This window comes from Gymnogyps californianus, chromosome 2, assembly GCF_018139145.2.
Source record: "Gymnogyps californianus isolate 813 chromosome 2, ASM1813914v2, whole genome shotgun sequence".
NCBI classification, from domain to species: Eukaryota; Metazoa; Chordata; class Aves; order Accipitriformes; family Cathartidae; genus Gymnogyps; species Gymnogyps californianus.
The window spans coordinates 156,053,100-156,181,313 of record NC_059472.1 but is presented as its reverse complement, the minus strand read 5'-3'; the positions used below and the strand labels follow the sequence as shown (position 1 = coordinate 156,181,313).

The 128,214-nt window shown below is 41.0% G+C and overlaps 3 protein-coding genes across 7 annotated transcripts; 2 read left to right on the top strand and 1 right to left on the bottom strand.

Moving 5' to 3' along the window:
• Positions 1–52,844: 52,844 nt before the first annotated feature.
• On the top strand, positions 52,845–64,158 carry GTPBP4 (GTP binding protein 4). Of its 2 annotated transcripts, XM_050891268.1 has the most exons (17): positions 52,845–52,897; positions 53,716–53,886; positions 55,170–55,273; positions 55,351–55,487; positions 56,101–56,201; positions 56,581–56,673; positions 57,188–57,379; positions 57,464–57,529; positions 58,267–58,356; positions 58,813–58,923; positions 59,194–59,271; positions 59,380–59,431; positions 59,984–60,084; positions 61,001–61,198; positions 62,098–62,163; positions 63,311–63,445; positions 63,967–64,158. In XM_050891268.1, exons 1-17 carry the CDS (start codon positions 52,850–52,852, stop codon positions 64,117–64,119), a joined length of 1,896 nt encoding a protein of 631 aa, XP_050747225.1. In that variant the 5' UTR covers positions 52,845–52,849; the 3' UTR covers positions 64,120–64,158. The 2 variants fall into 2 exon arrangements, with proteins under 2 accessions (XP_050747225.1, XP_050747226.1); XM_050891269.1 differs by lacking the exon at positions 59,194–59,271.
• Positions 64,159–65,314: 1,156 nt separating this feature from the next.
• Positions 65,315–72,312, bottom strand: IDI1 (isopentenyl-diphosphate delta isomerase 1). 2 transcript variants are annotated; one of them, XM_050891097.1, is made up of 5 exons: positions 72,184–72,312; positions 71,297–71,460; positions 70,177–70,269; positions 68,663–68,793; positions 65,315–67,536 (listed from the first exon to the last, which is right to left on the bottom strand). In XM_050891097.1, the coding sequence occupies exons 2-5, from the start codon at positions 71,436–71,438 to the stop codon at positions 67,219–67,221; spliced, it is 684 nt and encodes a 227-aa protein (XP_050747054.1). In that variant the 5' UTR covers positions 71,439–71,460; positions 72,184–72,312; the 3' UTR covers positions 65,315–67,218. The 2 variants fall into 2 exon arrangements, with proteins under 2 accessions (XP_050747054.1, XP_050747052.1); XM_050891095.1 differs by having other exon boundaries at positions 71,297–71,457; positions 72,184–72,227.
• Positions 72,313–78,324: 6,012 nt separating this feature from the next.
• On the top strand, positions 78,325–126,150 carry WDR37 (WD repeat domain 37). Of its 3 annotated transcripts, XM_050891639.1 has the most exons (15): positions 78,362–78,390; positions 83,791–83,822; positions 87,690–87,867; positions 92,417–92,513; positions 95,073–95,168; positions 95,337–95,401; positions 101,311–101,446; positions 102,910–102,981; positions 105,116–105,160; positions 108,402–108,478; positions 109,835–110,072; positions 110,611–110,752; positions 123,518–123,652; positions 124,346–124,460; positions 125,859–126,150. In XM_050891639.1, exons 3-15 carry the CDS (start codon positions 87,730–87,732, stop codon positions 125,988–125,990), a joined length of 1,488 nt encoding a protein of 495 aa, XP_050747596.1. In that variant the 5' UTR covers positions 78,362–78,390; positions 83,791–83,822; positions 87,690–87,729; the 3' UTR covers positions 125,991–126,150. The 3 variants fall into 3 exon arrangements, with proteins under 3 accessions (XP_050747597.1, XP_050747596.1, XP_050747598.1); XM_050891640.1 differs by lacking the exon at positions 83,791–83,822 and having other exon boundaries at positions 78,325–78,390; XM_050891641.1 differs by lacking the exons at positions 78,362–78,390; positions 83,791–83,822 and adding an exon at positions 82,507–82,559.
• Positions 126,151–128,214: the final 2,064 nt, after the last annotated feature.

The window sequence follows — 128,214 nt, the reverse complement described above, 5'->3', positions numbered from 1 at the left end:
TTTGTTTTGGATTTTTTTCCCAAAGCAGCTTAACTGTGTTATTAAAGGAGAAAAGTACTCTGAGACTAAATTTTTTAAAAGCCCAATGTTATAGTAGTGTTATATATTGATAGACATGTCAATATATATGTGTTGGGTTTGTGATTTTTATTTCCTTATTCTTAAGTTTTCTTGTGGTTGAGTAATAGTCAAACTACTTTTTCCATAAAGTAATACAAGTTTTCTACTTGCCTGGGCCACTTCTAATTCTCTTCTCAGTGTGGGGGATGTAGAGCTTAATCACTGAATGCTTCCATTTTTTAATGGCACACTGCTGAGATCAAAGAGATTTGACATTTTTCCTTGGTACGCTGGTAGCTGAGGAATGCGTGCACAGATATGAGTAAAATATTACAAATCGACAATGGATGCTGTGTGGTAATGGCAACTACTCCTTTTTCTTCTACAGCTCAAACTCAGCAGTCTGGAGAGAGAATGCATCTCTGAAGGAACAATGTGCGTGAACAATAGGATTGTTAGTCCACAAAAATTGAGCGAGGTTGACTGACTAGTTGATTTTTTCGTGATCTGTGGTCAAACAGATGTAGAAGGGACTATGTAAGTTATTTCTCAATCTATTAGTGATACATTGTTAAAATTACATTTTACAAGTTTTTTTAATCAGGATTCCTAGTTCAGCAAAAAAGAATGACGTATTTGGTATACTTAAGAAGATAACTCCTTATGACGAGGAACTGCAAAAAATACAGTATTCCTGGAAGCTAAACCTAGAATTGAGCAGTCAGAAACTCAAACCCTTAAAAATCACTATATGTACTAGAATGCTTGGGCTTTACAGTCTTTATGATTTCCTCTAAGTATAATAAAAAGGATAATATTTCTTTCCTCAGAAGAGCATAGAGGATTAATTCATTAAAGTTTGTGAAGCACTCGGGTGACACGATAAAAACTTCCACTGAAACAGGACTAGATTTCTGCTTTGTAAGGAAGTTCCTATTTGGGGCTACCTTTTTTTTTTTTCACCTTTTCACTCCTTCAAAACACACTCTAGTAGTTGCATTCTCAAAGTATTTTATCCTGCAGATCTATGGCACAAGGCTTCATTAATCACCAGTATTTAAGAATTGCTGACCTGGAACACTTGCCAAAACCCGCAAACCACTCAATACTTTGCAGTTTGTGAGATCTTACGAGGTAAGTAATATTTTACAATTCCTGATGCTGTTACCCAGCTTTGCAGGAAGAGAGAGATCTTTTCAAACGTAAGATACTAAATGACTGCACGCTATGGGCTATTCCTGTCATAAAACTGCAACTTAAACAGAATCCAGTAATCATTCAGCATTGCATTGATTTGATGAGTGGCATTTTAAATATATATTATTTCTACGTCAGTATCTTTCGTAGGTCACGAGTAAATAGTTGACTGTCTGTGTAAAAACCAGTCCCTATTCCAAGTAGACTACCATCTCAACAGTCAAAGCAGACAAAGATGAGGAGAAACTAAATACTGCTTCCAAAGGGAGGGAAAAGTAAGAGAGATTAAGTGACCTGCCAAAAGATTATAGAAGACGTCTACATTTGAGTCTCAGCTCTATGTGGAATCCTATAGTTTAGTGAAATGTTCAGGCTTGCTTTGTAGCTAAATGAAAATTAATTATCAAGTAAACTGATAAAAGTCCATTATTGATCATATAGATTTATGATCCCTGTTACTCATGCATCTCTAACTGTAGGAATGATCCAGTTTCAGATGAGGTAGCCAGAGATAGGTTCCAATACAACTTTTCTTCTTATTTGGTTTTTAATGACGTAACCTTCATTTTCTCAACTAAGTGCGGATGTGTAATACAGAGTGTTCAGTCCTGATAAAAACGTGCTAATTTGGATCTGTTTCTTTTCTAGTTGAACACTTGTTTATAGCATAGCGGCGAGGCTATCATGAGACAATTTCTTATTTATATCCAGTGCCAAAATTCATTTTGACTGCAATGATATTCCAATGCACAGATAGCAGTGCTGAGTACCTACGCATGTGATTGACAACATGAACATGTGCATTTTCTGACTTTCTTGGATCAGCTGCTATGTTTGGTAACAAATCTTGTAAAGTGCTGCCATAGAACTAGTTCAAACAAAACCACACTTAGCAGATTTTTCCCTCTAGCCTTGTCCCTTTGGCAGGTTAGTCATATTTAAGACCTAGAGACCATTTTAAAATAAGGGTGTGGTGTAGGTGCCAGCCATCGTTAAACCTTGGTTTTCATTAATGCAGTGTAAAAACGTCTAAGCTGTAGATGGTACCATAAATATTATAACTGTTGTTAACAGCAGATTACAAACTTTCAGGAGATGGCTTAACAGTAATAATTACTGTTAATTGGGCATAATCACAAGTCTGAAAATTACCATTCTATTTCATGGACTTTATCATCAAACTGACTAGTATACAGGCCTTACTCTGTCTATATGTAGCAGGTCTGTAGCAGAGCCAAGACTTGAAACCAGATCTCTCACGTTCCAGGTTTGAGCAATATACTGTCTTCAGTTTAGTTATCTGTACTGTACTGTACTGACTGAGTGAAGAGCTACATTGTCCTTCACTCTTCAGAATCAGGATTTCTTGTGTAACCTGCATGGTCCGAGTGATGTTGCTTCAACTGGGCAGCTTCGGGGTTCTCCTTCCTCTCCTTCCCCATCAAATACCTACAACAGTGGGATGCTAAGGGTGTAAATTTGCCCCAACACCACAGAAGAAAACTGCTGCCGACTGCTATTTCATATGTGTATTGTATACAACACAGGGTATCTATAGTGAAGTGGCTAAGTATAGTGCAGATTTATAATAAAGAGCACTTGATGGAGTCTGTGGTAAATATACAAGAAATTCAGACACAGTTGTCGTGGTTTAACCCCAGCTGGCAACTAAGCACCACACAGCCGCTCACTCACTCCCCCCCAGTGGGATGGGGGAGAGAATCGGAAGAGTAGAAGTGAGAAAACTCGTGGGTTGAGATAAAGACAGTTTAATAGGTAGAGCAAAATCTGCGCATGCAAGCAAAGCAAAACAAGGAATTCATTCACTACTTCCCATCGGCAGGCAGGGATTTAGAGCCATCTCCAGGAAAGCAGGGCTCCATCACGCGTAACAGTGACTTGGAAAGACAAACGCCATCACTCTGAACGTCCCCCCCCTTCCTTCTTCTTCCCCCAGCTTTATATGCTGAGCATGACGTCATATGGTATGGGGTATCCCTTTGGTCAGTTGGGGTCAGCTGTCCCAGCTGTGTCCCCTCCCAACTACTTGTGCACCCCCAGCCTACTCACTGGCGGGGCGGTGTGAGGAGCAGAGAAGGCCTTGACTCTGTGTAAGCACTGCTCAGCAGTAACAAAAACATCCCTGAATTATCACAAATCCTAAACATAGCCCTATACCAGCTACTATGAAGAAAATTAACTCTATCCCAGCCAAAACTGGCACAACAGTTTAGTGTTTCAAATGCCATAAACCAGTGACTATTATTAGTTTAAAAAATACTTTGAAATACTGTGGGCTATTTGTAGGGCCTGAGAGATGCTTTAATCTCAGCATGCTGGCTGGTCCTTTTCATCAGGAGTTCCTAAGGGCATAGTGGGTTGCAGTAATCTCTTTGACACTACTGCTTTTTAGGGTCATGGTGGCTCAGGATAGAAAGGAGTGTATCCTGAACTCCCTTTCAGTGCTAGTGATTCCCAGCTGCTGTCACAGTCCTTTGAGACCACCGGCAGCTGGTGTAGTTGGGAAGGGACTGCCCAGACCATGCCATGAACAGTGGAATTGCAAAATTGGCTCCAAGCAACTGTGCTGCTCTTTTTCAGATGCACCAACACTGCTCAGTCCGAACAAGGAGACCATGCATCCTTTTTCATAGTACTGGATGTACAGTGCCTGACACTTCATTTCAGCATCCCCTAAGTTCATTGTTCCTGACCTTGATGGTTTTTTTCACAGCTTCAAGAACTGATCCACCCTACCGCTTATAATTAAACGTATCCAACAAAAGGGATTCTTTTGAGAGTTTTACACCTTATGGCTGGATTATGAGGGTACATCTTTCTTAGTAATGCAAAAAGTACTTTTGCTAGAAAAGGTGATCAGGGAGGATAGCAGCAAAGGTGGCAGGAAAACCCCAGTTGTATTCATCAGTCAGGACTGGAGGCCTTTTTGGTTTCTTTCTTTTCACATATCCTTTTGAATTACAGGCTTACTGCTCCTGAAGCTGCAGAGCTCAAGGTGATTATTAGATAAGTCAAAAAAAAGTGTCATTCTTGACATGCCGAAATGTCTAAAAGCTAATTCTGTTCTAGATCACCTGTACTCCGCCATATAAATAAAAATAGATACTGGCAGCTTCTGCATCACAAATATGAATCACATGAAAGCAGAGTCTGTAGTCAATGGGAATCAGTAACATCCAGTCCTGAAAATCTACAGATCATTCTTGAATACTTTAATTAATTAAATTAATTTTACCATGAATTTCACCTGCACTTGCACATATCTTTCAAGATAGCTTTTTTTTGGATCCAGAGATGCCCACTAGCCTCTGCCTGCTCTCTGATAAACCAACTCCAAGTTCCCTGTAATTCTAAGGAAAGGGGGAAGAAGAGGGACAGAGCAGAGCTGGTTGTCTCTGAGCTCCTTTTTAAGAGAATCCCTACCCTTGTCATCTGGGGTGAAGGGGCAGAGTGGCTTTATGTCTTGCACTTGGCTAGCTTTGCTTGTAAATACTTCTAAATTGCCATACATCATAGTTACTTAGGGTTTATCTATGTTAAAGAAACCTCTGCTGCCCTGTCTTCAGATATTTTATGCCCATAATTTAGAGATACAGTATAACATATACACACTCTAATCGGGTTCTTTGATGGATCTCTTGTGCTCTGCAAAAGCAGACAGGCCCTCAGAGAAAGAAACAATGATTCCACAAGAAAAGACCATTAGCTGTTGATATTCTGTAAAGCCATGTCTGATTGTTCTTTACACCTCTTCCACCTCAGTCGGAGAAGATGATTACTCTCCAGAGGCCTGTAAAAAAATCACTTCATGCTGCTGAATCCTAGAAATTGTCGAGATGATCTATTCAATACAGCCTTATAACTCCCTGTTGCAGGACCCTTTTCCATGACGTGGGGATTCATTTCTGGTTTTCAGCCAGCAGAAAGATTCCAGTAAGAGGGAGGGTTTCCACACCTGTTGTTCTCTAATGCTCAGAAAGATATCCAGTTAAATCTTATTTGAGAAGTCACAATGCTTTCTTCTCAGTTTAAGCTTCAGGTAGTGGTCTTGGCATCTCAAACATGTTCCTAACCAGAGGGCCTTGATTCTCAGGACGTTTTTCAGAGGAAGCGTTTTCCTATATAAATTGCTGTTGCTCTCACAAAAATTTCTGACTGATCTGTTTCCCCATCTACAACAGAGCCTTCTGCTCAGGCTGCTGGCTGCTTCAAGACTCTGGAAGAGAGCTCTTGCTAAAGCAACTATCTGTAAGGAGGCAGGGGGTTAGAGTTTATTCCTTCTATCTTCCTAGTGCTTCCTTGACTCAGCTGTGATGCCGGCATCAACACCAACTCTCTCTTCTTCCAAATTGTGATGGAAACACTTAATGGCAGCTGGTTTACTTGAAAACTTGCTATCTTTCTTCCAGTCTAGAAGTTTTCCCCTTTCCAGGATCCTGTGGGGTTTTTTCCATCATATTGATGGGTCCTTTCTTTTATCCATGCCTTACTTCTCCCTGCTAAGTCTCTGTCACGCTTTGTCAGAGTACATGGCTCCAAGCAGGCGGAAAGGAGTGTTCACTGTTTGATTAGTATTTGTAGCTCCTGCCCGGTTAATGGAATCACCCAGGCTGAGAAGTGCAGGTTTTTAAATCATCCACAGGTTGAGCAGGGCCAAGCACTTGGTGGCAATGGATTAACTCTGGAGCTGAAGCTACACTGATGCCCAGACTGCCCTAACAGTCGTTGCTGCCCATGAAACAAGGACATCGGATCTGCTTATAAGAGAATGAGTTTCTGTATCGCTAGAGTTTTCAGCCCAGTGCATCAAGATAATCCAAAATTGAACTACAATAAATCAGAAAAGGATCCCTGAGATGAAAGTACATCTATCTGGGTGTACCAGGCTGAGAGCTGTGGCCGCTCCCGAGTGGATCATGTGTGCCAGACTTTGGGAGTGGAATGACCTGTAAAAGGAGTGGAGGAAACCCCCAGGAATTGTGACTGCTAGAGATGTCTCATTGTAACCTACTGACATGTGTGTTAGACATCTAAACTGCATGTGCTTAGGTCAGTGTGGAAATCACTGCGCACCTCAAGGGACACATAAAGACAGTATCGTTTATGCAGAGTTTTTGTGCAATCTCAATTCTAACTTCCCCTTCAGTGTAAGAGAGGAAATAGAAATCTGTTTTAAAAGCAAAAGCAAAACCAGTTTATACTATAGGATGCATGAATAGCAAGCTCCAGCTGGCTATTTACTAAGCTAAATGCAACATGGAAAATTCAATGCATCAGGGAAATGACATAGCTTTTCTCTCCTGGTGGCAGGCAGCCATGATTGTTGTTACTGCCATAGTCACCTAACACTGACTTTGGACACAAACTTAATATCATTCATCCTTTTGGTATCACTATAGATGGATAAAATCACCATGAGAACTACCCAGTAGTGAAAAACACATGTTTATACTGTTTTTTCTCTCCTCAAGGCGGCTAGGTCGGTTCTGAGTTAGGTCTGTGGGGCTGGGAGCATATCTGGTAGCTTCTGTGAAATGTGCAGGTGGTTCAGTGTTTACTGGACAAATAATGTGCGTCAGAAAATATTCTGCCTTACTGCCAGGCTGCCTGGCAAAGGCCAATGCCTGGAAGTGAAAAGATGAGCCAGGTGAGATAAATGCTATATGACCTACACATCTAAGAGACGTTTTCTTCACAACCAGCTTTCTGGCACAGAAGCAAAGTATTTCCCTCCAACCTTCTGTGCCTCTTCTGTGTCTGGAGAGAGGAGAGCTCTGAGCTTTCACACGGCTGTGAAATTTGAATAGGACATGAACTATGCAAATGCATATAGTGTACATCTAAACCCTGATTTTCAATACACAGTGATTTTTAAAAAAGCTTAATGCTGCCTTTAATGCCTCTTGCACTTCTAGCACCCCTTCTCCTATATGTTGCACAGTAGTAGCACATTTTGGTGTCTGCTGTAATACGGATAATATTTGTAGTCATATGTTTCTGATTTTCATCAAATTGAGTAATAAGTGGGGGGCATCTTGCAGAGATAACGCAAATTATCTTTTTAAGTGAATGGTAGAAGTGATCTTGTGTCTGACACAAGTGTGTCCTCGGATCCTATGAAGTGAGTTGGGTGGCAGATAGAGGTGAGCTGGAACTCACTGGGGAGGAGTGTGTGGGATAATGGTTGGTGATGTCCCAAGGCGGCACAGCAGGACGGATGGTCCCAGGAAATCCAGAGGAGGTCTTGCTGAGAGGCCAGTAGGAAACCTACGTGTTGATACACAGTCCAGCCTGGAGGCTGGATCACAGTGAGGCAAATAAACCAAGAGGAACTGCGGTAAAACGGATGAATGTGACCTGCCTCGCTTCATAGACAACCTGGGAAAGAAAGGCCTTGTATGTCCCTGCTGATAATCCAGCCCCGAGCTTGTGAGAGACAGACCTGAACCAATGGTATATAAGTAGATGGAAGTTATAAACATGAAGAAGAATCTTAAATAGGATTAAATGGAAACGTAAAATTATTTGAAGTGCAGTCTTTCTACTGAGAAATACAAATTGCATTGAGAACCAGGAAGGGGAAAAAGAGAAATGAAGCATGCAGGGTTTTTTTTTTAAGTTGAAAAGCAAATATTTTTTAAAAATAAACAGAGTGGGATAAAAAATATTTTACTTCTCCTGACTTTGTGACTAGTACTGTTACCTCTTTTGCTCATCAACTTTCTCTCTTCTTTTAAACTCCCGGCATCTTGTTATATAATTAAATTGTAAGCTCTTCAGGGCAGAAGCTATATTCAGATATGGAGCAGTAAACACCTTGCAGCAATAAATACTTACCCTGATTGGCACCACTGAGCAATATAAACACTATGTAAATAATGAGAAAGCCTGAGAGGTGCCGAGTCCTGGATAAACACTGTTCCTTTCCAGCGGCTTACATTATAGTTAAATTAATTCTAACAGTTGTGTTGGGTTTGTGTGGTGGGGTTTTGGTAGCGGGGGAGGAGGGGCTACAGGGGTGGCTCCTGTGAGAAGCTGCTAGAAGCTTCCCTGGCTCCAAGTCAGACCCGCTGCTGGCCAAGGCCGAGCCCATCAGTGACGGTGGTAGCGCGTCTGTGACAGCATATTTAAGAAGGGGAAAAAGACTGCTAAAAGGGAAGAGGAGCTACAGCGAAGAGAGGAGTGGGATGTGAGAGGAGCAACCATGCAGACACCGAGGTCAGTGAAGAAGGAGAGGGAGGAGGTGTGCCGGAGCAGAGATTCCCCTGCAGCCCGTGGTGAGACGGCAGGCTGTCCCCCTGCAGCCCATGGCGGTTAATGGCGGAGCAGAGATTCCCCTGCAGCCCCTGGAGGACCCCACGCCGGAGCAGGTGGCTGGGCCTGGAGAAGGCCGTGACTCCGTGGGAAAGCCACGCTGGAGCAGTTCGTGGAGCACTGCAGTGCGTGGAAAGGACTCACGTTGGAGAAGCTTCTAGAGGGCTGACCCCTGTGGGAGGGACCCCACGCTGGAGCAGGGGAAGAGTGTGAGCAGTCCTCCCCCTGAGGAGGAAGGAGAGGCAGAAACAGCATGTGATGAACTGACCGCAACCCCCATTCCCGTCCCCCTGCGCCGCTGTGGGGGAGGAGGCAGAGGTACTGGGAGCAAAGCTGAGCCCAGGAAGAAGGGAGGGGCGGGGGGAAGGTGTGTTTTTAAGATATGGTTCTATTTCTCATCATCCTACTCTGATCTGGTTGGTAACAAATTAAATGGACTTCGTTTTTCCCCAAGTCGAGTCTGTTTTGCCTGTGACCATAATTGGTGAGTGATCCCTCCCTGTCCTTGTCTCGATTCACGAGCCTTTTGTTGTATTTTCTCCTCCCCATCCCGCCGGGGGGGAGGAGTGAGCGAGCTGCTGCGTGGTGCTTTGTTGCCGGCTGGGCCTAAACCACGATACAGTATACAAAACCATGTCAGCGCATTGGCTAAAGGCAGGCCGGATGCTGCTTGGAGGTATGGAAAGTCATGAAGAGCTCGGTAAGCCCCATGATGTCATCTGGGAGGAAAGATGCTCTGGGGAGAAGCTGATTTGGAACTTGGAGCCAAACTTCCCACCCTTTGGGAAGGGAAAAAATTGACAGACAGTCCTCTTATGTGACATTCAGGGTGGCATTTTATCTCATGGATTAAACGTCTATGTGTGAGATATATCCAAACTCCCATCATAGGCAGTGAAACCTGGAGAACTATCCAGCTGACTGCTTCAGTTGCCCGCATATATCCATCTAGTGCCATTTGAGATGCCCTGTAATAGGCCCCAACTTCTAACTGCCACTTTGGAAGGAGAAAGGTCATGTTTAATATTTGGCAATTCTGCGTAAATGTCTTGGATACCACAGGCGAAGCTGGCACTAGACATCTAAGCTTACCCAACTGGTCTGTGTGCTGAGAGGTCTACGTTAGGGTGAGGTGGGCAGATCTCTGGGCTCCACTGGCTGTAACAAAAGCTTGGACATCCAGTTCACTTGTGGATACCTACCAGGCGTCTTAATCTGCAAGGTGGATCTTGGTGTCCTTTGAGATGTGCCCCAAAACAAGACTTATCTTAGTGTCCTTTAAGATAATATATAAAAAACTGATTGATGCTAACATTGTGAAAGTGCTTTAACCTGCTTTTAAAAATCCGAGGTCTTAAAATGAGCCAAAGTTGCATGTAAGAATGGAGGCTTCAGACCTGCTCTGAGTGAGCGTGCCCCCTCCAAACAGATGAATAAAGCCAGCACACATTGTGTAGAGACACCTGAGCTGGCTCAGCACCAGAAGCAGTCTGGTGATGCTGGTGTGATACCAGGCAGGCTAACCATTCGTGCTGAGAGGCAGGGCAGAGTTAGCTCACGTGAAGAACCACTGGCCTTGGATTGTGCACTGACTTGTGCAGAAGGCTGTACAGAGAAGACATCTTCTCAGGTGTTACTGAAAATGCATTATACATCTCCAGATTTTTTGCCTTTCCTTCTCCTTAATTTTACTTTTTTTATTCTCAGAAAGTGTTTCCTTCTGAGTTTGTGAACGTATTGCAGCAAGAACTATCTTTAGTTTATATGTTTATACAACACAAATGCAAGGAGCATCTAGTCTCTGACAAGGACACTGTGGCAAAACAAATTAAAAATACAGATAGAAAGCCAAAGTGCAGAGAGAGGTTATGCGCCAAAGATGACACAGGCCCTCTGAGACAAGGCTGAGGTCTTCCGAGTTTTGATTCAATACTTCAGCTATAAAAATACCCATATTAATTTTCATGCATTATATTATATATCAAAAATTGGTATTTGGGTAGTGCCTAAAGGTTGCTGTTTGTTCTCGATGGAGGCAAATGTAGAAAAGAAACAGCCCGTGACCACAAGGGACTACAGCATGAGCTGTAAGCAGACAAAGGAAATGAGAAGCGTATTTAACATCACAGGTATGTTGCCTAAGTGTAGGAGCAGGACAGATGCACTGACTGTCTCTGTATTCCCAGATGTTCTCAAAGTGAGCAGGAACTGACTACCACTAAGAGTTTTTATCTGAAAGTCAGTACCAGTATGTTTTTTCACCTCATATAAACAAAGAAAAAGAAGGGTTTGTTCTGCTTCACTGGAGCAAAAAAAAATAACACAATAGACTTCCATTCAGGCACACAAATAGCAACTGTCCTGTGACTTCTCTATTTAAATGGGTATCCATGGTGAGATTTGCATAGCTTTCGTTAGATGGCTGCAGAACGGTGCTGCGGTTCACACTGCAGACAGGAAGGAAAAAACGCCTGAAAAATTCCCCTTACAGTGAATGAATGAATGAATGAATGAATAAATGCAGTAAGATATCAAGTTGCTGTTGCATCACACTGCAAAAAAAGATGCCTCTGTTCTCCACCGCTGCTTTACTATCCCTCCACTCTGCTTTTCCAGGCCCATTCAAATTAAATGCTAGTCTGTGCTTGTAGGCACAACGCTGACCAACAGATGGTCCATAAATGGCTGTAAAAACTGCAGCATTACAAGGGGCTTCCTTCCCAGGCTTTCTTCTTTGTTGGTAGTTGGGACCAGTAATCTGCTCTATGATATACGTGCCTGGGTCAGACCCCTCCAGGGTCTTGCCTGGCTCAGAGCACACAAGGATGACCTGATACTGTAGGTACCAAGCGCAGATGTTGGCTGTGCAGGTGGCCTCTAGCGGCAAAAGGAAAAGAGAGCTGGGGGCAAGATTGTCGGACTTCTTGAACTGCCTGGTTTTGGGGGAGAATGGCAGACCCGCCTAAGATTTAGCATACTACCAATATGTCATCAAGGCTGTTTGTGTCAGGGATCTGTGAAATAAAAATGAAAATCAACTAAAGAAGTCTGAGCTAATGAACGACAGCTTCCTAGTGTTGGAATAATGATTCCAGTTGTTCACAACAAAGATGAGCTGTTCTGCGAAATACAGGCTTTAAAAAATTGGGCATGGGACTGCAAAATAGGCCAAGACTGGGTTAAGGAGTGAAATATGAAAATATTACCTTTGGGTTGTTATTTATATTCTGCATTAAAATACGGAGGGTTCACACTTTCAAGATCTTATCTGAACATGTATCAGCTAGAAATATTTTAAAATGTCATATTCTGTGAGTAAGTTGAATGTAAAAATCCTTTTATAGATCAGAACATTCACCATAAAATTATTAGCAATGCCAATGCTGGATAGAAGTTGGAAGATACTGGTACACCAGTGATAATGCATTGAACTTTAATTTCATCAAAACTAGTAGAAAAGCTGCTCCTGACTTTAAGTGAGACCCAGATCTAACCTACATATTTTTTTAAATGTTGTGCTTAAAAGTGCTAAAAATTGAAAATATTAATAAAAATGGATTCTCTCATTGCTTTCATCAAGGCAAAGCCCCCAAAGCTTTTGTATATACCTTTTACCATTCATTTTTGTATTTTGCTTCCATGTAAAGATGGAGAGTGGATTGATCAGTAAGCATTCTGTTTATTCAAATCAAGTCAGGAGTTAGGTGCTAAACCCAGCTGCTACTGATACAGCAGCTATTGAAATGTGAAAGAGCAGTTAAAAAGATCTAATTTTAAAAGTGTTTTCCTGTGGAATCCAGCCAGCTTTTGAAATCAGACTTTCACTGTCTTCACTAAGCCATCCAAATGTTACAAATCTGGAAATACCGCTAAGGAATCCTGCCAGCCCCTCGGTGCAGAGTGATCATCTCACATAGTTTCTCCGCTTGGCTGTCAGGGCATGCCAGGGTAGATGCTTGTGGCATGCTGTGGTCCTCGCTTTTCTTAGGGAGCAGCAGAAGAGATGCCCCTGCTTGTGCCTTTAGGTCTGTGATCTGGAGATGGGCTCAGTGCAGTCTCCGTGGACAGGCTGCCCCTGTATTTGTGGAGCAAGTATGGGAAAAGGCAGAACTCGGCAGTGCTGGCAACAAGGACCAGACAGGAGGAACGAAATCAGATGTCTGGGATTCTGGGAGGAAAGGGAGAGGCGGGCAAGATTTATCAGGAGGTGGAGGCAAAACAAACCAGGCAGAGGTAGATGCTTGTGCAGTCCTGAGGGAGGGTGTGGGCGTCCGCGTGCATGAAGGCACAACCAAGCGTGAAGAAAGTGCAGGATGGGTTTGCACTGGGGAGGCACAATCAATGGCCCGGGTGGTTTTGATCTGTGCTTGGGAAGCAGATGCCTGTAGAGTTAGAAGCAAACTGTTGTGGTTTCCAAATGCTCATATTTAGCATTCTAGCAAGTTGGAGCAGATGGCAGGTCTGACTACCCTGGGCCCCATTTCTGGGCAGCGGCTGGAAACCCTTCAGGCCTCTTTGAAGAGTGATGTGGATATGCCTGCTTAAGGAATGGCATCCTGGGATTTCCTGCTCCCATCCACTGTCTCCGTCTAGGTTTTATACCATGCTCAGCACTCTGGAACGCATGCCCAGTGCTGGTGCCACAGGCTGGGGACACCCCGCTGGGTCGCAGTGGGTGAGCTCACATGCCCCAAGTTGTTCAACAGGGGTAGTGTGCGTCTGGCTCCATGCCAGCGGAGTTACTCTGCTTCTCAGGTGGAGATGTGTGAGAGCAGACATATCTGGACTGTTTGAATGCCTTCTAGAAGCTAACTCATCCATAAGCACTGCTGAAGTGAATTCAGCATGCTCAAAAAGTAGGGCACAGCTGATTTCCTATCACCATTCACTCCTAGGAGCAGAGTAGAAGTTTCAGAACAGCCTTGGTCGCCAGCTGGGAGGATCTCCCAGCCAAGGGTCACCACCAAAAGCACCCACCTTCCCAGCGTGGCTGAGGGGCTGAGGCAAGCAACACCAGTTTTAAGCCACCTGACTGTTCCCCCAGAAAAGCCAAAATAAGTGCTCTCTTCCCTTTGCAGTTTGAGAGGACCTGCACAAAAGAGGTGGAACTGGGGGCAGGCTTTGACCTTATGCATGTAGCTTACACAGCAACCTACTACAGTCTTTTAAAGGGATTTCTAAACTTTGCTCATTAGCTTGTAGCAAATCTCAGCGCGCAACAAAGCAGCTATCCTTACACAAGTATTGTCTCCCCAAATGAGGCTTCTTAGGTTCTCCAGCTATTGCTAGAGAATCCGTATGATGGACGTAGCATTTATGTCTTTCACAGTCTGTTATATATATCTATGCCTTTGGAGACAACTGAAGCAGAAATTGTCCATTATTCCAGTCATGTGGCAAGTAAGCCATGCGCTTGGCTTTTGTACAGGTGTTTATCACGAACAAAGAGAGGAAGGAGGGAAAAGGCAAGAAGAACCTGTCAGTAGAATTGAAGGAGAGGTTGGAACCAGTCCTGGTCAATCCCCCTCTTTACCAAGTTCTATGTTGAGCAACCTGAACTGGTAAGTGAGGGCACTCAGTCACTGTGAGGCCTGCACTCAGTATGGGGCTTTGGCAGTTTTCTAGATATTCACCAGTAGACTTGATTCTGAAAGAAGAAGGAGATGAGAAGCAACCCAGGAGGAGAAGGCTGTCATCAGTACTAGACGAGACACAGCAAATGAAGTAACAGGAAAATAAAATGATGAGAAGTGGAAAGGACCTATTGAAAGCTGATAAGTAGAAAATTAATTTCAGCCTGAAACTACCACTTTACCAGGATGAAATCAGAGCAGTTCTCTCAGGAAAGAAGCAAAATGCTCAGAAATCCAGGTTTCAACAGCGAAGTTCAGTGTGAGCTGCAAATGCCTCAGGGAAATGGCAGGCAGATCAGCAAATAACGAATTACAGAAGTGAAGTCAGGATGTAATAAAAGCCTCAGTACCCCTTTGAGATAACATTTGCTTTTACCTGGAGAGGTTCCTGAGAGGGTTGTGGGAGCTTGAAAGAAGGCACTAGCTCCAAAATTGCAAACCTCAGAAGCAGGAAGAAAATAATTGCCTCCCAAAGAAACACGTAGGTAAGAAGATGCCTCCGCTGGGAGAGGTCAAGTCAGTAACAACCATGTCTTTAGTCATCACTGAAGTCCTGAAATCAGAAAGGCAGTCATGCAAGGCAAAAAAGAATTGCTTTAAGGGCTGACATTTTTTTCTGTGTATATTAAAGATGGGACCAAGCCATGAAGTACAGCTCTTGATCTCCAGATCCAAAATTCACAAAAGATTGGATTTGGGATTTATGGTCTGGGCAAGTTCATCTGGACCTCTCAGAGTTTGGGAATGTTCAGTTCTGTGGTTTTTTGGCTCGGGTTTTGCTTCAGTTCACCTAGACAGATGTATAAAATCCTCTGCAGAACTGAACCAGGAGCGGACTTGGGGCACGTGTATTTTGTGCAGTCATGCACTAGCTCTGTTCATGCTCTGAAGAGCTGGGACGTTGTTGCATTGTCACTGTGCCTGTGCTTGTCCTGCTTTCGACTGAACTCGGTAGCACCGCACGGTTGCTGCTGCTGTTGCAGCTGTACGTTCATGCATCTTTAATTATAGGGATACTAATAGTGGTAAATGCTAGTAAGCCTTTGGGGCTGGGGGCATAGATGGAAAGCTCTCTTTCCTCACCAAACCCTCCACTCATCAGCTAATCTCATCTTGCTGGGACACACAGTCTTTTCCTTGGAGATTTCATCACAGGAAGCCATAGTATAGGATGTCATGGGGGACAGGAGGAATCACTCGCCTTCTGGCCCTCTCCACTTCCTTGTGTGGGGACTCAAATCCATCAGTCATCCTGACCCAGGACCATTTTGGGCTCCTCTCATTCCTCCTGTTTATTAAAGAAAGGGAGGAATGCTGCTGGTAAGGAAGCAGGAAGGGTTGGAGGGAAAGACAGTTTGCGTGTTCCCACAGAGGAGCGCAAGAGGGAGGAACCATGCCATCAAGGTGGCTCAGAGCGGGGCCATACTCAGCACTGCCGAGCAGGACTATGACTGGTATTACAGGTAGTACTACTAGCGCTGCAGGTAGTATTAGTGCCTAATAACTGTGGTGTTGTTTGGTACCGTGTCCTTTCAGAGTCACGACCCTGCGGGATGTCACCTGTCGCTTCTGCAAAGCTTCTGACATGCAGCCAGGTTGTGGTCCTGCCGCACAGTGCGTGGGCAAGCCCGATTGCGGCTGCCTGCTCTGAGCGCAGAGGCAGCTCCGTCGCTGGTGGCTCGCTGACGTCACGGCAGCACACCAAAACATCCTTTTATGAATCATACTGGGATATGACTCTACTGAAGAGCTGCGGCCCAGACCCGCCGTGGCGGGTGGAATGCTGGAAGCCCTTGAGTTGTGCTGGTTGCAAGAGGATCTTGAGGAGTCCTCACAGAGGTTTCAGCAAGTGGATGGGCAAAAGCTGCCATGGCCGATATACACCTGAAAGTATATAAGTGGTGCTGGAGGAGGGAAGGGTGTGCGTGTGTGGGGAAGTAGGAGAGGTGGTTGCTAGTAAGGTCAAGATATGTGGAGAGGAAACACCAAAATTGAAGAGGATTTGTCTAGAATATCCTCCTCATCAATTTCTTCATTTTGGAGAAGGGCAATAAGCTTCTCTTCTAGGTGAATTTTAACTTTATTGGGTAAAGATTTCCTGTCTTTTTGATAAATTCAGCCAAAAATGTCAATGAACAGCAGCAGCGCAAGTCCTGCGTGTTCATAGATCCTTTATGGTTTATTCTTACCGTGGGTGGTTTCAGATGCATAGGAGGGAGCTCTTTTCTACATTCTCTCTTACCAGAAGGCTTTGTCCAGGCGTGTGCAGGCTGTTTGTGTTCTTAGACAATAAGCTGCAGTGTCCAGAGATTTCAGTCAAAGGTCAAGGTCCTGTTGTGCAAGACAGGATATTTTTCCCCGAAGTTAGTTCCTGCCCCAAAGAACTTCCAGAGACAAAAGAAGATCATGGCCTAGCTGATGGCAGGGAAGTAGAAGACACTGGTGAGACACTTATAATTAGTGTAATGAGGATCAATCAGATGACACCAGCTGCCTAACCATTGTCAGGTAGTTTTATGGGCATTACAGCAACAGCATGATTGTAAAGAGAAATGATAGAGATATTAAGTAGTGACTACTTTTCAGGACAAGCTTTTTCCACTCATGAATGCAGTTTTATAGGAGATGGTATGAAATGAAATGTAGAGTAACACCAATTAACTGGGATATACCCAGACTGTGTGCTGCCTGTTTATTGAGTGCTGCGATCTCCCATCCAATGCCCACCTAATGCCTGACTAATAAGGCCCGCCTAATAAGGCGCTGACTCCTGTGCACAGATTCAGTATACTCATCCCCTTTATGCCTTTTTATATGCAATACAAGACTGAACCAAAATTAAACCTGGTCTTTCTAAGTCTAGAAAATACAGGCACTGGATCAATTATATTGCGAGAGGAGAGTTTTAGCCAATGGAATTACCTGCCATTCACAAGCAAACTTTTTTTTTTTTTTTTTTTAAATCCAAATCCTCATTGAGATGTTCTGGGAAGGTCCATCAATTTTCTCACAATGGTTTCTAGAACATCTCAACTACCCGGGTCTGCTTTACATTCACTGCCACTAAGTAGTGAGCTAGATTTTGGGGGTAATTTTTCACCTTGCAGTCTCTAAGTGTTCATTCATAATTTTTCATGGGTGAATTCCTTTTCCAACAAGGAATGAATGTTCATGCACAAATTGCAGTGGGTTGAAATGTGCATTGAGCCACCTTGGAACTTGTGGTTTAACAATCCCCTAAGACATTGACCTGGAAGGGACATTTGCCTTTTGTATGTTGTATAAAACCTGAAAGAGACCAGGGGAGGGTGATGAACTCATTATTCATGCATGATTCAGCATTCATTATTCTTTCCCCTTCGCTAAAGACCCCACAGGTGTCTTAACTCACTCAAGTCAATGGAAGTTTAATCAATACAGGCAGTAGACCACAAAGCATGAGTTGGCTGACCAACATTGGTGTCTAGTTTGGGGAGAGCTGAATCCCACCCTACCTAGTAAGCTGGTGGACATAAGTGTCCAGTGATACAGCTGCATATGAGTTGAACTAAAACTGTGCATTAGATGTTGTGTATTGTCAGCAGGTCAGAGAAACAATGTGCTTATGGAAGTTTTATCTCTGCTGCTCCTGAGCTCACTGTAGCAAGGCTATGAAGAAGCAAACTCACAGGCCATAAAGAACTGAAAATCATGTTGTATGTAACTGAAAGGTCATTTCCCTGTGTTTAGGATGAAAGGCACAGACCTGCTATAGCTAAGCCTCGGAAAGTAGGGTAACTTGCGAATTTTTCATATGCCTGTTTCCAGGATTAGTGCATCGTTTATTTTATTCTATATGTAATATGAAAAGGTTGAAGTGATGCAGCATAAAGGCATGCAAAAAGAGCCACACACTGTATCCATGTATATTAATAGCTAGCTATTAATAGATCATGTTACATGCTAATATGCTTTCTGTTAATATTATTTAGCTAAAATACAAGCAATAAATACTGTCCTCTAAGGCACAGAAAATGCATGCAAATTAAAGTCTACGTTTTAATAGATTTATTGTATCCTTAAAGTCAGATAATCAATATACCTGATGATACCTATATCATTTTTGTCTGTGAATGAGAAAAAAGGAAGGTGGGAAAAACTTCTTGGCATTCCTTCCTTGGAATCACAGAAATATTTTTCTGAAATCACAATGCTTTTTCTAATATTATAATATTCACTCTCAGTGCATTTGTATGCCTAATTCCTTTTTCCCCCCATACGTGCAATCTAATACCGGGTCTGATTGAAATGGGAAAAACCTATTCAGCCCAGTGGCTAAACAGTTAAAAATGTCATTCAACAATTTGCCAGGTCACTGTCATAGATATGTTGCTAGGTGACTGCAGATGTTATCAGCCACTAAAATTTATGCATTTTCCAGATGTAGTCATCAAATAATTTTCAATTGAGTGATTCTGTGTTACAATAAAGTTGAATGCCTATTTAAGGGTCTAAATACTTAAAAATATATAAGCTAATTTGAATTATATTGAAAACTGTTATCTGTTGTGAAAGCAGAGGAAAGGGATCCAAATTTGGAGTAATTTCACCAAGGGTTTCTAGAGATTCAGCTCCCTAGGAACTGCAATTTTACACTATCCTCTGGGGTTTTGTAACTTCTGTGCATACCTAATGCTCACATTCTGCATCTAATTATTCTACAGCTGATCCCTGTTGATTGGCATGTCTATCAGCTAGTGATATGACTCATTAACCCTTTTGGAAAGCAGTCTTTCAAAAGTTAATAACTGTAGAGTTTGAAACTTCAGGCTGACATGATACCGAGTCATAAAAAGACATGAACTTCTAGGCAGTTTCAGATGTCATTCTGGGAGCTGATTTTTTCAATCATAAGGAGTCTGGTTCACCTTGCAGGTCAAGACTCCCAAATGTAGGCTAGTTTTCCAAGCTCTCATTCCTGGCAGTGGCAATGTCATCCATGTCACCAGTGGGGCCAGGAGAGCTGCTCAGCTCAGCAGATGTAGGTCTCTACATCAGGGTGAACTGAAGAGCTCCCAGATTTCTGGAGTGTACTGGCTGCATTGGCAATGACTATAGCATGAATTTAGATACTCAGCTCAGGTGTAAAAACCTGCGTTAAAGGGTTCTAATCTGCAAGCTGACTCCACACTCCAAATAATGGGTGCAATAATTCGATACAGTTATTTTTTAGAGTGGAAATCAGATTAGATGACCCATGGATTCATTCTGGCCTCAATATCTGTGAATGTATGTTGAGTAGATATGAGGTAGGGTTCAAAGAATGTGCCACTGCTTGCATTTTTCCTAGAGCTTTGAACCATAACATCTGTGTATGCTCCCTGGTTCAATGTTTGTCTAGAACGATGAAGAGATTACTTGGAGTAGTTTGGCAGGGACTTGCAAGATCACACTTTTCAGGTCTGACCAACCTGGATCAGAGGTATCTCGATGTACATGGATTTAAGTGTAAGCTCTCCATAAAGAGTAATGTGCTAGTATTAGATCCACAAGTATCATCTCCTCTGGCTCAGGAAGTTCCCAGGCCACCAGCAATGGCAGACTGAGTGTTTATTCTAAGAAAATACCACTATTTATTTTTTTTCTGTATTCTGCAATTTTTTCCCTAGGCATCCACTTTTGGCCACATATCAGAGATGAAATACTGCACCAGATGGATCTTGGCCTGATCTGTGTGGCCATTTTTATGTTCTTAGGCCTCTGCAGCACCGACTGTTATCCTTTATGACAGTATAGGTGACATGGGGATTTCCAGCAGTGTATGGGGTTCATGTCATTGGTCTCCAGGCAGTAGTAACAGGTATGGGAAGAAAATATCACGGAATAAATTCTTAATCTTTCTGGCAAAGCTGAAGGGAGGACAGCAGTTTGTGAGGTTTATGGTTGCTGTAGGTGCAGTGTTTAAACATAGCTTAGATAGCTGTATTTGCTATGCCTAAGCTAAATCTGTTTTTACTACATCAGAAAAGGTTTAGACATAATGTCCATGTGCTCTGTTCTAAAAGAGTTACGCAGCATTTCACAGTCTGTCTGCTAGAGGCTGTGCTGTTATGCCATTGCTCCAGGGAAAACTGGCGTTGTAGGAGAATCGTTGCTCTTCCTCTCTTAGCTTCACTAGCATCAGATAATATAACAAGAGACAGTGGCCGTGAATTGTGGCTTGGGACGTTCAGGCTGGACCAGATGACCTCTCGAGGTCCCTTCCAATCAACATTTCTAGAGTCCATAGAAGACCTACACTCATCTGACTCAGTAACTCAAGGCAGCTATTCCAGAACATCTCAAATGGCTCCATATATTTATGTGATGGCAACTGAATCATGCCCCCTAGTCAACACAATTAATGGAGAGTGATGCAGCTGATCAGCTACTAGATGAACTAGTTGTTTGACAATTCACCAGCCAAGCAGGTGGATATAATCAGTGCCTTTTGGGATAACCTAGTGTATCTGACCTGCCCTTTGGATGTCACTTCAGAAGGGCATGTATCTGTCATAGGTTCTGTGTCATATCTATGTGAATATCTCAGGTGTCCGGTGGTGTCTCCAATGGCACGACACACTTGTGTTTAGGCAACTGAATCAAGCCCTGGATGTCTCCTGCGGTGAGCAGAAGGGATTTTGTTTTTTCATCTGCAGCAAAGCAGGTTTCAGGATATCCTTAGTGGCTTGTTCACCTCAAATAATTGTTCTCTATGAGGCTGTGGTTGGTACTTTCAGCTTGCAGGATCCCAGCACCAGGTCAAGAAAATACACAAGCGCTCCACTACACAAATGTTGATCTGGGCTAAAGCCCTGCTGTCAGATTACATTTGTTCAAAAAATGCAGTTGCCTAACCAGGGCCACAGGTCAGAGTCATGTTCACGGTAGCTCATTTACACGTTGTTTGGGTTTGCCTTGTTCTTTTTACTGTCATCCAAACTGCCACTGGGCAGAGGTACTAAGCCTACTGGTTTTACGGGGAAAAGCCACTCTGTAGCAGTTCCCACGGTGGGAGTAGAAATAGTAACACAGCCTGTATTCCATTTCCATATTGATGTTTTAGCACAGACACCAAAGGGACCTGAAATGCTGAAAAGTATCTGTAAGAAGGCCAAGCACAGCAGTATGTGTTGTAGGGACGGTAAGGTGGTCCGTCTGTCCTAGAATGGGTTGGTGGCATCATGAGCTGGGATGTCTGCCTTGTTCCAGAGTGTAGCAGATACTCCATGGCTGGACATTTGGATCCCTGGAGGCTATCACTATTGGTGAGAAAGAGGGAATACCCAACGCTGATGACTGAACCACTGTCCCAGATAAAGCCACTGTGGAGCAACAGGAGGTTCCCACTAGCCAGCACCTCTTCCAGTAGCTGGCATCTGAAGGGTTCAGACCACCACCAGGCCATGTGAGGAATACTGCCTTTCTGACCTTTTCCTAGTTTCATTTTTGTATTTATTTGTTTCTCCTCTGCAATCCTAAGCTTCCACTGGGCATGTGGCCAGGTCTTAGGCACTTTGCTACCAGGTTATATTAGTACGGCCACTCATACGATCACCAGCCCTAGCCGAGGAACCTTCTTCCAGGCCTCCTCCACCTTGCTGCCTTTGTTCGGTGTAACACCCCGTGAAATCCTATCCTTTAAAAAAAGGAAAGTGTTTCACAAAAAAGTGGTATTTGGAAACCCAGCCACGTCAGTTGAATGGGCATACTTAAGGGGAGCATGGGGTGGGGACAGGACTGAGTGCAAAACAGGACTGGGAAGGTGCTGTCAGGCTGGCAGCAGGGAAGCTCTGACCATGAGTCCACCGTGAGCCTCGTCTCCCCACGTGATGCTCCTTCCCTTTGTCCACCTGCGGTGCCTCTGTTCACGGAGTAAATGAAAACCATGGGTCATACATGAGGTATGCTACCATGCAAGGCAAGTGCTTTTACCTTAGCTCTGCCTAATTAGTCCTTTACATTACTTCCAGGTAAAGGCATAGCCCACCTGTAGATTTAAGTTAAAATTACTTAAATCAGTTGTTACTCAAGTGCAATTGCTGTAGCTTCCTCGTTGTGTGTAGTTCATGGTGCTTCCCGGAAGCCTGAGTAGCCTTCCTTTTCTCAGTACAGATGTTGGGATATCTTTAATAAAATATATTCCTACTAAGATTTCTTTTAATGCAATGTCAGAAGTTTCCAGAAAGACATTTAAACTGTAGAAATTTAAGTCAAAATTACTTAAATTGAAAATTAATTCTCTCTCTTGAATCTGAACAATAGATTGCCTGGATCTTGGAGCAAAACTTCCAAAAGGAGCCTTCCACAACATGAAATGGAAGGATAGAGATGTGCACCACGCGCTCTGGAAATGGAGGGAGTATCATAGGTACAGCAGCTGGTTCCATGGGCAGCCCGTTTCCCCTGGTAACGAACTACCTGAAACTTGGCTGCTGTTAGCAGAACCCAGCGGCCACTGTGCAGGTCTCCTCTGCTCGTTCCGTGCCACCTCAGTGGCCAACGGGATATTACCTGTCTGGTGGGAACAACGGTAGCCCTGGCAGGAATATTCTCCTTTCATTTTCTGGTTTTTGGAGTTTAAGTTTACACCGACTCCGTATTGTGACAAAGTGCCAAGCACTGATGGGAATCTTCCATCTCTATGAAGAATTTTGGACACATAATAACAACAAAGGATTAATATAGTTTTGTTTGAAAGCAGAAGTTAAATGAGGTTATTTAGGAAAAAGCAATCTTATTTCTTTAAAGTACAACTTCATTACATGAAAACATCATGAACTAACATTTATTTGGAAAATGCATATTTGTATTTTAAGACTACTTTTTAGCATTTCCAGACTGAATAATATTTTCTAGAATATGTTTATTCTGGAATGCAATGGCAGTTCTGGGTGATAGGATCAATCAAGAAACTACCAGTCTATATGCTTAACAACAACAACAACAATAATAATAGTAGTAGTAGTAATAATAATAATGATAAACAACTTTTCTTAATTCTGAATAAACCTGAAAATGTGGGAAAAGCTCAGTTTTATGTTTTGTCTTTTTTCTTTGTGAGACAAACATGAGTTTCTGGTGCATCATTTGTTCCTGCCTTACAAGCTATTTCAGTATACTGAGATTTACAGGGATCTGTTTAGTTTATCCCTACTTTGAGAGATGACTTGATTACAGTATATAAGCATTATCAGAGGAACAAAACACTGGAAACTAAGAGCTGTTTAATCTAGCAGAGACAAGAATAACACGGAAAAAAAGCTAAGAGTTAAAGCCTTATTAGCAGTGAATACTATTTTAACAACACGTGCAAATAAGATTAGAACAGATTACCCAATGAAAATAGTACCTTCTCCATTTCTTTTTGTCTTCAAAACAGGCACTTGAATGTCAAGGTGATGGTGACCTTTTCTGTAATAGTCTTGTATCTGGACCACTCCGTCAGGCCGAGAGAGATCTCGGGGCAGGGGGGGAACACCTGCCCTGGGGGCAAAGACCAGAACGCTAAATTTTCTTCTTCTCCTAACACAGTTCCCTAATCACCATCGGGCAATTATCTCTCTCCATTGGCTCTAAAAGGAAAACAAGTAATAATTTAGATGGCTAATGATTTTTCAGACATGTCGTGTCTACAAGAACTTCCCTAAATTAAGCAGACTGGATCCCACTGTAATATAAATACGCTTTTGGTGACCAAGGCTTCAGTATTTCTCCCTTCAATTCAATGGACGAGGGTGCAGCTCCCATATGCTTAGCTCAGTCTTCTAAAGGGGCTGCACACAACAGTCATGCTGTACTAACAACAGCCTGATACATTTAAAATAAACTTCTTTAATGGTGGTTGTAGTAACTGTCACAAAATTTTTAAAAGTGGAATTTTCCTACAGCCCACTAGAGGGGTGTTAAGTAATTAAAATAATGTGTGTGTGTGATTATTTATTTAAAGGACATATTAACTGTAGTTTAATGGGCCAGGAAACTTTGCTGTTTCAAAATACGAAGTGATTAACAGTTGACTGTGCTTTCTAAAGCTGTTGCATCGGCATCTGCTGTTCAGACTGTTGATCTTATACTTTAATATTTTGAAAAGCAAATTAAATTAACTTTCTAGTGTTAATATACATTGCACATATGCACAGGCACCCAGATTCTCTAGTTTTGGATGAGACCATTACTGTATTAATAGAAACATTTCAGAGAAATCTATTTACTCATTTATCTTCAGCACAAACCACCAAATAATATGGAGGCAATATTTTGTTTTTTCATGTGAAGCACTGCAATATGGTCCCACACATCCCAAGGTTGGTCCTGGGAGGAGTAAGTCAGCTCTTTCAGATGCAATTACAATTGCATCCCTCATTGTGTGTAGTTCATGGTGCTTCCTGGGAGCCTGTGTACTCTTGCTTTTCTCAGTCCGGATGTCGGGATATCTTTAATAAAGTGCATTCCTACTGAGATCCCTTTTAATGCAATGGCAGAAGTTTCCAAAAAGATGTTTAAACTGTAGAAATCTGTAGGAGTAGCAACACTTAAGGCCAAAGCCTGTCTACTGTACCACTGACAATGTCTGCTTCACTTTCTGTATAGCTGGTGCTGTTACCAAGGGCCATTTTGTACAACAGGAATCATGAAAAATAAACAGAGTAATTCTTATTTCTAAAGCCTGTATTATTGGCCTTATTCCTAATGACTTTTGACATAACTCTGTAAGCTTTCGTCACTCCCATTGTGCTGGAAGCATGCTCTTCAGCGTTCTCATTGCATCGGTCCATCAGGTGAATTTGATTTTCCCGTAGGCTTTACTTATCAGCATTTTGTTGCCTCTGAGCCTGATTCAGCCTGAGTGGCACAAGGCTGGTTTTGAGAGCATGCATGGTCCATGTGAACTGCTGAAAGCAAAAGAACTAGCCATGGTTTAAAGTTTGGGGCTTGCTGATAAGTTGGTATGAAGTAAGGATTGGTGGTGAGAATTAGGCTAAGTTAATGGGAAGGTCACCTCTTGGCTTTGGGGTGCTCGGGGGACTAAAAGTGTGGGACTGGAGGTGTTTTACTGGCATACCAATGTTCTGTCAGAGAGAACGTACACTTTGAACATGGGATGAAGTAACTGGGATTTGTTTTGCTTTTTTTTTTTTTTTACTTCATTTGACCTGTCTACACACGTCTAAGCCTCAAATTCCAAACCAAGCTTTAATCCCTTCTCCTCCAGAGCCCTTGGAGGTGGAAAACAAAGTTGTGGTAAATCATATCGTTAGACTTTAATAGCCAATAAACAGAATAAACAGTAAGTAACATTTTTTCCTCCCAAGGGAGTTATTTAATGTTTAATGAAAATACCGATTTGCATAATTCACTTGCAGTATAAAGGTCACCATCAGTCTGTCACCAGGATAACAGGGTAATTACTGAAGATAACTATCTTCCAGCCATAAAAGAATGTTAATTTGTTGAAAAGGACAATTTAAAATGATTGTATTTTAATTATTATATCATCTTTATTCTATTTTTAAGCATGTCAGAACTTCTGCAGCACAGCTCTCAAAGCTGTGTATCACTTTCTCAAAGGCAGCGGATATTGAGACCAAGCAGACCAGGCTTCCGTCCTAGCTCCTAAAAACCTTCGATTTGCTCCACTCTTTTCCATCTGTCTTGTTCACCTTTTTGACAGTTAACATCTGCAAACCTGGATAAATGGCAACAACAACCATAAATATGAGAAGTCTGAGTACGCTGGAGTGACAGACCAGCGTACAAGAAGGTGTCTCGCGCAAAGACATGGTGGTCCCGCACTGTGTCCCCTCCGAACATGGGGAATGTTCTCACTCTGTGCTGGGGTCAGGAAGACCCTGCTCCAGGCAGACCACTCTGTTATACTCCATCACCAAACCCTGTTCGGTCACAAATAAAATATTAGCCAAATAAGAGCCCATTTCTTTTTATGTTGTGGTCTAAGAGGAAATAGAGAGTGGCTCTTAGTAAAGCATGACTAGGCCAATAGCTGGAAACCTGCTGAGCCTTTGCACAACCAAGCCCAGCCAAGGACTTAGACATCAATCCATTCACATAGGAGGAAGCAGCTTATGGAAACATCTGCTGGAACAGCGTGTGAATCCCAGCTATGGACTCCCCTACAGCTGCACACAATAGGCTGCTTAGGGCCAAGGGCCACCACCACGCCCAGATGGTTTGCAAGGAGGATCCAGAACTGGCATCCAGCTGCCAGCTGTGCTGGAGCACTCTGCATTCCCAAAGGAATATGTGTCAGAACTGGCCTGCAACAGGGACTTCCTAAATTGCGAGTACGTGCATTGCAGCCACACTCATACAGGAGTATTCGTGGCATTGGAGCAAACAGCGTCACTTTATACTTCAGAGTACATCCTCCTGCTCCTCTGGGGAGACTCCTACCAGGGCGGTACGCAGTGCTTGTGAAGATGACACAGTGTAATAAACTCCTTTTCCCCCTCACTGTAAAGCCAGAATGATTTCTCTCTTACACTGTTGGATGCACCCTATGTGTATCTTTAATACTGGCAAGTGACTCTGTGAGTTACTGTTTGCAGAAGGACAGACCTACTTTTTTAACTCAGCACAACAGACTAAAACCACACTATGTTTCATTTAATGATTGCTCCTGCGCAAAGCTTTCAAATAATAAGCACTAACCTATTTTAAACCTGAGCAAGCTAAACATTTCATTTAGTATTCACTTAACTCCACTTTAGCTCATTAAAACCTCTGCTGCATTGGAGAAGGTGAAGAGGGCAACATGATTAAGACAACACAATTAGGACAGGGCAGACGGGGTTTCTTTCAGCTGTGAGTTGAGGAAATCCTGTTCTTTCCTTTAAAGAGATGCAGCGGGCAGCGCTGGTCTGCCCCCGGCCAGGCCAGGATGGAGGTCAGCTCCAGGCACCACGTTTCTCTGCCTCTCGGGTACTCTGCAAGGTGATGCTTTGGGGATAAACCTTGTGCTATGCAGAATGACCCAGCCATTTACCTACATATCCCCAGAGCAGTCTTTCTTGGGGATACGATATTGATAACTCCTCAGCTCCCCTCTGATGTGATTCAGAAAACATCTTACTGCATTTACACAAATAATCACATATATACACGTGTTAGTTGCCACTGTGAAATAGAAGAGACGCAGCAACTATATTAATAAAATCCTGGCAGCTATGAAAAGATGGGGGATGCCAGCTGAGTCTGTTGTGGTGTCCCTGCCACAGCAACAACGAGGTTCTGCAGGTGTTAGGGCTGAAGTCCTGGCCTGGCCTCAGTCTGGCCCCATCCCGCGGGAGGTGCCCGATGCCCAGGACTGGGGCTGCCCCCACTGCCCCCCGCCTGCCCTGCTTCCTCGCCGGGAGCTGAGGCACCACACCGGCTTTTCATGGCCAAGGATGTAAATGTGCAATTTCTGCAAAATCCATCTTCTGTTTGTGTTTAATCACAAAACTTCTTTTTCCCCCTCCTCCCAAATGGAGACCCAGGACAACAGTATAACAGTCAATGCTGGATTTCAGCAGATTTGTGGTCAGAGACTCCTCTGCTCTGCAAGCCCTCCACCATCCATGGTGAGCCAGGGTATGACCACTCCAGGTGTAATTTCCACCTCCTTCCCAGCGACCTTCCCAGGAGCCAGCTCGGTTGGGATCTGTGGCTGGTCACTTCAGTTTTGAATTTAGGTCCTGTGTGATTTCCAAATGCAGAACTCTCATTAAAGAGAATTGGAGCACAATAAAAATAGACTTTAGAGGACCGGCCTGTCTAGTCAGTCAAGAGGGCAATCCAAAAGCACAGGGAAAAGGAAGGTCCTTATAGGATGGTATTCTTGACACACAAAGGTATATAAATACACACCAGTGGCTTTTTTGGCATCCTTCCTGACAGTGGCCAATAGCAGATGTATGGAGGAGTTTCCCAACAGCAGCATTCCCATACAATAACCCAGCCTTAAGCTGTCTGAAGTTTAGGTCTCCTTAAACCACAAGTGGCATCTTTGTCTTTAAAACAATTAATGTAACTCAGCATCTAAAAATAATCCCATGGAGTCATACGTTCTCTTGTTCTTCAGCATTTCAATCATTCCAGCTACTCCACAGTGTCATAAAACACATTTTGACAAAGAAAAATATCCAAAAAGTTCCCTAGAGCAAAATATTTAAAAATAAACGCAACCTCGCACTCCTTAAAGCACATACCTAAATCATGTTGTTTCAGAAAGCACTGAAGGCTCTGGGTGAGGATGGGGAAGTTGTGGCCGCTCCTCGGTGCCCGGAGGCCATGCGTGGCCGGAGCCGCGGGCACCCCACCAGCCTGTGTACAATTCAGCCTGTGCCGAGCTCTCACTCGCGGTTGTTTTCCCGCACGAGCTCGAAACCTGAAAACAACTAAACTGGTAAAAATCTGATTCTTCTCCAAAAATGGGATCTTTGGTGGAAGTCCCAGGTATGCTAACAGAGGAGCAGTGCATCAGCACAGGGCTCAGAGCAAACACCAGAAGCGCTGCTGGGGGACCAGAGCCATCCCCGCTGTAACGCTGTGCCCGCAGCCAAGAAAACTTAACTCTCTAGTTGGCAATGAGTAACATGAAGCGGGGAAATTGTCTTCATTAGTGTTACACATTTTTTCCTCTTCAACCAAAAGTTTAAAGGAGGCGCCGAGGCACGGCTGTACCTCAAATACTGTGTTAACTGAATCTGCAAATATGTAAAACCCTGCTGTTCATATTCTGCTGCTCAGGTGGTTTCTGGTAGCCCCCAAAGCAACAACAATCATCTCCAGAATGCTTAAATTATTTAAAATAACAGTATCCTGTTCTCATACACTACAATTTTATATTCATTTTCTTTGGGAGCGTATGAAGGAAATGAGGTTAAGCGAAGACTTGGATTTAGGCACACATTTTTTCTTTGAGTACAAAAAGGAAAAGGTTGAGACACCTTCATTTAGGTGGCCTTGATTCATCATCCAACGCCAGCTCCTGAACTTGCTATGCATCGTCATCACTGTGTGACGAATACTTCTGAATACCCGGACCACAGTCAGTACCCAAGAACTGATGCACCCTTGTTTAGGAAGCTGGGAAGCGTTGCCCTCAAAGAGTGGCACGTCTCTAACATGAAACCCTCGGCGAGTGCTTAAAACAAAAGCAGTCTGCGAGGTGCTGCAAGGGAAAAGGAGGTAGAAGCCAGACAGCATCTCCCCCTGCTCCACCCCCTTCAAACTAATTATGTGACCTGAAAGCTCATGCCTTAATTAGCCTGGAAATAAATTACACTGGCTCCTCCTGGTGGCTGATCACACCAAGCTCGATACGCACGGATGTGGATATTAGTGATTAGCACTTAGCTTCATTTGGATGAGTAGCCATGCATTTTATGTGTACTGCAATGGAGCCTGGAGCCGTCAACCAAAACCACCCAGCCTCCTGTTGTATCTGTCACAAATACTAATGGCCACCACATTTGACCGTTGCATCATTAACGTTTTGCCAATTGTTGGCTGTTGATAACAGCAGCCTTCAGCATCACAGGAGGTTGGGGGGCTGCAGTGGTACAGCTTGCTGAGGAGCTATACCTGGTGCGTGCTGCTGCGATTCAGCTGTGCACATTCAGCTCCAGAAGGGAAACTGGAATAACACAGCTGAAAAGCTTACTGATGGAGGGGGTAACACATACAGTCAAATAATAAAGGAAAGCAGCTGGATTATGATTTGAGCCGGTTTGTGTCCCCTAAGCAAGGCCACCTAGGATTCATTTTTTTAATGGCACAACTCCCCTCTGCAGTATGGAGGAGCCAGCATCCCCCCATCTAGGGAGGCTCACCTCAGGAGGGGGAGTGTAGGCATGTCAGAGGACACTGTGAATTTTCATGGTAAAATTTGAATAAATATTCTGCACGAAAGCAGGCCCAGTGACTGAGAGTGCTGGCAGGCTAGCCCGGAGACCTGACTGCATTCGAAGGACTGTGGTTATAATTACTGTCACCATTGCTTGCATCAAGAATTACAACCACATGAATTTGGAGCCTCATCACTTTTAGTCAGTGCTTTAAAGCTGGCTCTCTCTTATGCACGCCCAGTGGTTTTCTTGACCTATTTTTGGACAGTAAGAAATTATTTATTTTCATATCTAGACTTCCCAATTAACCATGACAATACAACAAACAGGGGACTGGGAGGAATAGGAGAGACATACCTGGCTCTGCACTCTCGCCCAGACTATATAACGCAATAGGGAGCTGCCTTGGATGTAATGCTGACTGGTGTTATGGAAAGCCATCTTATTGACAGTGCCGACTGGTGCTACAAAATACAGAAAGGGGATGAGGATTACCTCAGGCTGTGTTTTGTCAGATGTTCTGTGAAGAAGAAAGTCACACACGCCAGAACCTGTTACAGGTGCAAGATATGAGACCTCTACCAGTTCCCTCTCCATCCCTCTCTTTCCTGACAGCTGAAGTGTTTAGTAATTGAACTGTATCAAAGGTATATCTGGCTGTTATAGTGAAATCATATAACAGCTCAGGGGAGCATTTGTATTTGTTCCAGCAGTAGGATAAGTTATTTGGTTTATGGTTGAACAAATGGATCTGTGCTCCCCATTACATCTGCACGTTCTGTTGTAGCTCCAACATAGGCGCCTTATATACAGCTCACATATAACATTTGTGCTTCAGACCCAACCCTCTTCTGTCAAGCCTCAATGAGCATCCATCCATAGGCACCCTTGACCCTCAGCGCTATGTCATCTCTATGGACAGACAGAGCTGAGGAGCACAGTGTCACCAGAAGGAAGAGAAGTAGGAAGCCAGAGGACACCAGAGTTTTCAACAAGCACACACACACACACAAAAAAAAAAAGACAAGACCCTCCCCTCTTCCATCAAGAATGAGAAAAATGCCCAGGAAAAGCAGAGAAAAGATAGAAAAATGTATAGATGTGATCACAGATCTGGGCCAGGGACACCTGAGAACGCATCTGCTAATCTTCTCCTGAGGAACAACGCATTTTTCTCAGTTTGGAGATCAGATGAGTGATGAAACATATACTCCAAAATGCATAAAAAGCAAGAAGGTTTGAAATAATTTAGATATATATTTTAATGGGGGAAATGCAATTTAAACACGCAAATATGAACAGTAGTAGAGGTAATATGTGTATAGCCAGTGGGAAGCCCTCAGAAGTTGGGTGCATCTGTAAAACATAGCTTCCCCCTGGCTGGTACAGGAGCGAACACCTCTTCAAGTGCAGTATCTCTTTGAGGAACGTGAGCGTGGGCAGCCTGGGTCGGACTAAAGCTCTGTCTAGCCTTGTACTCTGCCTCTTTTACTATCTTACAGCAGATCTCCAGAAAAGCTTGTGAGAACAAGACAATGTGTAGTTTTACCTCCCTGAATTGAATATACTCTGGGCCAGCCTCCAGCAATCTGGGGCTCAGGGACTTCCTGAGCCAGAGGTTGTATCTTTACGTTTAGCAGTTGCTCATGGACACCTGGCTGAGTCTGTTCTCATGGAGCATAAACCCATGCTATTCACTAGCGTGCAGCTGTGCCAGCTCACTAAGAGGTGCCCCACTGGTGTTGCTGTCCTAGTTAAGTGGCATGTGCTATATTTTCACTTTATCTAAGCTATAAAGTCAATATGAAATTTTTATAAAATGCAGCACTGAAAAATTGAGAGGAGTATTTCTATAGGTGTGAAGACTTTGAAGGTGACAGTACAATATTTCTTTGGGACTGACTTTGTGTTTGTTCCTGCAGTGCCCATTACGAGGAGATCATACGGTACGTTGGGAATAGCTTTGTGCTGCAAAAGATCTCTTTTCTTCTAAAACATATCTGTGCGTAGTTCCCTTCTTCTCCATATTTAAAGCAAATGGTCCATTTTCATAGAATTGTTATGTGGAGTCAGAGGCAAATATTGACAGATAGTGAAAGAATTTAATTTATTTCTTTGTTGAAGATTGATTTTTCTTGGGCTTCAACAGCACTGGCTGCCTTCCCAGAAGCATCTCTGAATTTATCATCACTGGGTGCCAAACTGAGACAGAAGGAACAAATCTTAAATATAAAACTCTTCAAACTGTGGGGACATTTCAACGTGATGAAGTTCCAGCCGTAACCCTGAGTGCCACAGAGTAAGGACAGCTGAGAGGAATCGGGGCAGTGAATTAACAGTGTCAATGGAGGGAGATCAGCTTTAGAGAGGGGTGTCCCTGTCTGCCAAGGGGTAATTACTCCTCACTCCTAACTTTTGGTTCATGCTGAAGATCATTTCCTTCTTTGTCACAGCTGTGTCTAGGCAATGAGTGAAAGAAATGAGAGCGTAAACTAAGACAGACTTGCCCATCTGCAATATTTTCCAGGCTCCAACACTCAGAGACACCGTGGGAATCCAACTGCTCAAATCATTGATGGGCAGAAGTCTCACTTCATATTGCGTGGCAGAGGAAAGCTCATCTCCTCGCTTTCTCAGTCTTCCCTGCTGACCAACCTCGTGAGCTTTAATAGCTCCCTCCTGATCATCGTTTCTGCAGAGGAGCAGGGTGAAGCCCACTACTGAGGCACACGCAAGGTGACGTTCCTCGGAGGAACACAGAGATGGAGTTGCTGATGTGACATGCACTGTAATTATCAGCATGAGTCACTGGAGCTGTACGCGCTTGTACCACAGCTGAGCTTAGCCATGGTGCTTGTCTAGTGAAGTATAGCTTCAGTATCTACTCTTAGTATCATCCCACAAGACAAATTAGGAGCCAAGGCTAAGTAAGTTGAATTTGGTACTAAATTGGAAACACTAAATACTCTATTGACTTCATTAGACTGGACTTAGAGTGAAGATATTTAGGCATAGTGCCAGGATCCATGGTGTATAACTCAGGTTGTCCACAGGGAGTGAGGAACAGGCTGCCAACAGTGATACTCGTAAGCACGCACTGCACCATTTAGCCTGTGAAGTTAGCATGGCATCTTTCTGAGTAAAATGGTAACAGCTACTCCTTGTTAGTTTGATCTGACTGGGCAAGCTCGCAGCGCATCCTTCATGCAGGGGTCACAGCGGGAGGATGTGGAGCAAACAGAAGCAGAGAGGAGAGGTTATAGAGCAGTGTCAGGGGAAATGCCCTCTTTCATCGAAAAAAGATCAACAAAGCAGTTAACAAAAAGTCTGGGTACCCGGTAACATCAAACCAACCTCCACTACTCAGTCTGTGCAGAGATCTTACCCTCCTTGCAGCAATGCCGGCCAAGCCTCTCACTCCCTCTAATGTTAATTTAACGTTAGATAATGTTTAATTTAAAAGAAAAGGACCTCCGATTGTGCTGATCTCTGGTTTCCACGACCTCAGGGAAACATGGAGTGCCCTTCTCACTTCCCAGGTGGGAAAGTGAAAGCCCACAACCCAAGCTCTTCCGTAGGGAAGTCCTTTCCCTTCATAGTGAGCTCTCGTCCTAGAGAACCCAGTTTCCTCTGAGAGACAGGAAAGGTCTTAGTGCTGGCAGGAGAACCTGGTTGTCTCTCTTCTGTGGTGAGAAGCACCTCCCAGCTGATTCATTCCGGGTTGAAGAGAAGAAACTCTCTCTTTACCAAGGATCTCACCTCTCTGAAGATCTTCTTTATATTCTGCTCCCCTCTGAGCTCAGCAGTAGTGGCTGGCGCTGTGAAGCATAGCAGCCTTCACTGATAAGCCCTGCACCCTGTGTGTCTTCCTTTCTTTGAATGTTTTCTATCAGGAGAGCAACCAATCTGTATTGCCTACAAAAATTGCTTCCGGCTGCCAGGCTGGATGGGCTTTTCACTGGTAGGAAAACAGCTGGAGAAATGACAGTGTAGCGTAGGGTTTCTACTAATTGCGGCATCGAATGAAGCAACATGTAATGTAGAAAAAGGACAAAGGTGTGTGTGGAGGCAGTTTGCTAGCAGTGCCGTTTTAAGGCACAGGCTACCCTGCTGTTGTGGTTTAACCCCAGTCAGCAACTCAGCACCACGCAGCCGCTTCCCCCTTCCCCCTCCCAGTGGGGTGAGGAGGAGGAAAGAGGGGAAAAAAAGTAAAAACTCGTGGGTTGAGATAAGAACAGTTTAATAACTAAAGTAAAATATAATACTAACAATAGTAATAATGAAATATAACAATAATAATAGTAATGAAAAGGAATATAACAAAAAAGGAAGGGGGGGAAGGGAAAAAAAACCCCAGTGATGCACAATGCAATTGCTCACCACCCGCTGACCGATGCCCAGTTAGTTCCCGAGCCGCGATCCGCGCCGCCCGGCCAACTCCCCCCTGTTTATATACTCGGCATGACGTTCCATGGTATGGAATATCCCTTTGGCTAGTTCGGGTCAGCTGCCCTGGCTCTGCTCCCTCCCAGCTTCTTGCACACCTGCTTGCTGGCAGAGCATGGGAAACTGAAAAGTCCTTGGCTTAAGATAAGCGCTACTTAGCAACAACTAAAACATCGGAGTGTTATCAACATTATTCTCACACTAAATCCAAAACACAGCACTGTACCAGCTACTAAAAAGAAAGTTAACTCTGTCCAAGCCGAAACCAGGACACCTGCCTGTCCCCGGGATCTGGTGGGGCAGCGGTGCCAGGGTGCAGTGCCCACCTCGCGCCGAGCCAGCTGCAGCCCACCCGTGGCAGAGCACCTCTGCGTGCACCCACCTGGCCCCCACCGCCTCTGGCTCCTGCCCTCCTTCCGAGCAAAAGTGCAATGAAAGGTAATTAGTTCTGGCTGAGCAAATTATTGTCGGTTAATTTGCACCCCTCTGGTTTCATGCACAGCCCAGGTCTGGGATGTCGGTGCGCTGCAGGGATTTGCTTTTACACTGATTGACAGGCCAGCGGTGCGGTGGTGTTGGGACATTAGTCAGTGCAAATGCTGGTCCCTGGGAGACCAGCAACCCACCTCGGGTAGGTTTAGCATCACAGATTGTACCTTTCCTGGGCACTGCCAGCTTTTCCAGACCTGAAGAAGCTGGATCCTCCATATTCCAGCCCTTCAGCTGCACTTCCAGACAAGCCTGCAAGCCCTGAAAATCCCAAATAAATACTGTCCCTTGCAACACTGTGCCTGAATATCAGCTGCTCTCACCTTTTAAAGGAGGAAGACTCAGGGCTTCTTGGCTTCAGAAAATTCAGAAGGAACAAAACTGAATTAAACATTTCTGCCCATCTCGGGCTAGTGTGTCTGGTCTATTCCTGGCACTCCTGATTATTCTTGCAAAATCAGACCGGGGGGCCTATCCCTCCAGCCTTGCCTCCCTTTCCCTTTGCCCTCCCCAGCAGAAGGTTCTTCCGAGTGAGCACGGGAGTGACACAATGACACTTTTCGTCTCCTAGCATTAGGGTCTTCTATTAAATTTTGAATTTTAACAGCACGCTATTTTAAAGGAAGTAAATTCCTCCATTAACCTCTGCCCTGCCAATGGGAGCTGCAGACCCTACCAGTCCCTCCAAGAGGGGAGGCTGGATGAAGTGGGGGAGGACCAGTACCTTCCTACCCTGGAGAGGTGAATTCCAGCCAGCCCAACGTACCGCTGGCTGAACGTCAGCACAGCCGAGCCACTGCCATCACATAAGCCACTGCCATCACGTTAAGTTGTAAAAGACAGGAAATGTTTATTGCTTTGTCTGGCAGTTTTCTTTAAAAAAAAAAAAAAAGAAAAATAACTATCAGGAGCCACTCTAGACGTGCTGCTTTAACACTGTACCTGGAGGTCCTGTATGAGTTATGGCCCAATCCTGCCCTTTGTTCTCCGAGTCCTTCATACCTGGCGGTATCGGTCTCTGCACTTGGTCTCTGAGCGTGCGAGGAAGCATGGTCAGGGGGATACAAAAGACATTCCTCATACTGAAAGGAATAGCACGTTTGTGGTTTGAACTAACAATGTGCTGGGTGGATTTCAGCACACATGGACAGGAGAGAAGTCCATACCCCCAGGTCTTAGATTGTACATGCGCTTAGGTCCTACCGTGATGCTCTTTGCAGCATGCTAATACCATATTGAAGAAGGTCTTCTGAGGAGCTCAGTCTGAGTATAGGGGGGCTTCTCTTTCCCATCTAGCTAACTTCTAAAGCATGGGGTAAGATTTCAGCTGTTTAGATAACAAATACATTTCCTGTATAAAAAACCCCAATGGCTTACCTATGCACTAGAGTACATCTTTAGGCAGGTTTAAAACTGTACAACACATCTTAATGCTTCAGAAATCATATAAAATACAGTACGTACAAGAAAATTGGAGTAAAGAAATGCTTTACTCCAGTAAAGTACGCTGTATACCATAGCACCTTTTAAAAATTGATCCTGGGCATAATCTCTAATATCTCAAAACTTAGCCCTCAAGAATTACCATTAAGAGGGATAATAATTCACTAGCTATATCAGAGCATAACAAGTTCACAAGCAAAAATTCATTAAGGAAAACTCTTTCTTGATAAACTACAGTGAAAATGACTGGAGGGATTCACACTTGTGCCCTTGAGATGTGTCAGTTCTCTGGAAATTTAATACAGAATTTAGTGTTCTCAGACACCTTCCTCAGAAATAGCAGAGATAAATCACAGCTATGCTAAGCCCAGCCAGCAAACTCCATTTCTTTCCTAAAGCAAGTCCTGGTCCCCACAAAGTGAAGAAAAGGGGAGCACCTGGATCTAGCTGGGCATCTGTTCTCTGAAGGGGACAGACCCATGGCCAGAGACCCCTGTGAGCTGTCTGTTAGCCCCTTGGCTGGTGCAGTGAGATCAGTAGGACTGTGGAGGAACATTGGGCATGCATGGGAGACCTTTTCTATGCACCACTTACAGCTGCACCCGACAAAGCTCTAATACACGTGCAATGAGAATTTCCCTTGTGTGCCCAAGGGCGATGGAGTAGCTGTTCCACATACCTCTTCCATCTCTAATGTCAGACTTTAAAATAGATCTTTAGTTCCTTTTTGCCACAGAAGTGGGGTCTACAGATAGGGACTAGCTCTGTTGCTGAAAATAATTTTGTTCAGGGAGACTCCTAGAAAAATTGTATTGATGTTTCAGTGTCAATATACAACACATGTCGATATATTCGTGAATGTGTGAATGAAATCAGTAGATTTGTTTATTTGTTATTACCAGAGCACTCAGGAGCCCCTAATCACGTATGTGGATATACAGAGTTTATTCTAGAAGAGGACTGAGCCCTTGAATTCAGTAGGACCAGGATGTCACCTTAACTTGTAGTGCTCTATGAATTTCTCTTGATTTATGTTTTACCTAAATCTTGAGAATATAGCTTTTAACCACGCTATTTTTGTCAGGGCCAAGGAGTAGGGCAGCTCAAGGCAATGTCCTCCTAAAATCTATTTCCTAGTGTGCAAAAAGCAAAGTGAATGGTGGTGGTTAACCTCCAGGATTTGCGAGACTGCTGTGAGGACACTAGTATGGTATTTCTGAAGATTCATCTAGTTATCAGCATAGGGTTTTTTGTCACTATTTCGTTTCTGTTGAAGATAATCTTCTGGCACAGGCTGTATGTTCAGAGAACTCCACTCAAGTTGTCATGGTCCATACAGCTGATCTCATCCTATCTGCACACATCTATAACCCAGAAACTTGTCTTTCAGTCTAACATGTAGTAAATACATCATGAGACCGTAAGTGTTAAGTAACCATTTTTACTTATGGCCCTTTGGCTGCGTTTCTTCCTCCATTCTTGCACCGAGTTGCATTTTCACCCTGTGGGTTCCCGACAGAAGAGCCAGGCTCATATTCAGTGCAGAGGCAGTCCTGCGGGTTGCTGGTTTTCAGTGCTGAGGCTGAAGTGCCCAGCCCAGCTTCCTAAACCTGGGCTCACAAAAAGGATACGGACTGAATACAGCTCTTTGTTTAAAGGAGAGGTAATCGTTCGATACTAGTCCTCTACCTCCAGATGGTAGATCCCAGCAGTTGAAAGTGAAGGGGGTGAGGGCAGGCTGGGTTACTCTTGCTCCATTCTCTGTTTTTCAGTAGAGACAGAGTCAACCTCTACCTTTCCGCTGTTGTAACATGTCAAAAGACACTGAGCACCGCTGATCTAAACCACTCAAACTGGATTTTACCTAGAAACAAACAGTAGGAAAATAAATATTTCTTTCTTTTCCAATATAGAAATGACCAGATATACTGCTGTCATCGGATGCACGGTTAACCCAGCCTTTCACTGCGTGGCGGACGGGACTGGCTTTAGGGGGTGGAGGACTGTGCCTTGTTCACGGTGTGCGCTCAGGCAGTTGCACCACGCTCTGAACCGCACCCGAGCTCTGCGGGACAAGCTGGCAGCAAAGATGGTGTAGGTCCTCCCTGCGCTGCAGGAGGTCCTCAGAGCAGAGAGCATCACGAGAGCATCATTTCCATTCACTCCCAGATTCCTTTAGACTAATCAACTGTCATAAAAAAGCACCTTATCTTAACTGATAGTCATACCCATCCAGTGTCCATCTCACTTAGAGGTAATTGAGCGGGGGATGTATTCAACCCGTACAGAATTTAAAATAAAAAGCCACTGGACTCTAGTGTTGTTGACTGGAAAATAGCGTACTCGTCACTCCAGCTGTTTCTGATTGCTAGTTACAAATACGTGTTATGAAATATCCATTTATTTAGGCATTGCAGGTCACTTGACAGGGAAGATGAATGATGTCATCAGATTTCCTTTTATTTTTTCTGGATGAGCGATGTGGTATTGCTGACATTAATATGCAAGCATTGTGCAAGATCCCTTCACATGGATCTGTTGATCTGCACTTGAAAATGGATAGCATCAGCACTGCCGTAATCATTCCTGGATGAATTCCTTTTAATTGGGCTTTTGTCACGTGGATAGTGAAAGGTGAGACTGAAATTAGAGAATTTGCTTTAACTTGTAGCTATATCCAGAATTTAAATTCAGATCTCCCATATGGAAAAAAAAAGAAAAACTCTAGTATATTGTATTGCCTACTCCATTATGTGGTAGTTAATAATTAAAAACATGCTGCAATTGCTTTTATGAATTCATAATGCGGAAATGAAGGATTACTCCAAGTCGTAATTTGACATATAATCTTTGCTGTATTTCAGTTATTTGCTAGTGAAGCTTAATTTCTTTTTTCAGTTTTGAGGATACAAAGAAAGAATTAACATCAGATGTTTCCTCTGCATTTGCTCAATTCTAAAGTGCCTTTATTTAAAAGAAAATTAAATTGCATACAGTTTACTAGAGCACCTCTTCAAAGCCCGTCTTACATGGTATTCTTATACAACAGACTCCATCATCCCTCGTAGACAGGACTGTGCGACTGGCTGCCTTGGGGACTGCTGCCGCCGATGTGACATATTGGATCCCTTCAGACCTTGGGAACACAGTCTGATCCATCACGAACTCGAGGGGGTTTTATGCCCTGTAATTTTATCCTTAGGTAGCTTTATTTTATTTATGTCTCCAGACATACGAAGACCACCAGTAGGCATCTAACCCTTGATACAGCCACCAGCATCAGGTAGCTCATTTCTAAGCTATGATTACTTGCACCGTGCAGCACCTGAGGGCCCAACCAAGCTGAGCTCAGTACTAGCAGACACGGAAACACCTCCTGCCCAGCAGCTTTACTGCAGGGTAGGGAAGAGTACAGACACATAAATGGACTTGTCCGGGGTTAATGAGAGAGCCTCCTTTTCCCGAGCGCATTTTCCATGCTGGCTCTCACAAAGAGGAGCCCCTGTCCTGCCCACTCCCTGGCTTGGGTGGGAAAAGGAAGAAACGCTGAAGCAGACAGAATTACATGTCTGGGCTCTGGTAACTCCAAGGAGGTGGGTAAAGGACAGTCAACCCTCGTGTCCAAGCGCCTTGGACAGCATGGCCCATCAGCAGTGCCTTCCTTGCACAGTACTCTTGCTCACACATCGAAGGACATTTCCCAGGTAACCAAATCCAAAGCCATTAGGGTTTTGGGGGTTAAAACCAGTGTCCTGGTTTCCACCTGTGCACTTACACAGAGCCTGGGCTGACAGGAGGAATCCCTTTGCTGTGCCCATATTGTTAGAGGGCCCATGACATGCATCCTGCCGTGCCAAGGCCATGTGCTGGACCATGTGTGGACCTGGCTGTGGTCGTAGCGTTGAGCTCCCGAGGCCTGCTGGTGACACGTTGGGTACGTCTGTACTAGTACATTGAACAGTGCCAGGGAACGTACTCAGGGACCGCACCTACATCGCTTATGATGGATGGCCCAAAGCATGGTTTTAGACATGCAAAGCAGTACTCTCCCAGCCAAATCCCAGGTGTAGTTCAGAAGCGGGTAAGGGACAGGACACTTTCCAAAGAGGTGACCTGCATGTGACTACCCATGTTCTGGGGATTAAGGAGCTTTTAATCACAAGGAGATGGGGCAGTCCATGCCTGAGAAGGGTGCTGGGCACGTTCAGTTTAATAGTACAGCTGTAGTCTCTGTGGCAGGAGTACTCTGTGGTGAAAAAGCTGCCAATGCACATTGCACTTTGAAAACACAAGGATGTTTGCTCTGTGCCCTTGACATCTGCCTTGTCATGATCATGATCATGGCCAACATGATCAACATAAAAATCAAGGCTTGAGGGAACTCCTCAGCTTCTCCTCTGCACCTGCTGCACATCATACCAGCTCTTACTGCTGCTGATCACTGCGCTGAAGATCGGCTTAGTTAGCATGATCCCTATCATACAGGATGGCACACAACAATCCATGGTGGGTGAGGAGGTGCTTTAGATAACAGACCTCTCCCTCGTCCTGAACATTAAGGAAAGTCAGCTCTGTCCCTTCCAGGATGCTGCCAAATATCTGCCAAGCCTGTGGCTGGAGCGAGAAGTACCACCTTCCAGCAACCATCTTCCTGAAGTTTAACACTTCCTATACAGGACCTCATGTCCTATATGCCAGAGGGCAGAAGTCATCTTATGGATTATGGCAAGTCTATCCTCATTTGGTAGTAGCTGTGAGGTGCAAGACCAGGGTGGAGGATACAACCATTCAATTCAGTTTACTACAAAGAAAAGTTGTTAAAAATGAGCAAGATCAACAAACAGCAGGCCATTAAATCATTACCACTGCTTTGCAAGCAAACAAGGCAGGAGACCACGCCTGTGAACAGACAGCAGTTCCCCTTCTGTGTGTGATGGCAAGTTCAGGATAAGGTGAAGTACTTTTGGAAGGTACCCTTGGAGCACCAGATGCAGCTCATTCTCATTCTCTGGCTGCCAGGAGCTGCAGACTACATGTCAGGATACTCTCATTAAGCACAGCTCACTCCCTCTTTATCCTACAGTAACAAGGATATCCTCATCAAGAGTGTGCTGAAGCTAGGTTTCTGCCCCATGAGCTGGACATGTGCTCTTAGCTGATCTCTCCAAGGATGGTGGGGAGGAGGGAGATAGGGCCTGCCTGGTCCTCTCTCTTCCTCTCCCTCTCCGTCTCTGTCTTTCTCTCTTCAGCTGCTATAGTGAGTGAAGAGTCTGAAATGGAAGATATCTGTCATTTGTCAAGCTCTGGCATGCAGCCCTAACTGCAAAAGGTTGCTGACCACGTGAGGTACCAACGCGGTCTCCCAAGTGTCACATGCAGTTTGGCGCAAAAGCTGGCATTCCTGGCTGCAGCCAAGGACTGGTTTCTGACCTTTCCATGTCTGTATACAGCTTCCAACATCTTTAATGCAAACCAGCACTGCTCAGTTGTAAAAAGCTGTCTGTACTTCATATGTCTGCTATTTCTTCATATTGCTGCTGGCAAATCTTCTTGCCAAAGAACCTGTGGGTGCAAGCGTGGTCCTTGCAGATGTTGACCACAGGCACAGCTGCTTCCCAGCCAGCCAGATGTGGCTTTTTGCAGTGTAACTCTGAATGTGAAGAACGTAGATAATGGCATAGTATGTATGAGATTAGGGAGAGGCATGGGACAGTATGAGGCTTGCTTTAGATGGCAGATAGTAGATAGGAAAGGTCAATGGGAACTATTTTGAGCTGGACATATACTCCAAGGATGGGATTTTTGTGCTCTCTGGTCTCTGTCTGAGTTTCCCTTGCCAGGAGACAACTTATTTCTCCTCAGAGTAAGACTGGATGTGAACTAGCATATGTGCAGTTTAGACAGTCTGGCAAGCTGACACTGCGTGAGATGGAAATGCCCCAGCAAGACATTGCAATGATCTGCTCTCATGTCCCGCATAGCGTGGACCATACAGTTTCATCAAGTACATACTTCCTCAGGCTTGCAGCTTCTCCCAGAGATAAACTATATCTCATGAAAAGTTACTCGTTACTCATTACATTTGGAGAGAATTCCCCAACTAGCAATCCTCAATGAGCTCTACCTTTAGTCTAAATTTGACACTTTCAGCTTCTAGCCTTTTCCCTATTAGCTTAGAGTTTTCTACTGCCAGGTGTCTCTTTGTACAGGTAGTATAGGATCTTCTCTTTGTTGAGATTGGGTTCCTTTGATTTCTCATTGAAAGAAATTATCCAGATCTCGAATAATTATTATAGACTTTTTCTGAACCCTTTTACACTTGCCAACATTCTTTTAAGAAATGGAAATGAGAAGTGAGGAGCCAATACTCCAATCAGTACTGTTGCTTTTAGTGGAAATGACATTGTTTGTACCTCACATTTTGCTTTTTGGCTGCTGCAACACACTGGGAGCTCATGTGCTCTTAGTAACTCATCAGGCCTTCACAATTATTTTCTAAATCATTCTTTTCCAAGTACCAATCTATAACTATGACCTACGTTTTTGTTTCACACATATATGACCTTGCCTTTAACTTTCTTACAGTGCCTGCTGTTCAGGTGAGCCTTAGTTTCCATGATCACCACATCACTCATGGGAGCTGACCTTATTAATTATGATCCCACTAGCTTTTGGGTCTTCTGCAAACTGTTATGGTTAATGGAGGTGTCAACTGACTTTTAGTTGTCTGGCACATCTTGTTGCTCACACTAGAGGTTAACTTACGTCGTTACAGCCTGGCTGACTTTGGGAGCTCTGAAAAAGCACTGAACTTCGGAGGAGCATCCCACACCTGGGCTTCCTGGGGAGGAAGCTGCTGAAGCATGCTCCATGTGCTCCCCTCTGAGGTTACAGCTTTCTGTTTGCGGTACCAGAAGCCATGTCTTCGAGGTACCAGAGCTCACCCTGGGATTGACAGAAGGACTCAGAGGCAGCCTGAGTCACCATCAGGCTGTGCTCGCAGGTGCTGTCAGAGCCCTTCTGGAAGTGACTGCAGGCCTTTCTGTTTGTCCAGAAAGCAGCTGGACCTAACACAGTGCTCCAAAGCCCGAACATATGCAGGTAATGTGGCTATACGTACACCCTAAAGCACACTGTTTACTTTTTGTGTATCTTGTCTGGTTTTGCCCTAATGGTAGCCCCAGTTCCTGAGAGTACATGGAGTGGGTCAGAGAACAAGGGCTTCACATGAGGGCTTGAGACTGCTCTCAAAGTACAGTGTAGATGAGGCCCCAAGTTCCTTCTTGTCACCTTGAGTGTTTGAAGATGCTGTTACTCTGACTGTGATAGTATCCATCTACTGCACCTTCCCTGGCATGGTGGGTGACATCTGGCTTGAGTGTGCAATGTTAGCAGCTAGTAGGATTGTCCTTTTACTGCTGAGAACAAAGTGGACGCTGAGGAAGAAAGAGGCAGTGAAGCTGAATCCCTAAAAACCACTTTTTAGCCTAGTTTCATAAAGATAGTAGGTCTTTGCAACCATACTGCTGCCTGTCTGTCTCTTCCAGACCCTCCAATGAATGAGGTCTGTTGGTGAGCTTGAAGTGAATTTGCCGGAGGGCTCTGCTCCTACAGAAGCTAATTTCCTACAAGCAACAAAAAGCAGTGGGTGAAAGGAGGAGAGAGCTCTGCTAACGCAGCACGAGCTCAACACCTACCTGTTGAGCTTGGCCTGCTGGCTGGCTGCTCAGCAAGGAGCCACAGCACCTTCTGCCTCTCGCACAGCCGAAGCTGGGGGGTGAGAGGGAGAGAAGGACCCTGTGCCCGGACTGTGGAGGACAAGGCACATGGAAAACCACTGGAAATGGTGCGGGGAGTGAGAGCTCACAGGAAATTAACTGGGAGCAGATGGCAACCCAGACTTTGTAACCTTGCTCGCAAAGCAGCAGGTCTGGGATCAGTGGCACGGCACTCATCTACAGACTAAAAGGAAGAGTTCCTCTGTATCAGTAACTTGCACACCAGTTGTCTCATTTCCAACAAAATGCCAGTGACTGAATGTTTCAGGATCATTTCTCTGTGTCACACGCACAGGATCCTTCCCGAATGTTAGTGTTAATACATTGAAAATAGGAGTAATTGAACACTAATTACTCTTCTGTTTGCACTTTGTAGTCCAGGGGAGCCCATGCTCTGGGTCAGATCACGGGCAAACCGCAGCACTGCTGTGCAACCCTTACAGCTCCATCTAAAATGCCCTTGTCTCTGGAGCCCTCTGTTGTATCTCCTTTTTGGCTGTTTGGATATGTGCTATTATTTGAGAATAGCACTTACTATGCAGGAATGTTGCAAAGATTAATTAGGTTTTTTTAAAGTTGGGAAAATGAAAAGTGCTATATAAGTGCTCCTAAGTATTATAGAGCAATGGTTCACAACCTTGGTTTTTTTCTGATATTCCTTTGCACCTTTGACTGATCTCGTAGCACACAAATTTCAATTACCATTAACAGCCCAGTATACCATGTGCCAAATGATAATTCCCCAAAAATGTGTGAAGTAAATTCTAAAGACAAGGACTGTTTTGTCTTTATATAAGTATACATTTTATATATTATATTTTTTATATTATATAAAATATAAAATATATATTTATGAAAGAGTGTGTATACATATATATATACCCACATATATATGTATTACAAACAGGTATGCGTGTATGTATGTATGTGTGTATATATGTATGTATGTATGTATGTGTAGGAACAGTATGAAAGGGAAGTTTTAGTAATTCTTCACAGATGAGGCTGTGGTAATACATTCCCCCAGGAATAATATGCAGGTCCCTTTAGGTCCACAACTCCTGTATTTCTGACACTACCTTAGTAGCAATGATTCATAGCAAATATGAGATTCTATAGTAAATTACACACATTAAATCAGTCACCATCATAGTTTGCTACCAAAGGCCCTCCTGGATTTAGCCCACTGTTATTTAAAGAAACTGTGAAGACCTTCAGGTACTTCTGAAAGGCTCTCCAACAGCACAGTGACAAGGTGACCTTATAAAAACCCAGACAGAAACTGGTAAGGAAGGGTTTTTTCTTTCCTCCATCCCACTGTGATACAAATGTCATCTTTTCACAGTACAGTGTGTTTGTGTGCCATATGCAAATACAGGAAAAGCGACAGCAAAGGAAAGCCTGAAATGCTCAGTACCAATTCACATTTATGTCTCAGGGAGTTTTGTTGATTTAATGGCTAAGAAAAAATACTGCAAGGACATTCTCATTGAGCAGGAATCAATGAACGGTTAAAAAAAATTGAAAAAGGAATTAATTCATAAAACAAGGAGTGATTCTACAGCCACATAATTAGCAGGTATTTTTAGTTTTTCTTCAGAAAGAATGGCAGTCAGCATTCATGTGACTGACAATGACAATGCTGGTGTGAATGATATATGGATCTGTATAGTCAGGAATGAAAGATGTGGAAAGAAAGGGTTTGTGATGGGTGGAGAGACTGGCAGCTGAAGGGCTGTGGGAGAGGGAAATCAGTGAACAGAAAGTAAAGAAAATACAAAATTCAAATTGTGGAACATAGATTCCCTTGGTGGCCTTGTGTTCAGAGGAGAGGAAGCTCCCACCATCTGAGGAAGTCTCTGTTTTGTCTCAGGAGAAATGTCCTGTCTTTTCTCTCGCCTCTGTGGTTGCAAGAATAGGGAACTGCAGAAATATTGCTGGCTAGCTAAAAACCAGGCCCCAACCATCCTTTTCATGTTCTTGACTACAGCAGCTAAGCTTGGTCTTCAGACCACTGATGGCCTGACATGGTAGAGTGACTTGCAGGGCCAAAAACCAGTGGTGCTGGCAGATGCTCTGATGATCCTTTGGTGGGATCTGCACCAGGGAACACAACTGACTGTTCCAGTACTTGGATAACCAGCAATTGCCACCCAGACACACAGAGCTTACAAGCACATGAGATCCTGGGGCCACCTACAGAAGTTAGGTCCACGCAGAGTGAGCGGTTAGGGCAACTTGTAACAATACCAATAGCTCAAAATACAGTACTTGGCAAAAATATTACTACTGTGCCTTACGCTACAACCAAAAGATCCTGCAGAATGCCATAAATCTTCTTTGAAACTAGTAGGAGAATTGCAGGGTGTTGCTTTTGGCAGTGTGACCATGCCGTGACTCAAAAGCACCACCTGCTGACTCCGCACAGTAGCAGAGCTTTCCCGACTGCCATCTTCGTCAAATACTGTTTTATCTACTTGCAGCTACTTGGCTGTTTCAATGGGTTTAGCAGTATCAGGGTGATATTTTTAAAATGTCATTGCTAATACCTTTTAACTAGATGCTGACAAAGATTTAGTATTATTATAAAAGCTGAAACCTACTATCTTCATTCTAGCAATGTGAGGATGAAGGCATTTCTTTTGGAAAGGACATCAACTTCATTTCCAATTTTATGTCAAAAATACATCTGTAGATAGAGTTTATGTCATAGCTGATTGCAGAGGCATTTAGATGTCAAACTGCTCACTTTCCAGACAAAACAAAATAGGCATCTAAGTACAATAAAATGTGCCTGCAATTATATGTGCCAGCAAAAATTACACCTGCAGATGTTGTCAAGTGCAAAAATCTAAAAACACTTGAAATAATTTCCAAACATGTGAAGTTTGAAAAAAGTAGAACATGAATATCTATTGTGAGTACAAAGCACATCCTACTTTTGCACTTTAAGGGATACCACTTGGTAATCTTGACTCCTTCTGATATCTACACTTCTGGATCTTAAAGGCTTTTAAGTCTTAAACAAGGACAAATAAAATCATAATTAAGTAAAACACTAATATGGCCCTCCTCTGTGTTACTTCCCAACACTGCTGTTACTGTTTGTTCTTTTTTATTCCCTTTCCTTTTCTCTCCTTTTCCTCTCTCTCTCTCACATGGAAAATTTTCCCAGGCTGATTCCTCCTGTCACTATTCAGGGAAGGCTTGCAGAAGTGATCAGCCTTTTGTGAGTGCAGTTTAATCGTTAGTGCCAATGAATTCCACACCTTGGGCCTCTCTGTCAAGAGCCTCTGATCACCAGCAGTCTCAGCGCGGTCTCTGCCAACGCTCCATTTTCCATGGAGCTACAGTGAGTCACGGATGGATCAGCAACCTACGATGTAAAGTAATTTAAAATTAGGGTGATAATTCAATATTAGAAAGTGGGCTAATGGAGCATAAAAAACCCTCTTTTGGACCTAAGAGATAGGCAATAGCCTACCATGTCCTTCAGGCGTCTTGGAGAGCTGCCCAGGGCACACTGTGTTGTGCTGCGCATGGTGAGCACCTTCTTCCCGTAAAGGAAGGTTGGATGCGGCTCCTTTCGAACACATAGCTCACCAGTGCCACTCTGTTGGGGCCAGAGCGTTGACAGGGCTGACATGAGGCACTATTTTTCCAGAGGAATTACCTGTTCCTTAAAGCATGATGAAACTCTGCTAGCCCTAATACTGAGCGTCCATATTCAGAAAGATTAGCAAAGCAACTCTTTCCTGACCATAATAATCACCAGACTTCAGATGGTTCCTGAGGATTTTTGTTTAATATCAGGAATGTATGGTGTAGTAAGTGTCAGTAAGTGATCTGCTGAGGCTCTCCACTCTCTCAGGTTGGCTGTTGACTCCTCAGGGAAGGTGGGTGAGACAAGATGTTTCAGAAGCTCCACTTGGGGCTCTTTAAGGCTTTTAGAGGACTCTCCCAGCCTGTATCCTTGGTTGAATGCCTGCAGAGGATGGGACACAGGAGAAGGCCGCTCTTCATAAGCCCTTCCCTGCCTGTGTGACTCTGACCTGACCCTAGCAGCACGGATGTGCCCCTGCTTATCCTGATGCTGCGGGTGAGGGGCTCCTTCCATAAGGCCACCCCCGCTAGACTCCAGCAGGGGCTGCTGCCAGACACAGAGCAAATCCTCCACTTGCCATCGCTGTTCTCTGTAATGCTACGATGGCAAATCACGTAACAAAAGGACATGCTCCCCCATCTCCATTTTGGTAAAGCTGTCTCCTTCCTCAACCAACCATCAGGAGCAGCTGGGAAAGACAAAACACAGTATGTCTTTATTGTACTTCCTTTAACAACTTGAAAGTTTTCCCAGGATTACACGGTAACTACAACTATTAATATGCGTATATTGCATTCCTGAGAGCGTTCCTAAGCGTGTCTCAGCCGTGTTACCAAGACAGATTAGAAGGCATTACTCATCTGTAGCAGTATTGTTACTCTCCAAAGCTCTTTGATCCATCACCGTGCATGCCCTTTGTAATGATAATTTAGTAAGAGAGTCTGATACTTAATAATTCAATTTTGGAACTTCCCCTTATCTGCCTTTTGTGTGCTGATATGAAATGGCACCATTTCAAAATAAAATCATGCTCTTGATATTTCAGATACTGCAGATATGTGTAAGCACTATTGCCTGTTTATAGCTTTATTTTCTGTATTTAATTAATGTGATACTGCTGGGTTGGCAGTTCAGAGATTGATGTTCTCTGATGAAGTCCGCAGGAGCTGCTGGAGAAGAAGCAGCAGTTTCCGTAACTGCCATCTACCAGTGTCCCTTGGCCCTGACCTTTTGCATCCAACCTATAGAGCAAGAGGTTAGGGAAGCTGCCAGGTCTGTTCAGGCCCGTGTCTCTTCACTGTGATGACCAGAATGGGACCAACTATATTTCTGCAACTTGGCTGCTGACATGAAGCAGCTTTTTAAACCCAAGAAATGAAACTGAAGCAAAATTGCCTTCAGAAATAATGTTTTCTGACCAGCCTGTTAGTTGGACTTAAGCTGCTGAAATCAGAAGGTGAGAGGGACCATATATTGCTGCCAGACCAACAGGTTATCAAATAAACCCCCCTCAAAAGCATTTTCTGTTAAGGAAACAGAAGGCTGAGCTTCTCGCTTAGGCAAGATTCATTGTGTGCAGTGTTTGCTTGATAAACCAGCTTGAAACTTTAGCACATATATACATAGGACTGATAGTGAAAACAGCTTTACAATAGCAGATTGTTGAAACGGCAATCTTGATTTAGACTTCAGCTGAATTTGTATGAGATGCTACAGAATGAATGTACTTACAGATGGAAGAATCCTACATGAGCAGGTCTTTTCATTTTGTGGGACTAGGCGGCAATGATTTTGTCTATCTAATTGAAATACACCAACTTGCTAAGTATGTCCAACTCCGTCAACCCTTGTGCAAATCAGATTCAGACTGGATACCCCAAATCTGAGGCTAGTTTTTCAATTTTCAGCTAACACTTTAGAGAAACTATGGCTATTACGCCAATGCCATATCTAGGCATAACACAAATGTCACATGTATCCTGCAGAAGCATTTGTTACAGAGGAATGCTTGGGTGGCTCCCCGGGTGATGTCCATTCTCATGCCTGTTTTTCCGAGTACCTCTCTGGACCATCAGCACAGTACATGGTCTGAGTCTTGCTGGGTGCCGTTAGTTGCTCTTGTACAAGGCACAAGAATAATTTTGTGTTGTTTTTAATTTCAAAGTGATATGAGTTATAGTCTACTGGAGTGGTGTTTTTAAAACATGAAATGGAGAGTGTTACATGTCTGCAGTTTGTCATAAACGCGAATGAGGATGTGTGAGTGCAGAAAGCCAGCTGGGATAAGGAACTATGTGGACCAAAAGAAACAGAACTTGACATGGTCTCACCTCTCCTGGCTCCTGGAGTAAATCTCCAGAGGACACAGTACCCAGAACAGTACTGAAATTTTGTCTTGGAAGAACCAGTTCTCTTGAAAACTGCTCAAGAAAGTAGTAATGTACATGCAGTGTGAGACCAGGAACCCCAGCTACTGGATAATCTGACTGTCGAGGGTCAGTTACATGGAGGGGTGCGGAGGGCATGTCTGCGTGTGAGAGAGTTTTGAGTACCAGCAACGGGCATGGGGCTGCGGGCCTCGGAGGCTCATACCTAAAAGTGCCAGAGACTGGGGGGGGCCTGGGGATGCTGGTTCCAGCTGCTGGGCAGTCCAAGTGTCCCAGACCAGCTACTGGAGCGATCTTTCCAGAAACTGGAGAGGTGTGGGGATATGCTTAGAGAAGACCTCCTTCTACTCTATAAAACAATGTTTTTTGCAGGCAAAACACAGCATAAATAAAGTGTGAAGTCAAATCTCGCTGCTCAAGAACACTTCAAGAAAGCAGGCTGAAGTGGTCGTATCAAAATGTTTATGAAGCAGCATGCCCCATCATAATAGGGCAGCTGCAGCACCATCGAGAGACTATAGAAACAGGGATAGCTCTAACAGCATGTTTATGATTGAACAGTGCTCATACAGTCATTACTGAAATTAATTTCTGGAAAGGATTAGCTAGTGGCTTGCTGATTAGATGAATTCTTACTTTTCAAATACCTTACAGATTTCCAGTGCATCGGACAGCTGTTTAGAGCATTTCAGCAAAATTGGGAGCTCAACAAAATAAAGGACATGTGGAAGGAGTTATGTATTTAAATTTCTAGTACTATAGAAAAATGTGCAATGACAGAGTAATACATGACTAAATTCTCTCAAGTGGAAAATGTCATGCTTTGTGTGGAGAGAGGGGGAAAAAAAGTGTGGAAGCCAAGGGAATTCTTAATTTTTAATCTAACTTGCCTTCCAAAGTGTATCAAGTAATTTGTAATTTATTTAAAACTCATGTATTTCAGTGCCTGCCCACTTACTATTAGTGTGAAGTAGAAAACAGGGATAGACATGCAGACTGCAGTACATGCCTGCATTCGGCTATCTTTCAAGTTTACGTCTTAGGTCTCTGTTTGGATCTCGTGTTTGCTGGAGATACGCAAAAAAGAACAGAGCGCAGGGTATAGTCAAGATCATAAACTGCTCCAGAATTCACTCAGGCTTTGCCTTTATCTGAAAGGATTTACAATGTAGTATGAGACAAGTCACTGAAAGTTGCTATTAAAAAAAGAAAGGGGAAAAAAAAATAAAAGAAAGAAAAAGGGAAATAAGAGTGTGTGTGTTTGGGATTAGGAATCCAGTAGCCTGACAGAGGCGACGCTGCTGCAGCTCCACGGCTCCCGGCCCAGCTGGAAGGAAGACCGAGCGCGTACCTGCAGTGGGAACATATGTGCACGGTACAGATACACTTGTGCATATGGCCAGCCACACAGACCCTCGACACTCAGATTATCCAGTAGCTGGCCCCTGGAGCCCCTGGTCTCCCAGTTGCATACATACACACACACATATGTATCCACAGATACATACACTGACATACAGTATGCACACACCGCAGTCCCTCTGGTTCCTGGCACACCAGACACATGGCCGCTGTGAATCTTTGCCCCTTGTCCTGTGGCAGGCACTTGGCTCCCTACGCACAGATGCAGAACAGACAGCCCCCTCAACCAGGAAAATGGTTAGAAATGGAGTTTAATAAGGCAGCACAGACTGTGGTGTTTGGGTGCACAGGCCACGGTCAGACACGTGTACTGACTAGCCTGCTGACATGCTACTGGCCTCTTTTATCCCCTTTTCTCTCCATTTCCCCACACTATTTCCTCCCTTATCCACCTTAATCCCTCCCTTTTCCCAGCTTTGGTCCTTTCTCTAAACATCCCGCATGTCCTCTACAATCCCAAGATGCTCTTCCCGGCATCCCATAAGGTGTCCCACACCCCTGCAGGCAGTAACCCCTTCAATCTGCAGGGTGATCCAGAGAGCTGCTCCTGTTGACCCATCTGGCCGGTGGCACTTCTGCGCCACAGGGCTGATGGCTCGCTGTGACGGCCTGGGGAGGACACAGGTCGGGGGCCCCTGGGCGCTGATCAGGCTACTGGGGCCCCTTCCCCGATCCTTGTTCTCTGCTTTGCGCTAACGGAAATCAGCCTTTAATCCCGTAACCCAAGAGTGAGGATGTATTTTGCCTTCGCGGTCCTACAGGGCACAAAACAAGACTGCTCTAAATCATACCAACAGGCCACTACTTGAGCCCCTGCTCACGGTTCGGTCTTTCTCCAGCAAGGCCTCAACTTAACCCAGTGTGCCGTTCCCCACGGCAGGGCCCTCCGGGGCCCCCCGAGGCCCGCCCGGGCCCCAGCCGCCCCGCCACCGCCCGCGCAGCACCCCGAGCTCACGCAGGCCGGGAGGGCCCCAAGCGGAGCGGGACTGGGGCTCCCCAGCCCTGGGGCCCGCACGGGCGTCGTGCGGCACCGCGCACCCCGGGGCCGGGGCCGGGACCGGGGCCGGGGCCGCCCTCAGCCCGGCCCTGCCTCCCCGCCTCCCCGGGGCGGCAGCGCGGGACTCTCGCGAGAGGGACCGCCTCTCTCCCTCTTCCGGCGGCGTGCGGCGCGGCTCCGGCGGCCGGCATGGCGCTCTACAACTTCAAGAAGATTACGGTGGTGCCGTCCGCCAAGGTACGGGCGTCGCCCGCGCGTCCCCTTCCCGCTCCCTGGGCGCCCCTCAGCGCGGGGCCAGGCCCTCCCGCCAGGCGGCGGCCGCTGCCGCGCGTGAGGAGAGCGCTGCCCTTCCCCCCCCTCCCCGTTCGCGCTGCCGGCGTGGCCTCGGCCTTCGCCTCCTCCCCCTCCCGCGCGACCCGTGGACTCGCCCTGGGCTGGTGCTCCTGGGCCTGGCGGCCTGTACCATGTAGGGTGGGGGGAGAGCGGAGGTCCTGTCAGAGAGGGGCACTGCGGCCTGAGGGGGGACCCTGGGGCTGCCTTGCCCCGCGGGGGTGTCGGGGTGGCCCCCACAAAAATCCCTCCTGTCTTCCAAACCTGTACTGAGCCTGATCGCTGCGCGCTCATTCAAAATAAAGTTCTCCTCTAGTCTAAGGAAGGAGCTTCAGTTAAAAGTATGGTGCGCGGAGCTCCTCGCGGGCTTCGGGCCTGCTGTGCTTCACCGCTCGGTACGGCGGGGGACGGGCCTGCCGACCCCCCCGGGCTTCGGTGGAGCCGGGGTCGCTTCCCGAGCCGCTGCTGTGACAGACGTGGAGGGGAAGCCAACCCTCAGTTAAGGGACGTGAAAACCGGAGAGGGAACGTGCAAATCGCTTGTTATTACCCGGAGATGGGAACCTATCCTAAAACATACGTTGGGAACCTATCCTAAAACACGTTGCAAACCACGTGTGGCGTGGATGCGCTTAACTGGTCTGCATGCTCCTCCACCAAAGTAAAATTTATGGCTTTGTAAGAAGTTAACAATTTGTGTAATTAGTCATGTTTTCTTGATTGCAGGACTTCATAGATCTGACGTTGTCAAAGACTCAGCGGAAGACCCCAACTGTCATTCATAAACATTATCAAATCCATCGGATTCGACATTTTTACATGCGAAAAGTCAAATATACTCAACAAAATTACCATGATAGACTCACTCAGATCTTAACAGATTTCCCCAAATTAGATGTAAGTGTTTTGTTGTTTGATTACAAAGGAACTTTGCTTTCATGGCATCAGGAATACTTCTTCAACAGCATATTGGTTTTATTCGGGTTTATTTTGGCCTGAGCAACATCTTGCTGATTCACTGTGTACATGATTTTGACTGATTCCCGGTAGATTTTACTGGGAGTAATGTTAGGCAAACTTGTTCTGCAAAAATAGTATGTTCCTACTAAGAAAGGAAGTCTGAATTGTGCCCATGAATGGTCATTGAAGGATGGGTTTTACAAGGTTTTAGCCGATCAAATATGTTTGCCAGAAGTTGCTGTTGAATGAAGAAAAAGAAAGTGTGGGTTTTTTGAAGTATGTTGTGTCCGCTTATTTCTTCTTTGTGTATGCGTATGTAGATTGTGCTTATGGTTAGTCTTCCCTAGAAAGTATTTGCAGGAAGTAAGAAATGTCCAAGTATATCACATTGCTTCCCATCTTCAGTTCTTCAGAAGTTTCTTTGACAACATAAACATTGTTGTTGGTCCCATAAAGGATAGTGGAAACACACTGCACATAGTCTTAACTTCCCAACAACTGCATCTGGATCCACGTGTCCAGTGGGGCTTTTTTATAGGCAGTTTTCTGCTCATGCTTAAATTGTTGACCTGCAACCATATTTTTTCCTGATGTTTTCATATCCAGTGAGTATTACTGCAGAATTCACACAAATATCTTCTGTGTTTTGTTTAACATCACATGATGAAATTTCTGCAAATAAATACATAAGTAGCTGAAATACTTTGTCTAAAAGATTTGAACTGAAGATGCTGCTTCCTTGGAAAGCTGAAGGATTTATTTGGGCATTGAAGAAACCCTTCTTATCCAGTCTTGCACAGAATTTAATGTAGCACTCAGAAAAAGGGAGGAATTAGTATTGTCACTGTGTTTCTGGTATAGTATGAATTTGCTTTTAGAAACTACTTCTGCAGGCTTCTTGCAGTTTCTTATTTTAAAAAAAAAGCGCCTTCAAAGTTGTAATACGAAGTATTTTACAAAGCAAAAGATCAAATGGAAACTCCATATGAATGAGTCCAAGAGGTGTTTGCAGAAGAAATTCAAAGCGATTAAGTTTTATGCATTTAATGACCAAGCAGATTGTTTTTCTTACATAAGATAGTAATGAAAACTGTTTGGCTTCCATTGTCATTTGTGTTGCTGTACTGGAGAAAAAAAATGAACTTACGTGGTTGCCAAGAAATAGTCATTTTAAAGAAGGAAAATATTAGGCTTAATTTTATTTTATGCTTTTGTTTTAGGATATTCATCCTTTTTATGCAGATTTGATGAATGTTCTCTATGACAAAGATCACTACAAGCTGGCTTTGGGACAGATTAATATTGCCAAGAATCTGATTGACAAGTAAGGGACATTAATTTCTTCAGTTTTGTACCTGCCTGGTTGATTGTTGGCTAAATTCTTATTTCTTGTCTCCACAGTGTTGCTAAAGACTATGTGCGGCTGATGAAGTATGGTGATTCCCTTTACCGCTGCAAACAGCTGAAACGTGCTGCTCTGGGACGAATGTGCACGATTATCAAAAGACAGAAACAAAGCTTGGAATATTTGGAGCAAGGTTTGTGTTATAAATAGGTTAAAATAAGGCATGTGAATTGGATGTAAAATTTATTCTTACACTTAATAACAGTTAGAAGAATGTGTTTGATGCAGAATATAGACACAGGAAACATAGAAATAGTTTCAAAATCCCCAAATACTTAGAATTTGTTTTTTAACTAAATAGTTTTCTCTTTGAAAAGTCTTTACATTTTGTGGTATTACTAACAGTTATAAAAAGTTTTTCTTTGCTTAAAAGTCTCAGCCATGCTTTTATTTATCGTTATTTTCACTAACGTATATTTGAAAAATAATGCTAAATGTTGTCCAAACATTACTCCTTACTTCAGGCTTATTATTCTTTCAGGTTATGTTGCCTGATTTGATGGGGTCATTCTAGCTAAAAGACAGTGGTCTTCATTTTTTAAATATTTACTAAGTTTCTTTTTTTGTTGTATGTAGATACTTGTGGAGTTTACAAACCATTATGCATTTTCATAAATGATCAATCGAATTATCATGTCAGAATAGTTATTAATCTGTACATAAACGATTCAGCATATGAATTTTTATTCCATTTCAGTAAAACTTAAATTATTGCAAATATTTAAAAAATCTTTTTAACATTTCAGTACGACAACATTTGTCTCGTTTGCCAACCATCGATCCCAATACACGAACTCTTCTGTTGTGTGGCTACCCGAATGTTGGAAAATCTAGCTTTATAAATAAGGTATGTGAATGTTTTTTTTTTAAATAATGCTGAGATACCATTTAATTAAAATAAGGTAACATTTAAACAATTTGATATCATTAATGGCACTGTCTGATGTGAGCGGTAGCAGATTCAAATGTGTAAGTAGAGGTTGAATGAAATTCCTGGAGGGATAAATGGAAAATTACAATAGATTTCACTCTTAAAAATCATTATCTTTTCCAAAATAGCATGTATCCCATTAACGTATTTTCTGATAGATAAATTCTTGCAGAGAAGCCAGAATAACCTTTTTTAGCTTTTTTTTGTAGCAAAGGAAGAGTATTATAATTATGATACACTGCTTGCAACTTCAGGAAATTTTCAGTAAATGTGTGTGAATGAATCTTGTTTTAAGGTTACAAGAGCAGATGTCGAAGTGCAGCCTTATGCCTTTACCACAAAATCTCTCTTTGTGGGACATATGGATTATAAGTATCTGCGTTGGCAGGTAAGAACTGTTACTATTTTGCATTTTCTTTAAAGAATTAACTGGTTGTAATCTGGTTTGCCATTTTGCAATGTGGGTTGCATTTTTGTGTCTTGATGAGACACACTATGTCTGAGAGCTGCTGTGCAAGGTACAGAGTGCCAAATGAGGGCAGTAGTCAAAATCTGTTCTAAAAACGTACACGTATGGGTGTGTTTTCAATTTGAGGGAAGAATGGAAATGGAATTACTGACTAAAGCCAGCTCACTTTTTATCACTGTCAGATTCTGGGCCAGGTTGGGGCAGGGCTTTCCTTACTTGTTCAATACTTGGAGTGTTGGTTATTCTGAAACCTCATTCTTCTCCAATTACTCCATTTTCACATGCTCAATTTGGCTGAGTTTACAGTCTTACTTATGACTGAAAGGAAAGAATATTGCTGTCTTAAAAAAGACGATGAGAAGTCAAGCACATGTTCTAAAATAGTGTATCAATTATCCTGTAATAACGCCTGACTTAATTGTGTTAATTTTAGGTAGTAGATACTCCTGGTATTTTGGATCATCCTTTGGAGGATAGGAACACCATTGAGATGCAGGCTATAACTGCGCTTGCACATCTTCGCGCTGCTGTGCTTTACGTGATGGACGTGTCTGAGCAGTGTGGGCATAGCCTGGAGGAGCAAGTAGAGCTCTTCAGAAATATTAAGCCATTGTTTGCTAACAAGGTAGGTTTGGTTTACATTATTAATAAACCCCAGGTTTTTATAGCATGATAACTTGAATTATGATTCTTTTTTTCTTTTTATTAGCCACTTATAATTGTTGCAAACAAATGTGATGTGAAGAGGATTGCAGAACTTCCTGAAGAGAGTCAGGTTAGACAACTTCTCCCACCTTTCTTTCTGTCTTCCAACATTTACAAAAATATTATGTGCAAGTGTTGTGGACGGCTATCATTTGTATTGGGCAAAAATTTCTACATGATCATTTCTTTATCTAACTGTTTAATAGAGTAATGGAAAGTAGCTTTCCAGGTCTTGACCCATATCTTTCTTAAGTACTGTCTAATGTATATCCTTGCCTGAATATCGTAAATGCCAAACAGAAAGCAAGTCCTTAGTGGTTTCAGAAATCTCTGATGCTGTGAGAACTTTCAATTGCTACTGTAGTTGGAAGTAAGACTGAATAGGCTTGTTCAATAATCATTTCAGTAAGAGCTCAGAGACAATGAGCGCTAGACTGAGCGGTGTTGCTGAACAGTTGCAGTAGGAGGTCCCAGTGGGCAACACGTCGTGTATATGCAGGGCTAATTCTTTTGTATCTACAAGTTCAAGGACACATAGAATTTGTGTTTATTTCACTCTTTTTTTTTTTCCCCCCTTATGTGTCATTTATAGGTGCCTTTTAGAAAGTAGTTATTTGCCTGTAAAAGAAGAAACAGATTAAATAGAACTGTAGTTGTAAAGTTTCTGTCATCTTTTCAGAAACACGGTCTAATAGAATAGTAACAAGTTGCATGTATTGATATTGGATTAAGATTTCTGTTCTTAATGTATCGGTATTTTAAGAAATGGGCAGAATGTCATTCTTTGGGGTAATGTTTCTATTTTAGAAAATATTTGAAACTTTCGAAGCAGAAGGATTTTCTGTAATAGAGACAAGTACTCTAACAGAAGAAGGTGTAATCCAAGTTAAAACAGAGGTAGGTCTCTTTTCTCTCAATTTCATTCCAAATGAACAGCTAACATTTTGCTTCATTTGTATGAATTTAATCTCAGTTAAACTGTGCATTATCGGGATAAACTTTAAGCATGTTATCCTTTATAGCCTGTTGAGCCTCAGTGGACTTGGGTGCAAATGGAAAATTATGTCTAATACAAATCATAATATTAAAAAAATTCGGTGAGTTTTTTCTGAGTCCTGTTGCTTTCCTTTACTGTCAGCTCATTGTAAAAAAAAAAAAAAAAAGGATTGTATGCATCTTCCCATGATACTTTTTATATAAAATAATTCCATGCTTTCTTGAGAGCTAGAGAGATAACCGATTAGACAGAAGATGACATGTGAAGCTAGATATTTGGGATTGAAAGCCTACTGTGTCATTTGTTGTATCAGGAAGGCTTCATTCCTTACCTAATGTTGCCCTGTGCACTTTCAGGCCTGTGACAGACTGTTGGCCCATCGTGTTGATACTAAAATGAAAGGAAATAAAGTGAATGAAGTATTGAATAGATTACACTTGGCCATGCCAACCAAAAGAGATAACAAGGTAGGCGACATGTTTACACTTTTTAGTGTATTTCCCAGTACTTCTTAAGTAGGATAAGAATTCTCTTGTCTTAACATGTGAACAGATTAATATGGTGAAATTTGCTTATTTTTTATCTATAACTGCCTTTGCTGGTGGGAGAGTCAGCTTGGGATTTTGTATGCTTTAGAAATACATTACTCTGCAATGGTGATTTATAGCATTATAAAAAAATTGATTCAAACTTTTTTCCCCCTTTTTTATGGGGGTGGATTGTTGCGTTAATTTCAGGAGCGGCTACCTTTTATACCTGAGGGAGCAGTAGCACGTAAGAAACGCATGGAAGTAGACACACCCAGGAGGAAATTGGTAAATGGCATCTCTTAATTAGGAAATCAGCAGATGGGTTTTAAATTTGCTATATTAACCCATAGATTTTAAATTAGATGGTATATAAAACCATGTGTGTCTTTGCAGGAGAGAGATCTTGAACTTGAAATGGGAGATGATTATGTTTTGGATCTTCAGAGTAAGTATTATATAAGAATCAGTATTATTATAAGCAGTAAAGTTTGGCTATTTCAGTCTTAAGGGAGAATACCTAAACCTGTCTCCCTTCAACTAAGTACCAATGCCACCATTTTATTGCATGCTATCCTTTACTTCTGTTCCAGAACTGGTGATCTTCAGTGACTGTTCATTGTTTCGTAACGTCACTCAGTTGTTTCCCAGTTTAGAGTCACAGACATATAATGACTGGTCTGATGATTCAAGTGTTTTTTCCCTTCCATTTTATATTATGCTACCTCATTAATTTTTGATGCTCTCTTTGTTAAGAAAGTATCAATATGAGAGAGACTGCATGTATTCTGTTTCAACTGGATATCTGTTTCTTATTATGGCTTGGCAGTAGGAAGGGGATCAGAAGTATTTGTGAATATGTCAGAGATGCTATCAAATTCTTGCCACTTAGGGATATGACTTTTTTTTTTTTTTAATTGTGATCTGAGTGTTGTTTCTGTCATTGAACATTCTTTGACATTATTTTTGTCTCTTTATTAATTTTTGTTATATTTCTAAGAATACTGGGACTTAATGAATTCATCTGAAAAATACGATAAGATACCAGAGATATGGGAAGGTCATAATATACTTGACTACATTGATCCAGATATAATGAAAGTGAGTTTTCCATTATTCTTTTTACACTTTTCTTGCCTCTTTATCCCTTTATTTGTTCAGTGTAAATTACTGTATTTGTAGATTAAAAACAGTATGTTGTGAGAACAAGTTCTTTTACATTGCCTGCACTTGCCATGGGAAAAGATACTGTTTTCTGAATGATCAAGGACAGCATTTCAGAAGAATGGAAAATTGCTTTACCTTGTCAGAGTGATGGTGATCTTACCTTTTCCATCCTAAAATACAAGGTTTGCAGGAGAAGTTATATTTCTTCATTCTTTGACTACAGCCAGAAGGAATGTAGCTATCGAACTTTATGGATTATTAATAACACGATATTCACCCATCAAATTTATGTCTACTGGAGTATGATGTTAAAGGAAATAGACTGAATTCTCAATTTATAACGTTTTTATTTAATAACAGGCACTGTTCTTATTTCTTGCTGGTTTTTATGGAGAAGCAGTGAGTGCAGACTACGGAGCCTGCCGGTTATGCAGTTGGGTTTATCTGAATTGTTCCAGACTCATGCTAAATGTAGAAAGAGAAGGTTTTTTTCAGAATGTGTTTCCAGAAACGGCATGGCTAGCACAGTTCACAGTATAGTACATCTGCATTCACGCAGTGGGCAGCTTTGGGGCAGTCACACAGATACAGCCAAAACTATAATGCGATGTGATCAAATAAGTCTGCGTAGTAGTGTGCCCCATAGGTTCACAGTAATCTCTATCCCCAACTGCATTAAGCGTGGCTGGAGGGGTCATTATCAAGTAAGGAGTTCCTTCTTTGAAGGGTCTGCATGCTGTCATGGCCCTGGGCCATGCAGAAATGTAATGTTGAGGATTGCAAGTCGAGGATTGCAAGTCAAGGATTTGATGAGCCTCTTGATTTTCATTTAATCTCTTCAAAATCTAAGAAACTGGAAGAATTAGAGAAAGAGGAAGAGCTGAGAGAAGCTGCTGGAGAATATGACAGTGAACCAGAAAGTGAAGATGAAGAAATGATGGAAATCCGACAGTTGGCACAACAGATCCGAGAAAAGAAGAAACTGAAAATCCTGCAGTCAAAGGAAAAAGATACTCGAGGTCCGAGGATGCCTAGAACAGCTAAAAAGGCAAGTATAGAATATATTCTGTAACAAAATCTTGCTGATCTGTAATAACTTTATGAAAACATATAACAATATCGGGCAGTGGAACTGATCACTTTTTCTCATGTTTGGCCCTCACTTGCTACTTGCTTCCTTCTGTCCTCCTAGGAGTTCTGGTCACTACTTAGTTGTGGAGGCCAAACCAAGTGAGTGATAGTAGCCCTTTTTGTTGTGTGTCACACAAGTGAGTCTTTTGTAAAATGCCATATATATTGCAGAAAAAGTTTTGAAGAATACAATTCAGCTCGTTTAATTGGGTTGCTGCATCGTATATTGTTATTATTGTTGTTTGTTTATTTAAAACTCAAATAATTAGGAGAATTATATAATTACTTAAAATCACAATCATGTAAAATTTGTCATGGGGCCCTCCCTATGCTGAAAAAGATTGTTTCTTTTTGGAAGCCAGGTACCACTCTTTCTCATGTCAGAATCTCTTGTGACCGGTCCAGGACAATCCAGTAGTAAACTGATAACTGGACATTTTGAGAAAATGAATCTAGCTGATTTTGCACCCAGTTTTTCTTACCTTCCCCAAAGTGTGTGCCTTTTGGGAGAGACGGAAACATTTCTGACTGAAATACCTCTCTTTGTCACCTTCCCCCAAAAAGGCAAACTATTTGAAAGATCTTTAGGGAATGCTGGGACATTGCAATCCTATGAAGAAGGATTTATGGATGAAGAGAATTAAGTTGCAATAAATGAAATGTGAAGTTATGACTTTCATTATCTGCTTGTGGGGTGTGCCAAAGGAATAAATACGTAGAGAATATAATGGGCTTATGGTGGTATATTAAGACAAAAAATAAGATAGAATGATACTTTTTTGAAAGAAACATGTTTTCTTAACTGTCTTTTTACAGGTCCAGCGGAAGGTGCTAGAGAAAGAAATGACTGATCTTGGACTCGACATGACTAATAAAGATGATGTAAGTTTTTGCTAATTAAACACAAAGTTCAATTTCATTACATGCTGAATTTCTTTGAGCACATTTGAAATGCCCATTACAGTTGGCACAAGAGAGAGGTGGGATCTATTAAGGAGAAAATAGGAAACCCAGATGAGGCAGTCAATACTGGAATTTTTGAGTGACGTGATCAAAACATGTTGGGTAGGCTGAAAAAATAAACTAACATTCATCAAGGATCACATATATATATGCACTGCTTCCTATTAGAACTCTTTTGGAATTTGTATAGGATTGAAGAACGGGGTTTGGCTAAACATACTTCTTAGTTTTCAAGTCTGCTTTGGGCTGCTGTTGGATGAGACACTACTATGTCAGAAATAGTAATAATGACAGATCAGGCTTATCTTTTTACGGTTCATAAATTCTGTGAGTTGTAATTGAAGTTTTTGAGGCCAACTGGCATCTTTAGATGTAAGGCAGCTAAAGTACTTCAAACATAGATTTGCCTTCGGGAGACATTTCGTTTTATCAGAAATTAAAAAAAAAATCCATTTTGTACAGCAAATCCAGCAGTCTTATGGCTATTTAGATCTTGAGACCTCAAATTCTTTCACTAAACAAGGAGTTAGGAAACAAGGAATGGCAACACTACACATCTGAAGCAGGCATTTATGCTTCTCAGAGCTGACATGCCATGTTGATTTAGGAGCGAGCTCAGTGAGGAGGAATTTAATACTTGTGCTGTAGGATGGTAAGTCTTCACGTCTGAAATTCTTCAGGGCTTTGTCCTGCAAGCAGGACACTAATCAGGGTAGGTTTCTTCATTGCTTTTTTGCTGTTGCAAAATTGCTTCAGTATTGCTATCCATTAATTTGTCTGTGTCTTTTTATCCATTACTTATGAATCTACTCAGAAAAAAATCAGAAAACTTGAGTTAATAACTGTGAAAAGAATATGCTGATATTCACCGAAATTTGAATATTACTGTAGGACAGAAAGGCAGTGACCCACAGTTGACAAGGTCTTCATGTTACTGTGGAATAACCAATAGAATGTATCACAGCAGTCCACTGCCTGTTTTTTCGTATTAGTCTCATTAGAAATGGAGCATGCCTGAGCTGATTGTTTCTGGTTTTAATGATTAAAGTGATGTTCTGAATTTCAGGCACATTACGTGAGAAGGTCCCGTAGTGTTACGAGGAAACGTAAACGTGATGAATCTGAAACCCCTAAATCTGTGGCACGCAGTCGCAGCTCCTCTCGCACACCACGGGATGTTTCTGGTCTTCGTGATGAAAAGGTTTGTTGAAGTTATTTACCTTTATAGGAATTAAACCAGCATGATTGTACTTAAACCAGCTTCTGAGAAATGTCATACTAGGCTCATTGTTTGTCTAGAGTTCATCTTTCTTCTCTTTGCAGCTTCATCTTCTTTTCATTTGAACTCTCTATACTTCAAAAATGCCTAGTTCATTCTTACAAATAAGACGTAATAATACAGACTAAGAAAGTACATTTTAAATTTTTGTCTCTAAATGCAAGTATGAAGGAAGAGTTCTACAAACTGTGGAGTTCCACCTTTATTAAGTTAGGAATTCCAGGGGTAGCGCGATCATCTTGTTAGCGTACTGGAAACAGAAGAGTTTCACTAAGGAGGATTAGTGATACTTGCAGTGATACTGTTCCAGAGTTGCAGATGGTGGCATATGTTGGGTGTTAGTCAATGTCCTCGTTAAAATCATCTAGCTTAGTCGTTTTTTAAAAGGTAAAGCTAGTTACCTGAGTTACTGAGGAAGTAACTGCACATTTGTTTTTAAATAGATGGTGAAGAAGGTCAAGACTATGGCAAAGAAGGCTCAAAAGAAAATGAATCGCCTGGGCAGGAAAGGAGAGTCGGACAGACACATATTTGACTTGAAGCCAAAACATCTGCTGGCTGGAAAGAGAAAATCTGGTAAAACACAGAGAAGATAAGCAGTCTTCTGAATGAAAACTAATTAAAACTAAGTTTATTAAAACTAATTTCTAGTCCTGTCTTCCTTTTTAGTCATACAGAGCATTTAAAAAGTACATGGTTTGTGTTAGCGGTTAAAATACTTGAAGCTCAGAGAGGGAAAGTTCCAAGACCTTGATCTTGCACTTCTAAGTAATACCATGAGAAATTTGTCGATACCAGTGGCAGAAACCACTTCTAAATAGACATGAAAAATACTTCATTCCATTTTCTTACTCCTGACTTTCATGTAGCAGTAAAGCATTTAAAGTTCTATGTAAAACTAGCTTTAAAATGAGGTTAAATTTAGAAATGTGAAGTATTTGTTAATGGAGCTACCATCAGAATTAAGAATGCACAGCTTTGTAAGGTGCTGCATCAGTAAGGTTTGGTTTTCTGTGTGCAAGTTAATTCTTTGATGTATAGTAAGTGACGACTGTGTGTTGCAGGTGAAGGCTGAAATTGGTGGGGAGGTAATGGGAGGCTGACAAGCACTGCACAAAGGTAGTGCTCCTGCACTGGGCCAGTTTTGAATGAATGGGAGAAATGCTGCCAGTCTAAACGGTGACTGAAGCTGGAGGAATCATTGCGGTTTTAGTACTGACCTGCCATCTGTGATAACCTAAACCAGCGTGGGCAGGGAAGGTTACAACTTCCGTACAACTTTTAGTATTTCAGATACATAGAAAAGGAGGATCAGACTGAAATTTTGTCCTGAATTCCTGTCAGTTATGCTACTGTCATCCTCTGCTTAGGAAGACCTCTTCAGAAGCTGATAGACAAAAATTCTGTATCTGTTCAAGGCAAAATATATTGTCAGACGTGAAATACTCCCTTTTTGTCCCTTGTTGGTCAAGAACAAGCTAGGAATTATCTAGAGGTTAGTAAAATTATGCATTATAAATGTGTTGCTGAACAATACACTTAAAATGCACAATTTTAAAGATTAAACAGGAATCCAAAGAAATATGCATGTTAAACAAAAAACCAAAAGGGGAAGAATCCTTACATTATTTTTTTAAAACTATTTTCAAATACAACAGGGTAAGAAGAGTGTTTAGATGTCAACTTTAGCATATTGGAGCATTATGTCTAAATCCGTATTGTTTCCCTCATCTACTTTGTGTAATAAATTTGGGATTAAAAACATACTGTAATGGTGCAAAGAAGTTCAATGTCAAGAAAAACTTTAATGTCAAAACTTGTAAGGTATTTTGAAGAGCTGTTTAGCAAAACTTTGCTTTCAGCTTCCTTATGCACATTGTTTCTACTTCAGGATATGCTTTGTCAGCTTTTGCTCCAAGCTGGCCATTTGAACTAGAAAAGTAGAACTTTGTTAAAATAAATGTATGCCCTCCTACCCCCCCTCATTCTGCTTCAGTGACGTTTCATAGGCATGTTGTTGTTTATAGTGGTTATTCTCCATGTGGCTCGAAGTCTGGAAAGAAAACAACAGTCCAAGGTTTTAGGTTAGGTATTTTAATCGTAATCTTACCTTTAAGATAATCTTTTATTTTAAACGTATTTTAAGTATTTGAAAAGTACTCTAATATATTACTTAGGTAATGTGGCTGATGGCCCTGAATTCAAGAGAGCCGTTACATTGCATCACCGTTCCCTCACCCACTATTACTTGCTTCAAGACAATCCATCAATTCAGGTTAACATACAACAAACTTGGCTCTAAAACCTGTAAGTGTTGAACCACTAGAGATGCTGGCACATAGAAGCTTCAGCGCTGCAGTCACAACTGGGATAAGACACATGTTAACCACTGGAAAAAATTAGTTTTACCTTGAAACCAAACACAGACTAGTTCCAACCATGTTTTTACATGCAAGGAGAAGTGGTACGAAAAACATCCTATTTCATCAAGACACCTCTGGGAGAAGTTAACATAAGAAATCAATGTTTGAGTAGTCTGCTAACGGAAGAAATCACAATAAAGCTTTTGGGGGGGCAAAAAAACCTCCAAACCCCAAAATCTTTAATTCAAATTGAAATACCCTTGATTATTTGTCTTATTAAAAAAAGCCCTCCATTTTACTCATTACTAGCAATTGACTGCAAGATCAAAAAGGATTAGCTCTTGCACTCTGGTACAATTTCTGATTAACTGAAATTAAGACCTGGTCAATCTTGAATTGTGGAGTTCAAGGGGTTTGAGTTGTCCGGGAATGACTATTACAGTGGATGTTGCAGGAAAAAAGCTTGTATCAAGATGCCTTTGTTTTCTGGAAGATGGAGAAGAGTCATTTAATGCATATCCCTTCTCCAAAGACAGGCTACTTCCTATATTAGATAGGTACCATTTACATTTGATATAATTAACCATCTTTTTTTAAGAGATGTCCAGTACTCAGCCATCATCTAACCAGAAAAGGGTGGTGGGGAAAAAAACCCAAAGAAACCCCCCAACGTTTATTATCTAAAGCTGCGACACATATTGCAGCACTTCAAAGTGAAACTCAGTCCACACCGACAATCCCATTACTTAAGCTTTTATGTGTTTGGTTAATTATATAGTAGCTGAAGAGATTTGCTTTCTGCAATTAAAATCATCCTGATTACTTTGAATTAGTTGTTTTTTTCTTCAGGCAACTAGTCTTGTCAACATCAATGCAGAACTCAAATTCTTCTGTAATCACTATTTCAGAAGGCATAGTCGGGTACAGTTGGGAACGTACCAGCTCCACCAAATGAGCTGGAGAGGAGGTGCCCAGACTGCCTTGCCAGCGTGTGTAGCTACGCAAGGAAGTAAGAGCAAATGGGGCACACGCAGGCTGAGGATCTTTCATACCACACAAGGTAATGGAGAAAGATGAACCCAGGGGGTTTCTCATGCTACCATTACCCATTTTACGTGAGATCAAGCTTAACTTGCCCACGTGGAACAAGGCTGGGGGGAAGAGGAGGTGAAGACAGAAGAAAAAACATTGGCTATAACCATCTCTGTGTAAAGTTATTTCTTAAACATGCTCCAGGTGGATCACTTTTCTGCACTCAAGAGTCACAAGTTACCATAGTGTTAATGAGACAGCACATCACTGCTAGCCTTCAGCATCTTTTACCCCAGCTATTTACATTCGGTGTATTTTTTCATGATCAACAAATTTGTTCAAGTTAGGTAAGTTATCCCACCACTTAAAAAGAAAGGTCTCTGCAATTAGTTTAAACCACGGAGTAATCTTAACTTCATTCTTGGAGGCTTTGTCCAAAAGCTGTTTCAGTTCCTTCTGTGTCACATAGCAGTAGCTTTGGATCTCATTAGGGTCGGGATTCAGCGTTACGTCCTTCTGTACAAATAAGATATAGTCTATCTCATGTTCACCCCAGATCCCATCAGACTTGGCCTTGTAGTGAATTCGTGTCAGATAGGAGATTTCTTCTGGTGTTACCTACAACCAAAACACTTGTCAGAACCGGTGCCAAACCAGAACAATTGCACTGCTAGGCATTACAGCAGAATTATCAGCTGTTACCCTCTCAACAATTATTCTTCCCCCAAGCGTACAATTGCAATGTATTTCTTCACAAAGAATTACTATGAAAAAAAATTCTATTGCGCTCTGATGACATGAATTGCACAGCATTTCTCTAGTCAGACTCACCCTGTAATATTTGGAGCGGATTTCTTCTATACAGTAAGTTTTAAATAATGTTTACCAGACCTTAACGCACGCTTACTGAAGCACTGATGAACGCAAGCACTTGCACCTACCCCTTACCTCCCAAGGAAAAGACAACTCCTTAAATCCAAGGTCAGAACCGCGTACTGACAGACCACGCATAACCCTCATCTACCAGCGATCTGTGCAAGTTGCACACCAGGTAATTAATGCTGCGGACAACCTAACCATCGTGTTTCCCAGCAGCACACTGCTTCTCCCGTGTCCCATGACACAAACGTAATTAGTTACAAAACGTGGAAAGAGATTTTGACCACAAGCATAATTCAGCCAGCTTCACCCTGCTCTCTGTGCACTCCCAAATTGCCACCAGAAAGGAGGGCAGCCAGAAGCGGGCTGTGTGATCGTTCTGGAAGACACACCGAGTGCCCAGGCCACCCTACGTCCCATAGGAAACTTCGGATTGCAGAGGGACTTGTACGTGGATGCTGGCAGCAGCTCACAGCGGTGCCCTCCAGGAGCACCAGTTGTCCAGAACACGTACAGCATGCTGCCATCGGCCCGGAGGAAGGATGGCACATTGCCTTCCCCTGGGCAGCTGGAAAACACACAGGCACCCGGTGTCAGGCCTGAAGCAACGCAATCCTTCATTACTGTGCGATTTACTCTTTGGCTCATATTTAGTTTGAGCAGTGGAATATTCTAAAATACCATTTACTGAGATAAGCTTTTAAGACTCGAATATAGATGAAGTAGTCTCAAATTCACTAAGATCTCTACATCTCCAAAGTTAAATTCATTTTTAGGTTTCAGGCTGACCCTGTCCACCAGACGCAGTTAGTCTGTAAACTGGCAAACATTGGCAAGAATTCCGGTTTCTCCCTCCTTCTTTTACCTGCTCCATGGGAATTCCTAACTCTGCTTTCAGTCGTCTCTGTGCTGCTCTCCGAACACCAATGGCATTATTTTCTTCCAGTTCTAGTGGATGGCTTAGAGGATGACTGCAACAAGTGTTGGTAAAACAATCTGCAAGAAGTTTGTATCAGTACATTTTTGACACGTATAAAGCATTGGGGAAAAAAAAAAAGACAAAAAAATCCACCAAAAAAGCCCTAGAGACATAGGACGGTTATTCAACACATCACAGTTTTGTTCCTCTTTTCCAGAGAAGGGTCAGAGAATAAGGAGGATATTTTCACCTCTTATTTTTCTTTACATATTTTGCACCAGGATTTGCCTCTACCAAGTACTACTTTGCAGGTTAGTGTTTGATACACATGAAGACATGCATTCTCATACCCAAGATAGCATCTACTTGGAGAGCCAGTTTATAAAGACCTTGTTTACCCTGCAAATGCTAATTAAAATTACTTTTGGGAGTTTATATGCAACAGAATATTGAAAATATTCCCAGAGCTTCAAGACCAGCTGATGGTAAGCAGACATAAATAAGCAGTTTACGCTTGTGTTTAAAGGACAGACCTTCTATACTCTCTGCTTCATGTACATTAAAAATTACTTCTCAGTTATGTAGAATAACTGTGATTGGCCAACCTTTTATCTGTAAAAGTCTAGCTCAAAAGCATCTAAAATAGAGTCAGATTACCTACAAACTACACTCGAGCATTTTGATTAGATAGCAGTCAAGGGAAAAATTAAAAAACATTCTCTAAAGTAAATATTCCCTTGGAAGGAAAAAAAGGTCTTTCTTCCTCAAGTTGAAGAGGGTTGGAAACACTTGAATTTGTTTTCCATCCAAAATTCTGAAACAGACAGCTTTATGCTTCCTCCAACATGTCTCGTGTAAGCTATTTTTCTTTCATTCCACTTCTTATTTTTATGCCTCTCCATTTGCATTTGATAGTAATAGTTCAGGAGTCTTCAAAAATCATGCATATATAGTTCGGCCACACGGTCTCACTTCTTCTATAGTTAAAAAAGCATTTGTTAAGACATACACAGATAAAGGTCCACAGATGTCACTGAAGCACAATGCAACTGCTTGCAAGCAGCAGGGCTCCACTACACATCAACTACGTGTCTTTACGAGTGGAATGAGAACACTCTCCACAGCTACCAGAGCAATTTCTTCAACTCCACTAAATACGTCTTGCAGCAGAGGAGGTAAACAACGCACACTCTGCACTTGCATAAACAGGATCAAACATGTCAGGGAACAATCGCTTCCCAAGAACATATACAACAATAAGCTAGCGTTCCCATTATCTTACTTCATCCACAAGATAAGTACATCTTGAACTCTTAGAAGTATTTAGAAGTATCTCCTCTACAAAGTAGTAAATTCTAAAACCTCAGAATGAGTTACACTGCAAGATTAGACTGGCATATTCTTTTAAATAGTGATTTAAATAAAACATTTTGATAAATAAAATGTGTTTCAGTACTAACCTGGAAATGTAATTTTTGCATTTGACCTCTGCTGCAGCAACAGTTTATTTTCTGTATTAAATAAGAAAACACTGAAAGCTCGGTGCAGTAAACCTAAAAAAAAGAAAAATCAGAGAGCTATTTAACAGAGAAGAAAAAAAACATATGAAGACAGCTTAAGGACTTAGAGAGGCCTCATTTTTGGGTAATCTAATCTAAAATTCATGTATGTTAAAAAACAAGGATTTGGTAAAAAACTCAAGAGTTATTATTTAGGTTTCTATGTCAGCTTATGCAAAACACTATGAAATTAGAAAAGCACCAAGAACAACAATGCAACAGAAGAGTTCTACTAAACACGGTCAGTTCACCATTCTGAAGATGCATGTTTGAGCAAGCTTCTAAGGAGGGCTCAGCATCCATAAATTTACTATCAAAAAGAGATGACTCAAAAATTCCTAAAAAACTGTATGGAATTTCAAAATGCTTCAGGAATTGTGAAAGTACAATGGAAAACAGGCTCCCTTAAAAACAGTACAGTTGCTGTTTTCTGCACTTTTTCAGTTTGTTATTCCTCACTCTTCAGGAAGATGTTTCCCCCGAGTACAGGAAAGGAGGTCACAAACTACTATGAAAGATTCATGAATCTCACCAACCTCAAATAAAACCCACAATCAATTAGAATGACAACAACAAAAAAACCTTTCCTATTAGCAGTATTTGAAGTAGGACTCCATGTGAACTACTTAAAAATCAAAGTCTCTTCTACTTGAAAAGAACTCGGCAAAGAAGCAAGTGGCATTCTTTAGAAAAAGCTACATAGAATCAGGTATCTACAGTAGGAAAACAATACTATTTTATCATCAAAATGTGATTAAAAAATATTTATCAAGACATACAGCTTATATCCACAATCACACATTTCTCTCCTTTGCTACTGCCTCCAATTGTGTGTTCCTCCATATTGCAGTATTTTTAAAACTAGATATTGCAAGCTGGGGGAGGAGAGGGGGTGTGGCGAAGTACTTGCTCTGGTTTGATCAACACTCACCTGAGATTAAGGCTTTAATTTAATCATGACTATATTTCTGAAAATATTCAATCAACTTAATGGTTCAATTAGAAGGTAAGCAAGCTGTACCTTTATCAATGTTTTCATTCAAGTGACAGTTTTTCTTGGTATCCGCTCCAATCTTATTATCATTTTCATCGATAAGGATGCACATCTCTGCCAAGAGCTGCACCTGCTGCTCATCCAGGTGATCTGTGTTTACTTCAGGCATCGTGATGGTAGCACACGTTCTACTGAAAAAAAACCAGCAAAAAGAAGAGTCATTCAATAATACCAACATCTGTAAGGTTCTGGACAAAGAGTGAGAAATAATCAAATGGCTAGGTTTCTGACACGGTGTAAATCGTGCCCCAATTATATTTTTGGGGTTTTACGTGCTTCTGGATTTCTGAAACTTCCTATCCACAATACCAAATGTTGCAGTGTGATGTGTAGGTGCTTAGAAGATTTCTGTTTTGTTTCTCTGAAACTCCATGCAGCAGCTGCTGCAGGACAGACGTGCCAAGTGTAACATTTTGATGGGCTGGTAGTATAAGAAATCCAATTCCAAATTTCACCCAGAACAAATGTCACCTTGCCTAACCCCGCAGCCTATGCATGTTCTGCACACTACCTCTGGGTTACATGCCAGACACCATGTGCACGTCCATTTCCCCCCCCCCCCATCAGTAAGGACTAAGTAACAAGGCTTCCCCGACCAGGACACGCAGCCCAAGGCACTTCCAGACCACCCCCCACACCCGGTCTTCGCGGCCCCTGCCCCGCTGCCTCTGCCTCCCGCGGGTATGCTCCAGGCAGCTCCCATCCTGCCACCGCCCTCTCCCTCCGCAGCCCCCTTCCCCGCCGAGCCCGCTCCCTCAGCAGCTGCCCGCGCTCCCCCTCTGCCCAGCCCCGCCCCTCAGCAGCCCCCTTCCCCTTCGAGAGGCGGCCGTCGCCCCTCCGTTCCCCTCCCTCACCTCTCGGCCCGGGCCTTCCCCCCGCACAGGCCGGCGGCGGACGCGAGCGGCTGGCGGCAGCCCCACACGCGACGGCGGCAGCAACGACCCTGAGGGACGGCGGCTCCGCGGCGGCCCCCGGTAACGGCCCGGCGCAGCACGCGCCACATCGCCCGTCACCCCGCCGCCGCCAATGGCAGCGCCCCCAAACACCAACGTCACCGCATCGCCCGATCGCCCCACTGCGGCGCGGGCTGCCCAGGAGGAGGGACTAACAGTGACAGAGAGGAAAGGCCAACCGCAACGCAGGTAGGCAGAATCACTGACCAATACGAAGAGGGGATAACGGCGAGCTAGCCAATGGGAACGGGGAGGCAGGGTCAGGCCGCGGCCCCACCCAGCGGGGCCCAGCCATTTCCGGCAGGAGGCGGGGCGGGCAGGGCGCTGAGGGGGAGGTTGGAGCCGGCTGCGGAGGCTTCGTTCCGAGCCGAGCTCCGGTGGCGACGGGCGGTTCCGGGATGCCTTCCGTCACCAGCCGTCGCTGGGGCGGTACGAAGGCCCGGTGGTTGCGGGGATGTGTCGGGGCAGGCAGCCGCACGGCGGAACCTGCGCCAAGGCAGACGGGCAGGCTCGGCGGGCTGGGGCAAGGCTGGATGTGGATCGGTGCGGTACAGGCCAGGCAGGGCACCGCACCGCACCGCAGGAGAGCGGCCTCCAGGCTTTCATCTGGGGAGCGTGCTGTGTTGCAACGTGCTGTTGCTGTGACTTGCAAAGATGAAAGGTGCCTTTATCTTCTCTTATGAATCAGGAGGTTTGAGTATTTCTAACATTAAGCACTGCGTATTGTCTTTTCACCCATCCATGAAAAATGAAGGACCACACTGAAGTGCTATCTCCTACAAATGCACCTGTGTTTGTGGCAGACAGTTCCAGGATGGAATTTCCGATCGGTTCTGGGAGTGTTCTTTCAGGTAGATGCCATAACCATGAGACTGTAGAGTTGCAGGCCTTTTTGGCAGTCTCTGTAGCACATTTAATCTTGGACATCTTTCTTTGCTCCATAGTAGCATCTCTTGAATTCAAGAGTTTAAGTGTGTGCCATACAGATCACTGCCTGTGGCACTCCCAGAGGTGGGGGATGTTGGCCAGTTGTCTTCCCTCCTTCACTGACAGCTACAGTTTGTAGAAAACAGTTACTATGTTAGTCAAGCTCTGAAATTGCCTAACTCGTTAACTTCTTCTGGGACAAAAAAAGAAACACCCAGTTTCTGGATAGGAATCAAGTGTCGGCAAGATGTCAAGATGAACTACTCAGATAGGGTAGTTCTAGATACGCACAGATACCCAGTCTAAAGACAGAGGAACTTCAATACCAGCTTCTGTAGAAACTTCACAGCACCATAGTTGAGTACCTTCTAAGCAAGACTTCTTTTGCTGGTTTATCACCTGTCCACAGATTTGGATTTGTGGTTAGATTCCATAAAAGGCCTAGAAATGACGTTTCACATGTTGTCTTGGAGGCATCACTCTTTCTGATTGCCTCTCAGCTCACGTTCCAACATTTCAGGACAGATAGCCTTTCATTTAGCGATACCATTAGCAGAACAAAATGTTCAAACTGACCGTTAATGTCTTACAAGGGGGGTATCTTACAGGGGTTCCCCTGTGCAGAGCTTGATGAAGGGAGAGTAAGGGCAGGAGGTGGTTTGAGTGGAAGCCACTTGAAACCAGCAGAGAGCATCAAAAGTAAAAAAAAAAAAGTAAAAGAATGTGCCAGCTGCTGCATATCCCTTTAACTACAGAAAACACAACATAAGAACATTAATATTAATGTTAATATTGTGTTATTCATTAATATATTACAAATGTAATATTCATTATCACAAGAACATTAAAATAATTAATATGCACTCTCAGAAAGGACTGAAACATACAGAAATAACTTTTTGTCCTGAGTCACTGTTTAGCATGAAAACACGGTAACTGGAGATTGAGCTTTGTAGAAATACTGAGAACGTCCTTCACCATATCGATCACTTGCTAGTTTCATTGTTCCAGATGAAAAAAATCGGTCAACTTTTTCTTCTATCATTCTCCTAATATAACCAAATCCAAGCTACACAAATTATCAAAAATACTCTAGCTACTGAGCTGAACATACAAACCAGCATCTCATATGAAGACAACAGAGTTAACAACCAACCCTCCTGAGAGCGAAGCTCTGTTGGAATAGAAACTTCTACCCTAAAAGACAGAGATGGGGTCTGTAGATGGGGCACAGCTGACATATGACATACACCAAGGAGCAGACGTACACAATGACGCTCAGGCTACACAGTGGAGGGATACCAGAAAAATGTCCCTATAGCTAATGGAGAAAAGAAAAGAGTTTTTTTTTCCTAGTAATAACTGCTGAGAACTTCTGTACAGGCAGTCTAGAACCCAACTGTCAGAAACAACTATAGTTCCTGTCTTGCGCAGACAAACAAAGCACTTCATCTGGAGCGATGTTGGTAGCACCATGTCTGACAACAAGTCCTGGTGGATAATGAGAGGTAAAAAAGCAGCCAAAAAGGACAAGAGAGACAAAATAAACCCTTTTCACAAAACAGACAAGGGGGAGACCTCCCAAGCCTTTAACCAAAGACACTTTCAGGATCAGGTATTTTATGTCACCTGTTATGTCTTTCTTCTCGCTCCCCTCCAGACTTGCCCTGTACCTTGAAAGAAGCTATTTGTGTTGAAAATAACACATCCTAATTTTTGTAATGGTACGCGTTTCACTGAAACTTCAGAACTTTTACTCCACCGCGCGTAAACAGAAGCATGCCTGACATATACATGCTTTTGAGACTTGATTTAATTTATGCATCTCCTGAAGTCTGCTGACTGTTTCCAAACACTCTACTAGCAAGGGAAAAGCAGTTTCTTGTCACCACTGGGAAGTCTCTCATTTCACCTGAAAATCCAACCAGCTGCACATCACTGACAGAATTTTGCTGTCTACTAAGATAAAGAGAAATGCAGCCCCCACCAAACTGGAGGAAAACATCTTAATTCTCCAGCAAGTTAAACAAGAAGATGGTAAACCACAGGATGAAGTAAACGCTGAACAAAGCTGGGATTTGACCCCAGCCTAGAACGCATAGACTCTTGAGACATGCCTCTCAGTTTTCAGCTTTACCAAGGAAAATTAAGGTTTTTTCCCCACCCTTCACATCCAACCCATTGATGTGATCCAACTCTTTCTAAGCTTCCTGTTCACTTGTTCTAATGTTTAAGACTTCCAGTTCATCCTTCTCAGCTATAGAGCTATCCTTGTTCCTGGTCTCCCTGAAGAATCCCTCTTGGAAGTCTGATCCTGCCCTGGAGTCACAGCTCTTCAGAAAACATTTGTCTAAGTGATCCACTTATGTGCAGAGTGAACAACAGCCTGGGTTTTATCTGAATTGGGAGGTAAATACCTCCCAGTCCTAACTAATCTGCTGCTGTTCACTTGACCCTTCTTTCTTAAAAGGCCTATTTCAGGAAAGTGGGTTGGCTTCAGCTCGCTTCAGAGAAGACACCTGGCTTTGTAGTAAAAATGTAATACGTGTATGCTAAATATGTAAGTAGGATGTTGTATTTGCATTTAGTTTTGCTATCTCCAGCGTGATGGAAAGAGTGCTATGATGGATGGCTTCCAAATGTTTTTGTACAGCATAAGGTGATGATTAATGATATAGGAAACCGCTCTTTTAGGAAGGAGTTATTAGGAGGTTTCCTATATGAAGGAAGAAATAACCCTTGAGTCCTTTTCTCCCTTAGATCTGTTTTTCTTTTTTCTTTCTTTGGTTTGAGCTCTGGACAGGAGGCTCTGCCTTTTCCTGCTACTTTTACAGGTTTGGAAAATCTTTATTTGGGAGATTCAACTATTATTCTGTTCTGTTGCTGGTCCTAAGCCTTGTATCTTGTCTTCTCAAGTCCAGCCATGGGCACAGAAGTAGGTCTGGAAGGTGATGTCTAGGAGAACCTAACTTAACAGAACCTAACAGAAACCACTGTTTACTGTAATGCCTATTAAAAAAGGTTCTTAGCTGTTGATAAGATGCTAGCTAGTACTGCCCCCCGTTTCCCTAGACTCCTGTATTGCTATCTATGTCTCTTGTTTGTTGAAACAAAAAAGTAGTTTGTTGAAAGCAGGTGCAGTCTTTTGTTTTGCACTTGCTCCTACACATTACACAGTGCCTGCTCGTCTTGTAGCGCCACAACAAAACCAAACCAGTACCAGGGCTAGAGTGACAACGGGCCACTTGCTGTTCTTTTCTTGTGAAAAAGCAACTGCATCCATACAAGGCCTGTTAATTTTCAGGTCAGAGTCACCCTGGATCAAGGAAAAAGTTGTTTAAGCCCCTGTCTTTCCTTATTGCAGTATTTTGCATTTCTCCAGGGAAAAAATGGTCATCTCTGTATTGCCCCGTGCTGCTAGAGAGTGAGCTGCTCCAGAGGGTAAGAAAGTTGCCAAGTGTTTTCCCAGGGAAATCTCAAATGTGAATCCTTGTGCTCTCGCTGGACGTTTTTTTCCTTCATACTTATAGCTAAAACTGTTATGGTACAGTAGAATTACATTAGGATGAAGTAATTTTGGTAGGAATAATGAGGCTTAAAAAGATGTTTAGTTAGGAACTGAATAGCTGAGGGCTCGAGTTGTGACTTGGCTAAGATGGCTGAGATGGTAACTGCAACTGCACCAACTATAAAGGGTATTCAAAGCATCAAACAGTGGCATTTGGTCAGGTTGTGTTCACGCTTCCTCCCAGGAAACTCTGTTCTACCTCTTGTCCATCTTCTTCTGCCTGTTCTGTCTCCCCTCTTTTCCTCTCCTTAAAGCCATTTAGCTATTTGTTTTGCTCCCTTCCTTTCTCCTTTTGGTGGCTTTGAAGAAGGGAATAGGCTAAAATTATGGGAAGTTCTCAACCAGTTAGGCTGGTTATCTTGCAGAATGACCTCCGGTGATGAAAAAGGTGCTAGTAAATAGGTAAAACACACTATTTTTGTCAGTGTTAATACAGCTGCAATTAAGCCATGACTGCACAGAAGGAGGTAGAAAAGAAAGAGATGACGAAAGAGAACAGCAGGAATACTTGTAGCCGGGAAGCACATGAAAAGAAAATTTAATATTTTCAGCCCTCACTCTGAGGCACATGTTCTTTTGGCCTTTTCACAGCCCTCTTCTGAGGCAGCTAGATAATCTGCAGGAAGAGAGAAAGTAATTAGCAAAGGCCTCTCTTGACTTTCACAGTCTGCTACAATGAATAAGAATTTTAGGTGAAGGTTTCTTCCAAGCGTTACCCAGCAAAGGAATTAATCACATTTCAATTATGGGTTGTAAGCTTCAAAGTGAACAGCCTACTTGCAGAATGTAGTGGTTAGCCTTGAGTCACTGTTTCTGTCATATCGCCTGCAGACGGAGTAGAAAAAGTCCAGATTCGGTATTTTCCAAGCATTCTATATTAAAAAATACGGAATTCCAGTGGTGTTTCACGAAAGTTTCATCTCCCTTGTCAGTCCACAGTGGTCCGCTCGGGCTGTAGTTAAGATGGAACACAACTCAGCTCTTTAAATATCAGCGTTAAATTAACACCTAGGTGATGCAGGGTTGAAAGCCAACCCCCGAAGCGTGGGGTGGTGGTAGCCCAGCCATTTGCCCCCATTCTTTGCAGCGTGACAGGGCCTGCTGCCGTACCGGCGATTTTGTGTGTGTGGTGGGTCCCTGTTCATTACCACACCTCGGGTCAAATGCAGCAACAAGCAAGGCTGTCGGCACGGACCGGTAAGCTCAGCTACCGATCTACCAGGGCTTACGGTACCCACCCCAAACGAGCCGTCCGATGGCGGCTCGCGCCCTGTTCCGGTGGCATTTCCGAGCCTCCGGGCAGAAACCTCCGGAGGCTGCGGCCACCGGGCGAGAGGCTCGGCCGGCGGCGAGGAGCTGCCGCCCGCCGCCCGGGCCGTCGCCATAGCGGCGAGCGGGGGCCGCGCGCCGCTTCCGCCCGCCGCCGGATGTCGCCGCGAGGGCTCCTCACCAGAGAGGCGCGTCGCTGCCGGAGTGCGGCGCCCGGCTCGTCGCTGCCGCCGTTGCCGCTCCCGCCCTCGCTGCCCTCCTCCTCCTCCTCCTCCTCCTCCTCCTTCCCCCTGCCGTCTGCGGCCCTGCCCCTTCCCGCCCGCCGCCCCGGCTGTGGCTGACAGGTGAGTGCGGGGGCCGCGGCGCCCCCCCCTCCCCGCTCCCCGCAGCGGGGCGCAGACCCTCCGCCATCTTTCCGCCCGGCGAGGCCCCCCCCGCCGCCGCCGGCAGCGGCTCCCCCGAGGGGCTGCGGGTGCGGCCTGGCCCGGCCCGGCCCGGCCCGGCGCGGGGGGAGCCGCGGGGGAAGGGAAGGGCCGGGGCGCGGGGCGGGAGGGCCGGGGCGGGGGTCTCGGGGGAAGCGCGGGCAGCGGGCGCTACCTGCGCGGTGCCGCCGCCTCGCCAGGCCCGTGGCATAAAGTGGGGCTCCTGCCTCGGCACCCTCTCCCAGCCTGTCCTATTCCGGTTTATTTCCGCGTGAAATGACTTGCACATTCTTTCTCAAAAACCGAAATAACCGAAAACAAGCCCTTTTTCCTCTTCTCCTATGTGTTGGTTTTTTTTTTTTTAACACTTCCAGCCAGAGGCTCTAGGGATGGTTCCAGGTCTGCAGATAGTGAAACCGAGGGTGCCTGCTGAGGAGACTCTGCTCGCTAACTTTGTGTGCTACTGCATGTCCGAAGGACAAGCTAAGTGTAGTACCTCATTAGTTTACAGATTGAGTTCAGATCCTCTGACACATGTACAAATGGAGTAAAAATGAAACGCCCAAATTCCATGAGGTCGGGCATAACTGCATGAGGAAGGGAGGTGCTGTTTGTGGTGGGATGGGGTAGATCTAGCCTTCGGCAGCGGGAGGATGACTTGGAACTGTCTGAGATGGGTAAAAGTTATGTCTGTAAAGAGCCATTTGCAGTATTTCTATCTTTTCCTGAGCTAAAAATGGTGAAAACAAATTTGAGGGAAGAATTAATATACTTAACGTATTCAGAGATTGAGTAGATGTTAGGTTCCAGTTGTAGAAGGAAATTAAATAAAAAGATTGTGCTTATGCAAAGACGAGGAAAACTTTTTCAAGTTAAGCCTTGAACTGTTGTTCAAGGACATCTTGGTGTTTGTGAGAAAAGAGAAACTTCTATGTATGTGTTTATCCCTCTTGTTACATCTTCCAACTTGTCAAAGTTTGTTTTGTTATAGCGTTTTTAAGTGTGCTTTCTATAACAGTAATTCATGGAAGATTTACGTAAAGAACTGGTGGAACAGCTTCTTTGAAGTGATTCAGTGTCATTGAGTACACCTTGAAATTATACAAACGTCTATTGTTCAGGCACCCATTTTGCAACATCGGAGCAGTATGGTTCTCCTTAAGCAAATTTCTGAAACTGTTTTCCAAGCAAGCCTGCTGTTGGCATTTCTTATGTGATATTTTTGAAAGTGAGCTGGTAACCTTGAGTATCCTCAAGTATGTTTTCTAATGAGTAGTTTACATTAGATAAGATCTTGTGTCTGCATGTCTTGTTGTAATAACTTTAAATCTAGCTTTGTGTGTTGTGGACTTGGGCAGTTATTTTAAGAAAAGGTGCCTGCACCAAACATTAGAATTTAAGGCAGAGGCCACTGTAATGTGTTTGGGGTTTGTTTGTTTCTTAATGCCAGTTGTTTATGTGTACATTTGTCCCTAAACTGGGTTTATTGTGTTAAATCTAAAGGTAACTCTTTCTAAGGTGAGACTGTCTCTCTAATGTAGACATGCCCTTCCACCGTCTTTCTTCTGAATTTAGGACTTGTTTAAAGGATGCAGTCTCTTGTTGGTACAGTCACGGGAGAAATATTGTGAGTGTGGTGACAGTGTTGCAAAAGAAGAGCTTACTTCTACAAGATCCAGAAATTGCAAGCCAGAACTAGTATGTATCAAGTAAAGAGAAGTTAGGCGGTTTTGCGTTTTACACGTTTGAGATGAGATGGGGATCATTTTATGTCATGGAATTTTTAAGTCTTGTGGAGCTAAGACTAGTAGCTTGTCTTGTGGCGTGAAGGCTAGGGTGAGGGGCTTGTTCCGGAGGCCACCGCTTCAAACCTCTGTAGGGAGAGTTTGTTAGTACTCTGTGCATGACCACTGAGGAAGGGACAGGAATTGAGGTGGTCTCCTTACAAGCCAGAGTGATTTGTTATTATCTCATCCTCGAGTCATACCTACTGACTGTTGAGACTGTCTTAGTGTTTCAAGATGGTACGACTGGGTACTTGCAGTGCTGTTACACGTACTGTTGGAAGATTTGGTGGTTCTCTGTGGTAGGCCATATGAGGAAATGCTTCAAGAATGTGCTGTGCAACAGTTATTTATTGGTGCTTCAGAAAAGCTTGCTAAAGGTATTATAATTAGTGTCGAAGTTACTTGCTTTTGTTGATGTCTTAAGCAGTAAAAGATTCTAATTTATTAGCAAGTAATATATTCCCAAATGAAGAGCAATGATATTAGAGGTCACCCTGCTTGCGTAAAAGCATAATAGCATTTTGTCTAGTACATCAGTAATAAGTACCTACATATTGTTTGTTTAGAGACTAGCACAATAAGATTCTGGCCTCTGAATGTGGTGTAGTGCTTCCTTAAACAAATACCTGGTTAAACTGCCTTTGCTCTTGAACTTCCTTAGCATTCCTCACCCTCAGCTCTTGTATTTGCATACTTGTGCATGCATGTAGACTACTTCTAAGCTATTAGGGATTTGCTAATACAGGAGTGGGAGCTAAAATGTCTGTGAAACAGCTAAGGAAATAGAGTAGCCTTCAAACATATTTTAGAATTTAACCAGCAGTAAGTAATTTAGCAGGACCTGATGCTGTCTGTTGAACTCTTCAATAAAGTCAGCTAATCAATACCTATTAATAAAACAAGGTACGATATATACTCATAGGTAACTAACTAGTGTTAAATGTAAGATTATGTTGTACCCTGTACCATTTAAGCTAGTTGAAACAGTGAGCACACTCAGCAAGCATAGGTGGCACAGATCTCAAAGGAAAGTTGTATGCTTTCAGGACATCAGCAGTTTCACTTAACAGGTCTTGGTCTGATGATTGTTAGTGGACCCAGGCAGGTTTCTTCTATATTCTAAATAAAAAAAAAAAAATCATCCAAGTTTGATAATTATTGTTGTTTAATATTCGTTAAAATAAGTCTGTATCGTTGAGAGTATCATTTCTTGCTTTAGTAGACTGTTTGGCAGGCTAGGTCTGCACTGCCTTTTAGTGTGATTGCAGTATTTGCTGACATAGTTGAATTAGCAAGATCAAAGCTTGCTAGCAGCAAAACTGGGCTGGCTTACGCTCGGATGTCGATGTTGGAAGCTTGCTCAGAGTAGGTACTTACTAATGTGTTAAAGCTTTTATCGTTGATTTCCAGCTGTATAACATACTTAAAATTCGTCGGTGCAGTTTCTTTACTATGCTTTCTGTCGAAGGGAGGTTGTCACCTTTTCAGTGGTGGATGCTTTCTCCTTTTACATTTCGAGGAACATCCAGTTTTGTTTGAAAGTATGCTGCACTAAATTTAGGAAAAAAATTAATGCTGTAATACTCGAGTGGATTTCATAAGGTTTGAGCACACTTATCAGCAGTTCTAGCCTCATCTGTGATCTGGAATGGTTTTGTTTCCTAAATATTTATCTTTAGCAAAACAACTAGTCTTACAAAGAAGTCTGTTTAGCCTGATCTTTCTCAGGTGTGCTGTATTCTTGGAGCTTGCATTGAGTTAATGGCACTTGAATGTACAGCATTCTTGAAACAAATTGTTCACTGAAGACCTCAAAATGGAACTTTTACTCCTTTAAATTTGATTTCTTTGCATATTAATAAAGATTGTAGTGGTGTACATTGGTACTTAAATTCCCTTAACTTATGAGTAAGGCTGTCAAACTGAGTTACATGTAATTAAGAACTCAATAACTGTAATCATTCTCCTCTCTTTCCCCTTTCCCTCCCCGCTTTGTGGGGAAAAAAAACCCCAAACCACAAAACAAACCATGTTAATTGGCATCTTTGTATCTTAAGGTTTTAATGTTGCACAGGACAATAATTACTATTGTAAAAAGCCTTTGTTTCTTATGTAGTATACACTGAAATTTTGTTCTAAACCATGTTTGAAAATGAGAGACCTGAGACTGTCTAAGAGCACATACAAATATGGTAAAATTGTTTCTGTGTGTTTTGTTTTGTTTTTTTTTTTTAGACACAATCCTTTAAATATTAAGTATTACTATTGCTAAACTCCAAACAAAATGGAGCAGGGAGATCTTGGGTAAGAGATGTTGCTGAAACTTCCTTATGCTTTCCCTTCACAGACTTGTGTGTTGTCTTGAATGAACAAAAAAGGAAATGCAATACTGTAGCCATTCTGTCTGTGCTCTGACACTTCTTACAACAGATTTTCTCCCTGGCTTCAGCAGCATGCATACCCCAGGAATTCTTTCCTTTCAGCAGTCTGCTTGTTCCGTGTTCAAGAGTAGAAGAAGTAGGCAAGTAGAATTAGTTAATTGCTACAGTGAATTTTTAAGTCTAGTAAGAGCAGTGTGTGCACTTTTGTTTGGTGCCATTGCCCTGTTGTAGCTGAATAAAACAGTAATTGGTTACACATCTGCTCTTTACTGTTACTCTGATGAAATATTTCCTGTGACTGAATACATGGTAGCATCTGTTACAGAAAGGTAGGTGGCAGAACTTTAATTTAACACACTGTAAAATATGCTGCGAGTTTAATTAAACAGCATAACTGAAATACCGAAGTATCTTTGTATTCAGAAAGTAGTAATCACCTGTGGTCTAGATGTTTTCTAGGACATCTTTTTCTCCCCTACTTCTGCTGATTGACTTTGTCAGAAATTCATTTGGTACCGTTCTCTTGTGGCTTTGATCATTGTGTGAAGAACACTATGCAAATGTAGCATTTTCCAAAATGATTGGGCAGAATAGCTCAATATGTCTCATAAGCTCACTTTTTAATACAGTACTTGTGAATTGCCACCCTTAATGAATATAGTTTAGTAATACAACACTCTTCCCCCTTTTCTGTTTTTTTTTTTTTTCTCCTTGTTTCTCGGAAAGTACTTTTGTTCAGCTTTTTTTATTCTTGATTGCTGATTTTTAGGTTTTGTGAATTCAGCTTCATTTGGTTCAGGAAACAAGAGTCCCATGCTTCTTGGTGATTTTTCATCCTACTTGTAGTATTACTAAATAGAAGGAAAGTGAATTTAGTGAATTTATCTTTCCAGAACCCATTTGTAACACTCAAAAGTTATGATTAACTACATCTGACTAACGATATGGAATAGGTTGTTTTGAAGCCTTTTTTTCTTACTTCGTTTGACTGGGGTTTGGTGCTTAGCCTTGACTTGTGTTGATGTTTTCCCTTACCCCCCTTTCCTGTCGTCTGGTGTGTTCTAACTACAAAAGTTTCAAAAATGTGAAAGACTTTGACTGGTTTGTATACTACTGACTGTTTCACTAATCAATATTTAATATGGTTTTCATAGGATATGTAACATGACACTGATATTCTGGACAGGTAATTTTCGTTGTTTGAAAACCTTACATAATAAGGGGAATCAGGTAACTGCTAGAAATGAGCACCTTATTTATTTATTTTTTTTAGCATCATATTGCCAAGGATCTGTTTTGTGAAATCTGCTCTTGAAAAACCTATAGCTTCTTACTGTTGCAGTGAGCATCAAAATACTTCTGAAGTTGTCAAAGTGAAGTTAATATTTAAAGGGACACTGTCAGTTTTTTAAACTGAATTTACATCCTGGTTGTAAAAACTCTTTAATTATTGCTCCCTTACTGAAAGTTTGTAAAGCTATTTGGTGGAACTCAGAACAATATTAAAAGCAGTGAAGCTAGTCCCCTTCGGCTTCTCCTTCCTATCCTCTGTATGCACATGCCTGCTTGTTGCCTCTTTGGTTGCAGCTTTGCTATGGCTGTGTGTACCCTCTTGCAGAGCCTGGGGAAGAGTGTGCATGCTTGCTCTCTCCAGAACAGTGCATGAGTGATGTGGTCATGCTGGTGCATGAGGAGAGTGCAATTACTGTCGATGACACTGGCTGCAGGCGAAGTGCTGCTACCAAATAGATACAATAATGGAGGTATTTCTTACCTAATCTTTTCTGTTTGCTTATGAGCTGTGAAAGTAGAAACTTTTGTGTAGTTAATGTGAGAATTTCACTATGTAAAAATGTAATCTTGTGCATTTGACTGTGTCCCTTTAAATTCTACATGCTAGAATCTACAGCTGCCAAATCTGTACATACTGGTACTGAGTGGTGCAGTTGATTCACTTGAGGGAAGGGATACCATCCAGAGGGACCTTGACAGGCTTGAAGAGTGGGCCCATGCGAACCTCATGAAGTTCAACAAGGCCAAGTGCAAGGTCCTGCACCTTGGGTTGGGGCAATCCCCAATATCAGTACAGACTGGAGGATGAATGGATTGAGAGCAGGCCTGCAGAGAAGGACTTGGGGATACTGGGGGATGAAAAATCAGACATGAGGCAGCAATGTGCACTTGCAGCCCAGAAAGCCAGTCGTAGCCAGTGGTACAAGAAGGACACGGACCTGTTAGAGCGGGTCCAGAGGAGGGCCACAAAAATGATCAGAGAGCTGGAACACCTCTCCTGTGAAGAAAGAGAGTTGGGGTTGTTTAGCCTGGAAAAGAGGAGTCTCTGGGGAGACCTTATTGTGGCCTTTCAGTACTTAAAGGAGGCTTATAAGAAAGCCGGAGAGAGACTTTTTACCAGAGCCTGCAGTGACAGGACAAGAGGTAATGGTTTTAAACTGAAAGAGGGTAGATTTAGACTAGATATAAGGAAGAATTTTTTACAGTGAGGGTGGTGAGGCACTGGAACAGGTTGCCCAGAGAGGTGGTAGATGCCCCATCCCTGGAAACATTCAAGGTCGGGTTGGACGGGGCTCTGAGCAACTTGATCTAGTTGAAGATGTCCCTGCTTGTTGCAGAGGAGTTGGACTAGATGATAACCTTTAAAGGTCCCTTCCAACCCAAGTCATTCTATGATTTTATGAAGCAATGCAGAAAAGGGTATTTCTCGGTAAAGTCCTCTAAAAATGAAGTAGCTTGGCAGCAGAGGGCGAATGAAGTTAGCGTAGTTAAAACAATGCTTGGTAAGGCATAAACCATATTAACATCTCTGTGTATAACTACAGCTCAGGAGCCATATCTGGTAGGAATTAGAATTTTTTTTTCACAGAGCTTAAGTGAAACGGTGTTAACTGATTTATATGATTATATGTAACTATGTGTATGTATAGATACAAAACTGTTTAACACATCTATGTGTGTGCACACAATTTGGTGCTTCGGGCCTTAAAAAGTAATCCCAAACACTGCAGAAACTGGTAAACTGAAAGCCATTGAAAGAGTGGTTCCCAAGGGAGATAGGAGGGAGGGTGGAAGAGAGGAGAATATACATGTGTTTGGGATCTGATCATATTTTGAAAAGAAACAGAAATGTGATGAGCACTGAAAACCTGTTCCTAATTCTTGACCATATGTCCAAGAAGAGGAAGACACTTAGTGAAGCCCAGCAAATTGGCAATAACTTGTTTATGGGATGGGCTTTTTAAAATTTCAGTCCTGTCTTTCTATGGTAGAGGAATCTAGCCACAGTGAAAAAAGAAATCTAGTCGAATAAGGAACTACCCAATGGTAGTTCGTTCTTTTCTTTCTTCTTTAATTTGTGAATATAGCTAATTAGTTACTACTGATTAATCACACATAAAAAGCTCTGAGGGGATTAGGTGCAGGGAAGGACTGTGCAGAATCCAGACGAAATGAACGAAATCATTTCAGTGCAGTACAAGATACTAGTGCAACCTGAATTTTATTTTAGATTCACTATGGAATTGGTGTCAGGTTACTGGAACTTGGGTGTTCCAAAAGCTAATTAAAATACCAAGTTTTTTAGTGAGAAAATTTGAGGATGGATGGGCATCAAAACCTTAACTAAATCTAGTCTCATTTTGGTATAAATTTATATATCTTTATATATTTTCATTTTGCGGTATAAAAACTAAAGCGAATTTAAAGCTGTTTTTATTCATGGCGCATACTGTGTTTTTAGTAAGGTATGCTTTTCCTTGGCTTTATGATATGTTAAAAAGCTGAAAACACCATGTCAAAACCACCAAACTGGTTAATGCCTAGTCTTGTTAATAGCGATGGTGCTCATTCCTAGCTTGAGATCTAGTGTGTTGGCGGATCTTAAATTGGAAGTGGCCCTGGGTTTGGTTTAAATTTTCTCTGATCAACTTATTTAAAGGGAAGCTCAGTTGCCTTGTTAGCTTTGCCAACTCTGCTCTCCTATTTCTCTGCAGACTATTGCAGCTATTTTAAGTTGCAATTGTTGTTTCAGAAATTTATGCTGGAGAATGAATTTTTATTTTGTTCTCAATGTTCATGATTGAAAAATTTTGAGTAGTCAATCCTAAAACATTTGAAATGTTTAACAACTGGTACCCCATGAAACTAAAAATAATTTCTGTTGAATATCAGGTTTAAATTTTAAAAAAAATCCAGTAATTAAATGTTTGTAAAAAATAAGATTTTGACAGTAAAGAATATATTCTCCACGTTTATGCAAGAAATCAAACGTAATTTGATTTTTCTTAAACAGGGGAAAGCAGTAGATCATGCATGGTAATATTAATTGGTGATACTGTCAGGTGTTTTTAGGGATATTAAAATGCATATTTGGCTTTAACAAGCTGACAAAAATTAACAAGAACAACAACAGCCTGGTAAGTCAGGTGCACTTTCACTCTTCTCGTAAGTTCATGGGCACTTTTACTATCAAGAAAGTGAAACCGTGAGCTGTCAAAAACGGTGGAAAGTAGTTTTCAGAACTTCTGTCATTAAAATTAATTTCTGCTTATGTGTAAAACAAGCACATCTATTAAATTTTGTATACTAACACTTAATGTTGCATAATACGTTTTTAACCTGACAGTGTCCCTAAATTATCATGTCTGTTTGCTTTCATTTTCCAGCTGGGTTTTAATTTTGCATGCATTTTGGTGAAATATAGTATGCATAATAGTTGTTTCCTGGAAGCATTTTGGGGCTGTCTCTTCTAGTGTTCTCCAAAATGAGCGAGGTAGTGGAATTTGTTTTCCTTTTGTGGAGGTTTGTTAGCTAATGAATAAGTAATGCAGAAGTGATTCCACTTTATGTATATGCATATGTGTTTTTGAACTTAATGTTATTTGAAGAATAGCTGTAAGCAATAGGGATCCCTTCTTTTTAATGACAACCCAAACAACTCCAAAACTTAGTAGAACTAAATATTTCTATTTTGAGGAAAAAAATTTAAACTCTGGTTAGTTTGACAGAGCAATTTGTAATGTGTAATGCTTGTCCTCAGTTTATCATAGGAGCCTCTGTGAAGCTGTTTTTTTGAAGTAATGCCAATAGAAAGTGGAAGTTGTGCATCTGCTCGGCAAGCAAAGCAGAAACGTAAATCGCACAGTCTTTCAATCCGAAGAACCAACAGTTCCGAGCAAGAACGGGCAGGACTGCAGAGAGACATGTTGGAAGGGCAGGTAAGATAATACACTGCTGCTTGGGTAACTTCTGTAACTTTTTTATGAGGAGTGTTTTCTATGTAAAGAAATTAAATAAACTTAAGTAATGAAATATGTCCAGTAAAGCTGCAGGAACAGCAGACTTTCTTGCTTGTAAGTGCTGACTGTCTTTGGAGACTATTGACATGGATGTTGACAGTGTTTCAGGTTGTATTCAGACCTATGGAGGTTTTTGTCGGCCTTTGTGTATTCTTACATGAATGAAAAAAACATGAAGAAATACAAAGAAACAGCATATTTATTTTGCTGCACCTCCCCCTGGCCCCCAAGTGGAAGATTGATTCTTGATTTCATAAGTTTGAATTTGGCATAGTAGTAACCCAGGAATATGAATAAACCAAAATATTTGTTATTACAACTCTGATAGGGAACGTATTAGTGGGGAATTCTGCATTCCTTTGCATAAAGTAAACAAATAGTGCCTGCTCGACAGAGGCGTGAGCTAACTTAAATTTTTTCTTTGTAGTTTTTTTTCTTTTTTAAATTTGGCTCAAATGAAGGTGTGATCGTCTGTGTATTAAACTTAAGGGAAAGAACAACAACCACAAACTTCTGTAGTTTTCTTAATCATGCCAGTCTTGTCGTGGATGCAATCTGGAACCACTTGGAGTGTTTCACCTAACAATATTGAGATTAACTGGCGGTAAGGCTCCTATAGGAAGTGTTTGAAGTAGTGCTGCCCAAGATAAGCAAATATCAGTTTGAAAACTATTTATTGTCAAATTGACTACACAATATTAATGCGGGCCTGGCAAAGATGATGCAAAACTTGATGTTATCAGAGAGGTGATTTGAAATACTAACTGTTTGGCTATGAGAAACCTCACTTTCTGGACGCTGCAGATACTCAGAAGGGAAAACCTCATGTTTTCTCAGTGTGTTTTCTCAGTGTTGTGACATATTTTTAAATTTTTTTTTAATTGAATCTATTATTCAGTAAATTACAGGCTTAGTTTTCTGGGAACTAACAGAGCCCAAGTTGTTGCTTCTAGTCATCTAGAAGTTGGAGAATGGAAGTACTTGGTGTGGTGGTTTAACCCCAGCCAGCAACTCGGCACCATGTAGCCGCTTCGCCCTCCCCCCTCCTAGTGGGGTGAGGAGGAGGAAAGGGGAAAAAAAAAAAGTAAAACTCGTGGGTTGAGATAAGAACAGTTTAATAACTGAAGTAAAATATAATACTAACAACAGTAATAACGAAATATAATAATAATAATAGTAATGAAAAGGAATATAACAAAAAAAAGGAAGGGGGGGGAGGGGAGAAAAAAAAAAAACAGTGATGCACAATGCAATTGCTCACCACCCGCTGACCGATGCCCAGTTAGTTCCCGAGCCGTGATCCCCGCCTCCTGGCCAGCTCCCCGCTGTTTATATACTGGGCATGACGTTCCATGGTATGGAATACCCCTTTGGCTAGTTTGGGTCAGCTGCCCCGGCTCTGCTCCCTCCCAGCTTCTTGCACGCCTGCTTGCTGGCAGAGCATGGGAAACTGAAAAGTCCTTGGCTTAAGATAAGTGCTACTTAGCAACAACTACAACATCAGTGTGTTATCAACATCATTCTCACGCTAAATCCAAAACACAGCACTGTACCAGCTACGAAGAAGAGAGTTAACTCTGTCCCAGCCGAAACCAAGACACTTGGATAGAAAACTGTTCATGCATTTGGACTATTACAGCATTACTTCAGGGAAGGAGTGAAGGGCAACTGAGAGGTCAAGGCATGCTGTCTCTTCTTAGTAAACCAAAATTTTAAGCTATTTTAGTGTTTCTTATCAAACTCTATAAATGTATTATGCTGTAATACGTAAATGTTTTAAATGTTTTATGTATCGTCTTATTTAATTGTGTTGACCTTTAACCTTAAACAGCCAGTGGCAGATTCTAACAAGTAGAGAGTATTAATGCCACTTCACAGTGGGTCTGTAAACCGCATGAGATCTAGATAAGTACTTTTGCAGATAAACAGATAACATTATTACATGGTATTTTAATAAGCTAATTTAAATAATGCCAACTTTAAGGAGAGTAAAGGAAGTGGATGCATTTTACTATGCTGGTTACTTTAGGACAGGTTTAGATTTGCTTATGCTTTCAGGCTCTGAGAAGTGGATTGTAAACCTTTCCTACATCTCCTTTTCTGTTTCGAAACTTGTAGGATAACTTAGTTTCTTTCATAACCTTGCTGTATGGAATTATTGGGTAATTGAATCAGAAATAATTCTTCTAACTTCAGTGTTTCTCTTAATAGTGTTTCATTTGTATAGTTTTCTTGTTTAATCAATTTTGTTTCAAGTTGGTTTTAATTGGGATCTGTTTCATGTTCTGGTTGACTGTAAATGCCTGAACAAAAGTACTGTCTCAAAGGAGAGGCAGATGAAGATGCAGAAGGGAATATCCTAGGGGGGCATAAGGAATATAGTACCACTTCTTTCAGCACAGTGCCTGTTTCAACACAGTGCCACAGCTTAAAGTAGCTGTGAAACTGGTGTAAAACTGAATTGCACACAAAGCAAATGTGCTCTGTGTCATGGCTATTAGTGGTTTCTGTTGCTCTTCTCTTTAAAATTGATGTTCAGAAATAACTTACAAAATCGGGATCATGATAGGCTTTTCTAATTGTTTCTTAAGACAATCTCCTTGACTGTATGAACCAAAATGCGAGTGAGATTAAATTCTGGTTGTTTAGATGCTGACTTGGTTGAAGGCGCATGCTGCCCTCTGATGGCTGGTATGCACACGCTTCCTCCTAATTCAGTCAGTTTATAGGAATGGAACCAATTTCTTCTGGTTTGGGTTTGCTGGAACACTTAAGAACAAAACAAGCTATAGTCATCCTTAAACTTGCATTGAATAATGAAGTTCACTTGAATTTGAGTGGTGTCCTGCGCTAACATTTGTACTCCCATTCTAGTAATTTTGCTTCGTCTGTACTTCTAGACCTGAAATAGTGGTTTGTACTGTCGCAGAAGCTGATTCGATTTTCTTTTTTTGCTCATAGCCGATGATTTCAAGATTTTGAAATTACATACTTTTGCTTTGTTTAAAAAAGTAGCTGTTGCTAATGGGCACATTCCCTGTATATTTGATAGATGAACATTGATATATTGGTAATATGGTATATATGATACCATATTAATTTCACTTTGAAATTTAGTAACTTGTTTCCTTGCATAGATATTTCTCAGTTTTTGAATATAGCTGCATTATTTACAGATTTGTCCAGTAATAAGACGTTGTCTTACTGAATTCTGAGATGACGGGTTAGATGTGCTACAAGGGAGTAGTTGAGCTTTTTCATTGTTAGGGTAAGGCTCAGTTAAGTGGAAACTTCTTTTAAAAAAAGTTTATAGCTGGCTACCTAGATAAGCAATGAGTGCAGTAAGCCAACTTACATATTGTGGTCCACCAGCAACTGAAGAATAGAACAGGTTTAGTAGAATTTATTTACGTAGTGAGCAAGGACGGTTCATCCTTTGATCCATACTTGTGGTGGGTTAATTGAGTATAGTTATTAGACTAATGACAGTATTTTCTCCTTTCTAATTTGCCATTTTTTAGTAGCATGCTGTGCGCTAAATTTTAAGATGTTTGTAGTACTAGGTTCTTAATGTACTGCAGTGAGTTGTCTTCTGCTTTACTCACTGTCTGCTCAACAGTGTTTGGTAACAGAATCATTGATATAGTGAGGACCTTGACTCCCAACAGAAATCAATGCTTACTTGTTTTGAATATGGTATGCATTTGTTCAGGGAAAATATGGTGCTGACCTCTGTTTTATAGGCAGATTAATAAAATTTAAATAACTTGCCAACAGAAACTTGTGGTCAAGCTGTGTATTGAGCTCAGATCATATAAATCCTGTGTTAGTGGTTTTATTACATACCTGTTTTTGTGCCTTGGAATTGCTGTGTTGATTATGCTGAAGAAAAAAATCAGCCCTCCTCTGTGAATTTGCTTCAAAATACTTTCTGTGAAGAGGATATGCGTGAGTAATACCTGGGGAGGGAAGGATTAGAAATTGCAGTTTCCTTCACACTTAGTTGTGGTTAGTGACAAAGGTAGGTAAATGTTAAAAATATGTTTAAAAGGTTAGTTTGTCTCAAGCTTTGGTAATAAGGTGCTTTGTGATGACAACTTCCTAACCTAATGCATAGTCAGCTTCTGAATTACTTTGTTAATCAAAAGTATTCTTTCTTCTTGAACTGGAAGCACCTTGACATTATATTGTAATTTTTTTCCACCTTTCTTTTTAATGAGTTGTACATATATCTTGGTTTTATAATTTTTTTCTAGTAAAAGCAAAAAACCCCACAGGTGATTTGAATTTTGTCCCTTGAAAGAGAAAGAGCACAGAGCTTTTTGTTTTCTGTTCTACACTAGTAATAGTTTTAGTTTCCACCCTTGCTGGGAGATGGAGAGAACTGTTAAAATCAGTTTAAGATTGAAGGCTAACTACATAAACTATATGTAAAGAAGAATATACACTCTGATATTTTGCCTCCTAGGATTCTAAACTACCATCTTCTGTCCGGAATACACTCCTTGAACTTTTTGGACAAATAGAGCGGGAGTTTGAAAACCTGTATATTGAAAACTTGGAATGTGAGTATCTATTTTTTCCAGCAATTTATGAATTGTTTGGATTTAGGATATAGTAGTGCTAATTGAGATGCTTACCTTGGATACTGTGGTGTAATTAGCGTAGCTTTTCTGTGAGGAGTTTAAGAGTTGTTTTGAACTTGTAGCCAAAGGTGGAGTTTGTACCTTTTCAGAAAAATCACTTTCTTAGCAGTTTGACACAAGTAGTGAAAGCTGATGTGTGTCACCCTCCTTCACTCTTAGGCAAAGAAAGTGAAGTGGCTGTCGTCTTGTCATTGTAGGCTCTGGTATATACCATGTTAATCTGGCAGTAACTCCATTCAGCCATTGAAGTTTGTGGCTTTATTGTATATTTACGGGCTTAATTTTAATGATGTAATATTAGTAAATAAAATTGGAAAGATGTCTTACTTGAAAAAGTGTAAAATGTGGTGGTTTTGGATCATACTACTTAGTACTTTGCATAACCAGCACCTGCAACTGTTCATGAATTTTGAAGTTGAGCACTCAGATAAAAATTCCAGGTGTTACCTGCAAAAAATGTTACTTGTTTAATGACAGTGCAGTCGTATGGTAATGTAAGTGATGCAAGGTGATGTAAGAGGATCCAAAGTAACACAGGCAGTCATACAGTAAAGCCTCAGCTCAATTTTCCTTGCTGGATTTTGGAAGCTGCGTGGCATGGCTTGGCTTCTGAATTGTGGAATCTGTCTGCTTTGGCTCCAAGTAAAATTTTTTTCCACACCTAATCTGTTCCCACAGTTAAACCGAACACTCATGTTAAAAAAACTTTGTGTGCTTTTTGAAAATGTCCTGGTTTTTTATTGTCTTAAAACCTGAGATTGTGTTGGTTAAAGGCTGTCATCAACACTACATGTTTTTTAGCGACCATTTGCACAACTGAGTTCTCAGCCTCCTGCTGAGAAGTTGGCTGGTAGCAAGAAAAGTAGGGTTTCCCTCCCCAACCTTCAAAAATGTTTGTCAGAAAACAAGTAGTGAATTTGTCTGTACCCTTCAGAGTACGATTATTTTCCTTCCATTCCATTTCTGTTTCTTCATCTCCTTTCTTCACCTCACAGTTCGAGTTCATTCCTGGCCTTTGTGATCTCTTTCCACCCCCCCTGACAATTTCTAAATTTTCTCTTCTGATGCTCAGTCTGTTATTTTTTTGTTCTTGGTCTAATTCCTACTGCTAGTGTTGCAGTTACTGTAGGTAGAGAATCTCAAGTTTTTCCTCCCTGGCTTTTCATATACTCCCTTTCCCTTATTACAACTTATTTCTAGTTTCTTCCTTTTCTTATCATTTCCAGGCTTCAGTCTTAATCCTTTCAGGCAATTCTTGTATCTGCCTGGCTTCTTTGCTTCAGTCATCTGTTACTACAAGCCTGTCTCTTTGTTTACTTCTCTCTCATATTGTCTGTGTTTTATAAAAGTTTAGGTTTATGTGTGTGGGAAGACAGGAAAGAGAATCTTGCTTTGCTCATTTCAAGCACTTGGATGTGGTATGGAAGTGTAAACTGACTCTTCTAGTGCTTAGAACTGAGACTTCAGTGAATTTCTCAGAAATGGCAAGAATCATACTCCTGATGTGTCATGTTCTCCGACATTTCAAAGCCTGGGAGTGAATGACTTTTTTTAAAGAAGTCCTAAGAATTTGTGGAAAGACAGGCCTAGACTTATTCTCAAGAACAGTGAAAAACTGCTTGGTTAAAGCCTCTCAATAAGATTTCACCTGAGAACACTTAAAGAGTATCAGCCCAGATTTTGAGAAAAAACTATAAACCACTGAAAATGTTCTTTATAAAATGAATTTGAGCAACTTCAAACCAGCCCAGCCACTGGAAATCATTTATGAGTACCTGATTTGTTTTAGCTATGCCATCACTCTGTTTTGTGTTGAAATGGAACTGGTGAGAGTTATAAATAATTGACAGAAAAGCATATTCTTGTTACAAATACATGCTTTGTCTGATGTGCAATGAGAATATTTTGATCATATTTAGTGTTTCTAAAACAGTTGAATGTAAAATGTATGTCATTTACATTTTTTTAATCTATTTCAAAGTATTAAAAAAATACACATTTGCTGCACTACCTTTCTTACTGAAACTAACAGTAGACAGGCATTCAGGGGAGAATACTATTTCGTGATTAATAAAATCTTTGTCAAGAAATGACATACTAATTCTGTGGCTAAAAGATTTATGATGCTGCAAGTTTTCTGTCTTCTGTTGGATTTAATTCAATACAGGTGTGCCATGTATTTCACAGAAGCTGTTTTGTTAATCCTTAGCCACATTTATTAGTAAAAGTAACAGTAATTAGAAGCCACCAATACTTTCCTTGGAATCTAGGTCAAGGTTGATCTCTGGAAAATTCAGTATGAGTCTTGGTTTATGTCTCGGTGAGACCTGCTTTTATACAGTCACAGTTGATCTCTCTTTCAGTCCTTAGCATAAAATAGATTACTTACTAACCATAACAATTCTTAAATAGTATGTTAATGATACTGTTAATGATACTAAATTTTTTTGTATTAATGTGAATTTTCGTTTTTGTTAGTACGTAGAGAGATTGATACACTGAATGAGCGTTTAGCAGCTGAAGGACAGACAATTGATGGAGCTGAACTGAGCAAAGGACAACTGAAAACAAAAGGTAAGAGAACCACAAAGAATCCTAAACTAGTATTTTTTAATTCACTTTTTTTGTACTTTGCTGGCCAAAAATTAGAATCTTATTGAAGGGAATTAATACCAGTTACTCATACAAATAAGCTAATGCTGTATTTGAAATATCTTCCTTTGAATTTATTTGTCTCAACAGCCAGTCATAGTACCAGTCAGCTTTCTCAGAAATTAAAGACAACTTACAAGGCATCTACTAGCAAGGTATGAGACAAATTAAACCTCTACTCATCAATGTGTACTCATGAGACTAACACAGCTGTCTTTAAGTTGTAAATTGTGGTTTCTTTAAGCTGAGTAGTGCTGTTCTTTAAGTAAATCTGCCTCATGAGGAACAGTATGTTTATCTTGGATTCATCAATTACCCATTACTTCAACCACACTATATGACATTTTTACAATATTTGCTCACCTTTTTTAAAGAATGAATGTTGGAGGGGAAAGAGTGTGTGCACACATGTATATGTGGGATTACTCTTTTGTAAAGAGAACTAAAAAAAATTCAGTTTCATGAGGGAAATAGAGAGCTTAGTAGGTAGTGAATTTCTGAATAAAGATTTGGGTATTGCAGTTGAAATGGGGATTTAAGTAGGCATCTATATGTGTACTGTTATAGGCTGGGGTTTTTTTAAAAATTATTTTTATTTTTTAGCTATGAGACTAGAACAGTTTGTTTCCTGTACGTTGCAAGCCTTGCAAATTAGTAGCTAGTGATCTTCTTTTTTTGCCTAGTCTCTTAGCACAGTTACTCTTTCTGATGTTTCTCATTTTGCACATCTGCAGCTGCCTGGTATTTTTGTTTTCCTCTTTCTCTCACCTTTTTCAGTTTTCATAGAGAGTTTACCTGCTGCTCTTTTTGCCCTATCTCAGGGTCATTTCATGATACATCATTAAAGGTAAATGAAATGTGAGGAAACCACAGTGCGATCTGGTACGTGAACCAACTATATAAGAAGCTCTGTGGTGACCTGTATTGCAGGCTAATGTGTGGTTATGGAATGACTATAGGTGTCTTGGAAATACCGTCTGTTAAGTAGTCTGAAAGTTTGAGAGTAAGAGTAAGAATAGTGTGGTGAAATAGGTCTAAGTTACTGTGTTTTATTTGGTCTCCTTTTTATTTTATTGTTTTTCAGACTTTCTTTTTTATTCTTGCCGATCTGATGCATAGAGGTGCCTCTTTGTTTTTCTTAAGAGTTAATGACTTACAAATTCTTTAATGAGGCCACTTAAATAGGGACAGCATGATATTAATAGGGACAATATAGTATTAGTACACCTACTATGTAGTTATGAATTAGTACATTCTCTAGTGTAGTGTTGGGGGTTTTGTTTTTTGGGTGTTGTGGTGGGTTTTTTTGTGGGTTTTTTTTTTTTTGGCTGGTGTTAAATGCTTGTCGTCTTTTACTTGCTTGCAACGTAGCGCTCATATTCTTTCCCGGGCAAGGCAGGCAGACCTCGCAACTTCAGCGTGGGAGGCTGGGAAGTATGGGGTGGAGACTCCTGGGTAACTGCTTTGCTTCCCAGTGTTCTGATATGCATGCACAGCAAAGTAGTCATGAGTAGTGGAACATAAAGAATTTAATACCTTATTATAGACATCATACGTATCTAGTATATCAATTGATAACCAACAGATGTTTGAATGTGCTGATATATTTCTTTCCACAACTTTGAATCACAGTTTACTGGGGAGTAGAGAGGAGAGCTGAGGGAAATGATAAAGTTGAAAGCATCTCTGTCCAATGTGTTCTTTGAAACCTTTCTGCACTTTATGGGAGTGGCTTTATTTTGACCGCTTCTTCCTTCCTACACAGAAGAGTCAAAGCTGTAACCTTTTGTCTCTTGACCCACAAAAAGACTATAGCCAAAAGTCAGGAAAGACTATAACTAAGTTTCTAGCAGACTATGATCTTTCTATCTTGTTGTGGTTTAACCCCAGACAGCAACTAAGCACCATGCAGCTGCTTCCCTCTTCCCCCTCCCAGTGGGATGGGGAGGAGGGAGAAAAAAGGTAAAACTCGTGGGTTGAGGTAAGAGCAGTTCAATAACTAAAGTAAAATAAAATACACTACTAACTACTACTACTACTAATATAATAATAATAATTGTAATGAAAAGGAATATAACAAAACAAAAAAGAAATAACACCCAAGAAAAGAGAAGTGGTGCACAATGCAGTTGCTCACCACCCGCTGACCGATGCCCCAGCAGCGATCCGCGCCTCCTGGCCAACTCCCCCCTGTTTATATACGGGGCATGACATTCCGTGGTATGGAATATCCCTTTGGCTAGTTCGGGTCAGCTGTCCTGGCTCTGCTCCCTCCCAGGTTCTTGCACACCTGCTTGCTGGCAGAGCATGGGAAACTGAAAAATCCTTAACTTAGGATAAGTGCTACTTAGTAGCAACTAAAACATCAGAGTGTTATCAACTTTATTCTCACACTAAATCCAAAACACAGCACTGTACCAGCTACTAAGGAGAAGATTAACTCTATCCCAGCTGAAACCAGGACATATCTGTATCCTGACTGGATGCAGTCAGAGTTCCCTAATACTCTGTCTGGGAAAATGACATTTGAAGAGTTTCAAAGCTGTTGAACTCTTAAAATTCTTATGTCTATATTTTTTATGAGCATTGAATGAACAATGCTGTTCACCAAAAATGGATTGTGTTCCAAACTCAGTGGGGTAGTGGATCGCAACTTTTCTCTTCAGCCCATCCTTTATACTGTTACTGTTTGCCTGATCTAAAACTTGTCAGAAGTCTTTTTTTTTTTCTTTTTTTTTTTAATTCTTTCTTTTTTCCCTGGGGGAAAAATTAGTGGGGAAATTAGAAGAGACTTAAGTTTTACAAACCAATTGTTTTGTGTAATTGCACATGATTACATTTTTCTAATTGCGAACCTATAAAGAGTTTAGGTTTGTTCTGAAAAGAGCTTTCAATATTTGCTTATTCTAATGAGAAAGCTGATCCTTGACTGCTTTAATATTGGTAAAACATGCTAAGACTAAAGCAATCTGTTTGTTTTCTTGGGGAAAACGCTGAGGTAAACATGCTTAATTCGAGTCCTTCATAGACAATTCCCATACCTGGATACTTTTCATCCCTTAGCTGAGTTAGGAGTCTGAATATTAAGTTGGCAGTAGGGATTATCTACGAGTGCCCAAATCCTGAAGAGAGAGAGTAGATTTGGTGCTTGGTACTCTAAAAATAATTTTTTGTTTATGTTAATGGACAAGATCCTGTAATTTAACTGCAGTTGTTTGTAGATGCAGGAATCACTATGTGAAATTTGTGTTTTGATGTTAAGATGATACTGCTGATGTTAACAATACCTGGCTATGACAGTTGTTAAGACATCAGGAAAACATTAACAATTTATGCAGAGTCCTAAAATAAACTGAAATGATGTAACTCACTCCATCATAAACTAACTTCCAGGATCTCTGATTCTTTTGGATCAGGAAAAGGACTCTTAAAGGAAGGTATTTCTTCACTCAGCAGTTGAAAGGAATAAAACTTTTTGGAAGATGTAGTTTTTGACCCCACTGCTTAATGTTGCTCCACAGGAAATTCCATTCATCAGTCACAGTGTAATGCTGCTGGACTGGCCCTGAGTTGGCCAAGTTTTCATTCTTATTTCTAATGTGTCCGGTCTGCTTAAGAGACATTTTTACAGGGTGTTGCCATTTGTTTGCCATGGAATTGTTTCAATTTGTATTCAGTTTTCAGTTGTTTACATGGTAAACAATTGTTTTCATGGTGTTTCAATTTGCAATTTTTGATTGTTTACATGGCAAACAATTGTTTCCTTATTAACAAATCTCTGTATAGAAGGAAGTACATGAAAATACATGGATTTAAGAAAGAGGACAGAGAAAGGGGTGAAACACACTCAAGATATGATTGCCTACTTATTTGTGTTTCTATATGATAATCTGAGATCTGATGAAGTTATTTTAAAAAAATTTCTGCAATACAGAGGCCTCTTTTTAGCAAGTTGCATGTTATTAAAGTGTTTCCTTTCCGTTCTTGGAAAATGGTTTATGTATGGTTAAGGAACCAGGAAGTAATCCAGGCACTATCTGGTTTATCCAATTACTGGTATGTGAAGTGAGGGACAGCAAAAAAGAAAGAAAGAAGAAAAAAAAAGTATAGAAAAAGTGTGCGTTAAATAAATATCTATATCTGGATAATTAGTGTTAAATAGTGTTCTTGAACTCTCATCTTTTGTGTGTTTGTTCAAGACTGCTAGTACTCCAAAAGGAGTTCTACAGCCTTGCCATTAAATGATCAATGAAACTATTGTCCAGCAGTTTTGGAAAATCTGTGCTTGTTGATGAGTAGGAGATAGTTTCTCGTAGAAAACTTTTGCATGAGGATTTGACTCAACATTAGAAAGACAGAATGGAAGCATAGTTCAAGTGTGGGGTTGAAAGTTGAAAAACTTCAAGTTTGGAGTTTGAGCTAAGCGCTATATTAGTCCTTAACTGTTGACTTAATTCTGCTGTTCCACTTCTCATACATGACTCCATTTAGTTCGAGGACAATGTTCAATGTGAAAGTTGCATCTGTAGGATTGTATTCAAAGCCTATGAAACTCTGCAGTATGGTTGAACTAATAATCTTTACCATTAACACATTTTCTTTTCAATGCATCCTTAATGATTGTTCCTTCTTCTGCTGTGAAACCGAAATGCATATTAGCTGTTAATTTGGAATTCAAATAGGGCATTATCATTTCATCATTGGAAAGTTGACATGCTCACGATTTGGAATGCTCTTGCAGATATTCTTTAACTTAAAAACCTTTTTGGAAGTAATTTGCTTTAATGACATACTTAAGACCTTTTTTGATACCGAAAACTAATGGGATTTTAACTTTAGTTTATTGTATCTGAAATGTAGACTTAATTAATTTTCTAACTTTTACTAAGCTGTGGATAAGTCTTAATGTGATTTGTGTTGAAGCATTTAAAGGTTTTGGCTTAACCGGTCAGATAGATGCCTGCCCATAATTGCATGCAGAGGAAAACACTGATAAATTGAAGTCGTCTTTTTGTTTCCGTTTTAACACAGCTTTTCAGATAGTCTTTCTCAAAGAACAGTTATGAGCTTCAAGACTTGTGGGGTAAAAATAGGGTATTTTTAACAGTGGGTTTGCTTTTTGAAGTCGTCTTTCACCACTCTTGATTTCAGCTGTCCCTGGAAGTGTTCCAGCAAGACAAACTACTTTTTTTTTTTTTTTTTTTTTTTTTAAATATTGCACTCCCCTTTACCTGAAAATGTAGAATTTTTGTAATTCGGTTCCTTTCTATAGATACTGTTTTCAGCCTTCCTGTACTATAGTGCCTTGTAGTTTTACAATTTTTGCTAGACTTTTTCTTCCTTTCACTTGGTAATACTTACACACATACTAATTTGGATTTAATGAGTCTTCTCTGTTTTCCCCTAGTAGCACTGACTTTCAAGGAATGTACTTATCAAATATTTAGATGAGTTTGACATATCTTAAAAAAAAAAAGCTTTATTACACAAATAAACTGGCATATGCTCTCAGGTTAATGTTTGATTTGATTAGCTTTGTGCAGTTTTGAAGAAAAACAGCAATATGTGTTTTAAATGGGAATGTTTCTGGCTTTTACTAGAATTACATAATAAGCACATTTTTTCAAAGATGTTACACTGGATAACATGGACCATCTTTAAGTTATCAGAGGTACTTGTTTGGGAATAGGCAAGGAAAGTTTTGAGGTTTTTTGTTTTTTCTTTTTTTTTTAAATTATAATCCATTACCCAAACTGAATGGGAAGTACACACTGCATTTGTACAACTCATTACTCCAATGAGATTGCGTTATTGTAGTACAGAATAGTTTATCTTGCATTCTGTAAAAAGGGGAGTGTTGTAAAAAAAGAAAAAAAAAAGAAATTGAGGCATGTTTGCATCCAAACTTACTTTCCTACCATTAAATGTCAAATTTTTGACAATAATGAACTGTCAGAACACTGAAGAATCATTATGAAAAAGTTAGTATCTATTTGTATTTGTGAGATAATTACTTAATCTTGGGTCAATGTGGAAAAAAATGTTGGTCTCTCTGCTATTTCAGATTGTATCCAGTTTTAAAACTACAACATCAAGGGCAATCTGTCAACTGGTAAAGGAATATGTTGGCCACAGGGATGGTATATGGGATGTCAGTGTCGCGAAAACTCAACCAGTGGTGTTGGGAACTGCATCTGCTGGTAAAGTTTTGTGTTGCTTGAATCTTTAGAAAATTCTGGTTTAGTCCCATAGCAAATGTACATCAAAAGCATACTTGAGTACTTAGCTCCACACTGAAGGAGTTGATTTAAAGAAGTTCAGTAGCTGAAAAATTCTTAAATTGGAATTTCCTTGAAGTGCATTTAACCTTTAGAAGGTTCAGGCATCCTTGTTGATCTTTCTAAAGTATGTGCCAGTTAGCTTCCAAGCAGGTCATGCTCTCCTTAGTCAGCTGTAGCCTGTTGAATGGTGCAGATGGGTGGGTTGGGGAGCTGCTTGCTTGGAGAGGTCTCTCACACAGAATGCTATACGGCTGTATACAGAGATCCCTGCAGACTTTCTATGATAGTATTGTTTAGCCTTTGTTTTATAGAAGCTGTAGACTTAGTCATAGTTTGCATGTTCTTGTATTCTTACATTCATCTGGCTTTTGTCTAAGCATGTAGGGGCAGTTAAAAATCTTATATTTTCAGTTCTTATTAACTTATTAGATTCCTTCGTTCCCACTTGAGAGGGAACAGGCACTAATGAATAAGTCACTAAATCTATTATGATCCAAAAATCAATCTAGAGGCTTGTGTGGTTTTGGAAAATTATTAGGGAAGTAAACCATAACTAGTTAGAATTGGTCAGTTTGAAGTGACAGTCTTTTGAAGCTGGAACAGAATCTGAAGACACTTACTGGACATAATATTACGGTTATATATATATACGGTTATATATATATATATATGGTGTATATAACATACCTCTGCTTCATAAACTGAACTGTTAACATTTTTATGTGCCCACTGAGGGGCACATTTTGTCTTTGTGTGGGAAGTCTTTCCTTTGTCCTGATTTAACTTGGAAACAGCCATTCTCCATTTCAGCATTAAGGTTCTCCCCACTTACAAATACTTATATTAATTATTTATTTTGGGGTGTGGCAGGATAAAGGAGTGGCATTTGGAGTGATTTCTTTTTTAAGTAAGTTTTTGTAGTGCTCTGCAGTGACCTATATGCATTTGGGACTTCTATGCAGGAAGTAAATAGTTTGTGCATAGAACTCTCGTTTGTAGTGACTGCCTGACTTTTTCACCACTGAATGCTTTCTGTGTTCTTTCTGAATCTCATGATACATAGATGGAGCATTATACATAAGTATAGAACCAAGTTAGGAAAAATAGCAAAAGTAGAATTTGTCTTTCAATACTATCTGCAAATTAATCTGATGGGGACAGCACCTTTACTTTTTTGGGGGAGATGTGTATTAAGTTATAATGATAGGAACCTTTTATATTTTGTATATAAGGTGGTAATCAAGAGGATTTGGTCTGTTCTACATTTGAAATCTATCTCGTATGGTATGCTCTACATTCGAAGATAACTTGTTTGTTGAATAGGTTAAAAGTGAAAAACATACATTTGTAACAATATTTACAGCTGCTTTTTAACCTTGTAGATCACACTGCTTTGCTGTGGAGCATAGAAACAGGGAAGTGCCTTGTCAAGTATGTAGGGCATGTTGGATCAGGTAAGATAAGGGCATGTTGTGAAAACTGGAAACAGAGTGTGGGAGGGGGAAATGTGTTTTGGACAACTACAAAAATGTTTATTGCGGTTTCACTTGCAGGTTTGCCAACACTATTAACAAGTCAATTGTGAAGTTCCACTAATCTTCATACAGAGAATGTTTTGTAATATGATTCTCTCTTGGAGAGGCATATTAAGGCAGTTCTGTAAATGCTAAATGAAAAAACACGTCCATGTAAAGAAATCTACAGGCACAGTTACGACACTCAGAAGTTAAATGTCAGAACTCATGCAGAGGTCTCGTGCATATGCAGAACAAGAGAAGCTTATATAATCAGAAATCAGCTGCTTTGCAGGATCTGTGTTATATTTGGGATACAAAATACAGATGCTGGGTGAACATCTATTTGCACTTCTTTGTTTAATACATCATCCCATATATAATTTGTTGCATAGTATTAAAATCTTGTTTTGAAGACAGTTAATTCAATACGGGCATTTAACTTCCTCTATGCCAGTATGAATATTTCAGAAACAGTGTTTTTAAACCCCTCCTTGGGTGGAGAGGTGCAGTACAGTGCGTGTTTTTGATGTTAATCTTAATTTTTGGTGTCCAATTTGACAAGCACCTGATTAGCCCCTTTCTATCTCATAACGGGTTACAATATAGTGTTTTATAGACCAAAAGTGCAGAGGTTTTCCACAGCTTTAACTTGCTGTTGAGAGTTGAGCGCTTTGAGTGATCATACCCTGGAGTGTAGAGTCATGCACCCAGAAAATGAGGAATGCAGTTATTGACCTGGTATGTTTGGTTAAGAAACTCAGCTAGCACATCACATGAACTTTGTGACAAAGATACAAATAGAATTAAGTTCTCCAGAGAGTGGTCAGCTGCTTCAACCATGAATTCTACTTTTTTTTCCTGCTATATGACTTGTAGCTCCTGCGGCACAAAGATATTAATAGATAGATGCATAGAAACAACAGGTAATACTTTAATTCATTCAGATATCTCAGGTTGCTTGCTGTATGGAGAGGGTACCTTTAGCCTCCATAAAGTCATGTTTAAAAACTCCAATCACTTGTATTTTCATGCCAATAGTTTTTTGGTTTTTTTTTTTTAAATTGCTATTTGGATAACCATGAGAATAATAAAAGCTCTAATCTGTATTTTAACAGTTGTGTGTAAACTAAGAAAAAAATTATATACATTATGATTTATAAAAATTATATAGATTTATATAAATTATATTAAAAATCATGTGTTTTTCATTTAGTAAAACTTTTCTTTACTTGTTCACATTTGACAGTTGATTTGAAATGGAGCAAAGGTGTTCGGTGCCAGCAGTTGGTGCACCATTGAGTTAGTTCAGTGTGAACAATTTAAGGAGTATGTTTTTAGACTCATTACACCACACTCTCCTGACAACACAAGCATCTATTTTACTTGTATGATGGATGGAAAAGATTTCTAAGTTCTTTCTTGAAGAACTGTTGAATAGAAGCTTACGGATTTTGCAAATGAAAGTGCTTAGTAATGAAAAGTAATTGACTCACGCACTGAAATAAAAAATGAAGAGCAGCTTTGCAGGCTGATAGAATTCCTGCAGGACTATTTTAAAACAGTCGTGTTTTGATTACATATGGTTGCAGGACTGAAATCTAATTTGTATTATTTGCATTAGGTTTTTAGGCATTAGTTCTTGCAATCTTAAGTAATAATCAGAAAGTTGATGGCCATATATAGTAAGTTTTCATTATGTTAGAAATAGTTATGAATACTTAAATTCTCTTTATGGAAGTCCAGAGCATTATCTCCTGTCAGCTTACACATGATTATTTGAATGTGGTTTGTTTATCCTCTGTAATATGAAACACTTGTACTAGATTCAGGAAATAACTTGCTAGAAAATATGTGGTGTTGTAAAATCAACTATAGCTGCTTTCCTTGATACTACATAGGTTTATGTACTCAAATAAAATACCATTGTGCTTTATCTCACCTAAGAGATCTCTATACTACAAAAAATTACTTAAAACTGAAGACTTCTTGATTTTTTCAGTGCTTTTAATGATAAAAAATTGTGAAATATTTTTTAGTATACTAGCTTAAAACTTTACTTTGTTTCACACAGTAAATTCGATAAAGTTTCATCCAACTGAGCAAGTGGCTCTTACAGGTATGTAAAGTTTTTTCATATGCTGAGTATGTTAATCATGATGGAGAAGTGTCATTTGCTAGCATCTTTTTGGTTGTAGCCCCTCTCCCTACTGCTTTGTCAGTATCCTTGTTGATTGAATTATTTTTATATTTTAAGGCATAACAAATCAGAGCGAGATCTTTCCATCTGCATTTGTCATATCATTTTCATTTGTGCTTACCTGCTCCAAACCAGATGCTTAGAATCATAAATCAGCTGAATGTTCACAAGTCCATGGGGCCTGATGGGATTCATCACAGAGTATTGAAGGAGCTAGCGGATGTTATGGCAGGACCGCTCTCGATCATCTACCAAAGGTCTTGGGAGTCTGGGGAGGTCCCTGCTGACTGGAAGCTAGCCAATGTTATTCCAATTTACAAGAAGGATGTCAGGGAAGACCCAGGGAGCTACAGACCTGTTAGTCCAACCTCAGTTCCTGGGAAAAATTATGGAGAAGATTATACTGGGTACTGTTGAAAGGCATTTAAAGAATAATGCAATCATCAGGCACAGTCAACATGGGTTCACAAAGGGAAAGTCCTGTTTAACTAATTTGATATCCTTCTCTGATAAGGTCACCCACCTAGTGGATGAAGGGAAGGCGGTGGATGTAATTTTTCTGGATTTTAGTTAGGCTTTTGATACAGTCCCTCACAGCATCCTTCTGGACAAGTTGTCCAACTGTGGGATGAGCAGGTTCACGGTGTGCTGAGTGAAGAACTGGCTGAAGGGCAGAGCTCAAAGAGTTGCAGTGAATGGGGCTACATCTGACTGGCGACCAGTCACCAGCGATGTTCCTCAGGCTTCAATTCTAGGGCCAGTTCTGTTCAATATATTTGTCAACGATCTGAATGCAGGAGTTGAATGCGCCATTAGCAAGTTTGATGATACCAAACTGGGAGGTGCTGTTGACTCTCTTGAGGGACAAGATGCCTTGCAGAGGGATCTAGATAGATTGGAGCATTGAGCAATGATTAATGAGATGAAATTTAAGAAGTCCAAATGCCGGATTCTGCACCTAGGACAGAGTAATGCCGGGCACAAGTATAAATTGGAAGAGGAGTAGCTGGAGAGCAGCCCTGCAGAAAGGGATCTGGGGGTGCTGGTTGACAGCAGGTTCAACAGGAGTCAGCGATGTGCCCTGGCAGCCAAGAGGGCAAACTGCATCCTGGGGTGCATCAAACACAGCACAACCAGCTGGTCAAAAGAGGTGATTATCCCGCTGTATTCAGCTTTGGGGCGGCCTCACCTTGAATACCGTGTGCAGTTCTGGGCCCCACAATTTAAGAAGGATGTGAAGGTCCTTGGATGCGTCCAGTGAAGGGCAACAAAGCTGGTGGAAGGGCTGGAAGGAATGTCCTATGAGGAGCAGCTAAGGACTTTGGGCTTGTCTAGTTTGGAGAAAAGGAGGCTGAGGGGCGACCTCATTGCTCTCTACTGCTTCCCTAGGAGGGGAAGTGGAGAGGGAGGTGCTGAGCTCTTCTCCCTGGTATCCAGTGATAGGATGCGTGGGAGTGGTTCAGAGCTGTGCCAGGAGAGGTTTAGACTGGACATTAGGAAGCATTTCTTTACCGAGAGGATGGTCAAACACTGGAACAGGCTTCCTAGAGAGGTGGTCGATGCCCCATGCCTGTCAGTGTTTAAGAGGCATTTGGACAATGCCCTTAATAACATGCTTTAACTTTTGGTCAGCCCTGAATTGGTCAGGCAGTTGGCCTAGATGATTGTTGTAGGTCCCTTCCAACTGAAATATGCTGTTCTGTTCTATCTTAACCCTTTTGAAATACATGATATTTCCAGAAGTAAAGGAAAAGAATATTGTGGTATTGAGTGTGCGGAAAAAACAGCTCAAAAATATGACTGTTAGTGTAAAGGTGTTTTCAGGACTGAGAATACCATCAGAGCAGCTTGAGGTTTGAAAACTGTCTAATGTGGCTAATAATAATGATTCATATGGTCCAGCAATTAGGGCACTAGCTTTGGGATTAGAGATCTGGATTCAGTTTGCTATTAGGTAAGTCATTGTAAAATGAGGATAACTATTACTGAGGTTAGAAATTAAAACACTGCTTCTTTCTGCATCTACAGTGACCACTTTAAAGGAAGGTAGGGAGTAGAATGCCTTCTATCTAGGCTAACAATGATTTAAGTTTGGCTATATGGATTTTCCTGTTTTCATATGGTAACTGTAGCCATTGTTTCAGTACCGTAAACTATGTTGCTATATAAACTGACTATAAAAACCAAACCAAACAAACAAAAGCTGCCCATAGCTAGATTTTTGTTCTTCTATTATTTTTCTGAGAGGTGGTTCTGCAAAGTATTTCCATTGAAAGTTTTCAGGGGAGCTGTTCTTCAGTGTCACTTGATTGATTTAGAACTGATTAAAATAAAAAAAATCTTCCTCCCTGATGCAGAATACTGACACCAGAAATAATAGAAGGTTGACCTTTCTTCTAGCCTTCTTTCTTGGTCTATTAGATGAGATATTTTTCCTAGTGCTTTCATGTACATTGCATGTGCCAGAGCTATGCATACTCATAACAAACTTTTTCTTCTCAGTCTAGAACTCTCAGCACTGTACCCCTAGGTATTAGAGCATATTCGTTTTGTCCATAACAAGGAAAATCTTGAGTTTCTCCTTAGTTAATAATGGATGTCTATTTCAAAAACAGATTAAGTCTAAAATCAGATGGTACCTGCTGAGCTGTAAACTGGTGCTAGTTAAGCTGAGTTGCTTAAGGCAGAAGCAGAATAGCTTCACACGTGCTCTTTTGGGTTTCTCATTAAAACCATGCTAAAAATGTTTAATGGAAGAAATTATTGAATGAAGAACCACCCCAATATTTTGAGAAATCGCAAATGAAGGATGGCACCTGTTTATGTATTAAATGCCTTCTTCAGATGTTACACATTAGAACAGCAGTGATACTCGTGTTCTGATGTGTGGTATTTAAGTGGATGTTTTCACTGTAGGAATGATTAATTTGGTAGCTACTTATATTTTGTACAACGAGTTATGTTCTTGTAAGTGTTGAAGCCAGGAAAGTAACTGTTGATGTTGAGACTTGCTTACCAAAAAGGTCATAATGGTATCTGTTAGCAAAAGATGCAACTCAGACATTATTGCCAAATGTAATGTTAAACCTTATTTTTATTGCCCATGGAAATGCTCTTATTTAGTCTCTCTCTCTTCTTTATCTCTCTTCCCCCTGTGCAGCATCTGGAGACCAGACAGCTCACATCTGGAGATACATAGTACAGTTGCCTACACCTCAGCCAACTGCAGACTGCAATGTAAGCAATCAGCTTACTGCAACTAAACTAGTTGCACAGCAATTTCACCAGATGCAAGTTTTATGATAAGACTGAATGTTAAATTTATACATAATTAAAAAATTACATGATTTCAGAATTGCAAAAGGTAGGATTTTAAGGTTTTAGTTTAACAGATATATTTCAGCCTTTCTTTCAAAAAAGACTCACTTCATGTTTTCAAAGATCTATGGTGCAGAATAGAATATGCAGCTGCAAGTACATTCATTGACTTTTTGTTCAAGGTAATAAACATGTAAGTAAATGAACTGTAAAGTAAAATTTTTTTGTAATAATTCAAATCATAAATAATAACGTTCTTTTAAAACTAGTTAAATTCTTGTAACTTAACTTACTGAGGCACCTGTATTAGCTATAGTTGCTATGAATTGAAAATAATGGTAAAGACTTGTATTTTTGGCATTTATTTAATTGTATCTTTATTGATTTCTAATCGACCCTTGCCAGCACTCATCACACTATCTGATGTTGTTGTCCTCAGGCTTTTATTTAGTCGGTATTTACAGTAGACTGTCAAATGCTGTATTTGACTTAAAAGCACCCTTACTAAATTGTGAAGACAAACGTAGTTTATAGCATGAGCTGCTCAGTAAGCTGAATAGGGGCAAGAGATGGCTGTATAATCTGAGATAGATTTCTGAATGGAAAACGTTTGATTCAGTTTATTTAATTTGGAATTTCCATTTTGAAAGAGCAGTACAAATGTTATCTTTTTCACATCCAAATATCACAAAAGAAAAGCGTATTTGTCTTGCATAAGTGACGTAGGGTTCAGAGATCAATGCTTCATGGTTAGCAAAAGAATTTATTTTGCAACCAGTTTACATCAGCACTGCATGATGACTGCATATCAACCAGCAGACAAATATTGATGTCATGATTTTGATTCTAATGGATAAAAATACGGCTGTAAATGATTGTCTTCCCAAAGATTAAAATAGTCAGTGTCCTGTTAGATGCTGCTTACCCTTAAAAATTGAAAGGAGAAAAAGTCCCTTGATACATGTGCTGCAATGAAACTTGAGGGTAGTACAGTTAGGGGAATATAAAAAGACTTACCAGATAGTAAAGGGGACAGATACTCAGAGCTGAACAGTTCAGAAGAGATTTTAAAATGAAGTAGTTATTAAAACTGCATTTAACTCACTGGTATTATTCCTCCAACTAAGTTTTTGTTAGTGAGTACCTGAATAGGCTAGATTCTACAGAATTAAGTTCTTCACATTAAGGGGATTGGGAAGCATTTACACTGTAAAATGTAACTTAGAGACATTCCTTCCCTTTTATTCTAAATCTCTTTTCTCTTGCATTTTATAGCAAATGTCTGGAGAAGATGAAGTTGAGTTCTCAGATAAAGATGAACCTGATGGAGATGGAGATGGTTCTAGTGATTGTCCCACTGTCAGAGCCCCATTAACTTCACTGAAAAGCCATCAAGGAGTGGTCATAGCAGCTGACTGGCTTGTTGGGGGGAAGCAAGCTGTGACAGCGTCGTGGGATAGAACAGCAAATCTGTATGATGTAGAGACTTCTGAACTGGTCCATTCTCTTACAGGTATTTGTTCACTCTCAAAAAGATAAATTGGTGGTTTATTTTTATATGTGGGATTATTTGTAGATGCCGAAACATTGGGAAAAGTAAGTTGTTTCTCTGGAGTACAATGCGAGTGTGTACAAGACTTAAGCTGCTGCTCAATGTTGTAACGGTTTCTAAAATTCCAGCCTTGTAAATCCTCTGAGCATGAATTTGTGTTCTTTTAAGCTTGTGATATAACCTATGAAAGTAGTTGTTTTTAAACTGAGTGTAGCCAAATTTTAGTTCTTGCAAAATGCTTTTCCTGTGTCCATGGCATATTAAATAGCAATAACCTATCACTACTTAGTAATAATGTGAAATGAGTAGTGGGGTTTTTTTGCTTTTAAATACAGTTCCAAGCTTTTACAGCAGTAGTAACATAAAAGTTCAGAATGATTATTATTATTCTTTTCTGTTTGGGGAAAAAAGAAAAAATCATCAGCATTTCATTCCAAGTGTATGTGGAAATGAAAAGTCTTATTTTCATTACCTTACATGTTCTCATCTGTGATTGTAGGGCATGACCAAGAGCTAACACATTGTTGTACACATCCCACCCAACGTCTTGTGGTGACATCATCACGCGATACAACCTTCCGTCTGTGGGATTTCAGAGATCCTTCTATCCATTCTGTGAATGTCTTTCAGGGCCACACAGAGTAAGTGACAGTTCCTTCACAGGTTTTTACAAGTTCCAAAACTCTAAATGTATTCAGTTGCTAATCTGAACAAAACTGTTCCTGTGCTCTTTTTGAGGTACTAAGTTCATTCCCCTGTTTTATGAGACTCATTTTCACAGAAACTGTCCTCCTTCATGTAACACAGCAGTACTTTATTTCCAAAACAGCAGCCAGGGCTCTTGGTGTGATATTGCTTATATGGTAAGTCTAGATAAAACGCCTCACAATTAAAGGTAATTTAAGTATGAGGGTGGTTTTGGCATTGGTAATGCCGGTAGTTTAGGGGTATTGCTGTAATGCAGTTAATCAAGCAGATTACCTCTGCTTGTCATGATACTCGGTGTGAAATAAAGGTTACGAAGCAGGATTAATTTTTACTCTTTAAGCTAAAGCTTCTAATTGGTACATAAAATAAGAAATTAAAGTAAGGGCACTGATTACCATGTTCTGTCAAAACAGTGGTTTTGGTGTAACGTTTTTAGTTAAGTTTTTATACTGGCTACTGTTGAGTATGGGCAAGTGTAGTCATGAGAATCTGTGTTGTGGTGTTGACTTACCTTTCTGTTGATCAGAGCTTTGGTACATGGAAAATGCAGGAGTAACTTTGACATACTTTACCCAAGGCAGCGAATCTTTTTTTAAGATTTTGGAACGTTTGAACTTGAGTGTTTCAGAAACAAATTTCACCTCCCTTCTTCAGAATAAAAGATGATTGTTAATTCTAGCTCAAAAGAAAAACCACAAATATTTATTCACATTTCTATTTCTTGTTAACTCAAATGTGTAGTTTGCATTATGACTGAGTTTCAGTATCCACTGTTTCATTTTCCCAGCTGTTGGCTAACCTATATATAAAGTAAAACCTCTTTAAAGCCCCCCACCCCAGACTCCTCAGCTTGACAAATTATTTGGTTTATGACAATCATCCCATATAAGTAGCCATCTTCTCCTGACAGAAGAATAAGCTTAATTTTGTGGTGTGCATCCTAGAATTGTTTCGTGCCATCATTTTTGTACTCTTCTATCACTTTTTCTAGAATGACTTGTAAAAGTTGGAAGTTTTTGTGTCCATTGGTGCTTGCATTTTTTTTTCTGAGCTAATTAATTGCTTTGTCCCAGGACATTTTTTCGGAGAAAGGAACATGATTGACATTAGCGTTTTTCCGTATGTATGCTGAGACCAAATGATGTTGATCTGGGGTGACGGTGCATACTGAAGAAGCCGTTAGCTGGTATTTTGGCCTCTGTCACTGAGACCTATAAACTGTCAGGGAGTTTATTTTTTTAAGAATGGAATAGACCTTGAGCAACCTCTTTGGTCACTCTTATTCCAGCTTTTAATTGTCTTCATATTTGTGTTTGTCTGTTCTATTGTCTGTCTCCATTTTGTTCTTTGAATGTATGAGTTTTTAGTATTGACATAGGCTTTTTCATCAATTACACTCTAACTTTTAAGAGTCTCAAAACTGACTTTACTGTTTAATGGGTAAGGTTGTTTCACGCTCTGTTTTGTTGAGGAGATGATTCTGTTACGGAAGATGAGTATTTCACTGAGGAATGCAGTCACGGGAGACGGGAGCTCGGTATTTTGCAGTCGAGACATACTTTGAGGGATTTTATTTTTGGTCCATTATTGTACTGCCTATTGGCAAAATATTTTTAAATTACTCTCTAATCAACACTATAACAATCTTCTCACATTAAGTAGCACAGAAGAAACTGTTTTATCTGTTGACTGGAAAATACATACACACAAGACGTTTTTTGGCTTTCCTGAATGTCTATTTGAATAATTTGCCAAGTTTTTAATATTTTGATAGGCTCTTGGACTCAGTTCTGTAAATTGGATGTTACAGTCATTAACGCTGATGATTTAAAGTCCTCAACCATAAGTTTTAACAGCCGCTTGCTAAGTAGTACCTGATGAATAGCTGTCGAGCTCGTAGAGCAGCTTTTTTTTTTTTTTCCCCTGTGTATTTCACCAGATCAACTCCTAATGCATTAAACCAATATAACAGATGCCAAGCATCTCAATCATGAGGCCAACGTACAGTGTTTATTGTGCGGTAGCCCCCAAAATCTTATTCCATCCCGACGTTCCTTCTCACAAGGGATCCAAACCATCACCGAACGCTAGCAGCGCGTGGCTCGGCGTTTAAGTTCCGTTCCCTCGCGCCCTGTGTGACGCTGCCTGGCGCTCGCTTCTCTCTGGAGTGATGTAAAGCTCCTCCCGGGGCTGCCCGCTTCTCCGCGCAGCGGAACTAAACCGGAGACTGAAGAGCGAGGCCGGCGCTGACCGAGCGCTCCCGGCCGGGCTGCCGCAGCCTTGCCGCGGGGCGGCCCGGCAGCGCGGGCGTGACAGCCGCGCCAGCAGGTGGCGCCACCGCCCCGCCGGCCGCGCGCCGCCCCGCCCCGCCCCGCCCCGCCGCACGGCCCCGCCCCGCGGAAAACGGCACGGATAGAGGGTGGGGGGCTCTTCGGGGCCCGACCCTGGAGTCGGAGCGGGGCAGGCGGCTTCTGCCTCTTGAAACTTTGCATCCGGCGTGGGATTCCTGCCCCCAGGGGCAGTTTTTAGTTTTGGAAATGCGAGGGAGGGGACCGGGGCTTAAACCTGCTCGGAAGTGCAGGTTTTTTGTTCCCTGTGGCGTTATGCTTTGTGTCTGTTTGCGTACTGAAGACATATGTGGATAGTGTAATTTCAGCTGCCTTTTTAGTAGCCTTAATGAGTTAGATTTAAGATTTAGTCAAAATGGCACGTTATCTTGTAAAAAATATAACAGAATGGTGCTGATGTGTCAAGACACTAACGAATCCTCTTACATGCAGCATATGATTTTATAAAGTTAATTGACATCCGAAAATGGAAAGCAGTTGCTATGCATCGCCTTGTACTATAAAGTGATATTCTGTCAAAATAGATGTATATATACCAGCTATGAGAGACTATTTGTATTTTAAGTAAGTAGACTGAGAAATCACCTATTATTTTGGTGTTCTGAGCATATAACTGCTTGCTTAAAAGTGGAATATTTCTTATATTCTACTGCTGTGGCAGTCCAAGAAAATAAATTCTCCTCCAGTAAGGCTAGAAGGAATCTGTTGTGATCAGCATATTTATCTTGAGCTTCTTGCATTGATGCCTGTTTTGAATTAGGACGTAATTTTAGTAGAATTGCCAACTGTATGTTAGGTTGTTCCAATGATAAAGATTTCAACTTAGCCCTTGGTAAATTCTTGTAACCAGTGTTTAGTTAACCTCCTGTTAAACTTTTTGTGCCTCCCTAGTCTGAGTTTGTCTAGCTTCAGTTTCTAGCTGCTGGATTTTATATTGAAGAGCTTTGTTTCCTATATTAATAGATACTTAGGTGATGATAAGTTTCCTGTATTTTCTTCTCTACAGATCACCAGTTCTTTTTTACAAGTTACCTATTTTGCCTCAAAGTGTGTTTTCTAATATATTTTGACATTTATATATTCACAAACCAAGTTTAGTACACTGGTAGTACTTTTGTACTTCAAGCCTGTATTTGACTGAGTCTTCAAAGTACATTCAGGTCTTTTTCAAAGTTGCATCTTCCTAGGGACGTTTCCAATCTTTAAACATTGCTTGTTTACATTTTTCTTATATATGACTGTTCCAGTTCAGTACATGACTTATTTGCCTGTGGCCTGCTCGCATAGTGATAAAAATATATTGTCACATTTTCGTTTAGGTTTGCCATGCCCCCAGTTCGTCTCACTTACTTATTCTCTACTGATTAAAAAATAATGAAATGGTGTGGAAATAAGGCTGGTTTTTGCTTAAATACAAATCTTTGTTATTGTCTGATTTTGTGTGTGCACCAATAGGAATTTATATTACTAGTGCTGTTAATCCTTATTCACATCCCTCTATGAGATGTTTAACAGAAAGGTTACATTTATGTTATCATCCAGACACTTACTTGTTGCATGTTAATTAAATTGACTTCCTGAGTTAAGGCCTCCAAAAATTATACTGGGGACTCAAATTCCAACACCTTTTTCCCAGCAGATGCTGCTTTAAAATACATGTTTGATAATATATAGCACCAGCTGTTCTCCTATTGAGAAATTATTGAATTTAGAGGTTATTGATTAGAAGTCTTCAAGTTGAACTAAGGTGGTGCTTTGAAGAGCAAAATGCTTCTGGCATCTACATGGCAATTGTCATTCCAGCTTCACTTCTGCTTTTGTTTGCCAACCCCTGCACAGCTGTGTCTTGTTGGGGCTCTGAAGGCCATTCTTTTTCCAACGTGGTGACCTAGTTGAACAACTCTGATGTTGACATGCTCTTGCGTATGTGCTTGATGAGTTTTTTCTGTCTCTTCAAGTACTCTGCATGTGCTGAGGTCTATCTTGATGTGCGGAGCCTTCTAAAATGTTCACGTTGGAAATCTTTACCACTTGTAGCTTAGAAAAAAAACCTTAGTCTGTACAGGTCCAGTCAAGTACTTTACAGATTTTATACATTTGTTCTGACAATTTAGTAACACTGGAAATAAATGAATACCCTATTGGCAACAGAATGTTTATTAGCTAGTGGATTCATATACATTTTTTTAAACTATACACTGCTTTTGCTATGTATTTGTAGTATGTTGATGCTTATAGGCAGCTGAAGAGTTACTTGGTAAATATTAAAGTGTTTTGTTCTGTGACTGTCAAAGGTACACAGTGGTTGGGCATGTAGCTCTTGAAATGCTTGAGTAAAAATGTGCAGGACTTCTAAGTCTGGACTTGCAAATACCATCTGTCGTGGTTTAACCCCAGCCGGCAGCTAAGCACCACGCAGCCGCTCGCTCACTGCCCCCCCACCCCTGGGATGGGGGAGAGAATCAGGAAAAAAAAACTTGTGAGTTGAGATAAAGACAGTTTAATAGGACAGAAAGGAATGAAAAACAATGATAATGATAATAATAATAATATGACAATAGCAATACTAAAAGAATTAAACTATACAAAGCAAGTGGTGCACAATGCAATTGCTCACCACTCGTTGACCGATGCCCAGTTAGTTCCCGAGCCGTGATCCGCGCCGCTCGGCCAACTCCCCCCTGTTTATATACTGGGCATGACGTTCCATGGTATGGAATATCCCTTTGGCTAGTTCAAGTCAGCTGCCCCGGCTCTGCTCCCTCCCAGCTTCTTGCACACCTGCTTACTGGCAGAGCACGGGAAACTGGAAAGTCCTTGGCTTAAGATAAGCGCTACTTAGCAACAACTAAAACATCGGAGTGTTATCAACATTATTCTCACACTAAATCCAAAACACAGCACTGTAGCAGCTACTAAGAAGACAATTAACTCTGTCCCAGCTGAAACCAGGACACCATCCTTCAAAGAGTAAAATGTTGTCTTCAGAAGCAGCTTTGGGTTGCTATCCTTAAGTGAATATTCTTTGTTAATGCTTCTTGATTGTTCGGTATATAGTTATGCACCAGCTTGTCATGGCGATTAAATGCGTTTTTGGCTTAAAAAAAAAAATTTGAGCAGGTACTTTTGACCTAGCCACAAAAAATTACAAAGTTTGTTTATGACTTCTCAAACTTACTGATATTTGTAGCTAGATTGAGCCAAACATGAATGCATCAAACATGAATGTGTGTTAGCTGTTGAATCTATATCTTTGTGTTACTTTCTGGGCAAACTTGGAGAAAAAATTGCTGAAAGTGGATCTTACGTTACTTCTGACAAAGAGCTGAACAAGGTGGCTTGTAGCACTTTCAGACTACAGCATATTCCTTCTCCTTTCACTCTGGTGGTGTGGCTATAGGAGATCAGAAGGGAAAGGTCCTGTTCATTTGCTGTTTGTATGTCTCTGAATATGCAGCTGGATGGCGAGTTGTGCTTCATCCTGAGAACTTTCAAATTAGAGAATTGCAAATATGTCTTGCTTCTTCAACTTTTCATCTTCAAAATCCTATGTTTGCTGGAAAATCTGAATTAAAAAATGTAAAAATACTTAAGTAGCAGCTGATTAGGATGCTGGGCTGAATTCTGACATTTAGTGAATTCGGGATTAATGTCAAAATGGCATTCTGTATCAAGGGACTAATAATTGCTTTAGTTTCGTGGACACTGAGATTTGCCAAGGTCAGCTGGATTTCCCAGATTCTTTATTCTGCAAAATTTAATTATCATACTGTGATATGTGTATGTCTTGTTCTTGAAAGACCAAGTCATGGCAGGGGGGAAGTGCCTTCTCTTCAGGCAGCAATGTCATTAGACATCCCTATTGGAAAGTAGTCTTATTCTAGATATCCCCAATATTACAAGGTCACTGTTAGGTATTCTTATTCAGCCACATTTTCTTGGTGAAGCTAAAGCATATCTAGATGTAGTTCTAAAAATGCAAGTTTTGCACCTTTGACTAAAAGCTGTGCTAGGGAACGAAGTCTTTTGTGCCAAACAAAATGTCACAAATTGGATGCTGTCAGTGGAGTTCGACCAGTTTAAAGCATCTGTTCTTTTCAAGATAGTCCTGTTCCTGCTTCAGCTATTAATGCCGTCAGTGATGCTTTGTCTACTGTTCTTCCGTTGTTTCTAATCAAAGAATGCCTTAGGTATTCACCATGTGTGGATCTCTCAATCCAACTTCTGTAAGAAATGCAAAGTTTTTCTGATGAAACAATCAGTAAGGCTTGGGGAGAAAACTGAATAACTAGGTGATTCTGATATTACTGTTAGCATTCCTACCTTGTTCTGTCTGCTGTGGTTTTGTTTTTTTTTTCTCTTGCATTTCATTGGAAAAGGCCCCAAACATGCCTTTCAAACACTGTTCTGATCCCACATTTACATGTTGCATACTCTTTAAATAAAGATCAAGGCCTGGACTTTAAGCTCTAGGGTTAGCTTTTTTTAATTTTGTGCTTCTAAACATGTACATATAAAAACTTTTTGGTTTACATTTATTACATACATGTAAAAGAGCATGTTAAGGTTTCAACAGTTTTCCTAGAGTTGTTAGCAGCCTTATTAGTTGATAGCTCAAGCATCCAGCTTTGAATTTGTCTAACTTCCCATGTTGTTAGCTTCTTTGTGAATCTGTTTCAGGACAGACTGGGGCCATCATGTTTTACATGCCTTCAACTCATCCAAGTTACCTGTCTTTGCTCTCTTGCACAGCTTGAATACCCCATTTTCTATTCTAACCTTCCCCCAACCTGATACTGTCGTGGAGTTGTCAAAGTGCCGAAAAAGCAATTTGAAAGATAATATTCTTCAGTAGTTTTTGAACCTTTTCTGTTGTCATTGGCGAACTTCCTCATGGTAAAAATTGCTTCCTAATTAATGAAATATAAAAAATTGAATAAACTGCTCCTTAAGCTATAAGAGTAAGTGCGTAAAATTAAAAGCCTTGTAGCTAAAAGAAAAAAATCCTTTAGGTGTTTATTTTGGGGAACGGGGTATGTAACATACAAAGTTTGACTGTACTCAGTGTTAGCCATTAGAGTTTTGTCAGTCACTTTAAAAAAGATGTAGGCAATAAATCTGTATCCAGTTGCTTATGAGTGCTTTAAGCTTCACTACAATAGATGGAGAGAATCTTAATTCCATTCTTAAATGCATGCACTAAAAAGTGTTATGATTTTTTTCAAATGACCCACAAAAGAGCATAGCCAAAGGCCTTTTCTTTGTATCCTATTGAGTAGAGCATAACGTTTTATAGTGTGTTGTCATTCTAAAGCTTACATAACATATGCAGCAATACTGCAGGGATAAATGGACCTTTTTTTATCCCATCATAAATGTAATGGAATTGATTTAAAAAATATCTGCACCTTAACTAATTTACTAACTTGCCATTGAGTAATTCTCATAAAAGCTAGTTATTGTTTTCAATCCTGTATAATTTTATTATGTTAAGACAGATAGTGAGAAAAGGAGATACTGGCAATTTTCTCTAAATGTCATGAAACACATATCTCTGGAATAGACATTGTTGATTTAAATGCTAAAAAATGACTTTTCAGTGCTAACAGTTGTCTCTGAATTCCCACCCTCCCCCTTCTGTGTTAATTCCTTCATGGTTTGTTCTTACCGTTTCTCAAGTTAGAGGAAAAAGCTCTGCTGATATATGGAGATAAACCCATAAACAGACTTTGGGAACTGTATGTGTAGCTCTTCCTGGAATCAAGTGCCCTTAGCACTTCTAAAACCTGAATGGACAATCAAACATGGAGGTATTGGTATACTCCTTACCTGGGGCTCCTGTGGCCAATGCCATCGCCCTTTAAGATGGACAAACTGTTGTCCACACCTGGAGGTTTTAAACCCAGGTAATGGCTTCCCCCCAGACGGCATACGGCTCTGTGTGGGGATACACTTTGTTCCCCTAAAAGAAAGGAAACTCTTGTGCCAGAAATGCTGTCCGAAATAGAGCTTCCTTTAGGCTTTGTTGCTGAATTTTACTACTTAAAATGAGAGGCATATTTGAGCACTCAAATTTTGCTGTTTAGCTACAATTTGGTGTACATTGAATAAATTTGTCTGAAAGCTCTGTTTTAGTCCGTTTTCTCCAGAACTTCGTCCCACACACAGATTAATGGTTATGAGTAGATGCCTTTTCACAGGCATGAAAACATGTTGTCTCCCACTGTTCAATGGTAAATGCCAGTATAGGTTCCAAATCAAAATGGAAAGAGCAGTGTTAACTTTTTTTTTTGGTGCATTGCCAGTAGGGGTTCTGCATCAGCATTTCATGGTCCAACATTTTCAACATCTTTTTTTTTTTCTTTTTTTTCTTTTTTTTTCTTCCCTTCCCCTATGTGTGAGATTTCAGCAGATTGTTATGCAAAACAGTTTTGTGTCTCAGTGTGACTGGGGAGACAGCTGTTCGGCCTAATGAGGAGTGCTAGCACTACAGTATTTCTGTTGATTGAGACCCACGGAGGGAGCAGGATGTTCGAGGCCAGGCAGCGGTGTGTGGTGAGGAAGTGCCACGCTGTCAGCTGGAAGTACACGCTCGGCTGCTCCCTATGACAAGATAAATGAGTTTTGCTGGGGTTTGGCGGAGGCTGAAGCTTTTCTGGAGAATAGTTGTAGCGCACCAAACTCCCTGTGGGACCCACAGTTTGAAGTGTCATAAGACTGCTTCTTCTTTGCCAGTTTTTTTTTTTAATGTCCTACAATACCTGTCATCTTTTTGAGTTATTAAAAACCTAATGTCTTCTAGCATTCCATTAACATGGGGTCTGATGATGTTCTGTTGACACTTTTTATTAATTTAGCCAAGAGGATGTTAACCACAGTTTTAGCTGGGTTAGAACAAACTGAAGACTAGTATAAATGGAAAGTAAAACTAGCCACATAAAAATACAGGAAAAGTCTTTTAATTTTTGTTATATGAGTGGGGTTAGGGAGGCAATACTTTTGAAAGGTTATTTGTATATTGGCTGCTCTGCCAACTTCTTTTTCCCACACAGACTTTGCTTCCCTTTCTTCTCACCTTCCCCCTTTAGTTGGGCTGAAATTCTGTTTTAGTTTATAAGTAAGAAGTGGCCTTTCTTCTTCTTGCTATTTTGTCGTAATTAAAAAAACCAAAACCAAGATGAGATGCGTCTGTCTTACCTGAAGAGATGCCCCAATTTGGAATAGCAGAGGAGACAAAGCATGATCTGTAGTGCATGAGAAAACCTATGAGCACAGTACTTGCTCGTGTTTTCTTAAGTCAGTAGTGTTGTACGTGTTCTTGAATTTCAATGTATGCGGTTTTTTTCAATATTAACTCAGTATGTTCCACCTTTAAAAAAAAAAATCAAACCAAAACAAAAAAAAAACCGAAAAAATCCACCTGGTCTTTACTTAGATGACAATCAAGTGCTGATAACCCTCCCCAGAGTCGTCATGTTTGTGAGAATGATACTGCTTTTGGCCTTTCTAGACTTGGTATTAAGTTACTTAAAACTTCTAGTCTTGCAATCTTATTTTGAAAATGAGATATCTTTCAGAATTGAATCGAGTGTATCTATAGGTTCCCCTAGAAAAGTAATGTTTCATTTTTTTTAAAGCATAATATCTAGGACTGTTAGGCAGTACATCCATATACTATTTGCTTTGAAACTGTGACCAAAATTCTTGATCATAAACAGTGGGTTCAGTAAAAAGAGCCTTCAAATTCAAAGCTCCTTATCAAAAAGGCTGTTTTCATAGTCACGTGTGCTTGCAAATAGTGCATATCCCAGCCTGCAGTGCCTTACAGGGATGAACTGTTGGGAGGGTAGGCAGAGGACTGAGATGACTAAACACCTTTAAAGATGTCACTGAAAATGGCCCGGCAGCCTTCCCTTTGCCTTTCTGTCACTTGCCTAGTCGCCAGAGAGCTACAGCAGAACTTCGTTGCGTTTTCATTTTACAAACTTTTTCTTAGTGTAGCCAGTAATATCTGAATGAATAGTTAAACTGAAAACAGTACAGAAAAGGATTTTGTTTTCTTTTGAGAGTCTTTTTGTTTTTACAGGAGTAGTAAGGGTTGAGCTAACCTAGAGTTAGCATTCTGTTTGCATGGCGATAATTTTGGATGTTTTCATTTGAAAAAAGATAAATCTAAGAATGAGAGAACTTTATGTGGTCAAAGAAACTTAACTATGTATGACAGTGGTAAGTGATAAAGGAGAACCAGTATGAGATCAAATAAGCTGGAAAGCCGTTTAAAGTTGTGGAAAAAAACAAACAACCAGAATTGGAGGGTTATTTTAAGACAGTTTCACAACGTATTCCAACTGTAATTTGAATTAAGTGTATGATGGGAAAACAGATCAGATTTGTGTGTTGGCAGCAGAATACTGAAACGTTGTATATTCACTCACCTGGAGTTTTTCTATGACTTGAATTCCTTATACTGTTGTGCACAAGGAAGTCTCCCAATGTGTGTGCAAAGTATGGAGATTTAATAGTGAATTTTAAACTTATAAACGTTGTTTCAAATGTGTTACAGCCGTATAGAGTTCAGTGAATGCCTGAAACGTTTTACTGAGGTGTTTTGCAGCTTGTATAAAGAACTAGTGAGGAGAGAAATGCAGATGTTGGTAAGTTTAATGGAGGTCAGGCTGGTGGAAGACAAGTTTAGTACTAAGAACATACCAACCCTATTCTGCAGGAACTTGACTAGATGAATGAGTTTTCTTCCCAAATGCGAAGGTGCCTGTTGAAAGAAACTCATCAATTGTGGCCTTCATGTACATTTTAACTTTTTGACTTTTGGTTCATAAAGTCCAGAAGGTTAGGCGAAGACCTCTTGGTTCTTATTGTAATCATCTCCCTGGTAGCTTAGCTGCACTCTAATAATGCATTAGGAAACTTCGTATTATGAATAAAGTGGGCCTTCATCCTAATTAAAACTTAATTTCGTGTCAGTTTAAATTAAGAGGCTTGCATAAACTGGTCCATTGTGACCTGGCTAGTGCTAATCTCAATCAGCAGCTTCGATAGGACATGAATTCAAATTTCTGCAGAACAACCAAAGTGACAGTAACAACTGACAACTTAAATTAAAATTACAAAATTCTAAGAAATTGATGTGCATGACCCAAGTTACAAGATAGGTCAGTAAATCAAATCTGTAGAAACAGAGCTGAGAAGCCTTCCCTAATGATTTTATGGAGAGACAAAAATGCTTTGTTAGTACATTGTGTGGGCAGAAAATAACTGGTTTTGAGTTGGGAATTCACACAGTATTAAAATGAAAATAGTAGTACAAAAACTTTAATTGGTTAGTATGAATTAATAGGTAAAAGATTTAAAAAAAATCAGCTCATCATCATGAGAACTGTTCATTTGAGCTCAGCAGTATACTGTTCTCTGAAAGTATAAAATACAAAGATAATAAAATTCTAAAATAAAATTCTTTATATAATCTTTTCTGAAAGTAATATGTTGCACTTCCAATTGCTAGAAATATTCTTGGGAGTCTTTCTCTGGCTGCCCTTGTGCATTTATGGACATCATGGGTAAAATTTGAAGAACTGTCTGGTCATGCTTCTTACTACTACTACTTGCCATTTTTTTTATTTGACTCTCAGACTTTAGCTACTTGTAAAATAGGAATGGAAATCACAATTAGAAATTATTAGATTGCTGTAGCTATTGCTAGTGGAGTTATACTGGAAGCTCTGTGTATGTATTACACCATGTTTGTGTGTGTGTACAAAATAGCTTTAGCTACATCTCAGATAGATATTTTGGATCTCCTCAGTGTCTGTGCTCTGAATGACAAATGCCTGAGGTAGTTCTACAGAAGTCTTTGGATGGAAAGTAAGAGAACTTGACTACTAGTCTCAAAACACTTGAGAGGAAGAATTGTACTGTACGCTACTAATTCAGTTTTGGTTGTGTGATAGGCCTACTGGACATTAACACAGAACTTCAAAAGTGAATTGAGGTTTCAAGACTGAACATATTTAGCTCATATTAGGATCACTGGAATATGAGAGATGCCTCCAGAGTGACTCTCCACTGTTGGGCTTCTTTTCTTAGCATTTGGGCCAGTCAAGCCCTCTGTACCTTAAGTCACACAGCTTCTTGTAAGAATATTTTTTTATTCTAAAATACCCACTTGGAGTTTTAATATTTCAGGTTACTTTGGTTTAAAAAAAAAAAACCAAACCAAAGGCAAGTAACATTTTAAAGGAAACACAGGAACAGAAAATAGAACTTTAAATCAGATGCTAGTTTAATAAAGAACTTTAGAGCTTGATGTCGTTCTTTTTACTCCTGATTGTTTAGCACTGTGACATCTGCAGTTTTCACTGTGGGAGACAATGTTGTTTCTGGTAGTGATGACCGTACTGTAAAAGTTTGGGATTTGAAAAACATGAGGTCTCCTATTGCAACGATCCGTACAGATTCTGCAGTCAACAGGTAAGCAGATCTCTGAGTTACTATTTTTCTTAATTCACGTTTTCTTAATTAATTCTTAATTTCTTTCACATGTGGGAATGGTTCAAAGCTGTGCCAGGAGAGGTTTAGACTGGACATTAGGAAGCATTTCTTTACCGAGAGGATGGTCAAACACTGGAACAGGCTTCCTAGAGAGGTGGTCGATGCCCCATGCCTGTCAGTGTTTAAGAGGCATTTGGACAATGTCCTTAATAACATGCTTTAACTTTTGGTCAGCCCTGAACTGGTCAGGCAGTTGGCCTAGATGATCGTTGTAGGTTCCTTCTAACTGAAATAGTCTATTCTATTTATTCACTGAATATACATTTAATTTTAGTCACTAAAATTAAAGTTGAGATCTGTGAGATTTTGAAAAAGGTCTGAAGTGGTTTTATAAAATGCAGGTGTAGTCAACATTAATTTTCAGTAAATACATAGTATTGCTTTTCTGACATTTTTTTGTTTTATACAGGATGCAGATGTTAAGGCTGTTTGAGCATCTAGTACAATAGAAAACACCTTAATGGTTTAATACTTTTTTCTTTTTTCACTTGTGAATTCTAATCAGGAAAAATTCAGCTGTATCACTTCCTATGAGCCTAAAGTTGTACTGTCAAGTTCTGTTTGCCAGGCTCACTGTTTTGTACATCATCTACTTTTCTCTCTTCTGTGCAGGATTAACGTATGTGTTGGCCAAAGAATCATCGCCCTTCCACATGACAACCGACAGGTTAGATTATTTGACATGTCAGGAGTGCGATTAGCACGCCTCCCTCGCAGTAATAGACAGGTAACTGAATATTTGTAGCCTTAAAGTATGTCTGTTCTTTCATACAAGGTTAAAAGTAGGATTTGGTCTCTCTAGCTTAAAAGCTGAACAAATGCTGAAAGACACTTGTCTATACAACTATACTGTTGTTAGTTATTGAAAACGACCAACATGCAAATAAGGAACATATTTTGAATTTTTTTGTTGGAATTGGAAATGATGTTTCAAGTAGATTTCATCGTAATTTTTCTCCTTGCTAAAATTAAACTAATGTCTGCCTTCTCTATCAAATGGAAAAAATGTGTAAGAGCATTTCAAATGTGTTTTAATGTCTTGGTGTGAATCGTGTCAGAAAAGTGACTCGCTATGAGGTTTAATTTTTTTTTTTTTTTTTTTCAGTTACACAGTGTTTAATTTGTTGTATAAAGAAACATAAAAGGAAAATAGTAGGGGTCAGTTTTGTGAGCTCACCTTGTATGATTTGGTGATAAATTTTATTTTTTTCCTTCCATGCTCATGCACATACATTCTTGATATTTGGTACCACGTACTAAACCATCCTTGCTGCAGCCATCAAGTTTTGTGCATTTGTGGTGCTATTTGGCATGGCAAGCGTCTCTAATGGAGCAAATTAGACTAAGTGAAATTAATTGGTTTATGCCACTTCAGTAGGCTTTTTGGGTGGATTCAGCAGCTCTTGACAGAATTTATGAAGGGGTTTTAAGACTTATTTAGTCTTTTTTAGTCTTTTTCTACTTCAGAGTTTTTTTTTTAGTCTATTGTTTAGTCTTGATTTTTCCTTAATAGGTTTTTTTTTTCCTTAATAGTTCCATTCAGGCTGACACTACTGAAATCATGGCAATTTTTTTTTTTTTTTTTAACTTAAGTGTTAGTCAGAATCCTCCTTGGGGCATTTTTGTTACTATTGGACTTGAACAATAGATAAGGCATTGCTTTTCCTCAGTATGTCATTCCTCCTGCTGTAGTACTGTCCTTTCTGAATTATGAATGTGATGGACGTTTAATCTTGCAGGTTTATAACAAAGTAGTTGCCAGCAAGTAGTTCTGTATTTTAAGATTGCTTTTATAAATAGAAATGCTAAAATCAAAATTTGATTTGCTTTTGTAAATAAACTGTAATTAGATAGCAAACATACCTTGGAAAACTCAAAAGTTTTGATGCACCTCTTTGTATGCTTCTGTCATTATGGATCTGGTGCTGGTATTAAGGAGTCTCACAGTTATAAAGATTTTTACCTTGCAGCCGAAAGTAACAATGACCGTTAGGATTCTCAAGTACTGTTTGTAAAAACTGGTGTGAGCATTAGCAAGTTTGCATTTGGAGTTGCTCTAACTTGTTGACATAGAAGCTTTCAAAATATATCGTAAGTAATACTGCTATCTCCCGAACTGTCGCAGGGCCACAGAAGAATGGTATGTTGCTCAGCATGGAGTGAGGACCATCCAATATGTAACCTCTTCACATGCGGATTTGATCGTCAGGCTATTGGTTGGAACATCAACATCCCTGCTTTGTTACAAGAAAAATGAAATGCTGGAAGAATTTTTGCATTTTATGTTGCCATGGACTTCTACACTTTCGCAGACTTTTCTGAACACTGGTCTGCTGTCACTGTAAAAGCTCTTCCGTAAGGGGAGACTTCAGCAAATGTTGTTCTTGTTACCACATTGTGCACAGTTTGCATGAATTGTACAGAAAATGTGATTTTTTTTTTTTTTTTAAATTAGTTTGTCTTGTGTATGAACTTTTATATTTTGGCATCCACTGGTCAATATGTTCACTGTTGCATAGAGCACATAAATGTTGATAAGTTATTTAGCATTTAATAGATACAGACTAGGGCATTACATTTGTGACATAAATGTGAAACTTACGTAATTAATGTAGAGAGTGTATAGCAGTCTGTTATGTTTTTCCATGACTCTACATATCTGCCTTGTGTTAAAAAGAATCTGCAGGGCTAAAACTTTGAAATGAAGTGTGAATTTCACTAGTTGTATGATTGTAAACATTTTCTTGTTTGCATCTGATTTGGAATATGTTTTTTAGTGCTGCAGTATAGTGCAACTTCAACTCCATTTTTATTCCAGTTACTGGAGAAATAGTAGATTTGAGAAGGAAAATGCAAGCAACTTGTAGTGAGTATAGACTGCCAGGTTTGTTTGGAATGCTTTTTGTACTTTTTCTTTTGAAAAAGAAAAATACTCATTCTGCCCTTCTTATATAAAGTGATTCTAAAATCTCATGGCATTTTGTGCTAGCAAAAATCCAGAATATTATGATTCTAATCACTGAAATCTAGTCAAGCAAATTTTGAAGCACTTTAGTTTATAGCTATTGTTATAAACCATTTATGAAAGTTTGACTTCACCAGTGAATGTGAGCTGACCTTTGTAAGAAGGATTGCTTCTTTTTGGTGATCTGCCCAGAAAGGAAATAGGTTTTTTGGGGGTTGGGTTTTTTTTAATATACCTACAGTGAGCATACTTTTAATTGTGTTCACTTCCCATATTTTTATTTTGAGCCAGCAATACAAAGTAAATGAGTACTACCTCAAAAATGAATGTTGGTCAAGACGCATTGAATCTCTCTGTAGCCTAGAAAAAAGCACTTTGGGTCTCTGGCTGAAGTACTATCTCTGACATGAGAGGAAAGACAATCATGCTAAATGTGATCCTTAAGATAATGAACACTTAAAGCTAATGGAGCAATACGATAAGTAAACGTCATCTGTCACCTTTCTGTTCTCAGCCATGGCATGGGCTGCTGCCGTCCCGGTTCTGTTCCAAAAGGGGGTAATTAACATGGGTCTCCCTTCTTTCTCCCAAATGATCTTACGGTGGTTTTGCTCCTCACTGTGCTTAGCCTTTTTTGCACTGGCAGTGGGGTGTTATACCACAGCTGCTGTTTGTGTAAGTAAATGCAGGTGGCAGCTGATGTCTTCAAAAGAACAAACAGGCTGCTTCAGACAGACGCTTCTTTTTAGCTAAAGGGAGATACTGCCCCTAACTGTCTGACATATCACAGTATGAGATGAAGGGTGAGGGTAAGCCAAGGGTGCACTCTTACAGTGGGAATCATGGAGTTCATGGTGGGTTGGCGTAAGATAAGTATTAGGAACTTTTTATCTCATCTTTATGATTTTGTGAAACTATAGCTGTGCTCGTGTCCTCTACAGAGCTGTTTATAATGATGTTAAGACAGATGTGTTAACTGGTTCTCCTCTTAACTAACATACAATGGCGTTGGAGTGCTGTGGGATGGGATGATGAATGCATCATCGAGTGATTGTAGGGAAACTGGGGTCCTAGACATAGTTTTGGAGTGTAACATTAAGGAAGCTCAAGATGTTTAATGGAGAATATATGTAGTATCTTTATAGTACAGGTCATCATAATAGTTTGATCCCTTGTTTTTTTTCTGGGTTTTTTCTCTCTCTCTCTTTTTTTTTTTTTTTGAGATACAAGATATATACAGAATTGTACTGAAGTAATCTTAAAATACCAAAACTAGTGAGGTTGGAGAAAGCAGCTGCAGAGTTTTAAGTCTTCTGATAACAAGGGTTAAAGGATGGTGTCAAAGTTTATTTTAACTTTTTTTCCTGGGTTTTTAACTCTTGGGTAAAGCCATTTGATGTTGGGTTGCAGGTTTTATTCTTTAAGAACAAAAGACTCACTATTTCTTTTAGTTGCTAACAGAGAGAACTTTACACAGGTTGATGCTGTTTCAAAAAGAGAAAAATGTCTCTCCAGC

Bases quoted from the DNA above. Each gene is read 5' to 3' on its own strand.
- GTPBP4 (XM_050891268.1), top strand. From the start codon at position 52,850: ATGGCGCTCTACAACTTCAAGAAGATTACGGTGGTGCCGTCCGCCAAG. The intron at 52,898-53,715 runs GTACGGGCGTCG...TCTTGATTGCAG, and splicing joins CGGTGGTGCCGTCCGCCAAG to GACTTCATAGATCTGACGTT. The intron at 59,272-59,379 runs GTAAATGGCATC...GTGTCTTTGCAG, and splicing joins ACACACCCAGGAGGAAATTG to GAGAGAGATCTTGAACTTGA.
- IDI1 (XM_050891097.1), bottom strand. From the start codon at position 71,438: ATGCCTGAAGTAAACACAGATCACCTGGATGAGCAGCAGGTGCAGCTC. The intron at 70,270-71,296 runs GTACAGCTTGCT...TCTTTTTTTTAG, and splicing joins GAATGAAAACATTGATAAAG to GTTTACTGCACCGAGCTTTC. The intron at 67,537-68,662 runs GTAAAAGAAGGA...TTTTGGTTGTAG, and splicing joins TAGGAATTCCCATGGAGCAG to GTAACACCAGAAGAAATCTC.
- WDR37 (XM_050891640.1), top strand. From the start codon at position 87,730: ATGCCAATAGAAAGTGGAAGTTGTGCATCTGCTCGGCAAGCAAAGCAG. The intron at 105,161-108,401 runs GTATGTAAAGTT...CCCCCTGTGCAG, and splicing joins TGAGCAAGTGGCTCTTACAG to CATCTGGAGACCAGACAGCT. The intron at 124,461-125,858 runs GTAACTGAATAT...GAACTGTCGCAG, and splicing joins TCCCTCGCAGTAATAGACAG to GGCCACAGAAGAATGGTATG.